This window comes from Ahaetulla prasina, chromosome 3 (assembly GCF_028640845.1).
Source record: "Ahaetulla prasina isolate Xishuangbanna chromosome 3, ASM2864084v1, whole genome shotgun sequence".
Classification (NCBI taxonomy): domain Eukaryota; kingdom Metazoa; phylum Chordata; class Lepidosauria; order Squamata; family Colubridae; genus Ahaetulla; species Ahaetulla prasina.
Window position 1 is genome coordinate 190,966,385 of NC_080541.1, and position 104,452 is coordinate 191,070,836.

The window sequence follows — 104,452 nt, forward strand, 5'->3', positions numbered from 1 at the left end:
ATAGTTGTTTCTAAGCCTCTGCACCTGATAACATAGCACTTCATTTCAAAAGGCAGGACTCTTCTTGTTTTTGACAAAATTGTGAAAAAGCGGCTTTCAAACATTCTCTAAACCAGGCGTTATTAAAACCAAGAATCCACCTATCTTCGGCGTTGTTCCTCGCTAACTGTGCCCAAGAAGAGGCATGACAAAGGTGTAGTTTGCCACAAACTAACAAAAGTATATTGCGCGACCCCCCCTCGCAGTTCACAACGATGCTTGAGGATACGCAAAACACAATGACGTAAGCGCGTACAGGCGAGCAGGCGGAACGCCGGCAGAAGGCTTGGATCGAGCCGCCGGCCTCGCGTAGCCGGGGAAGGGGGCGGGGCGGAAGGGGCGTCTCCTTGGCCATTACAGGTTGAGCAGTTTTGGCGCGCTCGGCGGAAAGCATTGTGGGTAGGGCAGCGCCTGTGGCTGTGAGGACGGTTGCCCTCATGTCGCAGGAAGGAGTGGAGGCTGCTGCTGCTGTGCAGTGCCCTGTCCGGGCCGCCCTCGATCATTTGTGTCAGGAACTCAATCTGGACGTTGACAGCGCTTCGGAAGCCCTTCGGGATTTCACAGCCTTACGGGGCACCTACAGCCTTGAGGTGGGAGGCGGCTTGTCTGTCAAGGAAGGGATGGGTGGCTGACTGACTGACTGAATCCCTGCAGCTGGTTAAATGCTCAAGGGGCAACGCAGAGCCCGGGGCTTCCTTGTTCTTGGTATGTGTGGATGTGGGTGTATATATATACACACAATCCTAGATTGGGGCTCCTGAGCTTCGGCAACACTCGGCTAGGGCATGTCCTGAGCTGGGCTCCCAAGTGGCCCGTTCCCTAGGAGGCTTTTATCACTGCCTTTTTAATCACTTAAGCGTGACCCAGGGACCTTCTGCGGCCTTATGGGTGGACGTCGGAAAAGATGAATGCTCGCCAAAGGTCCATCGAATTAAGAGCGATCATTGACGAGTCTTAAAATCTTCTGAGATCCATAGAAGAACCATTTAACTCAATGCAGTAAGTCACAGATAAGCCCGGAAAGGATTTTGATAGAAAGCGGAATACCAAGAAAAAAGACATGCAGATGGCCTGAACTTCTTGTGCTGTGTTATTTTAACTGTTTATTTGAACATTTCCTTGAAGATGTTATTAAAATATTACCTCAGGAGGTGGAAATACATAGCCTTGCTTTTTCTGTACTACAGTTTTAGAAGTCTTAACATGTAAATACTGAATACTAACCACATTGAAAAAAGTTATTCTTAATAAGAATTACTGTCTAGAAATAGAATGATTATTCCTTGATATAATCAAGCATAAAAGTAGTGAATTATAACTTAGGCTAATACGTTATGTGACCCTCAAACTGTAAGGTATATGATTCAGTATTGTATGTTATTGAGCAAAAATGATTTTTACACTGTTCTAGATTATGGCATTCCAAACAAGATATTTCCACAACAAAGCAAATACATATTATTTCCATACATATTATACATACTTCACTTTCTCCAGTTTCATTTCATATTATGTTTTAATGAGATGTATGAGCTGGCACAGTAAAACATTTCTTTGACATGTCATATGAGATGTTTTAACTTTATTTTGGTATTTTTGGGGTTTGCATTAAATACTGAAAATACACTTTAATAAAGTTTATTGGAATAAAAGATACTGTAATCGTCAATATCATCCTCTGAGCTTTCATTCTGCAGTCTTCTAATATTTTTATTTTCCTACTGTTTCAGTGAGCTATCTTAAAATACCTGCTAAATTTCTATTCGCATACATGGTGGTTGTTTGCCTAGCTAGTGAAATAAATGAATCCAAAACCCACAAAAGAATTTCAGAGGAGCCTTGGGACAAAACATAAAATATGTTCAAGATGTATAAAGATCACTGGTGTGGGATGGGAGCATAATTTAAGATACAGTATAATGAATTATAAACCTTCATAAACATAGAAATGAAAACAGGTACAAAATTATAACAGCACTGAAAACAGTAACTTATTACCATTTTTCATACTTATAGCTTGTAGCATCCCCATGGTCACATAATCAAAATTCAGACATCAATCATCGCACTTAGACTTATATACCGCTTCATAGAGCTTTATGGCCCTAAGTGGTTTGCAGAGCAGCATATTTCCCTCAACAATCTGGATCCTCTTTTTACCAACCCTGGATGTATGGAAGGCTGAGTCAACCTTGAGCTGGTCAGGATTGAACGGGGCAGTCGGCAGAATTAGACTGCAATATTGCATTCTAACTATTGCACCACCATGGCTCTTCTTAGCAACGACTCATATTTACGATGGTTGCAATGTCCTGGGGTCACATGATCACCTTTTGCAACCTGACAAACAAAGTCAATGGGGAAGCCAGATTCACTTAACAATTGTGATACTAATTTAACCACTGCAGTGATTCACTTAACTATGGCAAGAAAGGTTGTAAAATGGGGCAAAATTTACTTAACGGATAAGTTCTATTGCTTACTTAGCAACAAAAATTTAGGGCACAACTATGGTCAAAAATCAAGGACTATCTGTATAAGACAAATGTCTGCTAATAGAATAGATAGACAGCCTGAGCTGTTAGAATGTTGGCCTCTGGACAAAATTTCAGTTGTCGAACTGGATAAATGGCCCTTGGGAATAGGATAGGGTTAAATATTGAATGATATGATTTTTTTTAAAAAAATAAAAGTTTTTGAAAGCCTGCCTCCTCCCGTTTCCAGCTAAAGCTGCAAGTCATAAGTGCATGCAGGCTGCTATGTGGCTTAATTTTGATCATATGAAGTTGAGGGTGTTGCAGCAGCTATTGCAAATCCATTTTTCCAGCACCATCATAAATTTGAATGGCTGCTGAACAAATGGTCGTAAGTTGAGGACTATTAGTAATTATTGGATTCTTTGGTTTAACAGAACTCTTTCATGTGACTGTCATATCTGCAAAGCAGAGAATTATGACATTCAGAATTCAATTGGAAAAAAAATGAAATAATTGTTTTTGTGTGTGTGTGAAGTGCTGTATACCATTCTTGGTAAACTGGCAATCTTGTATCAGAATATAGTTAATATATTTTAATAGATCTTTCAAAGGAACACGCCTCCCAGTGGTTTTGTCCAAAGAGAGTTTAAAGATAAAAAATTAAATTAAAATTTACTTTATTTCATCCAATAATCAGAATAGAAAGCGGTTTAAACAGTAAAATGAATAAACATAAAAAGCATAAAACTGAATGAAAATAAAATTATATTTAACCACAATCTCTTATAACAGTAGAAGTCATTTAAAATCTCAACAGTAAAAATATAGTAAATTGAAATAGCTTGGGTTAAAGAAGTATTTATTAAACTTTACATTTAATGTTATAAATTAAATACATTATAAAACTTTCCTTTTTATCTACTATTTATAAGAATTGTTCTTATTAATTTATAAAGCTTCTTGCTTTATAAAATTGAGTATTCACTCAATAATCAGCATTATTAGTCCTAAAAACTGTAAATAACTTATTTTTGCAGGGAGACATTATACATTGGTTGGCTTGTTCTCTCTATGTTGCTTGCCGCAGAAGTGTAGTGCCTACTGTAGGAAGTAGTTTGATGAAAGGAAATTGTGTCTCACTGACCAGGATTCTGCGTTCAGCAAAGTTAAGGTATTTTTGTTTTAAATAATATTCCATGTGCCATTCTGGTCTAAAATTGCAATAGAAATATTAATTTCAGTTCAAAGCTTGCATAAATGAATGCTTATTTTTATTGTTACTCCTGATATGGCTGAGACGACTAACATTCCATGTGGGAATTTCAATAAACTTGGTATCTGTACTTTGGTTAATGTTATCATAACAATGATTATGTTACTATTATCAGACCAAGTATTATCAATTATTACCTAAAGCATTATCACATATCACAATTTTTTGTTGTGATATTAATATGTTATGTAAACAGTTCAGTGTTAATGTATTTACTGTTTCTTTTTAAGGAGCATAGACAGCAATATAGTAATTATATTAACTGACTGAACAGATCAATCTAAGACATGGTGTGTTATAAGGAATAAGGAACAATGACCGTCTTTACAGAAAAATGTCATTATGGTAATTTATAAGCCACAATATTTAAGCTAATACAATACGCTAAGCCAAAAGCAAAGTTATGACTTAAGGTCATTAAGAGTTTTACAGACACTTGACCTTGTTTTTTTATTAAGCATTCAAAGAAAGAATAACATTAATATATTGGACGCAGGACTTTATGATAGTAGGTGGTTTGGTCAGGTAATTAAATATTAAGCTATAATGTGATTTTTATTTGATTTAGTGTATAGTCTGAATCCAGCCATTGTTAGTGTATTCAATAAACCATTGTTCAACAAATCAGTGTAATCAAGTACATTGAGTAATGCTAATCACAATTTTTCACACTAGCCTATTTTATAGGATTATAATTAGCTGGTTCAGTCATGTTTACCTAATGACTATGATATTAATATACAAAGCAGTTTTAGTGAAGTCTCTGCATTTTCAGCTGTGTTCATTAATGTATTAAGTGATACACATATATTAATGCATTCTGAATGAAATTGTTATAAAATAGACTGAGAATGTGTACAGAAGTTAAATGTATAATTTGATTTTGTTTTCTTTTAAGCTTAATTCAGTTTTTTAGTAAAATGAAAAAATGGATGGACATGTCAAACCTGTGTCAAGAATTTCGAGAGAGAGTAGAGAAGTTGGAGAGGAACTTTGAAGTGTCCACAGTAATATTTAAAAAATATACCCCAATCTTTTTAGATATATTTAAAAATCCTTATGAAGAACAACCTAAATTTCAAAGAAGCAGGAAACATAGGTAAGATGTTCAAAGGTTTTGTGGTATTCTGGATTTCATGTTGCTAAAAAAAGTAAAGTGAGCAATGGAAATGTATAATATTATAAAATTCATTGGTATACTTCTTGGCAGACTCCAGGCACATTTTTCTCAATAATGTAGTTGAAAAAGTAAAGGGCTTGTGTAATATGGTGTGAACCTTTTAATGGAATATTGTATGTATAAAAACATGGATACAATAGGATTGGAATGGTAGCAGATGCTTGAACATTCCAAAATGGTGTGTGAAGTTGCTATAATCATTTATGGGCCTTCTTAAATTTAACAAAATCTAAGTCTTCCGTGTGATTTTCAGTAATCCTAAATAGTAATTTAGAACTAAAATGAGACTTCTCTTCCAATAGGCGGGTATCCTGTAGTGCTAAAGATCTATTCAACTTCTGCTGGACTCTATTTGTCTACACAAAGGGTAATTTATGATGGCTTAACTTTATTGCCTGTTTTTTATTAAATATTTTAACTATATCGTTAAATGACTTGATGTATTCTGTTTTAAAGGTAATTTCAGTATGATTGGAGATGATCTAGTGAACTCATATCATTTACTTTTATGCTGCTTGGATATGATTTTTGCAAATGCACTTTTGTGTCCATATAAAAAAGATTTAATAAATCCATCTTTCAAAGGTATGTTCCTTATTATCTTCTCCCAACTGCAATGCAGTTTTAATTTGTTTTTTAAAATGAATACAAACTAAATTTATGGAACTTTACTTTTCTACTTTTTAAAGGTTTGCCAGAAGACTTTCATACAACTGACTACAGAACTTCTGAAAGGCCACCATGCATTATTTCTACACTGTGTGAATTACATGATGGACTTTTGGTAGATGCCAAAGGCATAAAAGAACATTACTTTAAGCCATATATTTCAAAGCTCTATGATAGGAAGGTATACAATAAAAAATAATTAGTAATCATGCAATTGTGTTTAAAATTTTCATTGCTAGGAGAAACAATTTTTTCTTTAAATGTTCATTTTAAATGAATACTTGGAAATGTACTCTCAAAGATTTAGCTACGAAACCACAGTCTTTTAACTCTTGTATGTTATAGCACCGTATTTACCTCCCCCCCCTCCAATTTTTTTCTGCTGCCTTTGATCAGAAGTTAGAAACACTCTGCCTATTGTACTTAGTGCTATCATGCAATTCAACTCTTATAAACAACCTTTCTACCACCACCGTTACACAATCTTAGTGTATTACAATATGGCATCTTCACAAACATATTTTCCAGAAGAATGGACTTCTGGAATTCCCAGCATTTCCCATGAGTATTGCCGTAGTTGAGAATTCTGGGAGTTCAAGGACAATAAAGGTGAACTGTGCTTAGGTTGGAGCCTACAATATAAATAGTTATAATTAAAGAAATGTTAGGTCTGGTAGTTGATTATGATTTCTCTATTGAAGGCATCTACAAAGAAAGTATCTATTTCTAAAGTTACCAGTGGTGGTTCTGGTTAGTAACAGTATGGGTACAGGTAGTTGCTGACATATGACAGTTCATTTAGTGAGGTTGCAACTGCACTGTATAAAGTGACTTATGACCGTTTTTCACACTTACAACTATTGCAGCATTCCCATGATGACATGGTCAAAATTCAGACACTTGGTAACTGACTCGCATTTATGACAGTTGCAGTGGCCTGGGGTCATGTGATCAACTTTTCGAGCTTCTGAAAAACAAAGTCAATGGCAAGCCAGATTCACTTAACAACCATGTTACTAACTTAACTGTGGTGATTCACTTAACTGTGGCAAGAAAAGTCATAAAATGTGGTAAATTCACTTAACAAATGCTTTGCTTAGCAACAGAAATTTTAGGATCAGTTGTGGTCATAAGTCAAGGATTACCTGTATTGCAATCCAATTCTGACATCCAGAAAGGTGGACTTCTTATTTATTTACTATCTTAGTCAGTTTTTGAATAGTAGCAGGTCTTTAGGAGCACACTTACCTTCACAATAAAGTATTAATTCTGACATAATAAACCAGAAGCTTATGAGTTTTGCATAAGTGGATAAAGAAATTAGGAAACTAGAATTGAATATTGCTTCCTTTTATTAAACTTTTTTAAAATTACCCAAATTACAACAAACTACTTAGGCTATCAGAAAATAGTCTGATATCTTGTTTTTTTCTGTTTCTGCTTTTCTAATGATTTTAGATTTTAAAAGGAGATTGTCTTTTGGATCCAAGCAACTTTGTAAATAACAAGTAAGATTTTTTGTTTAATCACACTGTTTAAAGTATATATTAAAATATTCTAAAAATAGCTGTTCTGTGTGATTTTAGCATGCAAATTAGATTGATTTTGAATAAAAAGTATGGTAGCTGTTGGAATAATTGCTCACTGGATTTTTTAAAACTAATGTTTTTACTGTTGTCTCTGGGATATATGATGAATTGCTGTTGGGGAGTCTTTATGAATGTTAGGTGAAACCATATTATAATTTTCCTGAACAGGCTTCAGATAGGATTTAGGGAATTTATTTATGTTAGATTTCTAGTCCTAGAAATAAATTTTTTTTTAAACAATCCCATTTAATCAGAGCATTTCCAGTATCATGAAAGAAGATTGGAATTTTAAAGGTCTTTATTTAATACAATTGCGGGTGCTTCATTTCCCTTGCTATCACATCAGTGTATTCTTTTTTTTAATCAGCAGGAAGATAGGGAAAAATATAATTGATATTATATATTATATATTAATGAGGAATAATAAATCAATTTTCATATTGCTTGTTTTTTCAGCAAAGCCCTGAATAAAGAATATGAAGAATATGTTCTCACAAAAGGTGATTTTGATGAAAGGGTTTTCTTGGGAGCAGATGCAGAAGAAGAAATTGGAACACCTCAAAAATGTTGTGCGGCTACACCATGCGGGAATATAAGAGTTCATGTTGAATGTCATCTTCAACCACATTTTGAGGTAATTTAAGTTTTGTGTTAAACAAATGCATTTGTTACAGTATTAAAGAATAACTGGGATGGAATATTTTTAGCCTAGTCATTAATCAACTCTGACATGGCAAGCAGTTATAAAATTTTTTTTAAAAAAGGAATCTTTCTGTGGTATTCTCAGATCAACCGTTCATCTGTTTTTAAGTGCAGATAAATGAATATTGCCAAATATGTGGAAAGTATGTTGAACTTACTGCAAAACTATTATGTAATTGATTTTCAGAAGTCAGGAACTACTGTATTTTTTGGTATATAAGACGCACCTTTTTACCCCCAAAAATAGGGTAAAAATCTGGGTGTGTCTTCTACGCCAAATGTAGACCCACCCACCCACCCACCGGCCCCCACCCTTTGGACATTTCGGGCAATTCCAGGTGGTGGGAATCTGGGCCGGGACAAAGCCTTTCCTGAAGAGGAACAAACCTCTTCAGGACACTTTGGGTGGGGGGGGTCTGCCCGGCGGCTTTGGTAAACAAGGCAGGCCCCACGGTTCGCGACTGGTCACCACCGGCTCCTGGGCATAGAGAGGGTTTAGGCGGTGCGGCAGCAGTGGCTTCTCACGTTGCTGGGGAGTGAAGTCATCGTGACCATTGTCTGGCCTGAGCTGCCTGCTGGGCAGCCAGTGGGGTGACCAGCCACGAACTGTGTGGCCCGTCTTATTTGCTGAAGCTTATTTCCTTCTCCTCCCCCCGCCCCCCCATCCGTCCTGAAGAGGTTTGTTCCTTAGGCTGTGCGCCGACCCTCCCCCCAGAGCTATAGGTAGGAAGATGGGGGCATCTCGGGAGCAGAGCCTTTGGTGCCAAGTCCCTCTTCTGTCCCCATGAAAATCATCCCCCACCCTACTCATTCCAGTTAAATGCACGTAGAGTGATAGGGTTTGCTTAAAACAGATAAAAAGATCTGTGCTGCTCGTTATCAAAATTGTGTGGAAGTGTGGACTGATCTTGATGCTGGTAGGCAGAGGCAGAATTCTTGTTTTCTTGTTTTCCTCCCCAAAAATTAAGGTGCATTTTATACTTCGGTGCATTTTATACACCAAAAAATACAGTATATTGGAAGAAGATATGTAGGAAGTATACAGACTGAAAATGATTAAGGTTCCACCATGATGGATAGAGGCTTGCCATACTAGCTAAAACTAATAATTTTACATGTCATACATAATTCATTGTGCCTATTATTGAGATATTTGGAGGCGGGAGGGGTTGTGTGAGGAACAGCAATATTATTCTCTACCCATTTCAGAATATCTGAAACTCAATAGTTTTTGGCACAAAAGACCTACCATGGGAAAGTCTGAGAATGAATCTGTTGTAATGCTGTAATAATGTGTCTCTGCACAATATCAATGATTTCTGAATTTTTGTTTGTAATTGTTGAAATTTATATACTGGTGTTGGTCTACCCAGTTGGCCAAAACAATTTAAACAAATTTAATTTGACTTTCAGAAAAGATCCTTTGCACCATCAACCCCTTTAACTGGCAGGAGTTACTTGAAAGAGAAGGAATCAGTAATTACACCAGTTGCTTCTGCAACACAGAGTGTGAGCCGGTTACAAAGTATTGTAGCAGGGTTGAAAAATGCACCAAGTGAACAGCTTGTAGCTATTTTTGAGTAAGTTGTATTGCATTTGCTTTATGTTGCTCATATCTCTAACTTCTTTCATTTTTTCTGATGATATTTTAGAACATTTGATATTTTATTTGATAATAAACAACCATACTATGTTTCTTGAACTGTAGCCTCAAATGTTACAGGGCAAATTAAACATCTACTTGTTAAATGATCATGGAAGACTTCTTGTTTGTAAAGTTTATTATGTTAAAAAATATTAAATCACCTGTAATTAGTTTGAAATGCATATTAATGTTTTGTTTTAAACAAGATGCTATTTGCTAATCATGTTTAAAGTACCGGTATGTCTTTTTATATTCCACTATAGATCATGTATACGGAATCCTATGGAGAATATTCTGAAAGGAGTGAAAAAGATAGGTGACATTTTCCGTCAGAATTATACTCTGTCCGTCAATGATCAACTGGTATGCCATTTAGGTAAGAATACGAAAAAAAATTATATATTGTGAAGCCAAAGCTATTAAAAGAATATTTCTCTCTTTGGTCTCAGAGATACACATTGAATTAATTAACAGTTAATTAACAACTAACTGCATAGAACGTAGGAAATTACATATTGTTTGTCCCTTTGTTGATGAAAGGAACAAATACTACCATAAAAATGCAAACTTTATTTCACAGATGACTCTGATTGTTCTCTAGATTATAACTTTGAAGGTATAAAGTATTTCAAAAGATGACTTAAATCATTCTGCTCAAGAACTTACATTCCTCTGAAGAGTCTGGAAATGAAATAGTTCCACTAAAATTTCTTATTCTCATGAAAATCCTTGTCTAGAATTTTATCTAGAAAATTTGTTCCTTTTTGCTAGTTTTATAGAAATAAACTACAAAATACTGATTAATTTTCTAGAATACAAACATGATTAAAGATAGTTCTAGAATTTGGTGGCCTCTAAATCTAATAAATAACATTATTTAATATTAAAGCATCCTGTCATGAGGATTGAAAGCATCCTGTCACATTGTAATATTGTGTGGTTTGGAAGTATTACTATTTCAGACAGGAAGGTGGTGCAGAGTGGTAAGGATGTCAGAAAAAATTACTGAAGTTCACTTCCTTCTATCCAGGATATAGCATATAAGTGATGCTTGACCAGGGTCCGCAGTATTGTCAGGAACGCTACACACCCTCTCCATGACCAGTTTTCTTTCTTACCTTCTGGAAGGAGGCTTTGCAGTTTTTGAAGCAGAACAATTAGATTCTGTAATAGCTTTGTACCATATAGTATCAACCTTGTTAACTCTCAGATTCCTTTCCACTATATATATGATATGGATTGTAATTAATATCTGTATGTATATCTTTCTCTCTGTTTCTCTCTCTATCTTATCATATGAATATGTAAATGTATGTGCATGAATGAGTATTATATAATAAGTAATAACAAATTACTTACATAATAAGTAGTAACAAATCTGGCATATATTTATCCATGGCTTTGATACTGGGTTTTTTTAACTATTATTAAATATCTTCCGCATTTACAGGTCTATATTCATTTACTCATATATAAATGCTTATAAGTAGTGGAATTTGTTGTTTGATAATTGTGCATACAACTTACTGTTTAAGATTTGAAGCCTTTAATGCTTTCTTGATCAATATAGTCACGTACTGTTTTATAGAAAAATTGCAGATAAACTGGACAAGGTTTTAAGTATTAATCTTTTTATTTATTTATGTATTATTATTAATAATTAAACATCAGTATTTGACTTAATTTTCAGATTTTGCACTTCACCGATTAAAATTGGCAGAAATTCTGTATTATAAAAGTTTGGAAACTATAATGTTACAAGAAAAGCGAAGGCTGCCTGGCAAAGACATGTCTGTAAGTTCAGAACTATGGAGAAAAATACAATAGAATACTTTTTAAAAAAAAAATCAAATGGTTTCATAATTCACTTGTTTTTTGCTGTAACTGTTTTATCATTCTGAAAATAGAATTTGGCTTAAATTTATACATGGTTCTTTGATGGGGCACATACTGAGAAGAGCTCATAAATAAGTTTTAGCGTTTCTGGTTAAAAGGTTTTGGAAGAATTGGAAACACTAAACTGGTCAATTTTTTGAGAAGCAACAATTCCATAGCTGAACCAAAGATCAATATAAAGTATATTGAGCGCATCAGTTTTTGTTTATATTACTTTTCCTTCAATTCAATTTGTCCTTTAGATCAGCAGTCCCCAATCTTTCCAGCTTGTAGGCATAGCACCGGGGGGTGGGTGTATTGTGAGTGGGTGAGCGCGTGCACACAGCTCCATTGTTGCAAGTGGCGAGCATGGACCCGCTACTTTACAAATAGAGTTTCGCATACGAGCGGTGGGCCCTTGTGTTGCGTACGAAGCTCCACTTGCATGAGCAGTGGGCACATGCACTCACATGCCAAGCTCCACTCATGCAAGCAGAATGGAGGGCATTTGTGCTTGTGTGCAAAATGGAGCTTTGCGCATGCATGCTTGCCTGCTACTCACACAAGTGGAGCTTCCTGCACACACGTTTGCCTATCACTCATGCAACATGGTTTTGAACAGGCTGGTGACTGGTAGTCGGCTGAGGCCTGGGGGATTGGGGATTCCTGCTTTGAATGAGAGTATGTTTTAGGATGAAAGGTTAATTTAAATAGGTTCCAATTGGATAAAATTTCTAGGAACGAAGCATTCTGGACAAAGTTAATCTGTAGTAAGGAGGCTTCATTTTGTATATGTACAAGATGCCCACAATGCATGATATAGGTAGTTCTTGGCTTATGATCATTCATTTAGTGACCATTCGATGTTACTACAGCACTGAAAAAAAATTTTTTGGGACCATTTTTCACATTGTTGCAGCATCCCATATATCATGTGATCAAAATTCGAGTGCTTGACAACTTGACATGTATTTATGACAGTTGCACTGTCCATGTGTCATGTGAACACCATTTGTAATCTCCCCAGCTGTCTTCTGGCAAGCAGAGTCAATGGGGGAAGCCAGATTCACTCAACAACTGCATGATCTACTTAACAATTGCAGTGATTCGCTTAACAACTGTGGCAAAAAAAGTTGTAAAATGGGGCACAATTCATTTAACAACTTGCTTAACAATGGAAATTTTGGGCTCAATTGTCATAAGTTGAGGACTACCTGTACCTCATTGTATATGAAGGCTCCATGGTCAATCAAAAAAGTTTAGTCCCATTTTGGCACTTTTCTCACATCTTCTGGTATTTTTCACAGATTCTTGTTCCTTCAATCAATCCACATGTGAATTATCTTATTTTGGAAACTATATTTTATTGTGAAAAATGTTCTTCAAAGATATGATTCTCCAGGTGCTACTTGAACTGAAAAATTCCTGAACAAATCTTTTTGGATGAGTTTCTGAAAGCAATTTCTTTCACAAAGAAATGTGCAATTCAAAGTTCATAATAATTGAGTACTATCATACCACTGTGTTTAAAAAAATATATATTAAAGGGATTTTTTAATTCAGTGACCCACCTGTGGTCTTATACAAGGATAGTGAACTAAGGGATGCAAAAGATGAATTATGTTCTGTACTAATGATTTGATTATTTTGCAACAGAAAAAAATAAAGCAAAACTGATTTCTCAAATTAGCAATATTGTATCAACATGTTTCAAAGAAATTGATGTCTTGATATTCTATTAATCATTATTCAGCAAATGAGTAAACGGCACCTATTGTTCTTTGATTATTGTACCAATGCTTAACCCAGACTGCTTCATTGCAGTATAAATAAGTATTGTTATGAGTTGTAACATTTCATCTGTTGGGGCTCCTCATGCTCAGAAAATTGAGTATCATGATTACTATATGATGTTAGTGATTCCTGTAAAATCTAACCTCAGATAATTCCAAAGAATCCATTTGGTATTCCAAATATTTTTAAGAATTTAAAACGTAATAATTACAATTTTTGTATGATTATAGGTTTCAAATATTTTCTTCTTTCTAGACCATTTTAGAACAAGATATTTTCCATTGCTCTTTGCTTGCATGTTGTTTTGAAATAGTGCTGTTTGCATATCGTTCACCAAGAACTTTTCCCTGGATCATTGATATTCTTAATGTCAAGCCATTCTATTTCTACAAGGTAAGCACAGGAAAAGCTTAAGGTATGCAAGAAAGTAGTTTTATACAAGGTATTTTAAAAACTATGCTGAGGAAAATAAATACTTAAACAATTGTTTACAGTGAAAAATCACAGAAATGCTTAAATTTTTAAAATCAAATGCACATAAAGTCTTTTTGGGGTAGATAAAATTTGTATTTGTATTAAATATGTATGTAACTAAATTACTTTTTGCACTCAAGGTGATTGAAGTATTGATACGTTCAGAAGAAGGACTCTCAAGAGATATGGTAAAACATCTTAATAGCATTGAGGAACAGATTCTTGAAAATCTAGCCTGGAGAGACGACTCTGTACTTTGGGATGCCCTTCAAGCCTCAGAAGATGAGGTTCCTCGCTGTGAAGAAGTATGCTCTCCGGCAAACAATTCATATTTAACACAGAAAAATTATTCTGATACATATTAACATTTCCATTTGAAACGCTGGAGATACTGTCTGACTAAAACATGTTAACGCTCAGTTCCTTGTGTTAAAAACATGTGTTATAACAGAATTGTAAAACAATGACATTTTACCTTTTGAAATTGTTACCTTTTTTTCTCCAGGTAATATTTCCAAGTAATTTTGAAACAGGAAATGGAGCGAAAGGATTAGGATATCTTCCCATGATGCCAGCTTCGCCTATCATGCATCCCAGAGTAAAAGAGGTTCGGACAAATCATGAGGGCAGTCATAAGCGAGGTAAATTGAATTATTTTATATCTTAAAGAATCTCTACTTAGATACAGTGATAGAATTAAATCTAATTAAAGTCCAGACGAAACACATTTTAGTGTTTTACTTTCTGAAAACCATACAACTAAAGTTTTTTTAGCTCAATTTCATTAGTGCTGTAATATTTCTACACTAAAATAGTGGTTGTGGAAAACATCCAAAGAAAATCAGGAAAGGATACAAGCTGAGAAATAAGAAAACTAAACTGTGAAAAGAGAACTGGTTATTTTGTAACTAAGCTTGTTTGAATTGTCATTTCCATCCAGTTCTTGACATACCAAGGCTGTCCACCTGTGTACAGGCAAATACTTCAAATACTGTTGAAGACAGTGAGGAGGCTAGCTGGAAGTATGGATGTGGGCCGATGCTGCTGATGCATCAATCATCTATTTCAGTGCAACAGTGACAGGGAAAACATTATACCTTTAAGTCAGTTTTGATTTCTGCTGACTTCCCCCTGCAGGTTTACAGGATTTGGCAGCATTTTTCAGAAGTGACTTACTAGTTCTTTCTTCCTATGGCTGAGAAAAGTGACTGACTTAAAGTTATCCTGCTGGCACCCAAAACAAGGCTGGAACTCAGTTTCCTAGTTTCTAGTCTGATATCTTAACCACTATACCAAACTGTCTCTTAGTGACATCTCAAATATGCTAGGTATGCTTCTGCATATGTATCAATCCAGTATGGGCCTCCCTTGCCCAGTCCTTGCAAGAAACTCAGATTTTTTTTAGCATCAAATCTATACCAATTATACTTTTACAGGCCCCAACAATTACACACTCAAGATTAAAGGTACCTTCACATGCTGCTGTTCTAATATGATTATAGATTATGATTTGTTAGCAGTGCCCCTCTAGATGGGACAAACTTGACTTAAAAGAATTAATGGCCACAATGTGATATCAGGACTCAGAATAAGGATGAAGTAATACCTGAACATTTCAACTTCTCAAGACATTCTATGGCAGACCTTAAAGAGACTATTTTGGAAAATTGTGTTTTCCAAAAACACAATCTCTTCAATTGTGTTTAATAAACACAATTGAAGAGATTGCTGGACTCACAAACATCAGAAAGTTTCAAGCAATCTCAGGAAGTCTCCATTCACAATGGATTTTAACATGTTACAACTGTTAATTGATAAGAAACTTGTAATCTTCTCATATGTAGCCTGCATCAATATAACCCCTGCAGCTCCCTCCCCCCCATCCCATATTAAATCCTAGATCAGTCTAGTTATTCCATGATCTGATGAAATAAGCTGCATCTCATGAAAGCTTATCCCTTTTAGTAAAATGTGTTTGAGAAAGTGCAACCAAATTGAATTGACAATAACTGGTACCAGGAAATGGATTCTAAAGGAATATGAAAGGAGGCTGAGTGATAGTCATGATTTTCACTGTCCTTTGGGGAGGGGAATCTAAATGAGTGAGTTGTCAAAGAACAGATCCTTCAGATAATGTTGTCTCTTCACTCCTTATTTTACACAAACTGAGTATACTATATTTTCTAGTAACTTCCTTGGTTTGTAGAGAACTGAATAATTTAGTTAGATATAAATGTGACTATTTATATAAACTCAAATATTCCAGTGGAATATAGTATTATAATTTATTGTAAAATGAAAACTAATTTCATTATTATAAGACTATAGAAGTATTACTTGGCCTTCAGTGTTCCACTTTCGAACATAGTCTAGTTTGCATAATTCCAATATTTTTGTCCCTCTGATTTACTGCATTTTGAAGTAATGCTTTTCTTTTATTTTAGATTTGCAGCTATTGTCTCCAATCTCCATTCATGACCGTTACAATTCTCCTATGGCAGGGAGTGCTAAAAGAAGGCTTTTTGGAGATGAAAGCCCTCCCACAAAATCTGTAGAAAAAAAATATGCTGAAGCAATGAAGCTGACAACAGACAAGCATATGTCTGTTTCACCTGATGAAATTGGTCTAAGTATGGCACAAACTGCAGGAACAAGACAAAAAGTAACAATCCCATTACACGGTAGGTATGAAATTATACAGCTTTTGTTAGAATTTTTAATGGCAAAGGGTAATGGTAGTGAACATTTTTGGAGTGAAATAATTGTCTTAAACAACTGATATGGATATGAAAAAAGAGCAAATTGTTGTTCAATTTAGTGTTACATTTTTTTACCAGCAAAGGGGTGGTGGTGAAAGCTATTTAATAGCATTTTGCGTGTTTGGTATCCAAATAATTTAGCTTCTTATCACTGGGCAGTCCTTGATGAAAGTATTGGAAATAAAATATGAGCTCACTTAGGTAGCAAAAAGTCTTTAGTTACTTCTAGGTATAATCTTTGTAGATATGCATTGCTTTGGGGAAATATTTCAGGGCTGGCCAATTTTTTTTGACTCCATGTTATACTGTCTCATAGGAATAGCTGGAGACAAATACACATTACTGTAAGTACAAAATGCAGTGTTTATTGACGTAACAATGAGGAACTTCACTGGGCCCATGAATCATCTATTCCTAAATTACATTAGTCTGTTGAAAAAAATAAGGTTGTATTAAGATGTAGAGCAGGGGTAATCAGCCTTTTTATACCTACCACCCACTTTTGTATCTCTGTTAGTAGTAAAAATTTCTAACTGCCCACCGGTTCCACAGTAATGTGCCGTGTATTGTCATCTGCGCATGCCTCTTGCGCATCGTAGATTGGGGGGGCGCAGGCTACCAGCTCTGCTTGTCTGTTATTACTGGGTGGTGAGATGCGTGAGCTATTCTGGGATGAGGCTCTTTTGTTTGCAGTCACACTATAGCGCATTTAGTTTCACTTACATAACCTGAACTAAACTTATGTGTGGCGATACAAATAGTATATTTTCAGAAATTTAAATTGTCATGGGGAATTTTATGAAAACCTAATGAAAATGTTTTTAAATAATGCTATGTTATTAAAATGTTGTTAAATAATGCTAAATTTTTTAATTAAATTAAAAAAAAAAGGAAAGTGCTTCAGTATCGGACAAAAAGCCTACCGCCCACCATGAAAGCTGGAACGCCCACTAGTGGGCGGTAGGGACCAGGTTGACTACCACTGATGTAGAATCTTCTATATTGACTTAATATGCATTTTCAGAATGTTTATTCTAGCCTAAGAAAGTATATTATAAACAGATGAATAACTTTTGTGTGTATCTTAGATGATACAAATGAGACAGGAAGGATCACATTGATACCTATTGCAGTCAACCTATCTGAAGACTCTAAAGTGGACAGCTATGGGCAAGTCCCACTCAGTGCTGATGCTTTAATGACTGTTTGTTCAAGTCAGCCTCCTCCAAGTGAACCCTTTCATTCAGCAGGAAACAAGCCAAAGAAAACTGGATCTCTAGCACTTTTTTTCAGAAAGGTAGAATGTATTTGTAAATATGTTTTGTATTAAAATGATATTCCATCATGACCACTAGCAGAAATCTTTCGTAAAAATAATCTAAACATATTAAAATCAGTAAAAGCTGTAGACAAAGTAGAGTTACTAAAAACCACAACACACTTTGAAAACTAACATGAGATGAGAACTATTCTGCTTATAATAGATAATCTCTAGAAAATAAAAATATTTGTGATAATCCAATTTTTTTTATAATCACAATGAGATGAACTCAAATATGAATCCACAGTAGAACATAACTTGTCAAAAAGAACAAAGAATTGTAAAATAAAAGACATTTGGAAAGATACTTTTGGGCAGATCTTACATGTTGATGTTAGAAGCTTATAAACCAAAACAGAATTTAAGTGCATGTCTGGATTCAAACTCTTAAGAAAAAGAAAATATATGCAGCACCAATGTAGTATAATAATTTAAAGGTCAGAAATATGTGAGGTAGACCTGTCTCCAGAAATGTTATGGATGGAAACCTAAAATATTTTTGTATTTTTAGTATTCTTTCCCTAGTTAAAATTCTCAAAATGAAGTTGAAATTAGAATAAGAGAGAGATCCATCTAGAATCCAAGATAATTCAGAAACTTTCATTTAGTTTTCATATAAATGATAGAGGTTAACTTTCTAAAAATTCTTTAAAAACTGCTCTAATAGAGTTGCTTGTGGAATCAATTTAGGATTAATTCTAAGTGCATCTGGAATAAATTAAATTGACTACAGTTGTTCAGATATAACATACATAACTGAAAATTGCTGAGACAGTCAAACATATACGGTCCATTGAACTTTAGAATACAAAACTTCAAATAGAAAGCATGAAGGAGAAACAGGATCAATATTTCAGAATATCTGAGACTTGTTTAAAGCAATAATCATAGCTCTTCATCTGTAAACTAATTGCAAGTCATGAAACATAACAAAATAACAGAGTTGGAAGGGCCATTGGAAATCAAAACCCTATACCATTTTCAGACAAATGATTATCCAATCTCTTAAAAACCTCCAGGTTTGAAGTATCCACAACTTTGGAGGGGGAAGTCTTTCCACTGATTAATTGTTCTAAATGAACAATATCACTGTTCAGTGATATTTAATATCACTGATGATGACATGATTGACAAGCAAAAGCAAGAAAGCTATTAAAAATGACCTCAGAAAAATAGAAGGCAAAAAAATTACAGGCTTGCATCCTCAAAGAGCAGAAAAAATGAAAATGGTAAGGGAACAAAAAGCAAACACCTGCATGCACAGAGATCTGCTTGGCTAATACCTGTTCTGGCTTAATTGGTAAGAAATATGAAACAAAAAAATTGATGAAAAAACACATCATTTGGTAAAGATAAGACCTAATAGTCATGCCATATTTCTCTGATATCTTTAGGAGTAATCTGATAGTTGCTATTTATATAGAGTTTCTAAAAGCTTGACAGAATTCCTATTTAAAGGCTCCTGAGTTATAGTTTTCAATATAAAAAAATGATTACTATTTCCATATTTGTGTGCCTTTATTTTATTCAATAAAGATATGGATAAAGGAGGCACTTGTCCAGGTGCTTTGCCATGTTATACACAGTCAACCAGCCATTTGAGTGTACCTAGCCAACATTACAAGAAAAGTACAAATATCTGCATAGTGATTAGTGGCTAGGGACAGTGGCTAAAGAAGTGGGGAAATGAGCTATTGAAAATTCTTCCATATGATTTTTATGTTTTATTTTTTCAGTTTTGTTTCAGTAATTTTATTCTACATTTTATGCTCTATACTATCAATTTGAATAATGTCAATCAACTATATAGATCAATAAAATTTCAATGTTAAAAATGTTAAAAATAGTCTTTGGATCCAGTCATTATTCAAAGCATGCCTGAAAATAATTAAATTACACAATAATTTTCAGCATTATAGTCATAAACTTGCAAAAAATTTAAATTAGCAGTATTATACAACTACCCATTTTCCAGAACGGATTCAAATTCCTGAAAACAAACAAAAAAACAAAACAAAAAAAATCCTTAGTGTGGCTTTTCCTCTTAGGTATACAATTTGGCAAGTGTTCGATTACGTGATCTATGCTCAAAACTGGATGTTTCCAATGATTTACGAGGGAAGATATGGACTTGTTTTGAATTCACTTTAGTCCATTGTACAGATCTAATGAAAGATAGACACTTGGATCAGCTTCTTCTCTGTGCTTTTTATATCATGGCAAAGGTAAGAGATCCTTCAAAATGTAATTTTTTTAATGTTCTGGAATGAACTTTGTACTACCTTATTTTATTAAATTACTTAAAGAACAAATATTCTTAAAATATTTTTCATATTCCTAGGTTCTTTGTTTCCAGGTACTCTAAATAAATGTTTTCCTTTGGCCAGCTAAGCAGGATATTGCTGCAATAGGTAATAGGTTATTTTCCATTATCACCATAGCACAGCTGGTTATATGCAAAAAAGTGATATTATGCTTTGAAAATAAATTGAAAAAGGTACTTCAAAGTAGGAGAACAAATGTAGCTCCTTTGTGCAACTCTTTAAAGCAATAATATCTTTTCTGATATCTAGCAACTACAGTGTGTAGTGTGATCCCTAAAGAAGACACTGCTACTTTAGAGTTATATTTGGGTTCTTGCAAGCGCTGAAATATTTTTCTTTTTTTTTTAAAGTACTGCATAGCATCATTATAGACAAGTTTGATTAAATGCCCTTGCATTTTATACATAATTAGTCCCTTTCTAGAACATACTTTTCTCTGCAAGTAGAGTTAAATAAAATTACTACTACTGCCACTAGTAATTTAGCAGATTTTTGTTATACAGCAGTTCCTAACAATCATTTCAGTTCATATCTAAAGTATTTGTGATTGTTTGAAGCAATCTATAATTTCCACTTATTTGAGCTTTTTAAATTCCAAATTATGTGATTGGTGGAAAATGAATATGAAGATCAGGTAATAGATTACGGGAAGAAAAAATCATTTTCTCTAATTTGTTAGAAGTTAGAAACTAAGCTAGCAATTGCTAAGCAAACACAATGTGGAATTAGTTTAAATGCTTCAATTGTATTACGTGTGGACCTCTATAATATTTGAGTTCAAAATGTTTAGCAAGATTCAGTAAGAATAGAGAATGGTTTTTTTCCTAGCTGTGATTATACCCAATGACTCTTCTTTGAAAATGTTGTAGAAGGCTTTTTTAGGTTTATGTATAGAAGCCTTTTCTTTTTAATCAGTTACAACGGCTTCTTGCTCAGGTGTCTAAAGAAGAAAGAACTTTTCAGGACATAATGAAAAGTTATAGAAATCAACCTCAAGCTAACAGCTATGTAAGTATATTTCAGCACATTTATAAATATTTTGCTTTTGCTATTTAAATACTATCTGCAGTTTTAAGAATAGTTCCAATCATGCTCCCTCAAATTACAAAATCTTTCTGGTTTTTTTTCTCTAGGTATATAGAAGTGTCTTACTGAAAAAAGTACAAGCTGATGTAATAGATGTAAAACATGAAAGCATATCAAATGAAGGTAACGGTGGTAATTATACTATACTATTTTAAGCTAGCATGTATACTTGACAATAGAATTCTCTTGAATATGTAATATTTAGAATATATTGCCTCATTATTCAAAATTAGATGGAAACCATTTTATTCTTTTTAAATATGTCTATAGGTTTGAAAATACTGTTTCATGTAAATTCTTTCCCTATAATCGTAAAGTAAAACATTGTAACATATTTAAAGGCCAACTGTTACATAAAGGTGAGAATAGGATCAACCAGAGTGATGTTGATGTTATAATACAAATAAGAAAATGTAGCTGAAACTTTAACAAATATTATCAAGATATTTCATTGTGACCTCCATTTTCTGATCAAGTAAAGCATTTTTGTTCATGATATACACAGCAACTTGGATTTTATAGAAAACAGTCCCAGAAATAGAATTAAATCTATTCTAAGAAACATGTGGTTTCAAAATATGTTACTACTGTGTTTCTCCCAAAATAAGACCGGATCTTATTTTCTTTTGACCCCCCGAAATATGGCCTTGGCCTTTTATCGGGGGTTTTATTATTGTTGAGGTGCAGGACCTCAAAACCTTGGTCCTGGCAGGGGGACTGGTGCCGGAGCGCCAACCAGCTGCTCTGCCTCGATCACCTTCCTCTTGAAGAGCCTGCAGGGCAAACAGGAGATCTGGGGTATGGGCGAGCGGCAGAATTCTTGCTTCTCTGCCATCCCACCCCTCCCCACCTGCCACTCCCCCTCACCGGCCGAGATCAGCAAACCAGATTCAGGGAGCTGAACACACTGCTGCCACCCGAGAGGAGAATAATTTGGGAAATGGGCGCTCTCACAGCGCCTCCTCTCTCTCTTCTTCTCCCGAGTGGCAGCGGTGCATCTGGCTCACCGAATCTGGCCTGCTGATCTTGGGTGGCAGCGGCTCTGATGTTCACCCTTCCTTTCCCCGCCCCTCCGGCCTTGCCTCCTCATGTCGTGTTGTTTGCGTGGCAGCTGCGCATGTATCTAAGTATTGGGGGGGGGAGGCTTATTTTCAGGGGGGGCTTATTTTAGTGCATGTGCTCGAAAACCCAATTGGGCTTATTATCCGGACATGTCCTAGTTTTTATTTATTTATTTATTTAATCATATTTATATACCGCCCTATCTCCCAAGGGACTCAGGGCGGTTTACAGGCACTAAAAACAGATAAATAGAATATAAATACAATATAAAACATTTAAAAAACTTATTCTAAGGCCCGTCCAATTAAAAATAGAAATAAAACCCAATTTAAAACCCAAAATTTAAAATCTAGCTCAGTCCTGCACAATTAAATAAGTATGTTTTAAGCCCGCGGCGGAAGGTCCAAGGTCCAAAGCTGACGAAGTCCGGGGTAGATCGCTCCAGAGGGTGGGAGCCCCCACAGAAGGCCCTTCCTGGGCGTCGCCAGGCGACATTGCCTCGCTGACGGCACCCTGAGGAGACCCTCTGTGAGAGCGCACGGACGGTGGGAGGTATTCGTCGCAGTAGGCGGTCCCGTAAATAACCCGCCCAATGCCATGGAGCGCTTTAAAGGTGGTCACCAAAACCTTGAAGCGCACCCGAAGGCCACAGGAAGCCAGTGCAGTCTGCGCAGGATAGGTGTCATATGGGAGCCACGAGGGCTCCATCTATCACCAGCGCAGCTGCATTCTGACTAACTGTAGCCTCCGGATGCCCCTCAAGGGAGCCCCATGTAGAGAGCATTGCAGTAATCCAGGCGAGGCGTCACGAGTGCGTGAGTAACCGTGGATAGGGCATCCCGGTCCAGAAAGGGGCGCAACTGGCGTACCAGGCGAACCTGGTAGAACGCTCTCCTGGAGACGGCCGTCAAATGCTCTTCTAGAGACAGCCGCTCATCCAGGGGGACGCCTAAGTTGCGAACCCTCTCCATCGGGCCAATGACTCGCCACCGATGTTCAGCCGCTGGATTTAGCTGACTGTACCGGGATGCCGCATCCACAGCCACTCTGTCTTGGCGGGATTGAGCTTGAGCCTGTTTCTCCCCATCCAGACCCGACGGCCTCCAGACACCGGGACAGCACTTGATAACCGTTGGGGTGGTTCGGTGTAGAAAAGTACAGCTGAGTATCATCCGCATACAGCTGATACTTCACACGAAACCACTGATGATCTCACCCAGCGGTTTCATGTAGATGTTAAACAGAAGGCGAGAGAATCGACCCTGCGGCACCCCACAAGTGAGGCGCCTCGGGGCGACCTCTGCCCCCTGTCAACACCGACTGCGACCGGTCGGAGAGATAGGAGGAGAACCACCGATAAACGGTGCCTCCCACTCCCAATCCCCCAACCGGCGCAGCAGAATACCATGGTCGATGGTATCGAAAGCCGCTGAGAGGTCTAATAGGACCAGGGCAGAGGAACAACCCTCATCCCTGGCCCTCCAGAGATCATCTACCAACGCGACCAAAGCCGTCTCCGTGCTGTAACCGGTCGGAAACCGGACTGGAACGGGTCTAGATAGACAGTTTCATCCAGGTGCAAGGGAAGCTGATATGCCACCATATTTCTACAACCTTCGCCGCAGCGAAGGTTGGAGACCGGACGATAATTACCTAAAACAGCCGGGTCCAGGGAAGGCTTCTTAAGGAGGGGCCTCACCACCGCCTCTTTCAAGGCGGCCGGGAAGACACCCTCCACCAAAGAAGCGATCGTAATCGCCTGGAGCCAGCCTCGTGTCACCTCCCGAGTGGCCAGCACCAGCCAGGAGGGGCACGGGTCCAGTAAACACGTGGTGGCATTCAACCTACCCAGCAACCTGTCCATGTCCTCGGGAGCCACAGGGTCAAACTCATCCCAAATAATGTCGCCAAGACCACCCTCGAGCGTCTCACCCGCATAACCGCAATCTTGGTCCAGACCATCCCGATTTTTGGGAAAACACGGTATTTCTTCAATATTCTTCTCAACATAACTGTACTTACTCAGAAGGATGTCAATGTTCAATAGGGCTTACTCAGTATAATTCCATACATGACATTTAGCCATGGTTTCTTGCTGGTGTTTTTTTTTTCTTTCATATAGCGTATATACAGAAATGTGTTGTGTTAGTTTTGTTGCTAACAAACTATTAGTGATACTGGCAGTGGTAGGTAGGGGACCTGGTCTGTATTCAACACATGGTGATCTGGTTATATCATGTATATGCACTAGGTCAACCCATATTTATTGCAGTACCATTTAGACCAGGAGTCTCCAACCTTTCGGACCTCAGGGACCACTAAATTCATAATTTTAAATCCCAAGGACCACTAATATGAATTTTTAAAAAAGATAGTATTTAGTGCAATATAAAAAATGCAAATAATTTTTCTGCGGTCCATGGACCATTAGTTGGTGACCACTGATTTAGACTACAATCCTATGTATATGTATATAGGACTAACTTACATTCCTTTCATGACTTGATTCCAAATAAAGTATCTACTGGTGTTGATTGCTTCTATTAATTCTGCAGATTGGGAAGATGGTGGAAAAGAGGAGGGAGGAAAAATAGCCTTTGTGGTAAAGATAACATATTTTCTGCTTTCCTTTTTAAATTTAGAAGCTTATTATATTTATCTTGCCTTCTGTCTTCCTTTCAAAGGTGTCTGCGGAAAGATGAACAATTATAGAGATTTGAAAAAAGAAGAGAGAGGCGATCTTATAATGTTTTACAACACTATTTATGTAAAAAAAGTGATAAATTTTGTATTGAAATATGTTTCCAACCATGATTATATGGTACGTGAATCTCAAATTTCCAGATGCATTCATACAGTTTGATTACTGTTTTTTTTATGCTTATCTTAGATACTAAGAGAGGTGGATTACCTCTAACAATATACACTGATTCAGATTATAACTGAAGACCAGATTCCCAGCTTATATGATTAAATAAAGCTGGTCGTCTCAATAGTAATCTTCAGCTAGAGAGTATTCTCCCACAGAGGGCAACTTTTACCTTTCCAAAATCTGGCAAAAATTATTTTATTCTCCCCATCCTTTTCATTTTCTTCATTTTTGAAGGAGTCATTTTGAGTAGTGTGACAAATTTATTTAATAGAAATGATAAATTAATACCAAGTTGCATTTGATGTGAGCCAAAATTCAGTTAGTGCAAAGTTAGTGCACACATAGTTGAGGTTAGCACATGTGAAGTTAAAGCTAGTGCATGCACAGTTACTGTTGAGGTTTTAGACACTAATGTCTAAAAGAAAATTTCTGTTCAAGGGTGAATTAATAATAAATAATAAACAGGTGAATTAGAAATTCAAGTAAATGAGGGCAGATATGATATTGTTGCCCTTATGGAAACTTGGTGGGATGAAACCGACAAATGGAACATACAGCTAGAGGGATATAAATTATTTAAAAGAAATAGACCAAATAAAAGAGGAGGTGGAGTTGCACTATATATAAGAAATTACATCTCTACAGAAATAGAGCACAACAATGACGAAAATTATCTTGAATGTCTTTGGGTCAATATTAAAGGGAGGGAAAATGATATTGCCATAGGCATGTACTATAGGCCACCCAACCAAACAGAGGAAGTAGATGAACTTTTTGCTAGTCAGCTAACTAAGGTATGTAGGAAGCACATTACAGTAGTAATGGGGGATTTTAACTACCCTGAAATCAACTGGGAGACAAACTCTGCACCAAGTGGAAAATCCAACAGGTTCCTAACAAACCTAGCAGACAACTTTGTTTCCCAAAAAGTAGAGAAGGGAACAAGGGGATCAGCCATATTGGACTTAATTCTCACTAACAGAGATGAAATGATAGAAGGTGTTGAAGCATATGCACCAAGACAAATTCCTTGTGTGTCCAATCACACTTGGCCAATAAAAAAAAATAAATTCTATAGGAATCTTGGGGGCAAGTGATCACGCAATATTGGAATTCAACATTATGCAAAAACAAGTTGTAGAACAAAGTCAAACTAGAGTCTTGGACTTCAAGAGAGCTAATTTCAATAAACTCAGAGACAGCTTGAGAAGGATTCCATGGATGAGAATCTTCAAGGGGAAAACAACTCAAGAAGCTTGGGAAATTTTGAAAAGTGAGATTATAAAAGCCTAGTCTAGCACAATACCAATGAGGAAGAAAAATAATAGATCTCAAAAGAAACCAGCATGGATGTATAAAGAACTATCTGACAAATTGAAAGACAAAAAGGACACATATAAAAAGTGGAAAGAGGGGCAAATAACTAAGGCAGAATATCAGCAAATAGCCCGAGCCTGTAAAGATGAAGTGAGGAAAGCTAAGGCTCACAATAAACAAAGGCTAACGACAAAAGTAAAAAATAACAAAAAAAGCTTCTTCCAACATGTTAAAAACAAGAAAAAAGTCAAGGAAACAATTGGCCCATTGCTGGGAGAAAGTGGCAAGAAGGTGACAAGCAACAGGGAGAAAGCAGATCTACTTAGCTCATATTTTGCATCTGTCTTTACACAAAGGAAAAAACAATCCAACCTATCAAAAACAGCACCACAAAAAACAGATTAGGAACACAAGTTAAAATACGGAAAAAAATGGTAAGTGAACAGCTGTCTACCCTAGACGAGTTCAAATCACCAGGACCGGATGGATTACACCCCAGAGTTCTGAAGGAACTGGCAGACGAAATCTCAGAACCACTGAACTATATCTTTCAAAGATCCTGGAGCACAGGGGAACTGCCAGAGGACTGGAAAAGAGCTGATGTAGTTCCCATCTTCAAAAAAGGAAAAAAAACAGGTCCAGGAAACTACAGACCTATCAGCCTAAAATCAATACCAGGGAAGATTCTGGAAAAAATAATCAAGCAACGAATCACCGAACACCTAGAAGCAAACAAAGTAATAACCAAAAGCCAACATGGGTTTGTCAAAAACAGATCATGCCAGACTAATCTTATTGCATTCTTTGACAAAGTGACAAAATTAGTGGACCAGAGGAATGCTGTCGATATAATTTACTTGGACTTCAGTAAAGCATTTGATAAAGTAGACCATAACCTACTACTAGATAAAGTAGAAAAATGTGGGTTAGACAGCACCACCACCAGATGGATTCATAACTGGCTGACCAACCGCACTCAACATGTAGTCCTCAATGGAACTACATCCACATGGAGGGAAGTATGCAGTGGAGTACCCCAAGGCTCTGTTTTAGGCCCAGTACTCTTCAACATCTTCATCAATGACTTGGACGAGGGGATAGATGGGGAACTCATCAAATTTGCAGATGACACCAAGCTGGCAGGAATAGCCAACACTCCAGAAGATAGGCTCAAGTTACAGAAAGATCTTGACAGACTTGAACATTGGGCACTATCTAACAAAATGAAATTCAACAGTGAAAAAAGTAAGGTTCTACATTTAGGCCAAAAATGCACAGGTACCGGATATGTGGTACCTTGCTCAATAGTAGTAACTGTGAGAGGGATCTTGGAGTCCTAGTGGACAACCATTTAGATATGAGCCAGCAGTGTGCAGCAGCTGCCAAAAAAGCCAACACAATTCTGGGCTGCATAAACAGAGGGATAGAATCAAGATCACGTGAAGTGTTAATACCACTTTATAATGCCTTGGTAAGGCCACACTTGGAATATTGCATTCAGTTTTGGTCGCCACGATGTAAAAAAGATGTTGAGACTCTAGAAAGAGTGCAGAGAAGAGCAACAAAGATGATTAGGGGACTGGAGGCTAAAACATATGAAGAACGGTTGCAGGAACTCGGTATGCCTAGTTTAATGAAAAGAAGGACTAGGGGAGACATGATAGCAGTGTTCCAATATCTCAGGGGTTGCCACAAAGAAGAGGGAGTCAAACTATTCTCCAAAGCACCTGAGGGTAGAACAAGAAGCAATGGGTGGAAACTAATCAAGGAGAGAAGCAACCTAGAACTAAGGAGAAATTTCCTGACAGTTAGAACAATTAAGCAGTGGAACAACTTGCCTGCAGAAGTTGTAAATGCTCCAACATTGGAAATTTTAAAGAAAATGTTGGATAGCCATTTGTCTGACATGGTGTAGGGTTTCCTGCCTGGGCAGGGGGTTGGACTAGAAGACCTCCAAGGTTCTTCCAACTCTGATATTATTATTATTATTATTATTATTATTATTTATTATTATTATTATTAAGAAGCTTATTTTGAACACCTACACCAAAATACAAGAGATAGGTATGCTGTGGATGTGGATTTATCTTTTAATGATGTATAGTAATAATTGATAAGCATATTACATTTATATTTTAAAATGTTAATTGCCTATTTCCATTAAGCTGTTACCAATTATCCTATTTTCCATAGATATATCACTTCAACAAATTTTAATTTGAATAATACGAGTGTTTTTTAGGATTCATTAACTGCACTAATTGACATATTTATATTTCTAAATTGCTAAACTTATTATTTATCACATAGGTTGTATGAATTTAGAACTTAAAGTAAATGAAAAATGTTCAAAGATAATATATAAGGATGGGTTAGCTAAAATTTTCTAAAAAATAATCACATTTAATTAATTATATTTCTATACCATTTTTCATTCAGGCGCAGATGGCAGTATATATAGTGCTCCCTTCTAACCCTGTTAGCATAGTTAGGCTGAAGGAAAGTGATTGACCCAGTGAGTTTCAGTGGCAAATGATGCCCAGAGTTTAGGTCCCCCTTTTCCTAGCTCAACAACTTAATTACTACATTGTTTTTCTAATCCTTTAAACATCTTTTTTGTAACCAAGGGAGACCTGTCATGTAATGTACTTAAAAACATAAAGTTTCCATCTACTATTATTTGAATAATTGCAAATTGCTTTCATTTATTATAGAGGCTAATCTCTAATAATTTTTAAAGTATTTTTTGAAAAATCATTCAGTCATCTTTTCCTAATGTTCAAGAGTCCATAATAGTTTTGTTTTAATTACTGTAGCACAGCATATTTCAGAATAGTAATCAGAAGTGGGGAAAATAGGATTGAAATTCTTCAGCTATGAAGCCCATTGAGTGACTTTAGACCAGTCACTATTACCAATCTATTTCCTGGGGTTGTTACAAGTATTAAATTCACAGGGGGAATAGGGCATACTTTGATCTCTTGAAAAAAAGGCAAGATATAAATGCAACTCATGTTAAAAATAACTTATATGTCTTTCATTGATAATTTTCTTTTCACATACCATATTCTAAATGTTTATATTTTAATGGGAAGTTAAATAGTTGAAAAACATACTGTGAGTTAAAACCTCAGTAACAAAAACTGGAGTTCAGCTGCACTATCTGATGATGATTTTGGTTTAATTTTTGCTAAATAATGGCTACAGCTTCTAGAAATCTTAAGTGAAGAAAAAAGAGCTATCAGCTATCTGGAGTATAAAATAACTTGAGCAGAGAAATGACTGTCATTTTTAAAGTTTCAGTTAGATGAGAGGTTAACTGAGAAAACACGTGTATCTGGAATACAAAAAATATCACCATAACCGTATTTCAGAAGCAAACAAAAAACCCTATTGTGTAAGCCTTCGTATTCATTCTACATATCTAAACCAGTTTGTTAAAGACAACTTTATTATATACAACTAGTACTATGGGAAAAGAAATTCTGAAATATCAGTGTCTTGCCTGGATGCCAGAAGGAATAAACAATAATTTTAAAGTATTTTTTGAAAAATCATTCAGTCATCTTTTCCTAATGTTCAAGAGTCCATAATAGTTTTGTTTTAATTACTGTAGCACAGCATATTTCAGAATAGTAATCAGAAGTGGGGAAAATAGGATTGAAATTCTTCAGCTATGAAGCCCATTGAGTGACTTTAGACCAGTCACTATTACCAATCTATTTCCTGGGGTTGTTACAAGTATTAAATTCACAGGGGGAATAGGGCATACTTTGATCTCTTGAAAAAAAGGCAAGATATAAATGCAACTCATGTTAAAAATAACTTATATGTCTTTCATTGATAATTTTCTTTTCACATACCATATTCTAAATGTTTATATTTTAATGGGAAGTTAAATAGTTGAAAAACATACTGTGAGTTAAAACCTCAGTAACAAAAACTGGAGTTCAGCTGCACTATCTGATGATGATTTTGGTTTAATTTTTGCTAAATAATGGCTACAGCTTCTAGAAATCTTAAGTGAAGAAAAAAGAGCTATCAGCTATCTGGAGTATAAAATAACTTGAGCAGAGAAATGACTGTCATTTTTAAAGTTTCAGTTAGATGAGAGGTTAACTGAGAAAACACGTGTATCTGGAATACAAAAAATATCACCATAACCGTATTTCAGAAGCAAACAAAAAACCCTATTGTGTAAGCCTTCGTATTCATTCTACATATCTAAACCAGTTTGTTAAAGACAACTTTATTATATACAACTAGTACTATGGGAAAAGAAATTCTGAAATATCAGTGTCTTGCCTGGATGCCAGAAGGAATAAACAATAATTTTAAAAGAGCAGCCCTCAGATGCAAAAGAGTGCCAACTTCTGATTCAAGTTATAATAAAAAAGTATCTAAGTGTAATCTTTTTTCTCCCCAGATGGAAGCACCTCCTCTTTCCCCCTTCCCCAGCATTAAACAGCTACCAGTATCTCCTCGGCGAATTTCTCAGCAACATTCTCTTTATGTTTCACCACACAAGAATGGTTCTTGCCTAACACCTAAGAGCGCACTATTATATAAATTTAATGGGAGCCCCTCTAAGGTGAAATGTATTTTTCTAACAATTAAGAGTTAAAAACATCATCTCTAAATGTTGACTTCAATATAGTCTTTCTGATCTTTTCTGGATCCAGATAGCAATATGATAATTAAATATTAGACAGAAAATTTGAAAGTGACTCAACTGCCACCTCACTCTTGGCTTGTACTTTAATACCATGAGGTGACAGTCTGCTAAAAACTATGGGGAAGGTGGATGGGAGGGGAGTCTTGCTTGGGGGGTAAAGCAAAAGTGACTGCGAGAGGAACTGCTGCATCCCCCCACCCCTTGCTGTATCTCCCTGGAAATAGTGGTGGGTTGCTCCCGGTTTTGTCTGGTTCTTGCAAACCGGTAATAAAAGTGGCGGGAGGCTCCAGCCACCTACCTGGATGTCATAATGGATGATCTGTGCAAAAGCACACGTGAGTGAAGCGAGCACGCATGCACACTCCCATTGCAAACTGGTAGTAAAAGTAAGTAGAACCCACCCCTGCCCTGGAAGGCTGTTTTAAGGTCACCCAGCTGGGAGAAGAAAGCAGCTGCATACCAACCTATGCTTAAAGTGTCCATTCTCAAAACATCTTGCTTGAATTATTTGGGATGTGTGTGTGGCATTGGGGGAGGCAGCTAAGAGAGGGAAAAGTTGAACTTATGAATTTTGGCATGCAGTTGCAATTCACTGGCTTTTAATAAAATGATACCTTTCTCAACAAATGGAGCCAAGGATCGTTTCTATTTAGAGATTTAAGTTGCAGCAGGTCTGACAGTGATAAAAATTAGATTATTATATATGAAAATATTAATTGCAGTATACAAATTTGAAAAATCAAAACCTAATAAAACATATTAAGCTTTTTTAACTGTGAAATTTAGTATTATTTTTGATTGTGATGTTTTCAATTTGACAGAGTTTGAAGGAAATTAACAATATGATTAAACAAGAAGGACAGAGACCAAAGAAGAGAGCAATATCAATTGATAGTGACACAGAATCACCGGCTAAGAGACTTTGTCAGGAGAATGATGATGTTTTACTTAAACGTCTTCAAGATGTTGTCAGTGAAAGAGCAAACCATTAAATCAGCAAAGATGCTGTAAGCACCAAAGCTTCCTTGTGACTCAATTCTCTATCTTCGTAAAGTTTTTATGTTTTCTAGGTAGACAGTTATCAATCAATTTATTAGCATTTTAAGATGCTCCATTATCGAAACAAAATTTATGGCAGTTATGAATTTTGATTTTTATATTCTGAATTTATGTCATTATTTTGAAGGTTTTGATCAGAGCTATATTAACTAATACATTTTAAGGAATAATTATGTGAAAGTAGGAGCTTGTGAGAAAATCTTGATTTAAGTTGGCTTTTTCAACATTTACAATATCTGTTATTTACTGGTATAGTAATTTGGGTTTATGGTTCACTTAAAAACATTTTTGGTATTATTGTTTAAAAAAGTATTACGATCTATGCATTATTTTAATATAAAATAAAGTAAGATACAGTTAATCATTAATACAATAAGATAAGGTGTTGTAGTTTAGAATGGAGATATTTCCCGTTTGAAAGGTTGGATAAATGCTTTGAATAAACTATTCTGTAAAGCAGGGTCCCCACCCCTGGGCCATGGCCTGTTTGGAGCTGGGCCGTGCAAGCAGTGGGGGAGCGTGTGAGCAAGTGCAGCTCCATTTGCATGAGCGACAGGTGCACGTGCCCACCGCTTATGCAAATAGAGCTGCACACACACACACTGCTTGCATGAAAGCATCCCTTCTCCCCTCCTGTCACTGCTGGTGGTCTGCAGAGCCAGAAAGGTTGGGGACTGCTGCTGTAAAGCACTGAACTCTTAGCTCCTAATAGAATGGCAATTTTTGTACAGGATAAGCTGAAGTAGGATTTGAGGTAATTGGTTTTAATTTTGCTACTAGGACAATTGTGTGAAAATATACTTTCATTATAGTCTGTATTGGTTTACTTTGTTCTAAATTAATTTCCTAAAGTGATACTGAGCCCTGGTTGAATACATGGATGCACTCCTTGTTTATATAGAGTTTAAGAGATGCATAGGCATCTATAGTGCAGAAGCAGTTCTCTTGGTATGAGTATGATATGAGTAACATGCATTTATAATTAATATGGTTTCTCACAGGGAGAACCTGACTACATGATACATTATAGCTTTTTATCTAAGATGCAGTTGTGTCTGACTATGGCATCTCAAGTGTTTCCTTTCCCGCTTCAAGGGAAGGCGGAAGCATTGTCTAAATAGGTATCTTCCTTTGCTCTTAAAATGGAAAATATTTCTGCTGTATAAAACATAAAAAAGTACTACGTTGCTGTCTTTATCTTACCATTGGCTAGGTTTGAAAATAATTTTCCAGCATTTTTTTTTTAATTTACATTTATATCCCGCCCTTCTCCGAAGACTCAGGGCGGCTTACATTGTGTAAGGCAATAGTCTCATTCTATTTGTATATTTATATAAAAAGTCAACTTATTGCCCCCCCAACAATCTGGGTCCTCATTTTACCTACCTTATAAAGGATGGAAGGCTGAGTCAACCTTGGGCCTGGTGGGACTAGAACCTGCAGTAATTGCAAGCAGCTGTGTTTAATAACAGGCCTCCTACAGCCTGAGCCACACCGCACTCAACACTGTTGAGAGGCAGGGAAAAAACCTATAAACTTAAGCTTTCTTTTTCTCCTTTCATCCCCCAAACCCTAGAAAACACTGAAAATGATTTCCTAGGAAAATACTGTTTCTATGCATTATCAACTTTTGCTAAATCAAGGAAAATTATGGCTCAATATTATAAAGTATACCAGTCTTCTTTAATGAACTACTTGGTAGCTCTAACCACCTGCTAAGCAGTTGTAAATTGTGACATTCTATTAAAATAATTTTTTCAACCTGAAAAGCTTATTTTCCTTTGTGTAGTATCTACACAAAATATAAGCCTTATCAAATTAAGTGTATGCATAAAATCAGTATGAAATATTATAAGGTTTTAACTGTAGTATTCTATTTGGCTACTTTTAAAAAAAATACTGAATTTTTTTTATGAAGAGGAAAATTCATTAGAAATATTTTATGAAAATGTAGAAAGATAGAAGTTCCATCATAAAGGATCATTCTAACTATTTAAGAACCATAAAATATTTTATATTTCTGATTCATATATAGAAAAGTTTAGATTGTTAAGATTGCTTTTGTAACAGTTTAATCAGTTCTAAAAAGGATTTTTATATTTAGTTAGTGTTCCATAGTATAATGCATTGAGAGCTATCATTTAATAAACCACCATAAAGCCAAATAATATGCTGAAAAATGTTTTACAATAGACTTAAATATATTTATAAAAGGTGATTTTTTTCTTTGGCTTGTTATCACAGAGTGTGGCATAAAATTATACTCAGAGTATAGTTTCAATTATATGCAATTGGTTTTTACCTTTTACTTTTCTCTCAATAATATAAATTCATTCAAGGCAGGGAAGGGGACTACCTTGGGATCTTCAAAGAAAAAAGTGCCCTCCCAGGCCTTCAGCCTTAAAAAAACAAAAAGAAAAAAGAAAACTGAACAATGATTGCTGCCGAGATTTGATGCATGTAATAGAGGTAGCTAGGGATATAGATCAGCAGAAAGAAGCAGTCTGTGAGCAGACATAGCAGCTGTCTCCACTAACTCTTGAGTGGCAGCACAGAGATAACAGAAATCCCTAATTTATGAGTGCCATTTAGTTGGCTGTCTGATTTTTATAGTCCTGTTCTGGTAGTACAGCTATACTCCTAAAGAGTAGTCCAGTCTACCGTTGATACAGAACCCTAGACATCAGAATAGGTCTACCCAAGGGATGAAATCTATTCACTTTCCCTGCTGGTTCGGAAATGCACGTGTGTGTCATGTGCGATTTTGGACCCTCTGCGCATGCACCGAGGGTCAAAAACAGGTTACTTCCTGGTTAAAACCAGAAAGTAACGCTGGCCGGGTGGGCGGAACTTTGCGCCACCACCACCACTTTGCCGAACCACACGCCGCTGCTGCTACTGGTTCACCCAAACTGGTGTGAACTGGTAGCATTTTACCCCTGGTCTACCCACTTCAAATGTAGCAAAGTTGATGACTAATGTTTGGATGGAGGCCCCAACCTCCCAAAGGTTTGCCTTACTACCCATGGAATTCTAGTTATATCCTTGCTTTCTTTCTTTATCTCTCCAATAGACATATTCTCAGGTCTGACATTAAAAGTTTGGTGCTGAAATTTGGCTTCATTATGCATTGATAATTTATATTAATTGAGTTTTATATTAATTGTAACTTTTGTATTAATTACAAGTTGACTATGATATATGACTGATGTTCCAAATTAAAAAGTGGTTTTATTTTCTAGAATTTAACTCTTTGGATCTACCTTGTAAATAGAACTTTTTAATTAAAAAAAGCTTTATTCTAATCTGATTTGAACTGTTTTGTTATCTTGAACCATATGGAAATTATGTACTTGAATTACAGTGCCTCAATGAATGTTTACTAAAAATGAGGAAAATAGTGCCCAAGGTAAGTATTTATGGTAGTCCCTAACCTTTGTAATAGTACTGATTTCTTTTATCATAAATCCAAGTTACACTAGAAATGAATGCTCATCCAGACCTAAGTCAGGATCTTCCCTTCAGAAATCTTAGTTTATTCAGAGTATAGATGCATTTGGTAAGTTTATAAACTAGTTTTGAAGATGACTGAGGAGGCAAACAAGTCAAGTATTCTTGTATTTAAACAGGAAATTTATCAACATTGTTTTCAGAGGAATGAATTACTTTTTTTCCTTTGAAAAACTTCTTCCAGTTACCAAAAGTGTTCCCTTATGACCTTTGATATAACAGAGCAAATGCTGAGGCATGTTATCATTTCAACTACCAAGAAATCACTAAAACAGGAAATAACTGAGGGAGTGTGGATAATGACCCTTTCTTTCCTGCACGTTGTTGACTTTTTTTTTTTTCAAACTTTGGGGCATTATTTGGATTCCTCCCCCAATTCCCCCTCACCTGGCTATGTTTGCTATAAATAAGCCTTACAGTTTCCTATGATTTTGAACACAAATATAAACCCTAAAATAGGCTTAACCAGAAACCAGGTCTGTCTCTGTCGTCTCTCACATGTACCCATAGGCCCACATCTTTGTCCCATGTGCTTGATACAGCGTCACCTGATGAGACGGAATGTAGTCTGGATTGTCAGTTGGGAATCCAAACTGCATTCCCTTGCACCTATTTATGCATCACTACATCGACTTCCAAATGGGATTCACAGTACACCCTTTCTGCCAGCACAACCATCCCAGCAGAAGAGGCCTGCTGTAGGCCCCATTGACCAAGGAATTTCAGCTGATGGGGTCCTGGAGAAGAGCTTTTTCTGCTGCAGCACCCGCCCTCTGGAACTTCATATCCCTCCTTATGTGAATCTGACCCCACCCTTTTGGCCTTCTTTAAGGGCCTCAAAACCTTATTCAGCTGATTGTCCTGGGACCCAAATGGGGATGTCCCTTTCTAGAGTTGATTACTGGATTAGACTATCCCACCTCCACTCTATTGTATACTCCTCACTATCTTAGCTAATTCTTTATTTTTTAATGTACTTATTACTGTTTTAATCTTTTATAATATTGTTTTATCATTTTGTAATCACTCAAAGTTGCGTGACAGTGAGATGGCTGGCAAATAATGTAATAAATTGTACAGAAAGGTATTGCTTGTAGTCCCCCTCTATAGCTATGCTTCTATGGATAGAGGTGCATTTCCACTTCTTGTTCATGTTTATCAGATAATCTTAAAACTTCTTAAACATCTGTGTGTAGATTGTCACTAGATAATACTATATTCTATGTAGTATTATAATGCTTTAGTTGCCCTTAAACACTTGAAAGCCAGAACATAATCCTTTGTTTTCTTTGTAGACCTCCAATATTTGAATAAAATCTCTATTTCAGTTAACTAAAAATACGTTTGAAATGTTTTATGATCTCTTTTGGATTGGATTGGATCCCCTTTCCTCCAGTTTTTGCCTTATCTCCAGAATTTTCATTATCATTCAAACAACTAAAACAAAGCCTCCAGAGTGTAAGTTCTCCATACGAGTGTTCCCATATGTATGTATAATGCATGTATGAATACACACGCACATACACAAACGCAGGAAAATTTGCAGTACATATAAGAGAATCATCACTGGCTGCATCATGATTGCCATCTACCAAGTTATTTGTGTGTTTGAGTTTATTGTTATTGAGCTTTAAACAGCTCAGTTCTTTTCTTGATGCACATGAATGTATCAGAATTCAAGGAATATCAAGAGGGCAGATTGACAATTAGTCCTATATAACTGGTAATGAATATACTTAATTTAAAATTTCCCAGTATAGTTAAATATTAATATAGATCTTTAAAACAAATCATATTCCAATCCCGAGACACATGATAGAAAATATAAATATATATCAAAAGATGGAGGTAGTTACCTATAAAGAACTTCTTTGTATGGAAAAGGGGGAATTACAATTAAAATCCAGAGAAAAGATGGGGGAAGAAGGGAAAAATTATACATGGTTCCAATATGGACAATTACAAGCTAGATGGAAATTAGATCAAAAAATAGGTGTTAAGCAAACTGAGGATAATTTGTTAAAACAAATGAGAGATCAAGGCCAACAGCATATTAAGAGATTGTATAATGTATTAGTAGAAATAGACTCAGAGTCCGAACTAGTTAAGGATTGTATGATTAAATGGGCACAAAATTTTCAGCAACCAATAATGTTGGAAACTTGGGAAAGAATTTGGGTGAGGAATGTTAAATTTACACAAGCGCAAAATATGAGAGAAAATTTTTATAAGATGTTTTATAGATGGCATTTAGACCCCAAAAAGTTGTCATGTATGTATCCTAATGTACAGGCTAAATGTTGGAGATGCGATTGTGAAGATGCCACTTATTACCATATATGGTGGACTTGTAAAAAAGTTAAAGCATTTTGGATTAAAGTATGGTGGATCATGCAGAATATTTTGAAAAAGAAGATTAAGTTTACTCCCTAGTTCTTTTTACTAGGAATAATTATGGACTGTACAGCTATAGAGACTAAATTGATTTTGAACTTAATAACAGCCGCAAGACTTTTGATTGCTCAATATTGGAAGAAAGAAGAATTACCTACAATTGAAGAATGGACACTCAAAGTATCAAATCTGGCAGAGATGGCAAAAATCTCCGCTGACTTGAAAGACTATACACTAGAAAAATATATTTTAGAATGGAAAATGTGGATTGATTATATTCAAAATAAGTATCAGATAAAAAAATATCGAATAGCATATGAGTAAATTTAGGAAATATTTTGTATTAGATATATTTTTGAAGGAGAGGGGAATTGAGAGTGTGACTAAGTGTGGTGTGACTAGAGATTATAATTTAGGAATTATTTTAGATTATGATTGTTAGTTTTGATACCCTGCATTTTGTTCTGGGAAGTCGGGGTGGGGGGTGGGGGGTAAGGGGGAGGGGAATTGGGGGGGGTTTGGTAGAGATGGAGTGATGGTTAATGTACAGGGATTATTGAAGATGTATAAATATAATTAATGTAGGGTCGGGTCTGCCCAGTTACCATTTTAGAACGGTGGGGAGGGAGAAAAGAGAGAGTAGGAGGTAGGAAAGAGGAGAAGAGGAAGGAAGAGGGGTAGAAGAGGGAGAAGGAAGGTGTAGGGTGGAGGGAGGAGAGGATGTAGATAAGAGAAGGAGAGGAAGGTCTGGAAAGTAGAAGAAGGTAGAAGAGGGAAGAGTGTTAAAAAGGGGGGTGGTGACTGGGCAAGCCCGACTAATTGTATATAACTGTACATTGGATGAATTATTTGATATGATTGTAAAAATAAAACTTTTTATAAAAAAAACAAAAAAAACAAATCATATTCTACATCCAAATTCATTTTTATCTATACAAAATTTGGTTCTCAAAAAGATTAATAGTTGCTGGCCCACACTACAGAACAGTAATTTCTTATTTTATTCAGTACTTGCTGAATGAATCAGGCTATACATTCAATTATTTTTTTTACTTCATACCTCTTATTAGCTGCTCGGCTTTCCATCTTCTCATACTCTTCCATTTACAATGGTTAGGAATATATGTAATTCAGTTGAATTGTTGGATTCTTAATACTCTCTGATCTTTACTTTCTTTTTCAGCATCTTCCATTTCCATTTGTTTCACATTAGCCAGAGTTTTTCTCCATTCCAAACTGCTCAATTTCCCACCCTAAATTTCAAAATACAGACAGTGCACATAAATAATAGATGACAACAATGATAGAGGCTTTGGTAAAACCAGAAAACTGGTTTGCCCAATTCGCAATGCCAATGAAAACAAGCTCTGAGTTGGAGATTACAAAATATTTTATTCTGCGCAGAAAAAGGACATGGGGATCACTCCTGCTTTGTCCATGTTACCTGAGTTCAACCAATATTGATTAGTAATATCAGCACTATGTAGCAGCAATCAGCATGTTTGACCCTAATTTCCAGTAACAATTAGTACATTATACTTTAATTAGTACATTGTCCTTAATTCCTCTTTTCCCAAGCTGTTGCCTTGCCCAATGATATGTCTGAGTTTCACTTGAGCAAGCATTCCTGACCCTTTCACACTAGCAGGTTACTAAGTATTAAGGTCTAAATGCTTCTAAATTTTAGCTTTTTGATATAAAGATGTTAGGGGAGGGAGATTTTAGCATTTCCATCACTTTAAGAAACAAATATAGAAATAAACCAAGAATTTCAAGCAACAATTGATCATGGAATAGTTTGGCCACAAAATGTTTGCCCTTTAAAACAGCAAATTCCATGTGATCTAAAACTACAGTACCAATCTGTCTTTGTTTTTTTTCTTCCCGTTTCTTGCTTTACTTATCTTTTTCCTGAGGAAGGATTTTTAAGAACTCAGTATTTGCACATGTGCTTTGCAATTTACTCTATTTTGTCTATATTCCAGATATTACTCTGGGAAGGATTTTAAAAAAAAAAAAATGCTGTAAAATGCCCTGAAATCGAGCTGCAGAATTAGTTTGCTACTATATTATTTCAAGAAGGTTTTTAAAATTATTTTCTAATCCATCCTTCAGCTCTTGGCATTTTTCCTGCCAAGACATGTGGATGAGGAAGTGAATAATACAAAAGAAAAAGGGAAATATTTTGATTTGGAACATAAAATTTGTTTATGACTAACATTGCACTAAATTGGAAGGGGGTGTGTGCCTATACGTTGGAGAATTATAATTTATAAGCTTGCAAGAAAGCAGCTCCAGTAAAAATGGTAATTCAGTTCATGTCCTGCCTATGTTCCCTTATGTTTTCTCTTAATATTTGGACAAAAAGGATCATCTAAGTGTAGGAAGTTAGCACCCACCCCTCTCCTAGAAGAATGAAATATTTTAGGAAATATTAAAAAGGCAGAATATATTTGGAAATATATATATTTCTGGATGAGAAATGGAGAAACATGTTTTAAAGAAAAAGCAGCTCCCACCTTCCTGCCTCCCCACCTACCTTTGTTAATGGGCCAGAGGCAGAAACCCAATCCCCCCCCCTTTGCCAATGAACCGTCATCCGCAACACAATAAGACCCATCTAGCAACAGAAACTCACCACACTGACCTGGGAAGATTCCATCAGCCAGCAAGGCTAGCTAATTGGTTACCTAGCCTTGTCAGACCCCCTGGGAGTCTAACAACCAATCAGGGTACTCTTCCTGTGCCCCAGGAAGTTCAAAGCTCAGCGAGGGCATAAAACCAAGGCATGCTCAGCATCTCAACCCTTTTCTGTTCAGGAACTCAAAACCATGTGATCCTGTCCACCATTAAACCCTCTTTCCAAGCAGTTCCCATGTTTCCAGTGTCTTTTCTCCCACTTGGAACTGAACCCAGATGGACATTTCTTCCAACATAAGGCTAGAAAAGTGCATTTCCTGAAGTCTCATTTGACAATATCTTGGAAAGGCTCAGTTTAGTATAATGGTTAAGAAATCAAGCTAGAAACCGGGTAACTAGTGACTTTGGATTAGTTACTCTCTCTCGGCTCTAGGAGGCAGGCAATGGCAAACCACTTCTTAAATCTTGCCAAGAAAACTGCAGGGTCACCAGACGTCAACACAGACTCCAAGACACACACATGCCTGAGGAGGAGAGGGGGCTGAGACTATTTATTTATTTATTTATTGCATGGAGAGGAAACGCAGAGAATGGAAGCTAGCACATCCGGAGAGTTGGGAAGTGAGATTGCAACAGGGAACCGCATAGCACGTGCTATGTGTTAGATATGAAATTTTTAACTAGTTCAACGACTACCTTTTTAAAAGAAGGATTACTGCCTTTTCATTTGAAAACACGGAACAGTCGACAAGCAGGCCGATTTAAACCTCGGTGCCTTGAGTAGAGATGTCCCTTTCGTCCCGACCACCCTGGAACGAAAGGCAACATAGCCATCAGCTTGAGCCCCTGCTCATTTCTCCGAAAGGGGGCGGGGAAGCCACAAATACCAAAGTGGGATGGATGGACCCATTGGCGGTCGTGGTTTTAAGGCCGGCTCTTATTCCCACGTGTTTGTCAACGTGGCAGGGTGAATCTGCAGCTCGGCCGAGGCGCGCAAAAGTCCCCCTTCGCGGTCGCCTCTCCCGACTCAGAGAAAAGCCAGCAACCGTCACGTGGCTCCCTTCCTCCGCCGACTCGCCCGTGGTAGCGTGAGGTTGCAACGGGGCGGGTCCGGAGCCGGTGCAAGGGAAAGGATAGCAGCTGCTCGCCCTTCTCCTCATCAGTGCGCCCGAACAATGTCGAACGGTAGCCGAGAAGGCGCCCTTAAACGGGCCCGGCCCACCAGCTCGCCCGATGACTTCCAGACGCCTCAGAAGCGCAGCGATATCGGTGCGGCCTCGGCGGTAACCTCCGTCAGCCTCCATCCTCGGTCCTGGGACACGGAGCAGCTGTGCGCCTTCCTTCAGGCTCAGGGCTTGGAAGCTGCAGAGCTGCAATGCTTTCGAGGTGCGCGGGAAAGCCGGCAAGTGGAAGGGCGGGCCGGGCCGCGGGAAAGGTTTATTAAAGGAGCCGCCATCTAGTGCTGCTGTGGGCGGTTGCCGGGCATTTGCAGAAAGAGACTAAAATCGGAAAGGGTTTTTTATCCCCCAAAGACTTTCGTTTGGGGCAGGGCGCTCCAAAAATGATGCCCGTCATTGCCAGGGAACAAGGAGCAGGTTTCTTTTCACGCTGGGTGCTCTAGAGAGACGGCAGTGGCGCTTTTTCTAGTGCAGAAAGAAAAATATCGGAATCAAAGGCTTTCCCCCCACCCGCTGCTAGCCACACTGGCCGCGTCCTTTTTCTGCTGTGTTTGGCTTCATCAATGAGACAGCTTGAATCACCATCCTTTGTTAGTTGCAAAGTCGTGTCCATCGCGATCCCATGGACGACGTTCCTCCAGACCTTCCTGCCCTCTACCATCCTCTGGAGTCCATTTAGGCTCACGCCGACTGCTTCAGTGACTCCATCCATCCAGCCATCTCATTCTTCTTTTGCCCTCAGTCGTTCCCACCATTAGGCTCTTCTCCAGTGAGTTCTTCCTGATCATTAGGTGGCCAAAGTATTTCATTTTCGTTTTCAGGATCTGGCCTTCTAAAGAGCAGTCAGGGTTGATCTCCTCTAGGACTGACTTGTTTGTTTGCCTTGCAGTCCAAGGGACTCGCAGGAGTCTTCTCCAGCACCAGAGTTCAAAGGCCTCAATTCTTTGGCGCTCAGCCTTTCTTATGGTCCAACTTTCACAGCCATACATTGCGACTGGGAAAACCATAGCCTTGACTATACGCACTTTAGTTGGCAGGATGATGTCTCTGCTTTTTAGTGTGTTGTCTAGATTTGCCATAGCTTTGCTCCCTAGGAGCAAGTGTCTTTTAATTTCTTGGCTACAGTCTCCATCCGTGGTGATCTTGGAGCCCAGGAAAATAAAATCTGTCACTAGCTCTATTTCTTCCCCATCTATTTGCCAGGTATTGAGAGGGCTGGATGACATGATCTTAGTTTTCTTAATGTTGAGTTTCAAGGCAACTTTTGCACTCTCCTCCTTCACCCGCATCAAGAGGCTCTTAGTTCCTTTTTGCTTTCTGTCAGAGTGGTATCATTTGCATATCTGAGGTTGTTGGTATTTCTCCCGGCAATCTTAATTCCAATTTTTGATTCATCTAGCCCCGCCTTTCTCATGATGTGCTCTGCATATAAGTTAAATAGGCAGGGTGACAGTATACAGCCTTGCCGGACTCCTTTCCCAATTTTGAACCAATCAGTGGTTCCATGTCCAGTTCTCACTGTTGCTTCTTGACCTGCATATAGGTTTCTCAAGAGATAAATAAGATCGTCTGGTACTCCCATCTCTTTAAGAACTTGCCACAATTTGTTGTGATCCACACACTCAAAGGCTTTAGCATAGTCAATGAAGCAGAAGTAGATGTTTTTCTGGAACTCCCTAGCTTTCTCCATGATGTTGTTGGCAATTTGATCTCTAGTTCCTCTGCCCCTTCGAAATCCTGCCTGTACTTCTGGTAGTTCTCAATTCACATACTGCTGGAGCCTAGCTTGTAGGATTTTAAGCAAAACTTTACTAGCATATGAAATGAGTGCAATGGTGCAATAGTTTGAATATTCTTTGGAATTGGAATGTAAACTGACATTTTCCAATCCTGTGGCCATTGTTGAGTTTTCCAAATTTGCTGGCAAATTAAATGTAGCACTTTTACTGCATCATCTTTTAAGATTTTGAATAGCTCAGCTGGAATATTGTCATTTCCACTAGTTTTGTTGTTGTATGAGACAGCTTGAATCACCACCCATAGTTGGGATAAAAAAATGTAATAAAAAATAAAATAGTAAGGCTTCTTGAGAGATGGCTCACAGCTGGGTCCATTTGATAATTAATGCCCTATCATGGAAACAGCTGGAACTGCCGGCCTTGAAGGAAGCAGCGATATATATTATCTCAAGAGACCAGGAGAGGTCATCTGATGTTGTAGTGTGTTATATGCAGATCTTCCAAGCCTCCCCTTGCTTCCTAAGTGGGTTTTCCAGATAGCTGTAACTGCAGTAGATAAAGCACATACCCTTGTTCAACAGCCAGGAAATAACTAGGGACACCCTTGGTTAGCTGGGATTGTAGCTTTTTTCATGGCTCAGGCCCAACTGACTGGTTCAAGTTACATCTTTCCTTTGTTTTTTTAATGACTTTATTTCTTATCTACTTCCCTGAAGGGATCTTTTAGATAAGATTCCTGGTTTTTATCTTCTCTGCTTTCGCACCTGTTTTATCTTTAGTTAATGAAACCTCAGTCTAATATCACAGGTGCAGTATCAATTTGCTGAGGATACCTTGTACATCTCTGTTCCTCGCTGGCTAAGTGATACTATCCTGCTTTTGACCCAGTACCTGCCAGCTGCTAGGGTTTGGATGGGAAAGAGCTAGTTTCAACTCAGCCCTAGCAAGTGGCCCTGGATTTTTGGGACTCCTGAGTCCAGGCATATGTCATTTTGATTCTTGCCAGGCTGGTATTCTGCCAGACACAGCTGACACACAGTTTGGGGCTACTGATGGACTTGAAAATTCTGCTTGTGGGACAAGGAGTAGTCATGGCTATGGGGGCCTTTAGACAGATCCATCTCAATTGCAGTCATTCCTTGACTGGGATACTTTGCTCACAGTCACTCAAACCCTGGTCATTTCCCAGATGAATTACTGCAATGGCTCTACTTGGGACTGCCCTTGAAGATCGTGTAGAAATGACAACTGGTCCAGAATGTGGTAGTATTTGCAGTTCTAGATGCCTCACATTTTGCTCATATTTCATCACTATTGAGGTGATGAGATGCAATGGCTCCAGTTTCTTTGCCAGATGGTGGTTGTCACCTTTAAAGCCCTAAATGGCATAGGCTTAGGATACTTATGGATGTCCTCTCTTGAGGACATGCTTCTAGGTAAAATAAAATGGGTACAAACTAGGTCCCTTCTCTTAAACATTGTCATCTAGGGACCTAAGCAGCGCATCTTTTAGAATGAATTAAAATGGTGCTGTTGGTTTAATCCAAGATTTGTAGCAATCAGATTGTATCCCAACATTTTATCTTAAACTACCATTAACTCTATCCAAAACATAGGTTCTATCATGATAAAAAGGCCATTTTTCCCAATGAGAACATTTATAAATTTACAAGCATTCTATTATGCTGATTGTTTAAAATGAATTTTATAAAATTAGTGTTTAAGTTACTCACCTTGTTTCCTGTTGGATGATGTCCTGACTTTTGGTTTATATTGTCCTCGGGCAAGTAGTAGCAATATCAGGCCAGCTTTTGTTATGGTTACATCAGTGTAGCAATTGTTGGCTGAGGCGGTAAATCATTGATGAAGAAATGGCTCTAGACTGCTTCTAGTCCTGCCTGTGGAACTCACTCCAGAAGCAATCACTTCATTTATCTCCTAATGTTGCTACAGCCAATTCTTAATTGATCATTGCTAATGTCTGAATAATATTTGAATTGAAATCACCTGGCAATGATGTTGCTTTCGCTATCTTCCTGTGAATTGTCTTGCTTAGGTTACAGTATAGAGAGCTTTTAGATAAGTGGATTAGGCAATTAGAACTCTGTTTGAACTGTTTGCTGTGAGGTTCTTCACTGGGTGAGTTTGGCCTATTATTGATTTTTTTGTAGCCTAATCCTGCAAGACACAGATGATATATTAAATTTAAAACTGATGTCCAGCTTAGTTTACATACAGGCAATCTTTAACATAACATAACATAACATAACATAACATAACATAACATAACATAACATAACATAACATAACATAACATAACATAACATAACATCAGAGTTGGAAGGGACCTTGAAGGCCTTCTAGTCCAACCCCCTGCCCAGGCAGGAAACCCTACACCATCTCAGTCAGATGGTTATCCAACATTTTCTTAAAAATTTCCAGTGTTGGAGCATTCACAACTTCTGAAGGCAAGTCGTTCCACTTATTAATTGTTCTAACTGTCAGGAAATTTCTCCTTAGTTCTAAGTTGCTTCTTTCTTTGATCAGTTTCCACCCATTGCTTCTTGTTCTACCTCAGGTGCTTTGGAGAACAGCCCGATTCCCTCTTCTTTGTGGCAGCCCCTGAGATATTGGAACACAGCTATCATGTCTCCCCTAGTCCTTCTTTTTGTTAAACTAGACATACCCAGTTCCTGCAACCGTTCTTCATATGTTTTATCCTCCAGTCCCCTAATCATCTTTGTTGCTCTTCTCTGCACTCTTTCTAGAGTCTCAACATCTTTTTTACATCGTGGCGACCAAAACTGGATGCAATCTTATTATTACTGTCTTAGAAATGTGACTGTAGAAATGAATTGCTAGAAAACATAATTCAAAATTATCTGCAGGGGTCCTCGGTGCTCTCTGAGCTTGCTTGTTTCCTTGTAGACATTTCATTACCCAAATTAGATAACATCATCAGTGCTGGTAAAAATGGTGGTTTGCTATTAGTTTATATTCTAGTCTAGTGGCTTGCCCTGTCAGTGTTCAAATTTATTACTTACTAAAATTGATGTTTTCCTGGAATGTATTATGATAATTATATTTCTGACCAATCTGTAGAATTTTAAGTATAATTTTTAGGAGTTTGGCTATAAAAATAATTACATTGGGTGATACAGTAGAGATTTTGCAGATGGTGGCTTGCCTGGGTTTGGAAGCTAACCAGGGTCAGGTGTGGGATGGGAGACAGCCAGGCTAAATAGTGTTGGAATTTTATTCCTTAACAAGTTTGTCATGAATTGGGATCAAAGAAACAACAGGCATGAAATTTAAATACTTTATTTTTCAAGAATGATGACAGCAGTCCATTAAGTGGGGGACTGCAGAGCCCCCTCCTCATCCGTTTAGCACACATTATATACCTTACAATCAGCCTTCCTATAGAATATCACTTCCTTACTCAGTCACCCCTTTCTTGTATCAGCATCTTTTTGTATAAGGGACTCCCTTCCTTCTTTCCTTTCTTCCTTGCTAGGGCTTCTAACTTTTCTGAGAATACTTTTATCTAAAGTAAAGGTAACCTTGGAATGCATGCCTTATCTCATTTCCTTGAGCAAGCTATCTTCAAGGCTTGTGAAAAATAAGAAGGCCAACAATACCTTAGAACAGGGGTTTCCAATCTGGGCAACTTTTAAGACTTGTGGACTTCCAACTCCCAGAGTTCCTTTGCTGGCTGAGGAATTCTGGGAGATGAAGTCCACAAGTCTTAAAGTTGCCAAGATTGGAGACCACTGTCTTAGAAAACATAGTGAGAAGTAGTTTCAGAATTTTAATAAAAGTGTACTGTATTTTTCAGAGTATAAAACTTTTTTTGCCTCTGCACACCCCATTTTTGGAATCAGGAAAGGGATTGCCCAAAAACGCTTTCCTTTGGAATCAGGATAGATTCCAAAGACAGCTTTCCTTCCCGATTCCAAAGGAAAGCATTTTCTGGCAGCAGATCCGTGATGGGGTGTGCAGAGGCAAAAAAAATGCATCACGTTTTAGGCGACGGATTTGGCCAGGAGGAAAGAGAAGGTGAGTCTGCTGAGAAGGAGGATGAGGGCGCGTGGCTCTGCAATGTGCAACAGGAAGGAAAGCATTTTCAGATGGCAGTGCTGCGATCCCCTCTCCGAATCCAAAACGGTTCCCGGTTCCCCGCTGCACATTGCAGAATAACTGGCCGCCACCTGAAACGCGGCTCTGTGAATTGCATTGGGGAATCGGGCCAACAGGCAGCAGTGTCTGGAAAGGAGGGACATTTCACTTTAATAATAATAATAATAATAATAATAATATTTTAATTTGTATACCGCCCTTCTCCCGAAGGACTCAGGGCGGTGAACAGGCAGATAAAATATAAATACACACAGTAATTAAAAACATCCCTTAAAAAACTAATTCAAATGCCCAAAAATGTTAAAAAACGTACTCCCCATAAAATAACAAAATTTTAAAAACCCATCCAATAAAAATAAAAATCAGGCTAGTCCAGCCATACGAAATAAATAAGTTTTAAGTTCGCGGCAAAAGGTCCTAAGGTCAGGTAATTGTCGAAGTCCGAGGGGAAGTTTGTTCCACAGGGTCGGAGCTCCCACAGAGAAGGCCCTCCCCCTGGGGGCCGCCAGTCGACACTGTTTAGGGGCTCCATTCGGCTTGGCTCCTGGGCGTGGAGAGGGCTTAGGCAGTGGTGGCAGCAGTGGCTCCTCACATTCTGGGAAGTAAAGTCATTGCGACCATTGTCTGCCCTGAGCTGCCCGCTGGGCGGCCAGACGGGTGGCCAGCCGCGAACTGTGTTTGCTGAAGCTGCTAGGCAGATCCCCCCCCCCGACCGTCCTGAACAGGTTTGTTCCTCAGGCTGTGCTTTGACCCTCCCCAGCTATAGGTAGGAAGATGGGATCATCTCGGGAGCAGAGCCTTTGGTGCCAAGTCCCTCTTCTGCCCCCATGAAAATCATCCCCACCCCACTCATTCCAGTTAAATGCACATAGAGTGGATTTGTTTTAAACAGATAAAAAGATCTGTGCTGCTCGTTATCAAAATCAAGTGGAAGTGTGGACACGGCTGATCTTGATGCTGGTAGGCAGAGGCAGAATTCTTTTTTTTCTTATTTTCCTCCCCCAAAATTAAGGTGCGTCTTATACTCCAAAAAATACGGTAATTATCATCTGGCACCTTAATGCATGCTTGTGTTTCACTACTATATTGTAACATACTGCCATGAACTATGAGTATTAGTGAAATAAAGGGGAAAACAAAGTGAATGCTGTATCTCTTGGAGATTCTGCTTCAAGGTCACCTGGCATACCAGCTGCATACCAATCTGTGCTTGGACAGGCCTGCTTGAACCTTACTGGTTGCATAGGGGTGGACAGTGGAAGGTAGTTAAGTTGGATTTAGAGATTTTGGCACCCGATTCTCAGTTCTGGCTATGCACTATTGCAATGCACTTGAAATAACACTATATCTTTCCCAACAAATGGAACCAAGGATCATTTGTATTTAGAGGTTTAAGTTTGTGGCAGGTCTGGCAGTAATCCTCTAATAAAATATCCTAATACTACGTAAAAAATCCTTAATAACTGGCAGGTCAACATTCCAGAAGAGGGAAATGGAAAACTTACTTCTCTACTGTTGTCAAAAACTTTGCATGGACTTGTCCATGAAATTGGCAAAAAACAAGATCATTGCAAAGGAGATTAATATGTAGAAACGTGTTACAATCATACTACATGGAATAGACAAGAATATATTGTTTTATATTCACTTGGATTCCCTGTTTCATAGTAAGCATGATCTGCTCTGGTACTGAAATCATATAGCCTTCTGGGATTGCTGTTTCCCCTGTAGTAATGTTAGAGGGTGTGCCCAGTAAGCTTTGTGAATTGGGTTGAATGTAGAAGGCTGTGTGATACTTGACAGTCTGGCATAGAATTGCTTGCTCTGCTCAGTTAGTTGTACTTATCTCATAAGTAAGCAAGATCAAACTACCATACAATTAGCAAATCTTCAGGGCACTGGCAAGATCCACATTCTTTATTGTGTAACTTCCTTCCTGTTTCCACAGGAAAGTTTTGAAATGTATATTGGAGGTCTTCTGGTTATGCTAATTTATTCCAGGATAAATGTAATATTCAGATTTTTCTATATTTAGGGAACAAGAAGAATCACTCTCGTACAGTAATATGAAGGATTAATTCACAGGATATCTGTGCCTTTGGTTATAATTATTAAATGTTTATGTTGCCTGACTGTCAATAAACTACTAACTTGGATTAGTAGCCTCTTCATGGCTTCTCTTTCAGGTTTATTAATCATTAGTTAATTGTAGTCCTGTAGTCAGATTCATTGTAACCTGCCAAATAATTTCAAAGTGACAATTTCAGAAAGAAATGTTAACGTTTATGTATTTTAACTCCCTAGAACATAAAATAACTGGTTTAACTGTACCACGTCTCACTGAATCTAAGCTTGAAAAAATGGGAATTTGGTAAGCAACTTTTTTATCTATTCAAATTGAAGAAATTATAAGAATGTTATGTCTTCTGCACCTGCATAGCCCTTTGGTTGTTATTGGTTGCCTAAATACTATAATATACTTAAGTGACTTTCATTTTCAGATGCTTTTTTTTTTAGGAAGATTTTTTTATATTGCTTTGGTACACACAAAAAATGGAAGATATAAAAAAGGAAAAATACAGGAAAAATAAATAAACATAATAGATAAACATTTAGCAACCTCTATTTTTAAACTTTGCTTATACCTTGCCCCCCACAAAATATAAATTTGTCTTCCCATTGTGTCGATAGAGAGCTAATTCACAAATCATTTATGCATACCTTGTGACAAGTTTCTTTGGTACATGCTGTATAATTTCATGGATAGTACAAACTCAGACCGTACACTCGCCTCTGTCTTTTTGAACAAAAATGTTTTTATTATAACAAAGATATACAATAAGTAACTTTTGTTGGTGAATAACAAAATAAAGTTTATCCCTGATGATACAACATTGTGTTATATTGCTAGTAATGTCTTATTTTTAAATAAGACTTTATATTTTATCTTATTATCTTATTTCGTTTTGTCCTTTTAATGCTATTTATATTGTTACTATGTTCCTCTCTCTGTTTTCTAATTGTACATCCCGTTTCTGTCCCTGCACTCTGTTGTTTGTTTCTCTTGACCTTATTTCTTATTTCAGAAAGGATACTTATTTCTGTATCCTTTTTAATAAGAACTGTTACCCAATCAAAGTTGTGCAGGTCTTTTCAGCCTCTCTGAGTCTCTTAGAGACTTGCTCTGAGGGACTTGCCCATTTCCCTTGGAGAGCCAGCACCATGTCACACTAAGAAGCTTTTGACTTCTGCCAAAGGTCTCTTACTTTTGTCATTGTGGCTTAGGAGTGCCATACACCTTTGAATCAACACTGCCATAAAGCATCCCAACAATGTGTACTGCTTTGCTTGCAGAATGTAAATGAGGATATAGTATGCATACCGTTTTATAGTTACACTGTGCAGAACATTGCTCACAGTAAAAAGAAAAAATGAAATATGTATATATTCTTATTAATAAAATAGAATAGAATATAATTTTTTATCAGCCAAGTGTTATTGGACACATAAAGAATTTGTCTTGGTGCATATGCTCTCAGTGTACATAAAATAAAAGATACCTTCATAAGTACAACACTTACAACACTTAATGATAGTCATAGGGTATAAATTTAACACTTAATGATAAATTAATGTGGAAATGTAAATTTAACATTTCTTTTAGAATAGGAATAAATGTATTTTTTCTTCATGACATTATCCTTTAAAAATGAGTGATTTATCATCATTGCTTTCTGCCAGAAGATATTTTGCTAAAAACTTCCGTAAAAATTCATGCCTTTAGTAGCAGTTAATTTAGCTTCCATATTAACTTCATTACTAAATAAAATATTGAATTATTGTTTAAGTCATATTATATGCTTCATTTTCAGTGCTGTAGGAGTGAGAGAGAAGCTGCTAATTTGTATGCGCAAACTGGTACAAAGTCAAAGTTACACTGAAATAGCAAAGGTGAACAAACACTTTCTTATTATGTATGTTGAAAAAGGAATGTACCAAACAAAATTAGTCTTGCTGTTATGCTATATTATTTTAATACTTAAGTCAGTTTATTTAACATTGGGAAACAAGCTACAATTCAGTCTAAATTTCTAATTTTCTAAACAGACCTGGAATTGGCTCTCCTGGCCATAAAATGCTTGTTAGAATATAACAGAAGTCTTTAGACATGGTATAAGTGGTAGAAAACAGACATGTTTCATTTTCATACGTTTGTTTAGATGTCATTTTACAATTGTAAAATGTTAAACCACGTGGTCTGTTTTCTGTCCTCCATTAATTTCCAAATCATTTTTATATAATTCAAAAGAACATTATCTATAAAATTCAATGAACTTTAAAACAAAATTAGTAAGTGAAATAACAGTTGTTTAAAAGGAAGTCACAATAACAGAAGGCCATATCATATGAACCACAGGACTGTGGTGGTTAGGACTCGGGTTGACAATTAGTTTGAGACCCGAGTGCTGTTGTGTCATTTCACCTCCAGCCAACTTAGTAATTCGAAAGTGAGCAATCGTGAATAGATAGATAGGTACCACTTAACAGGGACATGAAAGGGCCCCCAACTGGGCACCCCCCGGGCAACAGTGATTTTACCAGCTAATCCTTTTAACCTGGAAGCACCTTAGGTGCTTCTGACATGAAGAGAATGGGTTCGTATGAACCAGGGTTGAAATCCAGCAGGTTCTGACCGGTTCTGGATAACTGATAGCAGAAATTTTGAGCAGTTTGGAGAACCAGTAGCGGAAATTTTGAGTAGTTTAGAGAACCAGCAAATACCACCTCTGGCTGGCCCCAGAGTAGGGATGGAATGGGGATTTTGCAATATCCTTCCCCTGCCACACTCACCAAGCCACACCACGCCCACCAAGCCGCGCCCACAGAACCGGCAGTAAAAAAAATTGGATTTCACCACTGGTATGAACCAATGTTGTATTTTGAATTACACATCTCCAATATTTAGCTGAATCCCCATTGCATTCTTTCTGAAAGGATAGCACAAAAAATATATACTTTTTGTTAATTTAACTATTATCTTAAAATGATAAAAACAATAGCCAACAGATGCTGAAATTGTCTTTCACAGATGTTCATCAGCTGGATATGCTAATTTTTTTCTATGCTTCTGTGTGCACTTGAACATTTAATTTAGTGTAGTCTAACAACTAGCATAACAAGTAGTTATTTCATTAATTTGATATATTTGCTTAGAAAACATATAGCCTCCTACCTTATACATGATAATCCTACAAATGTGTCATCAAAGAAATCAACCCAGTGTACTCATTTGAGACACAAATGATCAGATTTAAGTCATGCTTCAGACACATTATGGAAAGACCTAGCTCTCTGGAGAACTCTACAATGCTGGGAAGGTTGGAAAGAAAGAGGAAAGGAAGATGATCAGCGGCAAGAATTTACCATTGAAAGATTTAAAAGACTAAGCTGAAGACAGAGTGCATTGGAAAAAATATATGGTCACTAAAGGTCAACATTGACTTCATAGCACATCATAAATCAATTGTTATAATAAACAAAGCAAAAAATCCATTATAATCAGAACAAAGTTAAGCAGAAAATCAGGTATTTAATTATATATGTAACTTTGAACACAGGGAAGATTATTGCAGGAAAATAAGCACTTATTACTCTCAAACTGAAGTTACGTTAAAGTGTCAATTTCTCATAATTGAAACCTGGTTTAAGCTTTCCCAGCAGCATCCAAATATGTCTTGTGACCTCTAATGCAAGAAAGGGAGGCAACAGTTTTTTTGAGTAAAACCAGAAGCAAGTTCTTGGCAGGATACAAATGGGGACAAACATTAACTTTCTAAGTATGACCTTATATTATTTTGAGAATTACTTAAATTATATAAAGAAATGAAAATTTAGATTAGCCCAATGATAAAACTGGAAATCTGGAAAGTTAAAATTCCCTGTTTTTTAAAAAAACAACAAAGGGTCCATCCATAAGAACTTTTATAATATTTTTGAACAGATAACTTTTTTAAAAAATCGTCTTTCTCTGCAGAGTTTATTTGCCCCAAATCTGCTGAAGATGGTTAGAGAGTAGCCATCTATAGTAGTTTTTTTTTTGTTTACATTTATATCCCGCCCTTCTCCGAAGACTCAGGGCGGCTTACAGTGTATAAGGCAATAGTCTCATTCTATTTGTATATTTTTTACAAAGTCAACTTTTGCCCCCCCAACAATCTGGGTCCTCATTTTACCTACCTTATAAAGGATGGAAGGCTGAGTCAACCTTGGGCCGGGCTTGAACCTGCAGTAATTGCAGGCTACTGTGTTCTAATAACAGGCTTCTTAATAGCCTGAGCTATTCCGGCTATAGTAGTTCTGGGAATGGCAGAAGAAAGATAATAGCAAGTATTTAAATCATTAGCCTAGGTTTTTCAACTTTTGTTTTATATGGGTGGTTAATTTGTCCCAGTTGATTTTCATTTGGGCTGTTCGTTATTTGTGAGTCAGGCCTTTAATTATCCTGTATTTTATCTTAATTTTTTAGAATTAATATAATATAATATAATATAATATAATATAATATAATATAATATAATATAATATAATATAATATAATATAATATAACAACAGAGTTGGAAGGGACCTTGGAGGCCTTCTAGTCCAACCCCCTGCCCAGGCAGGAAACCCTACACCATCTCAGTCAGATGGTTATCCAACATTTTCTAAAAATTTCCAGTGTTGGAGCATTCACAACTTCTGCAGGCAAGTTGTTCCACTTATTGGAACTCTGCTATCATGTCTCCCCTAGTCCTTCTTTTTATTAAACTAGACATACCCAGTTCCTGCAACCATTCTTCATATGTTTTAGCCTCCAGTCCCCTAATCATCTTTGTTGCTCTTCTCTGCACTCTTTCTAGAGTCTCGACATCTATTAGAAAAAGGCAATGTTTATTCTTAATTGAAATATTATTCATCATAGATTAACTGATATTTTAAAATTTTGCTTTGCTTTTTTCAGGTATTTAATGATCCAATCCATGGTCATATTGAAATGCATCCTCTTCTTGTTCGCATCATTGACACACCTCAATTTCAGCGCCTACGATATATTAAACAGTTGGGTGGCACTTACTATGTTTTCCCAGGAGGATCACACAATCGCTTTGAACATTCTCTTGGGTAAGGAGTACTGTCACTTTCTTTTGTATAAGTAAAATTATTCTACTTTTTAAATTTTTTAAAACAGCCAGTTCCTGCTATACGTTTTTCATTGAGGGAGATTTTTATATTTAAAATTTGCCTTATAATGTCGCATATTTAGATACACTTAAAATTTACAATACATAATATTTTTTCTTAAACCTTGGGAATCACCACTAATAATTGTAGATAAAAAGAAAGACTACTTGGTTTATGTAGCCAGCATGTTGAATATAATGCATTTATTATGCTGAGTACCATTGGTCAAACTGGGCTTTATGTAGAGAGAATATCTATATTGTAGGGTTTCCATGTTCCATGCAAAGAATAACAGGAGAGAGAGGAAAACTTTTCTTAATTTCTGTTTGAGCTAAAGAAAACTGGCCTCTGCATAAGTGTGTATAAAATACAGGCAAGACTATGCAGATATTGTTTTCTTCCTTTAAAAATGAAAAAAAAATATTCTTCCTTGTTTCACATTAAATTTTACATTTCACTTTGTTCAAAACAAAGATCAGTAACATGAAACATTCTCTACTATATAATATTGAAATTCAAAATTTAAATAAGCCTTATAGCCCAGTTCATAATTGCATTGCATTGATAACTTAAATTCCCATTTTGTCAATCAAGACATAGAAAAGTTAATTTCTTCTCTTTTTGGAAAAGCGTTAGTCATCTCGCAGGCCGTTTGGTGCAGGCATTGCAAGAACGACAACCTGAACTGAATATTGATCAGAGGGATAGTCTCTGTGTTCAAATTGCTGGACTTTGTCATGACTTGGGTAAGCAAGTTCTTTGTTAATAAGTATTATGTTTATAAACATATTATGCCATTCCAGACTATTTTTTGAGACAGTTTTAACAACTGTATTAACTTCTGCATTAACTTGATCAAATGTATCTAGCCCTGAGATAGAAAAATGGAGATTTCATGCTTCTGGAAAAGGAGTAGGATAGAATTGTAAAATACTGCATTCAACATGAGACAGGTGAGCCAATTTCTATACAAAAGAATAACAGGATACTAATTGATGTAAATTGTGTTAGTATTTAAAATGTAGTTGCTGAGCTTAAAGTGGCTAATGTTGTACAAAGAGATTACAAAAGTCAATTTAGTTATGAAATGCCTCAACTAGAATTCATTATTTTGACCCTTATCTGCTGTAGAGATGGGTTAATTCAGTGTTTGTCAACCAATGGAATGTGACTGGGGACACATAGAAGTAATCTAGGCGGGATGAAAGTCCATTCCACATTCTATGAGAGAGATAGAAGGTCACAAGGCAATCCTGTCAAGTATGCTGAAACAAAGAGAGCCAAACATCTACAGGAGTATATTTCTGCTGTTGCTGATTGGAGCTTTTCAGTCCCAAATAATTTGTTTTGTTGTTGTTGTTAGCTTTCTGCCACTCTTGATTTGGATATATATATATATTTAATTTGGGCTTACATTGGCAAATCTTATTTTTAGCCCCAGTTTGCTTTCATTATTTTGTGCAGGTAACTGAAGCTTATGGCATACATAGTTTTTATCACAGTCACTGACCAGCAATTTAATTTGTCAGGAGTATTATTACAATGTTGTATTTTATTAAAGCCTCCCAACTACACTGTCCAGTTCCTCAGGCCGCCTGTTTTCAAGTCCCAGATTACTTTCTATTCGTTTATAACAAAGACCCAAGCTGTAGCCAGTCACCATTTTTGTGTTGAATTCTGAGATATTTACAGAAATGACTCTTAATGCCACTGCTTTGTTTTGCAGCATGCCAGCTTTTTAATAATATTCATTTAATGTTAACATTTAGAAACATTTAAAAGAAAGGTAAGGCAGGAGGATCTTGCCTTGGGAACTCTGGCAATAGCTTAGCATAATTATTCTATGAAAGGAAAACTAAACATAGTTTTAATATACAATGCAGTTGTTAGAAAGATAAGTCTTGTGTATTATCAATTAGCACAAATAGTAAGTCCAAATGATAAGTTTTTCCTGTTTTGAGGAACTGATTACAAACCATGTTTTCAATAATTTTAAACAGGAAGAACATACCACTTTTTTATTTCTAGTTTGTTTCTCTGGCTTAATATTGCTTTTAAACATTAAAGTTCTTTATAAATTAAATTAATTATTTCAACACGATCTTTTCAACACAATTAAAACACCGATATTCTGAAAACAGTTTGAAACTTAAATCTTAAATTCTAGTATAATTGTTAATCAGAGAGAGAGGGAGTGGATTAAAAAATGACCAACTCAGGTTCAATAAACAATAAATGAATACTTTGGCTGTAATAAATTTAGCAATAGCATAACTTGAGGAACATTTGTCTGTGTATCTGAGTATATCTGTGTATGCATTTAAAAACATACAAATACATCTTAACTCTGCCAAAGTTTAATTGTATAATCTTTTAGGTCATGGACCATTTTCACATATGTTTGATGGAAGATTCATTCCACTGGCTCGCCCGGGATTAAAATGGAAGGTGGATATTATTTTATTTATTAAATATATAGGTATTGTAAGTGAGACATGGAGCTTCTCAATCATCCAGGTCATGGTTGTCCCAAAGGTGCTTTTCCAAAAGGCAACTGGACTTCCTGGAGGTTTTTTTCCTTAAAAATATTTAACTTCTTATCCAAAAAGCTTCTTCAGTTCTGACTGAATGGTGGGGAATGGAAAGATTTATATTCTTTGCAGTCTTCTGGTCATCTGAGAGTTGTTGAGGTCAGTTGGGGGTTTATCTGTGTCCTCAGAGTCACCTGAATCAGAGTGCAAATGGGTATGGAATCTTCTTGGGGTTGCTGAAAGGACTGTGTTGTAGACAGGAGATAGATGGTGTCATCCCTCCCTCTCTGTTGAGAGGGGGCTTTTAATTTTTAACGTAGATGGCCTCTTTGACTCCTCTTTCAAACCAGTGTTTCTTTCTGTCCAGAATATGGGTTTGCTGTCTTTGTAAGAGCATCTTTGTCTTTCCATCTGTTTCTGAAAGACAAAAGTCATTCTTTTGAAGATAGCAAAAGTCAACTCTGGTCAAAAGCGATCTGTCGTAAGTCGACAACTATCTGTATGAGCAAGTGGCTTATTCTGCTTATTCCCTGAATGGATAGAAAAGCAACAATAACTGCAGTAACTGTAACTACTATTTGTATTACATACAAACTTAAAACTATGACGTATTATTTCAGTAGCTGGGATTCATAAGCCATTAAACCAAATTTAAATCATTGTGGAGATTTTAAACAAGGATCTTTAGCTTTTCTTCATGTGCAACCAGAAATATCAATTATGCTGGATTGATTTGTAGTTTATATGTGATTAACATAAGGGAACACAGTGGCGCAACAGCTTAATAACCATGGATATATTGGCCAGCGATGGCACTCTGGCTGTTCAAACCCATGACACCACATGACAGAGTGAGCTCCTATCATTTGCCTCTAGCCCCTGCCCATCTTGCAGTTTGAAAGAGAATGAAAAAAGAATGCCAGTAGATAAATAGATATCACTCCAATGGGAAAAGCTAGCAGCGTTACTTGTGGAAGTGGGAACCAGTGCCAGACCTGCCCAGTTGGGAGGCAAAGACAGTGGAAGAAAGCCTAGATGACCCAATATTCCCGGAACACTGCTAGCAAGCTGGTGCAAAGCTAGTTCACCCCCTGTGGTGTACCCATGGATATAGCGGACATGCGTGAACAAAATGAAGTAGCAATCGTAAGCTGCCAGAACTAAAAAGCATTGTAGTCTTCCCTGGCTATGTATGCAATACTCTTAAAAAAGGTGATTTAACATTTATCTATCTATCTATCTATATTTACAGCATGAGCAGGCTTCTGTTCAGATGTTTGAACACTTAATTGATTCCAATAACTTAAAGCCAGTCATGGAAAACTATGGTCTTAAGCTTGATGAAGACATACATTTTATCAAAGAACAGATAGCAAGTCCTGTTGAGGAGAAAAGGGGGGACAAAGAGGTGAGTTCCATTTTTTCATAACCCTGGATCTTATCTAAATGTTCTGCACTAGAATGAACTGGGATCAAAAGAGGAAAGAGGCAAAAGGCAAGGTCATTAGTTTTTGTTAGTTACTTATTTTTAATATGTAAAGTGCAGGAGTTCAATAGTAGAACAAACAGTTGCATGCCGAAAGACCCAGGCTTAATTCTAACATTTCTGAGGGTGGAAGGTGCTGCTTGCTGACATGTTGAGAACCATCAACAAAGATGTATAAATGTTTTTTTTCCCCAATCCTGTTCAAATAAAAAATATGTATTACTTTAAACGTTGCTGTAAAATTAAAAAATGAACTCAAAACTGAGAGTTTCTAAGAAAATTTTGAAATGTCATAAAGAATTAAGACACCCACTAGGGCCCATATATAAACTCTTACCCAGATATCACATGAAGATAGAACAAATAAAACATTGCATGTTAAAAACAATGCAAAACGTTTTAGAAAGCAGACATAATACAGCAATGGGAATAATTATGAAATACATCTATAATGGGCGGGCAATTAATTTTCCCAAGGGGCCACATAAAAAACTGGGACTGTTGTCTCAGACACTGCTACCCTGCCCCCTGTTGTCCATCCCTGATATTGCACTGATGCCCTGCCCCAAATGCCAACACTGCACCACTGTCCTTCCCCCTGCTGCCGCCCTTCTCCCATCATCGCTGCTGCCTCAGTCCCCATGCCCTGCTGAACTGGGACTGTCCACTTTTTAATTCTTTTTGATTAAAATACAGATTATAGGAATTAATCTGCTGCAGCATTTGCAAAACTTTGGAAAGTTACTGCTTAAAAATCTTGGTTTGATTGTTCACCATGAAATAGGTATAAATATTGATTAGCAGATAGTATTTGCTTACATTTTTGTTCTTCTCATACAGTGGCCCTATCGTGGTCGTTCCAAAAACAAGAGTTTTCTATATGAAATAGTGGCTAACAAAACAAGTGGCATTGATGTTGATAAATGGGACTACTTTGCCAGGTATAGAAACTTTACTATTTACTAGACTTGAAAACATTTTTAGAAGCGATATTGAAAGAGTTTTACCTACAACACTTTCAACGAAGTAATTTTTTTCCATTTTTAAAAGAACAGGAATGTACTTTTCTTTGCAGTTAGACTCCTTCAGTTTTAAGTGGTTTTAATTGTTTTTATGCTGTTTGTATTGTTATGTATTATTTTAGATTATTAGCCGTCCTGATGGAAAGGCAAATATACACCGAAATAACAAATAATGTAAGGGGGTATCCCTTCAGAATATATCAAACTATTCATATATATAAAAAGTGAGCAAGAAATGGGTAGATTTTAGCTCACTCTTACCTCAAGCTATATCATATATTTTAATAAATAAATGAAGAAGAAATTACGCTATTAATTGGATCACTTTGGGAAATCTTTGCTAAGCCAGTAGGTTGGTATCAAATTTAGTTCTGTGTAAAGTAGGTTGATATCAGTACAAATGCCGATTTTCAAATATTTTCATTCCACCTCTACAATATCTTGACTGGTAGCACTATCCCTATTGGTTTTGCAGAATAATATAGCAAAAAGCAGTACAGAAAGCTGAGTAAAAATAAGCATCTTGACCAGTCTACATTTGATGTTTTTCTGAGTGAAATGATATTTGTGGATCTGTAATTCATAGTAGAGAAAAATATGGTGGAAAATGAGAAAGAATGTTGGTCAGATGATAGTTATGACTTTAAAATTAAGATAGGTAGGTAGGTAGATTTATAGATGATAGATAGAATATTGTTTTATAATTGAAATTCCAACTTCTATGAATTGTTTAATATCATGGGAAACTGCTTAGAAAAATCAAATAAATGAACATGAAAAATGTTGATTGCTATAGAACGTTGAACTTTCTGATCTGTTTCATGTTCATTATCCGTTTTGGTTTAATAGTTTTGCTACTGTTTTACTTTTCATAAATAATATTTTAAATCACTACTGTATGTTAATTTGTGTGCAATAATATTTATTAGAATCATTGTAAATGTATTCACGTGCAAACTAGATTTAAAAATGTCTTTTTGGAATATACTCAGGGATTGTCATCATCTTGGAATTCAAAACAATTTTGATTATGAACGCTTCATTAAATTTGCTCGGGTGTGCCAAGTGAAAGATATGATGCATATTTGTACCCGTGACAAGGTAAATTCCATTAGACAGATTATGTATTTTGTATATTTCACAAAAGTATCAGTTAGGGTACATACTGCAGGAATAAGAGAAAGTTATAGTTCTTGTTTATGAGAATAGGGAGTTTTAGAAGTGGATTTCTTAGAAGTCTAAATTCTGACTTCCAAAGATTAGAAAGCTAATTCTTTGCTTACCAAAGTTAATGAGTTTACTGAACGGTGAATGCAGTGACAGCCTTAATTTAAAGAGCAGAGTAGTAAAAGTCAAGGCAAGATGCCTTTTTATGTAATCTCTAACTTTTATTTATTAGATATGTTTGCTGCCCATCTTGTCTCAAGGTGACTCTGGACGGCTTATTTATTTGTTTATTCAATTTTTGCAGATATAGTGTCATGCTCATCACTGTGAAAGCACAAATAAGAGTCAGAAGTGTCCCCATGGCCTTTTATTTCACCTGAATTTTGAAAAATCCCTTTGAAGGGAAGGAAGGTCTAGGCCAATGATGGCAAACCTGCAAACTGCAACCCCAAACCCACTTACTTATTGCAAAGTGCCAACCCGGCAATTTATCGTATTTTTCGGACTATAAGATGCACCTTAGTTTTTGGGGAGGAAAATAAGAAAAAAGGTGGCGGTCAGGTGGATCAACCTCCCAGAATACCCCCAATCAGCTGTTCCCAGAGGTGAATTTTAGCAACAGGTTCCTTGGTTGTGAGCTCTGTGCCTTGCTTTTTTTTTCTTTTTTTTTTCTGCCTCTGAAACTTCTGAAACTCTGTTTCAAAAAAACCTTTTTTCCTGCCTCTGAAAGCCTCCGAAACAGAGCATCAGAAAAAAAGCCTCTGAAGCTCTATTTGGGGGCTTCTTTTCTGAAGCTTCTTTTCTGATGCTTTTTTCAGCCTCTGAAACCTCCGTTTAGGCACCCAGATTTTCACCCTCTTTTTTGGGGGGAAAAAGGTGCGACTTGTACTCCAAAAAAAATACGGTAACCTGAATAATGAGGTTTTACTACCTAAAATAATGTTAAACAGGGCAGAGTTCAGCTAATTGTTCTAAGAAAAACATGATAAATTGACTTTTATGCCCCTTCATTTTTTTTCTGCTTTTGAAATATTACATTTAGCAACAATAAAAAAGAAAAACTTTTGTAATATCATTTCTCTCTTTCCCTCCCTGTCTCTCTCTCTCTTTCCCTCTCTCCCTCTCTCTTTCTTCCCCCCTCCCTCTGGGGGAGGAAGGAACCCCTGAACTGGAGCTGGGTGGTGGGAATCTGATGTCTGTAGGCCGACAAGCCAAAGAGCAGCGCACCGAATGCCAGCTGGCTGGCGGGGAGGCAGGGCATCCCAACACAGGCAGCTCTGCAGGACAAGCAACTGACCGGATATCAGTTGCTTTTTTTTTTGCCAAGACTAGACGACACAGGGTTGCAATGTGGCTCCGTGCTAAATTTGACTGTTCTGCGCAAGACTCTGTGAGAGTAGGGGGCAAGTCATGGGGGCAGCAACAGCAAATGTACTGCAATGAACGCAGAGTAATGTTTCGCGCATTTTCTTCAGTCCCTCAAACTTGTTTCCCTGCAAACGACTGCAAGAAACACAATGAAGCTGGGCTGGGGCGACAGTGCACATGCCCACAGAGAGGGCTCTGCGTCCCACCTCTGGCACGAGTGCCATAGGTTCGCCACCAGGTGTCTAGACTTTGAGGGGTGATAGGGCTCTCAGCACCCTTCAGATTGACTGGGCTGGCTATTTTAGCCATGAGCTGCCATTTTAAATGCTGGATATAGAATTCATATTACAGGCAGAAGACAGGATTGCCTCATGGTTCTACTAAAATATAAGATTGAATATCTGAGACATAATGATAGAAAAGTCATCTACTAAATAACAAAGCAGTGATGATTGCAAAAATAACTGTTGGAGAATTTTTTACTGATTAAAATGATTTTATCTTTATAGAACTCTCATACATTTTTTTTGCAACAATGTATTGCTGTGTTCAGGAGCAGTTTAAAAAAAACCATTATTACTATTTTAAAAAAACCAATACGAAGAACCGTAGTAAAATTGATACAATATAATTGCAATAATAAACACTTAGCTGGGAATGATCCTCTTTAGACTTAGTGAGTCTTGCTTATGAGAAGCCGTGAATGGGATGACCAATATAAATTTTTGATATATAGCATTACATAGTAAATATTTTATTCATAATGTTCTAGAAATGTCCCCTATTGCTTCAAAAAAGTCATCAGAATTCATTTCTGGATATCTAGAAACAAGCATTTGGAGAGAGTATTATTACTAACCATTAAAATTAGTCAGAGATTTTTGCAAGTGGATGGTTTTGTGAATTAGTTGGTTAATACTACCCTCAATGCTGTATTGTTCTGCAACTATTGTTTTAATAACAGATAAATAATATGTTTTATATTTAAAAGGAGGTTGGAAATTTGTATGACATGTTCCACACACGAAACTGTCTGCACCGCAGAGCATATCAGCACAAAGTTAGCAACATTATTGAAACCATGTAAGTTTGAAAAGATCTACTCTGTGAAACTTTTTGATTATATCAATCCTTATAAAAATATGCATTTTAATAGTGTTAAATCTGCATACATTTGCAATGAACAAGATATTTGAAGAAGTTATATCTCTACAAGATTAGGGAGGGAAATGCTGCTTCAATAAGGTATGATGTTTAGCTGTACTTTTTATAAATAAGTTGCATACAGTTAATATACTTAGAAGTTTCATTGATTTCCCAAAAGATTTTTAATAAATTAATCTAGCCAATTAACTTTTTCTCTGCTAAAATAGCTCAATTGAACATACCCTTTCCTTTCTCTCTTAATCATTGTCAAAGTAGATTTCATTGAAGAAGGTAAATATTGTTTATATTTATAATTAAATATATGGTTTCTGAAAATACAGTTTTTAATAATTTCCAATTTGTATCGTTTATTTCATATTAGGATTACTGATGCCTTTCTAAAGGCTGATCCATATATCAAAATAAAGGGCTCAGGTGGAAAAGTGTTCCAGATCTCTACAGCACTGGAAGACATGCAAGCCTACACCAAGCTGACAGGTGAATGTGTGGATTCTTCAGAAATTCTTATCACACTAAGTATGAGAAATACTTTTCTCAGGTTTCAGTTTTGTAGCAAGGTACTATAATACTGTAACAGTATTTCCACTGAAACTGCAAATGCTTTCAAAAACCAGGTATTTCTGCAGGGTACTCCAATTATGTAATCCACAGTTCAGAAGGGTTTGTGGAATTAGAGAATGAGAAAAAAGATCTTACCCTATTGTTCCCCCATTTTTATCAGTGAGATTCTTCAATTGGATTAAAAGTCATGAATAGAACAAGCATTTCTATTCGTTGGGAGGTTACTGGTTTCCATTTTAGACTTGGAAAAAGATGTCTTATATTTTTTCATGGATATAAGAATATTTATAGCTAGCTTTAATAAAGCTATTTAAAGCTATTAATAATTAAATTAATATTAAGGGGCCTCTGTGGCTCAGACTGGTAAGACAGTCTGTTATTAACAGCAGCTGCTTGCAATTACTGCAGGTTCAAGCCCCACCAGGCCCAAGGTTGACTCAGCCTTCCATCCTTTATAAGATAGGTAAAATGAGGACCCAGATTGTTGGGGGCAATAAGTTGACTTTGTATATAATATACAAATGGATGAAGACTATTGCTTGACATAGTGTAAGCCGCCCTGAGTCTTCGGAGAAGGGCGGGATATAAATGCAAATAAAAAATAATAATAATAATAATAATAATTAAATAAGAGCTGATGATTGTAGCAAAGACCAAAGAACTGGTGAGTAAACCACAGGTTGATTTACTTGATCAAGGTTAAAATAAGACTTGGTTACAAAGTTCTGGCAACCCTTTACAGACTCTTTGCTGACACCAGGATTGAAAAGATGTTTTATGGGTTTGCTTATAGATAAGGGATAGGATATGGGATGAAGAGCTATCTATTTGTTGCCATATAAGATGTGAAGAGTTATTAAATTTATCTATTCTTGTAATGAAGGTTGGAAGTCACTTCTTTATTTCGTTTCATTTTCTTTATTTTTTCCCCACATTTTGTTCTTTCTATTCTCTTTTCTTCCTTTTAGTTTACCTTATTGTTTATTATTGAAATCTTTAACAAAATATATGTGAGAATAATTATATAATGCTTTCTGGCAGATGAAATCTTTTTGAAGATTCTACATTCTGATGAACCAGAGCTGAGTGATGCACGCGAAATTCTGTGTAAAATACAGCAGCGTGATCTCTTTAAATGCTTGGGAGAAACGCAGCCACCAGAGGGCGAGGAAATTAAAAAGGTTGAGACAATTTGCACTGGTTAAATCACTTCATTGTATGAACTCATTTAGCTATAATAATTGAACAATCATTTTCTATATCTTCTTTTATATTTTCTAAATATAAATCTCTCCTAAGATTCATAAAGTTTGGCAATATTTTGAGATTTGGATCATTAAAAATAGGGAATGATGACTGAGGGCATCTAAAAATGTTGCAGGAACCAGTGCACTCCTACTTTTGATGTAATGGTCCAAAATGGTATATGTATATGTATACATGTATTTTGTTTGAAACATTTTTATAATTGCCCATCTTATACCAAACTCTTGGTAGCTCCCAATCAAAAATATAAACCACATAAAAACTCACTAAAACAATAAACATTATAAGCAAAAAAAGCCTAGCATCCAATCAAGCTTCTAGCAGTCACCTCATCCTATCCTAGCACTTTGAGGAAAAGCCAGGTCTTCAGTAGTTTTTTTGAAAGCTAGCTAGGAAAGCAGAGGCCTGCCCAACTTCTGGGAGAAGAGTGTTCCATAGGGCAGGGACTGCCACAAAAAATACATCAGGTAGCAATGTTTAAGGCAGGGGTCTCCAAACTTGGCAACTTTAAGACTTGTGGACTTCAACTCCCAGAATTCCTCAGCCAGCAAAGCAAAGCCATAGTTTAAGGAAAGGGATGAGAACTGTGCCCAACCTATCGGACCTGTTAGGACAGGTGGACATCCTTAGAAAAAGGCGATCTTGCAGATAACCTTGGTCTCTGCCATATAGAGTTTTAAAGGTGATAACCTTTAAACAGAATTCTTAATAGCTTGAGCGCTCCATTTCTGTACTATTAAAACTCTAATTGTGCCCTTTAATTGGATGAAATGGTGCATCATAGGACAACAATTTCTGAACCAAGTTACTTCAAATGGACTAACTTACAGAATGCTTCCAAAATCTGGGGCCCATGACTCCCAAGAGATAAAATTTGGGAAATTTGTGGCTGTTATCATATATGATCTTTATTTTCAATCTTCTGTGACAGTTTCTGAGCCAGTCTTACAATCCCTCGCTTCCCCCTCCACGCAGCAGCAGCCTCTTATCTGCCTACGTGAAAGAGGAAGGGAAGGAAATGGCAGAGAGAGAGAGAGATTTCCAATGCTCCTTGACAGAATCCCAGAAGGAAACTCAATGGGGAAAGCAGTAGGAAATTGGAAGCAGTCGCTTCTATTCCAACTGCTTCAAACACCCCCCCCCCCACTTTATTCCTTTTTTAGGTAAGGAAATATTTCTGAAACAATAACCCAACAGGGCAAGGATTGTCTAATCAGAACTAATGTTTCAGTGTTTGGGTCATAGAAAATCATGGGAATGAACCCATTCATCCCAGTTGCACAGGAAAAGATGAAGTGGCAGCCTTTTGTAATTACTGGATAGTGAACCTGCAGGAAACAAAATGTTTTTGAATATTGAAAAATCCCTTTGTAATTAGTTGAAGCAGACTGAATTATGTAGGATTTTTTCCCTTTGCAACAGAATTTTCAATGAGTTAATTAAAATGTGTAAGGCAGACAGCCATCACAGGGAATGAAGAAAACAGTTGCTCATCTATATTAGCACCTTTAAATTTTCTCTTTTAGATACATTGACTTGGAGCTGTTTTCTTTAAATGTTTTGCAAAAAAGATAAACATTGCTGTGTGTAGCCAAACATTATGTTTACAACTTTTGTAGTATAGTTTATTACTCATACTTAAGTTTTGCAAAGTATTCAAAAGTGGTAATTTGTAAATTAAATTGACCCAAATTACACATCTCATGGAACAATAAAGCAGCTCATTTAGGAAGCTTGCATGACTGCAATTTCCATTTGCATGTATACATACAAGACATATAGTAACTTCTATTGGAACTAGCAGTAGAATTAAATTGCTGTGCAGGCACACATGCTCTCAAAAGGCATATACTCCATACTTAGCTGTTAGTAAAGTACAAGGCACTCAAAAAAACAAACGAAAAACCCGTCCCCAAAACTTTTATTTCAAAAAATGAATTTTCCAATAAATTCATTTCATATTTAATAATTATGTTTCATGTTTCTTAATTATACGTTAGATTGTGGATTTTCCAATTCTTCATTCTATAGTTCAGATATATAACTAATCTTATTTTTCTTTTTGTAAAATTGAATTGTTGCTTTTCATTCATAAGAGTGCTACATCTTAATATTGCAGGTATCTTAGGGACTGCTAAAGCATATGAGCCATATTTTTTGTTTAATCCATATTTCAATTATATCCTGTATATTTTCAAGAAAATGTTATCGTAAGTTTTTATCATGAAATAACAAATACTAAAATACACCAACCTATATTTGCCTTCTTTTTGTAATGGACATTAACTTCAGTCCCAACTTCAGTTCACCTGAAGAGTTCAGAATGCAGTTGCCAATACAGATGGCTTTTGATGTAATTACTGTTTTGAAAATTATATAAATATATCTATTCATATATGTAGATGATATCAGTAGACTATAGATATACTGTTATAGCAATTCTATATTTGTTGCAGTAAAAGATACATGCAACTCCTATATTTTTCTAAATGTTAATTGAGTTTCTGAAATTACTGTTGTCTGCTGACTCAAATGAAAAGTTAAAATTTGTTATGCCTTGCAGGAAGATTATGATGGATTGTGTGCTGAAATTGTTAATTCCAAACCAAAGACAATCTCTCAAGATGTGGAGCTGAAGGCTGAAGATTTTATTGTTCATGTAAGTAAAGTGCTTTTTTGGTTTTGTTTTACCAGTAAAGGAGAAAATTTGTAGCTCAGGGTTGAAATGAGGGGTCTTTGGTGCTCTCTGAGCTTGCTTGTTTTCTTGCAGATGCTTCATTACCCAAAGTAGGTAACATCATCAGTGCCAGCACTGATCATTAGCAGTGATGATGTTATTTACCATATTTTTCAGAGTATAAGACGATCCGGACTATAAGACGCACCTACCTTTTTTTGGGAGGAAAATAAGAAAAAAAAAACTGCCTCTGCCTCCCAGCAATTTGCCTTGTTACAGCAAACAGCCTGCTTTAGTTTCATTTTCATTTTCTGCATATAGCCTGATTAGCACAAGAAAAAAAATCTGCCTCTGCCTCCCAGCAATTTCCCTCCTTGCAAGCGAACAGCGGAGGCCCGCGTGACAATAGGCAATGGCAATCCCTGCAGCCTGAAACAGCTGGGGGTCGGGAGGCCAATCCAACCAGCAATCAACTGCTTGTGCTAATCAGGCTGTACTGAAGCTGAAATGGCTTGTTTGCTGCTTGCTGCAAGGAGGTAAATTGCTGGGAGGCAGAGGCCAAAGGGTGGTGGCCAGTGGGTGAGCGGGGCTACATTTGGTATGTAAGATGCACCCAAATTTTCACACTCTTTTAGGGGGGAAAAGTGTGTCTTATATTCTGAAAAATAGGGTAGTTTGAGTAATGAAACATCTTCAAGAAAACAACCAATCTCAGGTTTTGTTTTGTTTTGTTTTTTATAGAATGTCTTTGCTTTCTTAGAGTGTATGTATATAAATCGTTAAGTGTGCTTTATTTTGATTTTGTTGTATAAATAAAGGTTATTGACATGGATTATGGAATGAAAGAAAGGAACCCCATTAACAGTGTTCGTTTTTACTGCAAGCATGACATCACTCAAGCAGTTAAAATTACAAGAGAACAAGTAAGTAAAAATGGGAGTGGTTGGTTTTGCCAGTTTATTGTGTTGTTTTTAAAATAGCCACTATATTGCAGGTAGTCCTTCATTTATGAGCATAATTGAGCCCAGGATTATGTTCAGAAGTCATGAGGTTATCATGTGATCATATCTGAGTTTACAATGTTTTTTGTAGCAGTTGTAACATGAACCCTGTGGTTGTAATGCAAACCCTGCAATAATTATGTGAACCCTTTGTCCTCAATGGCCATTTTTTGCCAGATATCAGAAGCAAATGCTGGTTGTTTGGGGGGGGGAAGCAAATCATGATTATGTGATTGTAGGATTGTGCAAATAACCATAAATTAGGACCAGTTGCTGACTATCCAAAATATGATATGTGACTGGGGAGAAGAGCAACCATTGCAGCTTCAAATCCGGGTCAAAAGTACCTTTTGGCGGGTTTTTGTAACTTTGGACAATCGCTAAGCAACTTGTCATAAGTCAAGGATTATCTGTAATGATATTTGGCTTTAAAGGGTGATTCCTCTACACCAGCTCTATCATGCGTGCATTGGATGCTCCTTTGATAATGGCTTTGAATGGTCTGTTTTACAGCTTGGGAAAGACCAGGAAAGTTATTGAGATTAAGCGTTTTAATTATTTCTGTCTTTAAGGTTTCAAAGCTGCTCCCAGAAAAGTTTGCAGAGCAGATCATCAGAGTTTATTGCAAAAAAAAGGATACAAAGATAATTGAGGCTGCTACAAAATATTTTGTTCAGTGGTGTATGGATAAGGATTTCAGTAAACCACGGGTAAGACCATGAATGAGGGTACACTCATAATGCACCATCTTTCTGAAAAGTTTGGAAAGTGTAATTCTTTACTGTATACTTTTTAATAGGCTACTGCAATAAGCATTGGTAAGACACAAATCCTGCTCATATGCTCTATTAATTATATTAATGAACTTACTAGAAATTAAAATATTTACATAAAATTGGTATTTTCATTAACAACAATAAAAAAGTTCATTGTGATTTTTTAAAAAAAATCATGATTTATCCCATGCACAGAGATACATCAGGCCTGATAATATTTTATCCCTTAAATGTACACACATTTATTTCAATTGTCAGGAGAGAAGATCACAAAATATATTTACAGTTGATATGAAATGCAAAACTTAATTCCTTTTTTTAATTATTTGATAGGATGGTGATGTGGTTGCTCCAGAACTTACTCCAATGAAAAAAGGATGGAATAAAGATGATGAAAATCAGGATTCAAACAGGAACAGTAATAGCTTAAGTTGTAAAGTAAAACTTTTTTAAGTGAGTTAGTATATTCCTTCAATTCTGTTTTTGTGCACGTATTCTAGTCAAACTTTCTTCAAAAAATATTCTGTAAAATTACAGAGTAAGCCTGCATAGTGCCTTTGAAAAACTGCAGTGGAAAATAGCTGTAGACTTTTTCACAAAATTGTATACTACTGTGATTTTGAGAAAGCTCAATAATTTATCAACACTATTTTAGTGTTAATTTAAGATAAACATCATTGTTCTGTATAGCAAACTTATAAAAATGCCTCAGGGTTAAAAATCAAGAAACTAACAAATTTCAGTTTTACAATATAAATCATTTTTCTAAAGTTTTCTGAATATTTCACTGAATCCAGCATTGGCTTTATAAATGTAAATTCTCTAAATGTGCACAAGGAGGGTAACCAGTTAGGCTTTATCTTCTCCTGAACTGTTTGAAATGTGCCCCCACCCCGCACATGCTTCCTCAAGGGATGGGGAGATTATAGTAAGTAGGCCTAAGTGATTTTTATTTACCTGTATTTTTCGGAGTATTTATAGATGCTCCAGACTATAAGACGCACCTACCTTTTTTGGGGAGGAAAACAAGAAAAAAAAATATGCCTCTGCCTCCCAACAATTTGTTTCATTGCAGTAAACAGCAAATAGCCTGTTTCAGTTTCAGTTTCAGCACAGCCTGACTAGCACAAGAAAAAAAAATCTGCCTCCCAATAATTTGCCTCCTTGCAGCAAACAGCAGAGGCCCGCAGAGATGGCACTAGACAATGGCAATCCCTGCAGCCTGAAACAGCTGATGGTCAGGAGGCCGATAATCTCCTACTTGTCCTAATCAGGCTGTGCTGAAGCTGAAAGTGCTGTTTGCTGCAAGGAGGCAAATTGCTGGGAGGCAGAGGCCAAAGGGTGAGTGGGTGGGCGGAGCTTCATTCATTGTATAAGACACACCCAAATTTTCACCCTTTTTGTGGGGGGGAGTGCATTTTCTACTCCGAAAAAAAATTGTGTCCAGATCAAACCTTAAACTTCCAAAATGAGGCTACCCTTTTGACCAGAAACAAATCACTTTTGGTGCATTCTACTGGTAGTAAATGACAGATTAACAAATGGGCCAGACTGCTGCTCTCCCCACTTTCATACTGCATATTGTTATCCACCATCAACCCCCACCTAAGCATGTTGATCTTACTTTTAGGCACTCCAACCCTCAATGTCTTCCAAGTAACATAGGGAGATCAAATCCCTCAACCGTGTTCTCTTCTGTGATTATTTCTTGTTCCTTGAATTCTGTCCTTCATCTTCTAATAGAGCTTTGCTCCTGCCATAAAACCTCTTTCTAGAGCCAAGTTGACAAGTTTGGGGCACGTATCCATTCAGAGGATGTCGGAGATCATTCGTTTGGTTCTCTCAGCATCTGCTGCTATTTCTCTCCTAATCCTAGGTGGAACAATACCAGCAAGAGAATACAATTTCTCAACTGGTGTGGGTTTAGGGCATCCTGTCACTGCGTGTACATTGAAGTAATACTAGTACTCATTGTAGTAATGTCGACTAGCTTAGTAGTACTCATTGAAGTAATGTCGACTAGCTTCACATATGTGGATGTACTCCATTCTGGAGCAGCATATCCTGCTGCAGAAATCCTCAGAGCCAAAACTGATGTCTGCAATGTAAATGGCTGAGCGCCCCCCCCCCCCATGTATACTTTGTCACTCTCATGAAAATGTTATTCCTCAGACTAACTTTAGCCTTAGTATTCAGGCAGTGTTCTTTAAATCAAAAATTAAATTAAAAATTGGATCATTAATATTCACAAGTGTATTCTTGCCACTATTGCAAACCATCAACTGTGAAATGAACCAGTGAATAAAACCCATAGCTTCAACTATATTCTGAGTAAATATATAAAATAAACTTAAGAGGGGGGAAGATCTTGTGCTACTTGCTTGAAATTCATATATTTTCTATATGAAGGGATTATTACATAATTCCTTAACTCTTTTAGATCATGACAGCTGGTGAATGTATGTTGATTTAGAGCTAAATATTAATTAGCACAAACTATTACAATATTTTAAAGTTATGAATATTTTGATCAATATTTTAATAAAAGAAACAATTATAAAACAATATAGGTCTCATGCTTTCAATGAAACACAAAAAAATTATGTTGAACCAAAAGGAATTGTCAGAGGAAAGTTTTTCCAGCTTCTCTGAAGCCAACTTGGATGCATTTTTTTATGTCTTGTAGTAATCAGATACTATGGATTATTTGTTTAGAACAGTAAGTTGTTTCTTTACCAAGTTCTACAATATGTACTTTATACAATAACAAAGTGTTTCTGTTAATTGCAATACTTAATTCTTAATACTTAATTCTAAAGTACGTTTTTGTTTTAGGCCCATTCAACAGATCCAAGTAAGTTCCAGAAGAATTCTACATTTTAAATTTAAAAATATGATGGATTGGCTACAGATTTGCCCTTCCATGAACCATTGTTTGCCCCCATTTGCCCTCCTTTATCTATTCAGGTAGTTGGTATCATAGGTGCAAAATCATGATGCATGTAGAGAAAGTACACAACATTTTTTTCCCCTTCTCTTCCCAGCTTCCTCCCACAGCTGCAAAGACTATAGAGTACATATGCCTAAATATGATTTTTCCTTTCTTCTAGTCATATCATATCTTTTCCAGCAAGCCAAGTATGCCTCTGTATCTCTCCATTTTTTTTGCCTTTTAGTAAAGACATTGGTATGTGTCTCTTAGATTTCATTTTATTTTTTCAGCTCACTTGAATCCTTCAATGATTTGAATTATGTTTCTGTCTACCAGAGTACAATACTAGCTATTTCACATAATTTTAATCTGAAAAGACCATTCTTGACTTGGTTTGCCATTAGGATGACTTGAGTATCTATTGTGTACTGGATCCTTCCCATATTCCATATTTTATGTCAAACTAAATATATTTCTAGCATTTTGATACAGTTCAAATTAAAAGGTCAGGAAAAAGGAGACTATTAATAGGAGCATAGCTACATTGCACAATTTAACCTGCTTTAAAATATTTTTTATAAATTTCACTATATAATTAGGTAACAATAGAACTGAGAGAATGAAGACCAATCAAGAGAAATATTGAATGGACTGGGAGCAAATATTTTTTCCTGGAAAAAAATTTTTTTTCCTTCTTTGGGTACTGCAACTCTCAAAGGGTACTCAGCCAGGTCAAAGAACAGTGCTTGTTAAAAGAGCAGTTTCACAAAAGTTAAATATTTCATCCAATTGCAAACCATATAGTGGGCTTCTTTCAAAATATTTTCATAAAATTAATTTATTGTAAAAAGCTCTGCCAGTATTCCTATGCTCAATAGCCACAATGACCAACTTCTTATTCATTTATAAATGTCATAGAATATTGAAATGTTTATAAAATGAGGCCAGAAATACAATAGTGAAAATTGTCCATATTACATTACAGAATATGTGGCAGATTTCTGGAGACAAAATTTTGCAAATGCAGTGCTAATAAAGTGAGCTTTGATAGAAAGGAAAAGGCTAAAAAATTTGATGTAAAACCTGAGTGATGCATGCCTTGTATTAAAGAAGAATTACCATTTACAAAGCTACTTTTGCAGGCCAAAAAACTAAACAAAACCCCACCACCATCAGGTCCTGAGATGCAAAAACAATACTTCCCTGCAAGAAGCCAACAGCAACACACCGCCATATGTATGAAGCCATGAATACTGAATGGACCTGTTCATGTTACATCATCAGAGTTCAACTCAAAAGGTGACTTGCTATAGAAAAAATGATTGTCATATTCCATTGCATGAGCTACCAAGCTCCGAGAGCACCAAGGACACCACAGTTCAACTCTGAGCTATAAATATTCTCTTCTTTAAGTATGGAGCCATTGTTTGTAGGCACTAACACATTTAGAGAAATATGTCTCTGTAGAAGGTACTTAGGCATGTGAACAAAACAAAACAACAATAGAAATGTGTTGTGATATAAATACTCGGAATATTCCTAAGTATCACAATTAAGTCTTAAGAATTCCTATGAATGTCTCTCCAGAGATTTCACATTTTAAAGCATAAAGCCGAAGTATAGAAACTGGGTTGGAAGGGATCTTGGAGGTCTTTAGCTCAACCCACTATTCGGGACCAGGATCTTCTGGCTTCCCAGCTTTCCAACATTTTGCTTGAAATGCTTCAGTGATGGAACACCCTCAACTCCAGGAGGCAGCTTGTTCCAGTGCTTAATAACTCATTGTCAGGAAATTCCTCCTTATTTACTTAGTATTTTACGAGCAAGTAAAAATGTCTAAGGTGAAGCCTAAGATCAATATGTCTGCTTCTATTATGAAAGTAGCTTGACCCATACAATACATGGGCAGGTATCTGATAAAGCAAAAAGCAAAATATGTTTGTTACTTCCCTAGCAAGCAATAGTGGCAACTATGTTTATTGCTTACCAATTCCTAATAAGATCCGTTACCCAGACATCACTTCCTAGCTGAACTACATATGTCTACCACTAACCTGATCCAAAGGACAAACTACTTTTAGGTGCAGTTAACTTGAGAAGAGGCTGGTAATTGAGGGATATAAATATTAGGAAATTGTTAAGATTCTCCAGCATTGATTTCTTTCTTCCCAATCTATAAAGACAGGGAATCCACAAGAGGATTATCCTCATTTGAGGGGGATTTGACAAACTGATGCAGGACTACTGGCCAAATCCTCTTAAGTGCTTGGAAAGTGCATGAAGAGATGTCTTGATTTTTCTTCCAGTTAAGACAGTGTCCAAACTTCCAAATCTCGGATGAGGAATTCCTCTTTGGGTGATAATGCCTCATTATTGAAGGTTTCACAGGGGTGACTTCCTCCATGGTTCAGATCTCCATCTAGCCAGAGTCCAAATTTACCACTGCATACAAGGCAAGAGATAGCATATAGAATAACTTCCATAGCACAAAGCCTCTTCAATGGTACAATGATACTGACTCATTTGCTAGAGTCTATTTAGAATGCCATGTTTCCCCGAAAATAAGATCCTGTCTTATATTTTTTTGAACCCTGAAATAAGCGCTTGGCCTTTTTGCCATGCGCTCAAAAGTCCAATTGGGCTTATTATCAGGGGATGTCTTATTTTGGGGGAAACAGGGTATAAGCTTTGCATTTCTTTTCTAAATTGGGGTGCTGGATGGTCCTATTGGGTGATAGAATCAATAGTATAATATATAGTGTTTTGTTTTTTACTCCAAGATCTCGCTTTGCTCTGGCAGAATTGTGACATACCTATCACTTTAACACTACTATTAACTAAATCAAATGCAGAATTCTTTCATACTCTTGGGAACCCTGGACATTTTGGAGATAGTCTCAATTGCATTTATTGGCGTTCTTCCAACATTTGCTGGTTCATGAAAATGAAAAAGACCAGTGTGGAAGAGAAAATGCCCTAGCAGGCAAGTAATATTCACAACTTGGCAATTATTCCAATGTCCAATAGAATGACATGCATGAAAACTCAACAGCTGGCATTGGAATAACAAGAGAGTAAAGAGGAAATAGGGGATAGAATGACATTCAATATGATAAAGCAGAACAAAGAACTAAGGAGAGGATGATAGTGATGACGAATAAAAAAAAAGATACAATCCATATTTTAGGGCAATTTTACTGTTCTACATCAATTTTTTAAAAAAATACTTGTCTAGTGGCAGCAATGACAATGTCATTTACGAGCTACGAGCATTGAAAATAGGATGATAAAAGAACATGCACTATTGTAATGATAGATTTGGGGAGGGGGGGAAAATGAGGGAAACACTTTTCCAATTTATGATCTTTAGCCATGCAAAAGAGCTAATGAGATTCTCCACAGACTGCACTGCAGCAAGCATGCTGAACTGACAAATTAATTTCCTTGTAACTCAGCTATCTTTAAAAGCTACATACCTGCCTCCACCAATGGCTAAAGAATCTGCATCTCCTTTCATGAAGAAGGTATTTTTGCCTGTCCATTTAAATACCTGGCAAGGGAATCAAAAGCATACCATTACACAATTTAGGAATTAAACCATATAAGCTTCCTATACAAAAAAATCCCACTCATTATTTCTAGTAATAGCTTGAATCTTCTCATAGTGTGAGTTAATAGATCACATCTAATTGTATGTTCCAGCTAATATCCTGTTCATGATCACGAAAGTGTGGACATGCATAGAAATAAAGCATCAGAGAGAGGTAGCGTGCTGGCTGGACAATTCCTGAAAGCATCCTGATTTATGGTGCTGGTGCAGTTGACTGCTCAGTGTATGAATCCATATTAACCCTCCCAACAGAAAACACTCTAAACTTCATCTGAAGATATCCAAAGAGGAAGAACCCATTGTCAAAGTCCTTTTGCTATTAGCAAACTTTTTTTCTGACATTTCATTGAATATTTTCCATTGACCTTTTGGGTACATTTTTTCATGTTGTTGAAGAGTGCTATTTTACTCTTCTTTAATATTCTTTTCTCTAGGCTAAATATCCCAATTCTTCCAGCCACTCTTCATAAGAAATAGATTCTCATCTTGTTGCTCCTTAAATCTCTTTCAGGTTGTCTGAATCTTTCTTAAAGTGTGGTGCCAGAAACAAACACAATACCAAAGTTAGGGCCTGAATCATAAGAATAAAGTGGAGTTCTTATTTTTTCTTGAACTTGGAAATATTTATATTGATGCAGCCTAAAATTACATTAGTCTTTCCCCAATGATATCAAAATATTGACTCATGTTTAATCTGCACTGTTATTCCAACTATATGTCCCATATGCTTTTCACAAATAATAAAGATGGGCTATAAATTAGATAAATAAATTACCAGACTGGTTATATTTCATCCCATACATTTCCATATGTTTTCTGTTTTAATATTTTTGTTTTCTTCTTTCTTCAACACAAGAAGAAATTCATATGTTTCTGTTAAATTTCATTTTTCCCTAGCCCATTCTCTAATCTATCAAAAACCTTTTCAGTGTTGGCATTAAAACAATTCTTGCCAAGTTATATTCTGGAGCACAACAATATCACAGAATCTTTTAAAGTGTGCCCTTGATAGCCATAGCAATCTAATGACTGGCAAAACTTGCGTAACTATTGGCTCCTGAAGCTGTAAATACAAAATCAACTCATTCAACATAGAGATTAACATGGTGTTTCAATCACCTTGAGTTGTGGAGTGAAAGAGAATAGAAATGTTTCTCCATTGCCATAAAAACAACTGCTTGCATGAATAGCCGTAGAAGAAAAAGCTCCAAATATCTGAAAAAGATACAGAGGAGGGAATATGTTTCAGCTTTCAGAAGTTTAATCATGTCTATCTTTCTGCACATTACTCATCATGATGTCATGGTCTGCTTAGCCTATTATATTGAATGAACCAACATTGACTATTAAATGTGCTAAAATGCAGATCAATTCAGTCTACGAATTATTGAATTATATTTCTAAGCCATTTTTCCCTTTTAAATCCAGTATCCTTTCTATTACTACAATGTTGTTTAGAAAACAGCCTAGGATTTCAAATAATTGTTGTCAAAACAATAATAAGACAGCAACAGTTTGTTTAGCATTAACATGACTAGATTTTTTATAAATGTGAACTCTTACATTTCTAAAGTGGAACTCAGCTTTCTAACCATCTGTTAAAATAGTAGCTCAGGGGGCAGTTTATTCCTTGGATGGTGAAGCCAGGTACTTTTTTTGTATCCATCAAAACAACTTGCATTACTTCCAGTCTACATATCATGCGCTGTTTATTTATTTCCACTTTATTATTTTTACAAATAACTGTGAGGTGAGTTGGCCTGAGAGAGAGAGAGTGGTCCAAGGTCACCCAGCTGGCTTTCATGCCAAGGCTGAACTTGAACTCACAGTCTCCTGATTTGTAGCCCAGTGCCTTAAACCACTAGACCAGGGTGTCAAACTCAAGACCCGTGGACCAGATCCTGCACATGAGGTGCTTAGATCTGGCTCGTGGGTCTGCCTGGAAACAGCAAGGGACCAGTCCACAGTGCCTTTGCCAGTGAAAATGGATTCAGGAGGGCCGTGTGTGGCCCTCCCGAGCTCCATTTTAGGCTGCGATGGCCTCCTGCAGCACTCTGCCAGCTCTCCCTCCCAAGCTCTGTTTTCGCTGGCAGAGTGCTGCATGAGGCCATCGCAGCCAAAAATGTAGCTTGGGAGGGGTGCCCCCCCACAAGTGGTGTCAAGCTGGCCACGCCCACCCCAGCTATCCCATTCCAGCCACGGCCACCTGGCCCCTGAGATCAAACACAACCCTGATGCAGCCCTCAATGAAATTGAGTTTGGCACCCCTGCACTAGACCAATTGGGTGTGCAGTTATTATAGCATAGTAAAATGAATCTTTCCATTTCTGTTGCATCTTCCCATTTCCCATTTCAAACCCTTTCTAATGGATCAGGAGGATCTACTGAATATTGTCGACTGCTTCTTAATGTTGTGAATGGAGAAGAATAATTGCCTGATTATATACAGTTGAGTTAGGCCTAGTTAATTAGCATTCTTCTTTTCCATATCATCAATCTTACATATGTAAAGTTGTGATTTAGACCTATCTGGGTTACCTGCCCATCAGTATCCCTGATAACCAATAACACAGGAGAGGCCAGGTTGCTCATGCTTCTATACATAGTCTTCAGACTAAATCCGTCCCTTGATGTACAGTAGACAAGGTTCCAAGGATAGGCGGTCACTCGCAGAGGGAGATGTGGAGTTAGCTGAGAGGGACCATATAAACAAGATCAAATTTTCTCATCTCGCCCTGTAACCAGCTGTCTTTTCCTTTGATTATCTTTCCCTTCTCAAGTTTGTTCAGTTTTGGAAACATTGGACTAGAATCAGCATGATCTTTGCAGGCTGCAAAGTATGAAACACATAACTGAAAACAAGATTCCCTCCTCCAGCTTTTGGATGCTGTTCAATCTTTGCCAGAAACTACTTCAGTCCTACCAGAAACTTGATATCAGAGAACAAAATGGTTGGATTTACACACTATGCTAAATGATTGTTTAACCAAAGTTTATTGAATAAATCTCAATTTACCCCCTAAGCCAGGGGTCTCCAACCTTGGCAAATTTAAGCCTGGCAGAATTCAACTCCCAGAATTCCCCAGCCAGATTTTCTTTGCTGGCTGGGGAATTCTGGGAGTTGAACTCCACCAGGCTTAAAGTTGCCAAGGTTGGAGACCCCTGCCCTAAGCCATTAGCACCTAAGTCAAAAACAATGGCCTACAAAGTACAATGGCTGTAGTCACACTATGTACTTTTGACAAACTGAACCCAGTTAAAAGTGTCAGTAAAATTTGCATCAGCTAAATACATTGTCTGGAGGAAATGAGCTTTTTCTATACAATTTCCAGAGGCTAAGCTATAATATCCAGCTATCCCCATGAAAAGTGTAAAATTCCAAGATATACAGAGAAAATTTATTTACCTGTTGGATTTCTTCTGTGTGCAAGATGCTACTTTGAGCATTCAGTATAGGTTCATTTAATTCTTCTACAATTTGGGATGGATCATCTGGATTTGTGCTGACTGAGTCTAGCCCATCAGCTTCCTCTTCAGGTTCTAGAGACAAAGTTTCATCACCCAGATTGGGCTGGCAAAAAACACATCATGAAATAAGGTGAGAATTCTTTTTTCCTACCTGGCCTGTGGGACATCTCCCATTAAATAGTTGGATAAATCAGCCTATCATTACAAAAACAATTCCAATAAGGCAATAACATGCACATGAAGTTAGTGTAATGAGTAATTTGTCCATAACAAGCCATTTTAAAAAGTGTTGGAATGTCAAACAAGCTGTCCTTTTTTCCATTAAGCCTTGAATAGTCTCATAAGAGGGAAGGAGGAATTGATTACGATTCATGTAAGATTGCATTAGTGCATCTTTCCTATGGATCTATTTTGTAGCCAGAATATTTTCAAAGCAAGCCTAAAATCTGCATTGCATTGGGAATTCTTCAGGACTGAAAAGATTTGCAGTAACAGCTGCTGCGTATTCATTTCCCCTCAACTATTCAGTATTGCAATGAGAGTTCTGCACAGGATGACTAAGACTTTTTTCCAACCTTAGAAACATGCCATTCATCTGAAAGACATTACAAATAGTATTAAGATTCATGTGTATGTTTGTGTATGCAAAACCTGTACCTTGGCTGAAAAGTTGGGGTCAGCCATTCAAACCCACAGCTATTGGGTTCCAGCCTAGTCAGAATCCAGTCATGCACTTACAAAATAACTGCATGACATTTCACACAGCCTGGACCTTCTCACCAGATTTATTTCCCCCCTCTTATGTGGTTAACTTCCATTGGCAGCGTGGACCAGGACTTTAATACTTGACGTTGGAAGACAATGAATTGTGACACTTCTATGGATTGTTAATATCTAATTCTATTACTTCTGGGCCTCTGGTGGCTCAGACTGCTAAGACAGTCTGTTATTAACATATTAACAGCTGCTTGCAATTACTGCAGGTTCAAGTCCCACCAGGCCCAAGGTTGACTCAGCCTTCCATCCTTTATAAGGTAGGTAAAATGAGGACCCAGATTGTTGGGGGCAATAAGTTGACTTTGTATATAATATACAAATGGATGAAGACTATTGCTTAACATAGTGTAAGCCACCCTGAGTCTTCGGAGAAGGGCGGGATATAAATGCAAATTAAAAAAAACTTCTCCTTCTGAAATTCTTATCTCCTTTTTCTTCTGAATGTTCCATAGGTCAATTGGTCTCTATGTTATACTGAATTGATATATATATGTATGTCAAAGGTATTATCAGTCATGAATTGGCATTGGACATTATTTGTTCTTTGTGGAATAAAAATTCCAGTTACTCTTTTCCCTTGTTTGATTACAGTAACAATCCATATTTCCTGACTGTATCATTTAAGTATTCTATGATATAGAAAGACTGCGTTAATACTTGGTATAAAATATAGTTTATTTTTATTTTATGGTAAATAAAGGAAACTTGCATAATCTCTATTTTGTGATTCCCATATACTCTTTCCCCCAGTTTTCTGGTTCTCTCTAACAGGACCTGGGTTTAACTCATAGAATCATCTATTGTAATGTCCTTCCTGTTAAAGACTACTTCAGCTTCAACTGCAATAATATAAGAGCAACCAATAGATTTAAACTTAATGTCAACCGCTCCAATTTGGATTGCAGAAAATATGACTTCTGTAACAGAGTTATCTGTGCTTGGAACGCATTACCTGACTCTGTGGTCTCTTCTCATAATCCCAAAAGCTTTAACCAAAAACTATCTACTGTTGACTTCACCCCATTCCTAAGAGGACTTTAAGGGGCATGCATAAGAGCACAAACGTGCCTACCGTTCCTATCCTATTGTTTCTTTTTCTTATATATATATGCTTATACTTCCTTGTTTCTCCTCATATATATGTTTATATACTATATAATATTTTTGTGTGATGCTTGTGTATATTGTTATGACAAAATTAAATAAATAAAAAAATAAATAAAATAAAAAAACAACACTCCATCCCCCACACACACATGCACATACACACCCCTCAGCTTTGAATAGGTAACAAGCATGCACATTCCTCACTGAGCTGTTTTGATCATTCCCCCAGCTGCTGCTTATTTCTCTTTTTTTCATGTCATTTTTACTATCAATGACATAATCTCAACATCAGTAGAGGACATGATACTCTGTAATTAAAACAGTGGGAAGAGGGAGAATCAAAATTCAGAACCTCACACAAAGAAAAACTGATATGATGCTATTTATTTTGCATTTTTCTCCAAATTTGGAGAAGAGAAGATATGAAGATACTAAAGCTCCATCCATTTCCAGCCTCAACACAATGTGATTTCACCAGGAATTGTCATTATTCTCCAATCAGAATAGTAGAGTGTATTTTGAAGTCAAAATCCAAGACACTTGGAGGGAAAACCTTTACATATAGCTAATGCAACTTAACCTGTGGCAGCTTTTTACACCCAAAGTCACAACTGATTTCATAACACAGAATTCACTTGTCCAACAGTTAATTCTTCATGTTCATCTATTGGCTACTAAGCCCTAGGTCAGGGGTCATCAAACTTGGCAGCTTTAAGACTTGTGGACTTCAACTCCCAGAATTCTCCAGCTGTGCTGGAGTCTTAAAGCTGCCAAGTTTGAAGACCTCTACCATAGATTCTAATCTAGCCTTAGTTGATTCTGCAAAGCTTTTTAGCCAAAAACAAAACCACTGCTTCACCTTGAGAAGCTTCCCCCCCCATTTTTCCATTAAGGGATTATATTATATTATTTGAGAGTAGCCATCTTTATGCAGAGTGGCAATATATTTGGTGTGGGAAAGAATCAAGTGATGGAAGAATGGCTAGTGCCATTGGGTCAGGTGGAAGTTTCACTCTGCTCTTCCCTTTTCCATCTGTGCCCTAAAGCATACACAAAAGTACGTACCAGAAGAATGTAACGGTAGCGTGGAGTTTTCATTCTTTCTGTGATTGTCCAAACCAGAGCTCTGGACCGGAGTGTTTTTTACCGGCAGAGCGTGTATGGAGAAGCAGGTGTCTGCCGATAACCTGTGGAGAGTTACACAAGTTACACTCCCCTGTAAACACTGTGTACTTTATCCCTTCTCTTCAGAAGTTAAGCTTCCTGTTTCACAGATGCCGTCATCTAAGTTAATACAAAACAAATCTCTTAAAAATCTTTTCAGTTCTTTTATTTCCAATATGTCACACATTTCCAAGTGTGTGGAAGTGGATCGATTGGCCGGAATCTAAGTGGGATAAACTACAAAAGTTCAAAATTGTTCCCAAGCTAATTTTTCAAAGGAGAAATGAGCAGAGAATCTTGCAGAAATGTATTCAGAAATGTAGAAGGCCAGTAGTCTGAATTAGTAGATCTGGAATATTAAAAATCAGGAGAAGAATATATCTGATTAAATGTTTCTAAAATGAGGTTCATTCTCTGAACCTCATTTTAGGTTGGTTTCAAAACGTTTCATTACCAGGCTAGGTAACATCTTCAGCAGAGTTTAGGGGATGTCAGTGTCAATGTTCTTCTGTTAATAAGGTGTGGGTGTGTCGAGGTGTGGGTGTGTCGAGTGAGGGTCATGTGATGGGTCATGTGATAGGGAAGTTATATCAGGTCAGAGTCATTGGGAGGTGAACTGCTGGTGGGGGAGTTGCATGGATTGGTTGCGGGTTGGTGCTGTCTCTGGTTGACTGTGTGGTTGATTTAGATTCAGAGGGATTTTTAGGCTGGTTGTAAGTCAATGCATCTGTGGATGGAATTGCTTGTGGAGTGTTTCTAAAATGTATAATTTGACCAAAAGTGTCTCTTCCAACTTTTTAAAAAATAAAATGGTTATCTCCCTACTACCTAAAGTGTTTGACCAATTTACAATTACTAGAATTTAAGAATAATTCTTATTTGTCCCACTGGATTTCTTCCTAACCTTTTCCAGCCCCCCAATCCCATCAACACTATTCGGCTTTTACTGAAACTAGGGTTAGTTACAGAACTAACCTAGCAGTAATATATGTAGAATAAGAACTTGCTGTCACAGATCTTTTTAATTCATTGTTAAAAGACTGGTCAAGATGCTATCAGAAATCTACATCTATTCTGTTCTTTTTGAATCTAAGATTAAAGATCTTAAAGATCTTGAAAATTAAGATAATGGTGTGGATGATCCACAATATTTCTTAGATCCTGTCCAATTGGCAGCCAACAGTTGTGACTGAGCTTCAAGCAAACATACTAATGATAAGTAAAAAGGACCTTTCTCTTTTGCTCCCTTTGCAATCTATCAGAAACGATGGGGAGAATGAACTCTATGCCTAGAAATCATTGTGAATTCAGGTTGGGGAAGCAGCAAAGAGGCTGAGACCTGCCTTTGCGTTCTGTAGAAAATCCACAGTCATAAAGCATTTTCCATAGAAATGAGACTGGTGAACGAAATGCAACTTTTCATGCTGTGAACTCCTGTCTTATGCCTATTTTGTACATGTGCTTCTTTACATCTTAGAAGCGGGACATAATATTGGCTGTATTGCAATTAATGCCAAGCCAGGATCTTTTAAAGAGCAAATTATAGTAGTCACAAAACTACGCTATGATTTAGCATTCTAATTGCTGCCATTCAAAGCCTATTAAATTCAGTAAGTTGTATATTTTGGAATCAGTGTATTGGAATTAGGCCTCTGGGTGGATAATTATTTTATACATTATATCTCATTAGATGTCCAGGCATCCAATATTAGCATTTTCTAGCCTTCTAACAACCCTGGGAAATCGGCTTAGCTGGAGAGTGGGGGGGGGCAATGGCACATAGCCTCAAGAGTTACGTGGGGTATAATGACCTTCCATCTCTCAATCAATTCCAACGCTAATTAGATCCACTGGCTTCATGCTACATTAATTGCCACAACATAGACAGGTTCATGACAGTATGTTCACAGTCCTATTAACATAGGTAGCATGGTGGCCATTTGGTTCTTGAGAAGACATTCACTTTACATACTAAGAATGCAGTGGAACAAACACCATATTTCAATTGTATGGAACCATCTATTTCTTTTCAAACAATATAAACAGAAGCCCTTTTGAACTTTTGATCAACATGGATGGGGTCTTTTATTTTGTGGGCCACCCATCATATTCCTGTTTATTTATGTCCTTCAGACAACATCTGAAATGCTCTTCATCACTGCAGTATTCTAAAATATGTGGCAGCAACAGAAGTGGCATAAATGATGAGCAATTTAAGGATAAGATGACCAAAATTTAGCACGAGAGGAACCATGGCTTCCAGGGTGATTGTCTCAGCTCCAAACTTTTTGGATTAACATTTCAGCCATTTTGGGTCCTTTTGCAAGAAAGTTTATGTGTGAAAAGTGATGGTGGCATTTAGGAATAATTGAGAATAATGGTATGAAAAGAGAGTGATTCAAATTGAATTGATTCAAAACCTTTCTGCTTATAATAGAAATCCTCTGTTTTTGTTTTTGTTTTAAAAAGCTAGGTCTCATATTAGTATTTACCCCAGGAATATTTGGTAGGCTCCATTCCAAAATGGTCTTCTCCCCTAAGAGCAGAGGAATATAGTTTAAATAATTCAAAGCTGAGCAGCCACTATATATAAAAAAAGATCTGCAAAGGATACCATGGAAACATGCAAATTAATTTGCTTTATGAGTCATGTGAATCACTGTCTTGTGGAATCAGAACATGGCCTTTTGAGGTCAGGGGAATAGAATGTTTCAATATATTGTTTTTACAGTAGTATTGGACTTCATGGCTTCCATAGTTACTATGAATCTATTCCAGTATGCTTTTAAGCACAATCGTACTTTCTCTGAAAACGGAGAGCAATTCTTATGAATCCCTGGATTACTCATCACCTGTCATTGTTTGGTACAGTCACTGTCTGGTTGGGCTGTGAGCATGGGCAGTTGTACCATTAGGCAAAGTGTAGCAGTCAGACTCTGTTACTGAGAAGTAGCAGCAGGAAAATGCTGTGTGTGATAGCTACTTGTGTTGACTTAACTGTGGAGCTTTGGAATTTGACTCTGAGGTGAAGCTTTATCTCTAACATAGTTTGTAGACCACACAACAAAGGAGAGTTGGAAACAAAAGTCCTTATGTGCACAGAATAAGGCAAGAAACCATGGTACCTCTCATGCTAGACTGACAATCTTTTGCAGTCTAATGCCTTCCATATGATAACTATTACCTGGTAATTCCCAACCAGGAAATGGAAGAGGGATGTCAGAAACAATGTGACATGTGACAACTTCTTAGTAAGAAGATTAAATCTCTTACTAGCTCTTATTTGACAGTCTGTACCTTCATTGGCTGAAAACTTGTATTTATCTGTTGTAATCCAAAGCAATTTGTCTTGAATTCTGTGATGTTTTAACAAGTTTACATTTTTTTTAAAAAAAATATAAAATAGATGTTTAAACCTTATATTCTAAGTAACTTGACATATTATCTCTGACATTTTCAAATACAAGGTGCACTAAGGAACCATCTGTCTCCTGGCTTGCAAAAGTTCGCCTTAAACTTGAAGCATCTGTGATTCTGTTTCCATTTGCACAAAAGATTGATATAGTAAAGAAGCCACCATAGAGCTATGTTTTCTATATAGTCTGAAGAATGGTAGCACAATAAATAGTTTTCTAATTGTTTGTGTTGTTTTATCTAATTTTGGGAGCTTCTCTTCAGCTTACTGATTTGTAGTTAATCTTCTAATATTGGAATCCCATTGATTCCAATGATAATTTAGTCTTAAAGTACCCATTTGGAAGTAAACTCAGTAGTATTTACTTCTGTCTTTGTATAGTGTCCTGCTAGATAATGGGTAAGGTATGACCTGGAATTTCTTTAAATTAACAGCATACTTTTTATATATTATATTATATTTATATTATATACAAAGGAAATATAATATAACATATATTATATTTATATTATATACAAAGGATAAATACATCCTCCTCCTATGCAACTTAATTTCAAAAGATCTAATTTTGTATTCACCTTCACCTTTTATTTTCCTTCTTAAAGAACTAGTCACACAGTATAAAAAATATTAAAACCATAGGCATATATATTTATTTACTAGCAGTATACTTACATTAGGGTAAACAGGCTTCCTTGTGAGATATCTCCTAAGCAAATATAGAAGAGCCCATTCAACAGCCTGTCTCCTTTGCTTATTTAATGCAGTAAAGTTGAGAGATCATCAAAGAAAAAAATTGCCTTACCAATGATAGAAAATAGTTGTTTCTGAATCTTGCAAAGTTCAGAGGGACTGTGAATTTATATCTAGCCCTGCCCAGCCCATCCTGTCCAATTCGTCATCTGGGTCAAGAGGCTGACTGCTTGCCCCCAGGTCATTCTAGTCTGATCTCATTATTTTGGGATCAATAGCAAGGTTGATGCAGGTGTTGCTATTTGTAACAATGATGTTGCAAGCCATGTATTGTCTGTAAACCTCCAGTGATGATAAGGCTGAAAATTGACACATTTTTTTCCTCTTCCTCTCCAATCCACACTGCATATAGGACATTAATACAATTGAATGAATCCAGAGATATTTCACAAGAAGAGTCCTCCACTCTTCTGCTCACAACAAAATACCTTATGCCACCAGACTCGAAATTTTGGGTTTGACAATTTAGAACTTCTCCATCTTTGGTCTGACCTAAGCATAGTACATAAAATCATCTGCTATAATGTCCTACCAGCCAATGAATACTTCAGCTTCAACTAAAACAATACAAGACCACACAATAGATACAAACTCATGGTAAACCGATCCAAATTAGACTGCAGAAAATACGACTTCAGTAACAGAGTTTTCAACGCCTGGAATGCACTACCTGACACTGTGGTTTCTTCCCCAAATCCCCAAAACTTTTACCTTAGACTGTTTACTGTAGAGCTCACCCCATTCCTAAGAGATCTGTAAGGGGCGTGCATAAGCGCACCAGCATGCCTACCGTCCCTATCCTAATGTTTTCTTTTATTCATACCCTTTACATGTATTTATAATTATGATTATACTTGCATCTGTCATAAAATACATGCTTGATGAGAATAAATAAATAAAAAAAATAAATAAAAACCTCATGGAACTATAGTCAGTTATTCACTTATCCCTGGATGAAACTTCCATGTTTACTTTGTAAATCTAGAAGCAGATTAGAATATGTTGATTCAATGGGATTAATAGAGTTGAAATCCTGTTGATTAGTTTGGTAACAAATCATGGATACTCGAAGTTTAGAAAAAACAAACTATCAAAGACACACAATCGCTTCCATTTTTCAATCAGAATTGTACCTACAGTATATACTTAAAGGCTTTGAGGCACTAAGAAAAGCAAGAACAGGGGTGACTTCTGCTTTGTACCTCCATCTGTTCTCCTGTCCTTCTTCTTCCCACTCACCCATGTCTGTTGCTTTAATAGGAATAGTTATTCTTTCTATGCAGCAGAAAGATTGAATGAGTAGACAAAATAACAAGTAGAAATTGAGAGTAGAGTATAGCAGTTTTTACTTTTCTTGGTATATTTTCTCAGCTACTGGTGGAAATTAACTTACACTGCCTAGCTGATATGTAAAATCACAGACTTTATGTAGAAAATGACTCTTGCAAAAATATACTGTTATGTTAAAAAATAATTTAAGAGCTTGTGGGGGGGGGGGAATTGGTTCACACTGAAAGAATCCTAACTGTTGAAATCAGTGAAAAAGTTGGTCATGAGTAATTTAAGTCCTTCTTGAAGTCAAAATAATGAAAGCATAACTAACAACCTGGATTCACAATGTTGTAATTTTAGTCATAGCTTGCAGCTATTTTTAGACATAGGAACAACACATGAAAGAACTGTCACTCATTGGAATGAGTAAGCGATATGTAGGAAAGGATTTTCCACACTAATTTGGTTGGCCATATATGAAGGATAATGGAGATATTACCTCGCTGTTCTTATGTTTGTGTGTACTTGTGCACTTTTACAGCTTATTATTCTGTTTTGGTTTTAAGTATGTTGTGACCTTCCTTGAGTCTTTGGAAAAATATTAGTGAATCCATATGCATAATATAACTGATATGACTTGTTTTGGTTATGGAATTAACTACTTTAAAACATGTTATTTACCATTTCATGTCAGATAAGGAAGTTGCAAAATATGCCAACCCTCCCATATCTTTTGTTTACTATATCCTTGCAAGGTGCAATTCATGGGAGCAGAGGTAGAAGAAGTGTCTGATTAAGATCTTGAAGAAGTTTTGCTAGATGAGCCAATGTTTTCACTGGCCATTCTTTGCTATAGACAAGAAGTTTTCACTTCTCACAGGTGCTCAATGGTGTCCACATCTCAAATGCCAAGTAATCTTCCTTAACCCCGGGGCTTTGCAATTGTGGTGGATTCTTTAAGGCCACAATTCATTATCTGTGCCATTACTACCTTCTGTAGCTTCATAATCACAGAGCAAGGACAAACTACTATCATACTAATAGCTAATGGGTCAGAATAACTTAGGTTTCCATTAACAACCTCTGACTCCACCCTTTGGTTAGAAAGTATAGAGCACCCTTCCTGACATCTTCCACAAGCATTGTGGAAACACTGATTGTGGAGCATATATTGACACAACCGTGTAGTTGATCAGGTAAGCTCCCAATTGGAAAAATCCAGCACAGAAACAGGCAGTCTGTGACTCCAACAAAAGCAAAGTGCAGATGCACTGTGATATCACAACACATGAGTAACTGACACCAGTGGAAGCACAAAGGGCCAAGATTATATGAGGTAAAAGATGACAAGAATGGACTAATTTTCAGGAAAGAAAAGAGCATGCAACTTGGATCACCTACAAAGCCTCAGTAGTGGTTTTACTTAAGAGTTCAGGAACGGTGTTATTTCCCTCATACGCATGTAGCCACTGTTTCTGCGGGAGCTGCAGGTGAGCCTAGAACTCTGATGGGAAAAAATTCAGAGGGACAGCAGCATCCATTTGCTTCTGCAAACCAAACTGCATTACAGCAGAACATTTCAAGGACATGTTTAAAACAAAGAAGGCATTCTTTTTAATTGTACTCATGGGTACAAACTGGGATATAAATATATGATGGCCTTATATTCCTTATATAACTGGAAAGCTCTATTTAGGCCATCAAGTTCAACTGCTTGCCTAAGGTCATCATCCAAATTAAAGCACCCCATCTAACACCTTCACCGAATGTGTTCAAACACAGTCTAGGCCAGGGAAAGCTGGCTGAGGAATTCTGGGAGTTGAAGTCCACAAGTCTTAAAGTTGCCAAGGTTGGAGACCCCTGGTCTAGGCAGCCATGTAAAGTAACAGACTGCTGCCTAGCCTTTGTCTGAAGACATTTGGTGAAGGGGAATCCACCGCCTATCTTAGCAATTGGTTCTACTGACAATCTGCTCTTACTGTTAAGGAGAAAGTTAAGATATCCTTTAGGATAGCTAGAGCATGGCATTACATACCCTCTATGTTCAGTATGTCTTCAAAGGTCTTTATTTCTGATTTTCTATCCTGTTTCCCTGAAAATAAGACATCCGTGATAATAACCCCAATCGGGCCTTTAAGCGCATGCGCTAAAATAAGACCACCACCCCGAAAATAAGCCCTCCCCAAAATAAGCCTTCCCCAAAAATATTTAATTGCATGCGCAGCCGGTCCCCACCATTTCCTCTGGTTAGAGTTAGACAGAGCTGGAAATCAGATAAGACAGCAAGAGGAGCCCCATCTTGTTCCATGCCGCCCCAAAAGAATAAGACCTCCCTGAAAATAAGGCCAAGTGCTTATTTTGGGGTTCAAAAAAATATAAGACAGGGTCTTATTTTCAGGAAAACACGGTAAACATCTTCATTGCTCTTGTCTGAAACTGGTCTAATTTCTCCAAAGCCTTTTTAAAGGGTAGGGCCAAGAATTAGACACTATACTCAGGCGGGATCTGAGCAGAATAAAGTAGAACTATTATATTCCATGATTTGAAAATTACAATTCTGATAACTGCCTTCTTTTTGCAGTCCCATCACACTGCTAATTCATATACCATTTCCAATCTATTTACTATTCCAAAATTGTTTTCATATCTACTACTACCTGTTATATACCTGCACCTTGTTTTTTTTTGAAGTATATAAGTTTATGATTTTATAAGACAACTGTGACCCATTGTATCATCCTTTAAGAGAAAGATAATACAGAATGAACATTAAATTTTAGGCTGACCATATTACCCAATGCTGGATGGCCCCATGATCATTAAGAAGGGTATATATGATAAATATAAAAATAATTGTAGCGGCAGATCAACTTCAATAAGAAATCAATATTTACTACCAGAACTGAAAGAACCCAGATGGTCAAAAAAAGCAGTGGAAACATGAATGACTTTTGACTTCCTGCTGGTTTCCCATTGACTTAACTTGTCGTAATCTGGCAGGGAACATCAGCAATAACAATCACATGATTGAAGAGATGCTGCAACAGCTAAAACTTGGCAAATAAAACTTATTTGAACATTGTGGACATTTCAATACTACAGGAGTCATAAATCCCAGATTTTTTTAAACTCATTCTTTAAGATAGTGGGTTGCAGATACCTTGATTCAAAAATTGTTGCCCTAAAGTGCACCATTAGCACTAACTTGAGGGTACAAACAGATAAACAGTGAGAATTTTAGCAGTATATAATTCTGAACCCTTACCTCTTATGCAGAGGTGAGCTTCACATAATTTAAAAACCGCTTCGCCCAGAATCAAAAATGTGATCATGTACCTTGCGCACATGTGCGCTACGTAAAAAACATGGCAATTCACTCAAGCCGTCCACACATGCGTGCAGCATCAAAAAACACAGCAATATAGGATGAGTTTGTTCCCAGGCAGGCCCACCTGCAGGTCGCAACTACCGGTTCGCCTGAACCAATCCGAACCGGCTGAAACCCATCCCTGTTCTCATGCCTTAACCTTCTTTTGAATTTGATTTCTTTCTCTAGTGTATTCAAACGACTTTTGAATATTTTACAATATTAGGTATCCTAACAAATTTTGTATTATCTGAAAATCTGATAGTCATTCACTTCCCCTCTAAGGCACTGTAAAAATATTAAAGATTATAGGGCCCAGGAACCTCTTTCTGCAGTTTGATAAGGAACCATGCTCTTTTTAGGCATAAATTTTGAGCCAGGTATGCATCGACTTGATTGCCATGCCAACTAGGCTTCACATGACTAACTTGCAGCCTTAGCCCAAATTATATACCAAGAAAAGTTAAATTTATGCAACTAGTAAATTTTGAAAAATTAAGCGATAAATGTCTTGGACCAGTAGTGGGATTCAGCCAGTTCGCGCCACTTCAGGAGAACCGGTTGTTAACTTTCTGAGCAGTTTGGCAAACTGATTGTTGGAAGAAATCATTAGGGCAGAGAACAGGTTGTTAAATTACTTGAATCCCATCACTGGCTTGGACACCATCAATTCTAATACTTACCTCTCTGGCTCTTAAGACCTGCAAGCTGGAGAGACTGAGGATTCCCCTTGTTTCAGTAGTTACCTGAGTAAATATTCCCTCCACTGTCAATCATTCCTAGATTGTCCCTATTCTGCTTTTCCAAAGGCTATTTAAAGAAATTGTTTATATTTATTGCAGGTTTTTATCTTGATTTTGGTGGATAAGTTCATTTTAAAAATGATATTTTATTCATTTTAATAATTTACTATTTTTAAAAATCATCATCTTTTGAAATAGGCAGTAGAATACCTTTCTCTCTATATAAAAAGCACACAGCATTTACATGTGTCTGCTTTAGTGCATCATTTGTTCTTCTTTGTGACAAGTGTAAATATTTACAATGTACAAAACTATAAAGTGTGTGTGTTTGCTATAGTTTGTGCAGACTATGATCTTTAATGTTTTACATATTGTATGTATGTATGTATGTAATTTGATGCTTTCAAGTGATTTTTTTAAAAATAAGAATTTCACAAATTCTTGTCTGATACACACACATGTACATGCCCATAGTTCTACTCCATAAGTAAATTTATGCTAAGCGCTGAAAAAGAGTGTTTAGTGAGCACAAGTTAAAGGCAAGTGAAGAGAAGAAAAAGCTTACCAGATGGGGCCATAAATATTTATTGCCATTACTCACATCTGGAGAATTCAGTCACTTCTGTCCTAATCACCTCCCATTTGGACTACTGTAAGACTCCTTCCGTGGGGTTGACTTTGAAGAGCATTTGGAAGCTACAGCTGGTACAAAATGCTTTGAGAGATACATTGATTGCCAATTGGCTTGTAGGTGTGATTCAAGGTACTTTGCTTTTAGAAAACATTGCATGATGTTTCATTGCCATCACAGGAACCTTTAATCCTTTAATTTTAACACTTGAGGGGTAAATACATCCTTCAGCTGAATGAACTCAGTACTGTAGAGCGATCTTTCAAACTTTCACTAGATGGCAGCAAAGGCAATAAAATGTTTCTAAGTGCATTCTCAAACCAGGGTTCTTAAGCCAATAGACTCCTAAACAAGACATCAGTAATATCTCCAATTTGGCTTCGGTGACAATAGAAAGTTGGGTATCATTAGCTTATTGATGGGTTATCTTTTTCAGTGGTTTCATGTAAATGTTAAAAAAGTAATAAGGACAAGATTGAAGCTTGGGGCATCTCACAAGGGCACACACACTGATTTGACCCTTCCTTCCTTAAAAGCACCAACAGGAGCTACCCATTAAGAAAGAAACAGAATGACAGAACAGGGCCTTCAATGACCAATTTTCACAGGGAGCCCAGAAGGACACTATAGCTAGTGGTACTGAAGACCATTAAAAGGTCTAATATGATCACGAGGGGATACTTCCCTGGCCCAGTAGATTACCAATGCTGCCTCTGAACCCTGTCCAAATATGAACACTATCTGAAAAAAGTCCAGATAAACTGCTTCCTCTATGACATTGTATAATTTTTTCCACCACCATCTCAACAATTCAGCCACTACAGCTCAGCCACTAATTTTGAGCCCACTGAATAATCCCGATGCAGTAGTGAGCAATGTGATGCCTGCAGGCAATGTAACCCATATGATTCTTGTAGAAAATTAAAAAAAAAAGATTTATGGTAAATACCTAGCTAAAATGTCTAAAATGTTTTGAGACTTTAGTTATCTCCTGAAATTTTTGCAAAAGTCTAGATGAAAAAAAATCCCATTATCTTGTGAGATTGAATAATTGCACGAGATTTTGACCATTTGTTTAAAAAATTAAAAACATTTGGCATGTATGTGAACAACCACAGTGATCCTTAAAACCATTTTTGTGGCAAGCCTAGAATATCTGTGTTTAAATGGGTCTGTTTAGATTGCATAGGCTAAATTGGGAATGGCATCCAGGGAAAATGGTGCTGTTCATTCAATTTTAATGTAAGCAAGGTAAGGGTAGTGACTGGTTGCTGCATTTCCTTTCTCACCAGTATTCACACTTCCACTTTGTGAGTGGGAAAAATAACTTTCACTCTTAATGTTGTTATAAGAGTGTAGGTGTGTGTAAGACATAAACCTGGGTATCAGAGACTTGACACCATTCCTGTTTTAGAGGGAATGGGACAACTTGCCACACCCAACTCACCATGGCCAACTCACCATGGCCAACTCTCCACTGGATAAGTCGCTATGGCCAGCTGGCCACGGGATAACTCGCTGTGGGACAATTTAACAATTCTCTTTAATTATTTAAAATAAATTAAAAGTATTTTAATTTTTGCCACTCATGTTTCATTCTGTCCCTCCTTTTGCATTCTTTCTTTGATATTAGTGTAACTCTTGTACCACAGCAAACTGTCCTGTGGCGAGATGGCCGTGGCAAGTTAGCCATGGTGAGTTGGCCATGGCAAATTGTCATAGAATTCTAGAAGCTATTATTTACTGTTGATAGTTTAATAACCATATTCAGAGCAAAATAAATATCCTCTGCCATTTTTCAAATCACTCATGTAATAGGTGTGGAATTGCTCTGCACATGGACTGTCTTTGTTCTAAACAAGTACCTACTGCTATTCCAATATAGCTTTAGATATATGTCCGAACCCTCCTAACCTGCTTGATAGGTTGGTGGCTCAGGAAAGGGCACAGGATGAAGCAGGAGGGAGCATAACAAGAGTCCACTAAACTTCCTCCCTTTCTCTTCGTACTCAGGTGCCCTCCTTTTGTTGACAGATTGCTATGAAGATTAATTGCAAGATTGCTATGTTTGCTGTTTGTTCCTGTGACATGCAATGGGAACAGCAGGAGAGAGTGAACTTTGTCGTGATCTTACTGATGATTTGTGCAGCTAATATGCTGCTATGGAAGAAAGAGCTGAGTTGGCAGAACTGAGGCAGAGAAGGTAATCTTTCAACCCTCACAAACAGCACCTGGAAACAGTAAATGGACCACCATAAAATTCAAGGCTAGCCAAGCATTCAGGCAGCTGGGAGAGAAAGGGCTCTTTAATCAATAGTAATCAATAGCAATAGAAATTACTAGCCATTCAGCACACCCCAAATCAGAAGCCTAAGGTAGCCATCTCACTCACTCACTCAGACGGTGAGGCGGAGCCTGCAACAGTTCGCAAGCAGAGCGCTGAGCTAGCTGTTTCATCTTTCAAAACAGCTCCCTCAGGGCTACACCGCCATCTGGTAAAAGTGTAGATTCAACCTGCTTCCTGAGTCTTGCCCTCCTGATTTGCTTTCTTGTTTCATTATGTATCCCAGAGTTATTCAGAAATGCCATATGCTTTGAGATAGTAGTTGTGGGTTTTATGAAGTATTATAGGAAAGATGTCTTGGCAACAAATATCCATGATCGTTAATTATATTTTGGATGCGGGCAGTCACTCAGAGCAGATATAAAAAGGAAATAAGAACAGGATGTTATAACTCTTCTGGGCTGTTATTAAGCAATCCACTAAAAGGCACCGTGAAGAAAGTGGAAAATTTCCTAGAAAAAATAAATATTGATTAGCATCTCTACCGTGGCAAGACTAAGGAACTCTAAATTCCAAACCAGGGGAAGGATGCATGTCTTGTTTTTTTTTAAATTATTATTATTATTTTTTTATTTTGTTACAACAGTATATATAAGCATATGCATGAAATAATTATACAATATATAAGCATATATATAAGCATAAGTATGTAATAACTATATTAATTGGATATAATGAAAGGAAGCAATAGGACGGGAACGGTAGGCACGTATGTGCTCTTATGCACGCCCCTTACAGACCTCTTAGGAATGGGGTGAGGTCAATAGTTGTTGTGAAACTTCAGCTTTCCAGTAACTTTTAGGACATTAAAGTGACTATTGTCTTCCAGAGAATTTTGGAAGGTTTTTCATTGCCTGACATGAATGTTAATTCACCTTGCAGAGGTGAAAGTTGGACCTTAGAATGCAACACAAAATCCAAACTACAGTGATGAAATCCAAATTTTTTTACTATCGGTTCTGTAGGCGTGGTTTGGTGGTTGTGGTGTGGCAGGGGAAAGATACTGCAAAATCTCCATTCCCTCCCCACTCCTGGGGCCAGCCAGAGGTGGTATTTGCCGGTTCTCCAAACTATTCAAAATTTCCGCTAGCGGTTCTCCAGAACCTGTCAGAACCTGCCGGATTTCACCCCTGGTGCAGTACTGCAGGTTACTTCTGCTAATCATCGGCTGCCAGCAGAATCTCACCAGGCTCCATGTTGACGCAGCTTTCCATCCTTCTGAGGTCGGTAAAATGAGAACCCAGATTGTTGGGGGCAATGTGCTGTAAACCGCTTAGAGAGGGCTGTAAAGCACCGTGAAGCGGTATATAAGTCTAAGTACTATTGCTATTGCTATTAGGATGAATTATTTTAACATTTTAATGCCAGGATTCATGTCCATTTTTTTGTCATGGACTCTTAAATTAGACCTGCCCTCCCAAAATGTATTGTCCTCCCTGGTGTGGGAGCAACACCATATGAAGAATATGATTGGCTGATAAATAGCCAATTCTATATTCAGTCTTCCATCCCTCCTAAAATAAAGACACTTCCTTGGGAATTCCCATTGACCTATTAAGGTTGACTGAGCCACCCTCTTGAAAGTGGGGAAGGGAAGTGCAGTAAAGTTGTCACACTTGTGACTGTGTTGTGGCTAAGGCAGAAAACAAAAACTAGTTATTTTTCCACCAGAAGAGCAGCATAACATTTTTTAAGTCTTGGGCTGGGGGCAAATATTATGAGACAAAAGGCAGCCCTGGAGTAATGACATTCTAGTTCTGAAAGAAAATAGCCTTACTCTGCAATCAGCACTGGAGAAGACAGACAGCCACCTCCCATTTGATGCCTCTGCTTTTGGTGGTCTTGCTTAGGGATTGTGGGAGTTGAAATCCAGCACATTTGAAAGGCACAATTGTCCTTCCTCACCTGGTTCTTCCCTTAGACATCCGTGATTGGGGTAGCCCACAGGTGTCCAACTTGTGACATCATGTTGCCATCATGTGATGTTGTGCAATGTTTTTCCCATTCGCTGAGCTGGGGTGGGCGTGGCTTACATGTGGCGCATCTGGCCCACGGGCCGCCAGTTTGACACCTTTGGTGTAGCAGTAGCTTTTAGGTGCACCAATCTTCTCAAAGCTGGTGTTGTCCAGGCATGGTATATTATGTTCAGCATTTTGAGCCAGAAATGTAACCAATTTCAGTGTGACTTTCACTGACAATTAGGCAGGATGAATAAGATACTATTTTTATGAGGAACTATGAGACTTAATATGATAAAAATGAATAATCTCCATTCTCTTGGTCTTATCATTTTAATTTATATATCTTTTCTTCTAACTCTCAAACTGGCTGCTTTCCTAACACTGCTTTTATATTGTTCTACAGTATATATGCAGGTAGTCCTTGATTTACAAAAACCATTGTGACCAGAATTTCTGTTGCTAAGCAAAGCAGTTGTTAAAGGAGTCATGCCTAATTTTAAGACACTTTTTTGCCAGGGTTGTTAAGTGAATCATTGCATTTAGGTGAATCTTGTGATCATTAAGAAAATCCAGCTCCCCCTATTGCTTGTTGGAAGCCAACTGGGAACATCACAAATGGCGCTCACATGATTTTGTGATTTTGCAACTGTTGTAAATACATGATAGTTGCCAAATGCTGGAATTTTGATGATCTGACCATGGGGATGCTATGATGGTTATAAGTGCAAGGACTGGTCATAAGTCATTTTATTTTACGTTACTTTACATAACGTTATGTAACTTTGAATGGTCATTGAACAATGGTTGTAAGCAGTGGTGGGATTCAGCCAATTCGCACCACTTCGGGAGAACTGGTTGTTAACTTTCTGAGCAGTTTGGTGAATTGGTTTTTGGAAGAAATCATTAGGGCAGAGAACTGGTTGTTAAATTATTTGAATCTCATTGCTGGTTGTAAGACAAGGACTATCTGTAGTTCATCTCATCCACTAGGGGCATCCTCATCTTTTATCCCAGCTTTCCATGTTTCAAACAATCTTTTTATTTCCTAAGACATATCCCAAATCCAGTTTATTGTAGATTCATATCTTCTAATAATTGAAATGTCCTGCTCTCAGATTGCATTTTCCAAGCAATTCTGCTGTAAGCTCCTCTAAGCTGAACAGCATCTTTTTCCAATTAACATACATGGGATAAGGTTGCATATCTGCATTTAAGGTAATTTAGCTTATTGTTTAGCACTGAACTGTCTTATACTTCCCCCTTTTTATATAAAAAACATTGTTTCCTCAGTTATGGCAAGATTACCGAGAAAGCATAGCCTTAAATGGTTACTTAGATCAACCTTCTCCAACACGATGCCCTTCTACATGTGTTGCACCATGCTGGCTAAAATTTCAGGGAGTTGCAGTCCCGCAAAATCTGGAAGGTGCTAGGGTTAGGGTGGCTAATTCAAACTTGGTATCTGTTCGATGTTCCTCTTCTGTTTGAACTACTATAAAGAGTCTAAGGAAAAATTATATTTATATCTTAAAGTCCCTGGAAAAATACATGTAATAATTTGGTAGTAACTACTCAGTTGATTCCTGTGTGTGTGTATATGTGGTTCATGGGTGAGTAAAATGATCCTTAACAACTTCCATGGCAAAGATAATTTCAATCAAATTATAGAATATGTGACTGTGTTTCAGTTGAATATGTATTAGTGTCTTGATTGCCTGTTGTATTGAATAGGAATGACAACATCTCTAATTACATGCTTATACAATATTCCATTTTTTCCATTGTTTGCTGGAGGCATAAAAATTCCCTTTCAGCCTACTGAAAATTAGACCTGTTTTAAGCATCCAAATACTCATTCAATTCTAACCACAGAAAAATAAATCTTAGCACTTTGGGGATTGCTCTTCGTAATGCTAGAGAGTCACAGGGGGATTCGTGGAGGCCAAAACTATATCACTGAGGTTTGAATCTTTGTAGGCAGAGCAGATATAATAGTCTTCAGGATCTAGGCTTTTTACATGTGATTGACTAACTCCCATAATACCCCTCCTACCATAACCATTAAGCTTGTTGTTTGGAATTTATAGAATACCCCAATACATCCTGAGGGCTTTCAGATGGAGAAGGCTAAGTGTATGCTTTATGCTAGCTCAATTATTTCATGCTATCTTGAACTTTTATTAAAGAAAAGCAAGGTATCACCAGCTTAAATAAGACAAAATCCAAATGAAAACATGTGGTAAACTCAGAAGTGGGTTTCAGCAGGTTCTGACCAGTTCTGGAGAACGGGTAGCAGAAATTTTGAGTAGTTTGGAGAACTGGTAAATACCACCTCTGACTGGCCCGCCCCCATCCATTCTCTGCCTCCCAAGTCCCAGCTGATCGGGAGCAAATATGGATTTTTCAGTAACCTTCCCCTGGAGTGGGAAGGGAATGGAGATTTTACAGTATCCTCCCCCTGCCACACCCATCAAGCCACACCCACAGAACCACTAGTAAAAATTTTAGAATCCCATCACTGGGTAAACTGATTATAGCTGGTCAGCTGTTTGTTATTTATATGAGTAGCAATTCAGATCAGTTTGCTCATTTACTAAATTCATGAGAAAAGTAATTAAAAACCTATTAGAATTCTACAATTAGAATGTTCTATATCTTGAAGCAGATCCTCTGGTGGTGAGCTGATGATAATGGAGATATAAGATCTAGTTCCTTGTAGGGACTGCATCTTTTCTGATGACTAGTGCCACAACTTCCTAAATGAAAATTGGATTCATGCAAACATTCTGCCTTAGGTATTTGATGGGCCCAAATAAGTTTCAGAGGCCCTTGAGAAATTTCTAAGTAATCTAGACATCTAATCTGTGGACAGCTTAGTCAACCTCTAGGAGAAGGAACTGACGGGGCCTCTTACCAAGATTGTTTCCAGGTGGCTTCTCCTTATGCCCAATCTAAGGGAACATCTTGGTTGAAGAATAAATCTGACTGGACATGAATGTGCACCCAAATTCAGGCTACTCTATATTGTGATAGTCATGATATACTTCTTTACCAGAATTCTGGGAGCTGCATTGTCTACCAGTCTGTTTTCAGTGCAATCAAGATGGTTTAAGGTAAAGATAAAGCTTCCCCTTGCACATATGTGCTAGTTGTTCCCAATGCTAGGGGGTGGTGCTCATCTCTGTTTCAAAGCTGAAGAGCCAGCACTTTCCAAGACGTCTCCATGGTCACGTGGCCGGCATGACTAAACACCAAAGGTGCATGGAATGTTGTTACCTTCCTACCAGATGTGTTCCCTATTTTTCTACTTGCATTTTTTACATGCTTTCGAACTGCTAGGTTGTCAGAAGCTGGGACAAGTAACAGGGTAACAAGCTCACCCCATTATGCTGCAGTAGGGATTCGAACCACTAAACTGTCGACCTTTTGATTGACAAGCTCAGCGTCTTAACCACTGAGCCACAACATTGCTCAAAAAAGTCCTAATAGTTTGACATTGGAATATCAGCAGGTCAACTCATTCTGGGTAGAATCTCCTTGTCAAAGCAAGTGAGTAGAGAAACTGTGCCAAGAGTCTCCAACCCTGTGAGGTAGCAGGGGGAGGGGGGAAATTAATGATGGTAGAATTTGGACTGGCATCATATAAACAAGATTGTGGGAATTTGCAAATTCTCCATCAATTTCTGTCCTCTTTTCACACAGGCAACATAACATGGGATAAAAGCTAGATTAGTAATAGAAACAGAGTGCATTGTTAGTTAACTCATCATCAATAACTGGGATTACACTGCTGACTGGAGAGAACTACTTAAACTTAATTCCCTCATAGATAATTAATTCACCATTTCATTTTTCCTATTTCTGCTACAAATTACCTCAGTTAAACAGGGTCATTGTGAATCTGTGAATTTCTATATAATACAAAGACATAGTGTGGGATGTTTGTTTTTCATTTCATGTTAAAAGCAGGTTAAAAGCTTTTCTTTTGTATCATAGCATTATGTAAAACTAGTGGTCTTGGGTTGTTTGAGAAACCAGTTTAAAAATCCAGTTTTAGCTTGAACCCCACCGGTGCTTATTAAGGAAGAGCTTATTGCTTTTCCATGGAATGCTTTAAGAAGAAAATGTCATCAGCTGATGTATAGTTAAAGCTAAGACTGGATTTTTAAACTATATATCACAAAAGAAACTATGCAGTGGGGGAGGGTCATAGGGTAAATGACAGAATGTGATAGACTAACTTTACCTCTCTAAAGCACAGAATTCTGAAACACTGGATTGGCTGAAAACCAGCACATCATTCAAGAGACCCTTGAAAAATGTGGAGCCTTGTTGCTAGGCACAGATGTTGCTATGATAAGAATGAAGAGTGTGCAGAATCTGTGGTAGTAACATGTCCCGTCTTGTTGCTAGGCATAAATGTTACTAGGGCAAGACAAATGGGAAAAGCATAGTAACTGGAATAGTCTACAATTCATATTCATTTGCTGAGTGACTTAAATGTTCTGAAACATTTTTTATATGGTTTTACAGCTGTCTGATAATGCATGTTGAATAAATATCTTGACACCTATCAGCCTGTTGTTGCTGCTGCTGTTGTCAGCATTGGAAGATTTTTTTTTTAAAGGCAGGTTTCTTTTTCAGAAATCTACACCTCATTGGCTAAAAAAAGATGCATAGATAAGTAGATTACGATATGACAGTTTTTAAATGGCACTTCAAGCTATGGGACTACAGTTGCTACTACTGCAGTTGAAAATTAAAATAGTTTCCAGTCCTATTACAGCATTTCTTCAAAATAGTCGCATGATATGTATCAATCACAGGAATGAATAAACTTGTTTAAATTCAGAGGTTTTTTTGACTGAACTATTGCAGTAAATTTAGGAGACACATGATTTGCCTCCAGCCATTTAGTGAACTTGGGTTAGGTGTTTAATGGGCTTTAATGGTGAAAGATCAGTGGTATCATCAAAGCATAGTTTTAGCTCAAATCCCTGTGCCTATTCAGCTGGATGGAAAGGAATTGTTTATCACATATTAAAATACAAGTAAAGCTCATTCCGTCTAAAAAAGAATCTTTCAGAAGAGAGGGAGGGAGGGAGGGAGGAGTGGTTCACAAGTGAACTTAATCCCTTTCACCTGGTTGAAACTGGTAGTAGTCATGAACTAGAATAACTGATGTGTGCAGTTCTGGGATAGATTAGTAGCAATGATCCAGGATTCTGGAAACACTCTTAAGATAATCAATTTCTGATGCAATTCTTCTTGGGAAGCTGTTTGGAGAGATCTAGTGAAAAAAAGCCACAGCTATAAAAATAACAAGTAATTACATGTAGGCCTAACTCTTCCTTGTTATTTCTAATTCTGATAACAATTTTATTCTTTTCATTGTTTTTGTGGTTTTCAATGCTACATACAGAAGAATCTCATGAGCTGCTTTTGATTAAGTCGCATAAGTTCTGTTAACAATTTATTTTAACAATGGCAGATCATTCAAATCACCATTCAGACATAATCAATTTAGTTTTGAGATGGCATAATTGCTGAAATGTTGCCAGCAAATTTTCTGTGAAATAATAACAAATAAAAACAATAGTTCGTGTATCCATTATGTCCAAAAGCTATTATATGGACATAAAATTAGGATATAAGCAACTCAGATGTTTCACACATTTCATATAAGTAATAAGCAAGACACAGAATACACATTTACACAATATACCGTATATACTCGAGTATAAGCCGATCCGAATATAAGCCGAGGCACCTAATTTTACCACAAAAACTGGGAAAAACTATTGACTCGAGTATAAGCCGAGGGTGGGAAATGAGGCAGCTACTGGTCAATGTAAAAAATAAAGATAGAGCCAAGTAAAATAACATGAATATTTATTTGAACAAAAAACAATAAAAGTGCAAAAGGGGGAAGGAGGATTCCCAGCTTTAGAAAATTTAGAACTCATACCTTTGGTATGACCTGAGCATAGCTCATAAAATTATCTGCTACAATGTACTTCCTATCAATGACTACTTCAGCTTCAACCACAACAATACACGAGAACACAATAGATTCAAACTTAAAAGTGAACCTCTCCAATCTAGATTGCAGAAAATGTGACTTCAGTAACAGAGTTGTTAATGCCTGGAATGTGCTACCTGACTCTGGTCTCTTCCCAAAATCCCCAAAGCCTTAACCAAAGACTATCTAGTATTGACCTCACCCCATTCCTAAGAGGTCTGTAAGGGGCGTGCATAAGAGCACCAGCGTGCCTACCGTCCCTGTCCTAATGTTCCCTTTAGTTGTATTCCTTTTATGTATTCAATTCATGCTTATATTTATATAATTATTTAATATGTATTTGACAAAATAAAATGAATGAATGAATAGAATAGAATAGAATAGAATTTTTATTGGCTAAGTGTGATTGGACACACAAGGAATGAATGAATGAATGAATGAATGAGTGAGTGAGTTACTTCAACAACATTGTCTCACAGAAATTGACAATACAACTGCAAGCATGAAAATGAGTCCTCCTTTAGCTTCCAAGGGACCAGGGTGCCTCTGAAGGTCAGTGCTCTAAGCACTAAGAACCCAGCACAAATCTAAGCCTGTATGCACACCAATAGTGAAAATACCCTGCACAGTGTCTCTTGGCAGAGAAGGTTAATTTTCATAGACGTTGGGGTGGCTCTTCTTTTTTTTGGCAGGGCAATAAGGATCTCTAATATCATTAAACCCAAGTGTGAGGAAAAAGACAGCAGCTAAAATGTTAAGGCCAGTTGTGTGACCTTCTCCAATACAGTTGGCCTGGCTGTTTGCCAAAACTTAAAACACCCTCCCATCCCCCCCTCCCTGCTAAAGCTT

The 104,452-nt window shown here is 37.0% G+C and overlaps 3 protein-coding genes and 1 long non-coding RNA gene across 8 annotated transcripts; 2 read left to right on the plus strand and 2 right to left on the minus strand.

Moving 5' to 3' along the window:
• Positions 1-430: 430 nt before the first annotated feature.
• On the plus strand, positions 431-35,497 carry RBL1 (RB transcriptional corepressor like 1). Of its 3 annotated transcripts, none has more exons than XM_058177429.1 (22): positions 431-629; positions 3,554-3,687; positions 4,688-4,888; positions 5,272-5,336; positions 5,426-5,554; positions 5,659-5,819; positions 7,097-7,146; positions 7,684-7,861; positions 9,343-9,509; positions 9,838-9,950; positions 11,265-11,368; positions 13,499-13,636; positions 13,858-14,022; positions 14,223-14,358; positions 16,162-16,398; positions 17,565-17,773; positions 19,846-20,022; positions 21,037-21,129; positions 21,255-21,339; positions 24,954-25,090; positions 30,885-31,049; positions 31,955-35,497. In XM_058177429.1, exons 1-22 carry the CDS (start codon positions 477-479, stop codon positions 32,123-32,125), a joined length of 3,168 nt encoding a protein of 1,055 aa, XP_058033412.1. In that variant the 5' UTR covers positions 431-476; the 3' UTR covers positions 32,126-35,497. The 3 variants fall into 3 exon arrangements, with proteins under 3 accessions (XP_058033412.1, XP_058033413.1, XP_058033414.1); XM_058177430.1 differs by having other exon boundaries at positions 21,255-21,330; XM_058177431.1 differs by having other exon boundaries at positions 21,058-21,129.
• Positions 11,282-39,333, minus strand: LOC131195485 (uncharacterized). Of its 2 annotated transcripts, none has more exons than XR_009154468.1 (3): positions 39,157-39,333; positions 14,209-14,298; positions 11,282-13,629 (listed from the first exon to the last, which is right to left on the minus strand). It is a non-coding gene; the product is annotated as an uncharacterized LOC131195485 (long non-coding RNA). The 2 variants fall into 2 exon arrangements; XR_009154469.1 differs by having other exon boundaries at positions 14,193-14,298.
• Positions 39,334-41,649: 2,316 nt separating this feature from the next.
• On the plus strand, positions 41,650-74,221 carry SAMHD1 (SAM and HD domain containing deoxynucleoside triphosphate triphosphohydrolase 1). 2 transcript variants are annotated; one of them, XM_058177386.1, is made up of 17 exons: positions 41,650-42,122; positions 50,098-50,164; positions 51,666-51,744; positions 54,795-54,955; positions 55,646-55,761; positions 57,393-57,463; positions 58,799-58,954; positions 59,873-59,973; positions 61,047-61,155; positions 63,581-63,672; positions 64,118-64,233; positions 65,359-65,498; positions 68,147-68,242; positions 69,079-69,183; positions 69,834-69,971; positions 70,371-70,490; positions 74,112-74,221. In XM_058177386.1, exons 1-16 carry the CDS (start codon positions 41,912-41,914, stop codon positions 70,488-70,490), a joined length of 1,878 nt encoding a protein of 625 aa, XP_058033369.1. In that variant the 5' UTR covers positions 41,650-41,911; the 3' UTR covers positions 74,112-74,221. The 2 variants fall into 2 exon arrangements, with proteins under 2 accessions (XP_058033369.1, XP_058033368.1); XM_058177385.1 differs by lacking the exon at positions 74,112-74,221 and having other exon boundaries at positions 41,659-42,122; positions 70,371-72,602.
• A 1,047-nt stretch (positions 74,222-75,268) lies between these two features.
• TLDC2 (TBC/LysM-associated domain containing 2) lies at positions 75,269-83,035 on the minus strand. The gene is made up of 6 exons (XM_058177387.1): positions 82,997-83,035; positions 79,986-80,150; positions 79,118-79,270; positions 77,699-77,794; positions 76,446-76,519; positions 75,269-75,411 (listed from the first exon to the last, which is right to left on the minus strand). Exons 1-6 carry the CDS (start codon positions 83,027-83,029, stop codon positions 75,276-75,278), a joined length of 657 nt encoding a protein of 218 aa, XP_058033370.1. The 5' UTR covers positions 83,030-83,035; the 3' UTR covers positions 75,269-75,275.
• Between the last annotated feature and the right edge of the window lie 21,417 nt (positions 83,036-104,452).

Coding starts and splice junctions, on each gene's coding strand:
- RBL1 (XM_058177429.1), top strand. CDS start 477: ATGTCGCAGGAAGGAGTGGAGGCTGCTGCTGCTGTGCAGTGCCCTGTC. Junction 630..3,553: donor GGGGCACCTACAGCCTTGAG/GTGGGAGGCGGC, acceptor TTATTTTTGCAG/GGAGACATTATACATTGGTT. Junction 14,359..16,161: donor TGAGGGCAGTCATAAGCGAG/GTAAATTGAATT, acceptor CTTTTATTTTAG/ATTTGCAGCTATTGTCTCCA.
- TLDC2 (XM_058177387.1), bottom strand. CDS start 83,029: ATGAAAACTCCACGCTACCGTTACATTCTTCTG. Junction 77,795..79,117: donor TCAGGGATACTGATGGGCAG/GTAACCCAGATA, acceptor TATCTTTTTCAG/ATATTTGGAGCTTTTTCTTC. Junction 75,412..76,445: donor TTAGCCATTGGTGGAGGCAG/GTATGTAGCTTT, acceptor CCTTGTATGCAG/TGGTAAATTTGGACTCTGGC.
- SAMHD1 (XM_058177386.1), top strand. CDS start 41,912: ATGTCGAACGGTAGCCGAGAAGGCGCCCTTAAACGGGCCCGGCCCACC. Junction 58,955..59,872: donor AGAAAAGGGGGGACAAAGAG/GTGAGTTCCATT, acceptor CTTCTCATACAG/TGGCCCTATCGTGGTCGTTC. Junction 64,234..65,358: donor AGCCTACACCAAGCTGACAG/GTGAATGTGTGG, acceptor GCTTTCTGGCAG/ATGAAATCTTTTTGAAGATT.